This window comes from Haliotis rubra, unplaced genomic scaffold, assembly GCF_003918875.1.
Source record: "Haliotis rubra isolate DU_JTF1 unplaced genomic scaffold, ASM391887v1 Scf7, whole genome shotgun sequence".
Taxonomy (NCBI): domain Eukaryota; kingdom Metazoa; phylum Mollusca; class Gastropoda; order Lepetellida; family Haliotidae; genus Haliotis; species Haliotis rubra.
The window spans coordinates 3,211,660-3,344,259 of NW_025767412.1; the positions used below are offsets into that span (position 1 = coordinate 3,211,660).

Genomic DNA, 132,600 nt, shown 5'->3' on the forward strand with positions numbered 1-132,600 from the left:
ACATGTAGAAGATAAGTTACCTATTCTGTCACTTCATTTTAAGTCAAATACTTGTTATTAGTGTCAGTATAAGTACAGTAGCTTTGTAGTAAAGTTTCAAGTGGGCATGTTGTAGCTCACTGGCTTCAATTCTCAGTACACAGCGAAGAAAGACTAACTTATATCGCTAAAAACTTCTTTCACATATTCGTTTAATTTTTAGAAGGGAAATATACCTTTTGTTAAAAGGTGTTTGCAAGTAATAGTGATATTTTTATAACTAAAAAAATTTGTTAGGGTGTATTTGAGGTATGTGAAAATATGACATATCACCGATCTGCCATTGAAATACTACAGGGCGTTGTTTGAGTGTTTCTAGTTAGTGTTCAAAACATCTTTCACATACACCTTCAATTTTTATGAGGGGAATATACCATCAGGTGAAAGGTGTTTGCAAGTAATAGTGATAGTTTTATAATTTAAAAAAATTGTTAGTGTGTATTTGAGGTGTGTAAAAAATATGACATATCGCCGATCTGCCATTGAAATACTACAGGGCGTTGTTTGAGTGTTTCTAGTTAGTGTTCAAAAACATCTTTCACATACACCTTCAATTTTTATGAGGGGAATATACCATCAGGTGAAAGGTGTTTGCAAGTAATAGTAATAGTTTTATAATTTAAAAAAAAATGTTAGTGTGTATTTGAGGTGTGTGAAAAATATGACATATCGCCGATCTGCCATTGAAATACTACAGGGCGTTGTTTGAGTGTTTCTAGTTAGTGTTCTAAAACATCTTTCACATACACCTTTAATTTTTATGAGGGGAATATACCATCAGGTGAAAGTTTTTTGCAAGTAATAGTGATAGTTTTTTTTTTTTTTTTTTAGTGTGTATTTGAGGTGTGTGAAAAATATGACATATCGCCGATCTGTTCTGATACCATTGGTGCTTGTGATGCTTGAGTGTTATAGTTCTAAAACTTCTTTCTTTCTTGTTGATCTTAGTATTTGACAAAACTGGAAAGGTGTTTGCAAGGCTTTGTGATAGTTCTAAACTTTCTGTTCTTGAGGGGTCTGTGACAGTGTCAGTTAACATTCTGTCAATGCCCATGTCATTCCACACATGCAATAAGATATCTGAATTAGTTACTAATGTAAAAAAATGTCTCAAAGTAGATTTTTTATATAAAGGACAGCTGATGTTAACATGTGTTCTACCGATAGTTTTATGTTCTTTAACATGTTTGGGGAGGGATGGCCGTGGTGTATCATTTATTCTTTCATTCATTCACATATGTTCTTTTTCTTTTGTTCTTTTTCTTAATTTCTTTCATTCATTCACATAAAATTCTTGCTCTTAATTAATTAATTCATTCATTCATTGTAAAATTCCGACCTATACAATACACTGGCTGAAGTACTGTTAAACGCAGCCGAAGTTGCGCTGGGACCGAACCAAGTCACTGTGTGCGTTGGAGCATGACGAGGCACACGTTAATTAGTACAAATGGTAAAGAAAGCAAGCGAGTGACCTATCCCTGTTGTAGAGTATCCCTGATTAAAGCGACCAAATCTGTTCAAATCTGTTCGAGAGGTTTATGTCACTACTTCCAAAGATAATTTTTTTTCCCCTGAGAGTCTAATACTTTTAGGGGACCCTCAATATATGTTTCCCAGTACACCCTGTGTTTGGTATCCCTGTCTTAATTTGCTGACAAGAGTTGCATCCCTTGGGTTCGCCTGGAACCTGTGATTTGGGGGTTGAAGTGATTATGTTTGTGTCCAGCTTTGGAGATATTCATCACTACAGGTTGTCCACCCACAAGTTGGTGTACCTTCATTTCTTTCCATGACAACCAGTTTTGTCAGTAAACATTATGTTATGTTCTTTAAACTTGAGGAAAAATATTTTATGTCAGTGTTTGGGGGGAACGAGTAATATATTTTCCAAAAGGACATTTTTCTGTCTCTCTTAACAAGAACATAGTAGCATGAATCAGTTGATGATGGTTTCACTGCCCTTTGAAGTCCTGTGCAGAGATATGGGTCTGGAGTGAGACTGATGATAATTTCATATTGATGTGTATAAAACAAGAGAGAAAATAGCAGGCTATCATCCATGCACAGCTTTCACAACTGATGTGGGATGTCTGATACCAACAAAGCCATGCTAGCTGCAGGAATCGGTCTCGGGCTCTGTAGCGGAATCCATATCAAAGAAATAGTGTGTTGTCACCTAGGATGTGGAATGATAGATTTGCATTCAGCTGAAGTGATTTATTACTGTGAATGAAAGTGTACAATCATAACCTGAACACAGCCAGTGACAGGTTTTTGTTAATGTAATGTGATTTCATGTGGTGCTCTGTAATAACTGATTCTTGGAGTTTGAGTGTGGCTTTCTGATATGTGCAGTTGGCAGGATAGAGTTGTTGATGGCTCTAATCCTATAGTTGCTACTTATTGTTGTTTGAAGTTTGTGTTACAATGCATTTCCTCCCCTTCGCACCCGCTCCAGCCTCACTTTCACATCCTCTCCAGGATCACTTTCTCACCCGCTCCAGCCTCACTTTCACACCCGCTCCAGCCTCACTTTCACACTCACTCCAGCCTCACTTTCACACTCACTCCCAGATCACTTTTTTCACCCACTTTAGCCTCACTTTCACCCACTCCAGGATCACTTTCTCACCCACTCTAGCCTCACTTTCACACTCACTCCAGGATCACTTTCTCTCACCCACTCTAGCCTCACTTTCACACTCACTCCAGCCTCACTTTCTCACCCACTCTAGCCTCACTTTCACACCCACTCCAGCCTCACTTTCTCACCCACTCTAGCCTCACTTTCACACCCACTCCAGCCTCACTTTCTCACCCACTCCAGCCTCACTTTCACACTCACTCCAGCCTCACTTTCTCACCCACTCCAGCCTCCCACTTTCACACTTACTCCCAGATCACTTTCACACCCACTCTAGCCTCACTTTCACACCCACTCCAGGATCACTTTCTCACCCACTCCAGCCTCACTTTCTCACCCTTTCACTCCACTTTAGCCTCACTTTCACACCCACTCCAGGATCACTTTCTCAGCCACTCTAGCCTCACTTTCACACCCACTCCAGGATCACTTTCTCACTCACTCTAGCCTCACTTTCACACTCACTCCCAGATCACTTTCTCACCCACTTTAGCCTCACTTTCACACTCACTCCAGGATCACTTTCTCACCCACTTTAGCCTCACTTTCACACCCACTCCAGGATCACTTTCACCCAGCCTTTAGCTCTAGCCTCACACTTTCACACTTAGCCCAGATCACTTTCTCACCCACTCCAGCCTCACTTTCACACCCACTCCCAGATCACTTTCTCACCCACTCCAGCCTCACTTTTCACACTCACTCCAGGATCACTTTCTCACCCACTCTAGCCTCACTTTCACTTTCACACCCACTCCAGCCTCACTTTCACACCCACTCCAGCCTCACTTTCACACCCACTCCAGCCTCACTTTCTCACCCACTCTAGCCTCACTTTCACACTCACTCCAGCCTCACTTTCTCACCCACTCCAGCCTCACTTTCACACTCACTCTAGCCTCACTTTCTCACCCACTCTAGCCTCACTTTCACACTCACTCCAGGATCACTTTCTAGCCTCACTTTCACTTTCACTCTCTCCAGCCCCTTCACTTTCTCACCCACTCTAGCCTCACTTTCACACTTCCTCCCAGCCTCACTTTCACACCACTTTTAGCCTCACTTTCACACTCACTCCAGATCACTTTCACCCCACTCTTAGCCTCACTTTCACAACTCACCCAGCCTCACTTTCTCACCCACTTTAGCCTCACTTTCACACTCACTCCAGGATCACTTTTCTCACCCACTCTTAGCCTCACTTTCACACTCACTCCAGGATCACTTTCTCACCCACTTTAGCCTCACTTTCACACTCACTCCAGGATCACTTTCTCACCCACTCTAGCCTCACTTTCACACCACCCAGGATCACTTTCTCACCCACTCTTAGCCTCACTTTCACACCCACTCCAGGATCACTTTCTCACCCACTCTAGCCTCACTTTCTCACTCACTCCAGGATCACTTTCTCACCCACTTTTAGCCTCACTTTCACACTCACTCCAGGATCACTTTCTCACCCACTCTTAGCCTCACTTTCACACTCACTCCAGGATCACTTTCTCACCCACTTTAGCCTCACTTTCACACTCACTCCCAGATCACTTTCTCACCCACTTTAGCCTCACTTTCACACTCACTCCCAGATCACTTTCTCACCCACTTTAGCCTCACTTTCACACTCACTCCAGGATCACTTTCTCACCCACTCTAGCCTCACTTTCACACTCACTCCCAGATCACTTTCTCACCCACTTTAGCCTCACTTTCACACCCACTCCCCAGGATCACTTTCTCACCCACTTTTAGCCTCACTTTCACACTCACTCCAGGATCACTTTCTCACCCACTCTAGCCTCACTTTCACACTCACTCTAGCCTCACTTTCTCACCCACTCTAGCCTCACTTTCACTCCAGGATCACTTTCCAGCCACTCCAGCCTCACTTTCACACCCCTCTAGCCTCACTTTCCATCCACTCTCTAGCCTCACTTTCACACCCTCTCCTCACTTTCTCACTTTCACTTTCACACTTACTCCACCACTCCAGCCTCACTTTCACACTCCACTCCAGCCTCACTTTCTCACCCACTCCACTCCTCCACTTTCTCACCCACTCCAGCCTCACTTTCTCACCCACTCCAGCCTCACTTACAGACTGGGCCACCATATAGCTGGAATATTGCTGCATGCTGCATGTGAAAACTAAACTCACTCACTCTAGCCTCACTTTCACACCCACTCCAGGCTCACTCACTCACTCTCGCCTCACTCACTCTAGCCTCATTCACTCACTCACTCACTCACTCTAGACTCAGTCGTTCACTACAGCATCACTTTCACTCCAGACTCACTCACTCCAGCCTCACTCACTCACTCCAGCCTCACTTACTCACTCCAGCCTCCATAGAAGACTGTCTGCCTCATATCAACACAAACACAGCTGATATTATTTACCATAGGTAAACCTTCACTGACCCGCTCCAGATTACATCATTATGTAATCGTCTGTTGTATTGTCATTACTTGCAGTAAGAGATAATCTCACAAGGCTTAAAGAATTTATTGATTATCTATAGCATTAATTTCATTACTAAACATTAAATTCTTGCCAAAAAATGTATAAGCCAATTTTAATTGAAATGTATGAAACAATAGATCAATTATTAACCAGTGCAATTAATGTTTAGTATCTGTAATCCCTTGTTTTGAAACCTAGTTTCATATGACTGTCATCATAACTGTCGGCATAGAACTGGGTGTAGACACTATTGCAACTACAAATGAGTCCCCATCTTACATAGAGACCCCCAGGGCCCCGTTCAACAGAACAATCTTAGCGTTATGACATAGAAGCTAAGACCACCTTAGCACTAAGATTGTTTTGAGGAATGGGCCTAAGGGTGCTGTTGTACAAAATGATCTTAGCTCTAAGGTGACCGTAACTCCCATACCTTAGCATAGACTTAAGGTAGTCTTTGCACTAAGGTGATCGTAACTCCCATACCTTAGCATAGACTAAAGGTAGTCTTTGCACTAAGGTGATCGTAACTCCCATACCTTAGCATAGACTTAAGGTAGTCTTTGCACTAAGGTGACCGTAACTCCCATACCTTAGCATAGACTTAAGGTAGTCTTTGCACTTAGGTGACTGTAACTCCCATACCTTAGCATAGACTAAAGGTAGTCTTTGCACTAAGGTGACCGTAACTCCCATACCTTAGCATAGACTTATGGTAGTCTTAGCACTAAGGTGACCATAACTCCCATACCTTAGCATAGACTTATGGTAGTCTTAGCACTAAGGTGACCATAACTCCCATACCTTAGCATAGACTTAAGGTAGTCTTAGCACTAAGGTGACCGTAACTCCCATACCTTAGCATAGACTTAAGGTAGTCTTAGCACTAAGGTGACCGTAACTCCCATACCTTAACATAGACTAAAGTCTTAGTAAGCACTAAGGTGACCGTAACTCCCATACCTTAGCATCTAAGTTTTGTACAACAGCACCCAAATCTGTACTGGCAATGGTTTTATTGAAGGGCCAACCGTTGGTATTTGTGTAGCCCTTTAACCTGCTATATAAAGTCAGAAACATGAACAGCTTCCTAGATGCCTTCTGAGCTGTAACAAGGTAAATAGAAACTACTTAGGGGCCAAGGATTTGATATTCTGGGATTTTATTTTGGAGATTGGATATACTTTCAGCTACAGTTCCAAACCCAATCATATTTTTAATTAAACTAAATATCCTTAGAGTTGAAAATTAACTTTCAACAATGTATTTTTGGTGTTAGACAATTGAATTGGGGTGGGGGGTGGGACCCCAGAAATGGGCTTCACACATTGTACCCATGTGGGGAATCAAACCCAAGTCTTCGGCATAACAAGCAAACACTTTAACCTCTAGGCTATCTCACCGTCCCTGTCTTTCAGAACAATTCCCTTCACCAGAAACGGTCGGCACCTGAAACATGCTGCTATGACCCATAAGATAGGGATGGAGTAGAAATAGTACACCTTCCACAGTCAACCGGTGGTTACTATTGATGTATCAAAACTTTCCTGGATATAATGGATTGGGAAGACAGTTTTCCACTTACCCACAAGTGGTATTGATCTGTCTTCAAGGTAGCCTCAGTTATAACTTAGGTCGAAAGGATACGTTTTTCCAATAACAGCCTGTTTCATCTTTGGATGTAGAAAATGGCATTTTGTAGTAATAGCACCTGGATGTGATGAAATCAGTTTTGTCAAAGGTCTTTACTTCAATAAAACATTACATCAAATTATCAGTTTTCAAAATAGTAATTTCAAATGGAACTTCTATTATTAAAAAAATATGAAAGTTGGCTGATATCTCTAGTTCACAACCAGGCCTGAATGTCCATTGATTACTTTACACTTTCTTGGATTGAAGTATGATTAATATATGAAGGACTTCACCCACCAGTGTTGGGTGATATAACTGTATACTATAAAAATACTTAGGGGCTATTCAATAAAAAGATGTCAAAACTGGTGATATTTTTTCTACCCTCATAGACATACCTATGTCTCGAATACATCGATAAGTCGAATTTATTACTAGGTCCCCAGCGATTCGACTCCATCGGGATTTGACTGGTGATATTTTATGGTGAGATAATTAGTTTACCATTGTAACAGGGACATCTGACTGGGACTTGCCTCAGTCGTTAAACGTCAAATGACCATAGATTTTGTTAGACGATTGGCCAAAGTGCCCTACTGTCTATTTGTCATTTACAATGAAAAGTCAAACTCATTAATGTCTAGTGAATCTGGCTCCGTCCAGTGGCATGTACATGAATTACATTTATATATGTTCAGCCAGCCACAGTGATTTCACCCCACACCATTACTGAGTCACCTTCAAAATATTTGTTATGACTTCTATCAACTGCATGAAAACACTCATTTCCATGTACACTGCACTCTGTTGCACCTGTCAAGGAAGTCTAAAGAAAATCTTGATTCATCCAAAACCATAACAGACAATTGGTCCAGTACTGGTGCTCTTGACACCAATGATGTCTTGCTGTAATGTGAAATTCCATCACTTGTGGGATAGCACCTGGACATCGGGCATGCAGTCCATCAGTGCAGCTAATTCTGAATCCTCTGTCCACTCTCTCTCACACCTGTACTCTGTGAAGCCGAGTCCCATTTGAGAAGCACTTTGACCACAGTCGTTCTGATGAAATGGTCTTGTGCAACAATTGTCACCCTTGGTTGACCAGAACAACATCTGTCGTCAGTGTTATTATGCTAATTACTGACTGTGAAACATTACGAGCTCATGCCACAATGACCCATCTCTCCTGGACCATTATACTGAAAATTAGCAAACATGTTTGCTTCAATGAAGACACCCAAATCTATTTTCTGTCAATGTCGTGATTGTACTTTACTAATTACTGACTGTGACCCATTAAGAGCTCATGCACAATGCTCTGTCTTGTTCCAAATTCCAATATGCCAACTGCATGGAGCTGTTCCTGATGTGACAGACGCTGATGTCACAAAATATGTAATTGAGTTTGAAACAGCATCAGAACAATGTTCAGTCTGCTTTTTATCACTGAAATGTACAGCAACACACAAACACTGTCAATTTTGAATTTTAAGGTAACCATGGTGACATGCTTGCATGAAATTAATAAAAATCGTCCACATCAGATTCCAAATAATATCACCCAAAATGGAATATCCCCTACTCTTTAAAAGTTCATTGACTTCTTTTGATCAAACTCTAGAGGCTTGATACAAGGGATGATTTATATGAACTTCCTTTGTGTTGAACCCGTGTCTTCTTGGTGTTGTTTCGTCTGCCTTTACTTGATCACCTCATCCTAACGATGTTTGTCCACTTGCCTTCTTGGTTGACTGACTATCAACTGTTTTTTATGGATATACTTCTTTGACAACACCCACATACAGGAGGCATGGAGTCATCCCACACGCACTATGTCGCAAAGGTCACATTAAATCCCCAAATCATCATCATCATCATCATCCCCATCATGACATCATCCAGGTGTAATGAACTTTGCCATCAGGAATTTTGTCAGTCCCTATGTCATCTTTGCCAACAGGAACTTTTGATGGTGGCAGTCCCTTTGAAGTGATCTTGAGTAGCCACCCAAAGAGATCATGACCAATCATTTCATGGAAGCCATGGTTCCACGCCTCACAGCTGTTGTTGGTACGGTGGGGATCTTCAACAGTGACTGTATGAACATTCCAAAGTTCCGGTGGAAACATGGGTGCTACTCTTCCTAATCTCAATAGTGGCTGTTCCTCTTCTATGGCCCCAAGAATTTGAATGGTACGAAAGCTTCCAGATACATGTGTGGAGTTGAAGTAAGCTACCAAGTCTTGAGAAGCCTTGGTTAAGTCTTGGTGAAGTGCAATTAATGTTTGATCTCTTTTATAAACAACACCTCCTGAGCAGGGTATTAAGGTTAGTGAGTATTAAAATTTATATTGTGGGCAAAGTTCCTCCCCTGTAAAAATTGTTGTGGGCAAAGTTCCTGTGGTGAAAGTTCCTTTTGGGCAAAGTTCCTGTGGGCAAAGTTCCTATGGTGAAAGTTCCTTTTGGGCAAAGTTCCTGGATTCATTTTGTCAGCCTGCTCTCTGGTTTTACCTGTTTGGTCATGTGGACAAGGTGTCTGGCCTTGGATCAGATCTGTTCTGTGATATACAGCTTCTTTATTACAATGAATGCAACATTTTGGTGTGGATGCTGACACCATTATAAAGCACCTTTTCCCTAAAATCAATGATCATTTCTTTGGTTCCGACCGATAACCTTCTTCAGAGTCTGTGTATTGTGATGTGTATCATCCCAGTTCCTGGAAATCCTGTGCATGTCAGTGGTCTGCAGATCACAGAGCCCCAAGAGAAATGGCACCATTCCAACCTTCCTGTCTACACTTTACTTTGTGATCTAGACAAAAAATTACCCTTCCAGACAGATTATTCATCGTAATTAATTTTAGAATTAAGTGCGCACACTCTGGGCTGTGTGAATATTGTAAGTTAATTGTCTGCATGAAAGCTGTGAGAGCTTCCACTGTATGTTGCTGCTCGGTACATTGAAGTGGGCTTCTACCAGTGTTCCGTTAAACACCAACCATGCAATATTCTTCAAGACAAATTATATATCTCTCAGTAACAAAATAAACAAAAATTTCATGACCACAAACTTGTTTTCTGTGATTCGCAGCAAAAATAATTACTGGAACAAATTATTCCTTAAAGTTTACTTTTGATCCTCGTATAGAAGTAATTGTGTCATAATGAAATCTTTTGTAGTGGACATTACATGTCATTGAGGTATGTCCGTAAAACTTGATGAATGAATAGTCAGTCTCAAAGTCCCTGAACCGCATTATTTTCCCTACTGCCTAGCCCTCCCTGCAATGCTGAAGCCCCAAATGAACCAAGTCTAGATTCCTTGAGGTTCTGAATCTCACATTTCACTGGGACTTCTTTCAATTTATAAGGAATTATTTGTATTTTTGTCAAAATTTTATGTATTCAGATGATGATGATTACATTTTAATGTGCATTTTCCGACATAATGCCTATTTAGCATGCAGATATATTGAGAGACTCAGCTAAAAAGCACATGAGTAGGGATTAGTGACCTCTGGCCAAGGGACATAATCAGTGAAGTTTTGATTATTGTTTGAACAATTTAAGTACTGGGGGCAATGGGGTAGCCTAGTGGTCACGCTGAAGACCGGGTTCAATTCCCCACATGGGTACAATGTGTTAAGCCCATTTCTGGTGTCCCCCGCCGTGATATTGCTGGAGTATTGCTAAAAGCGATGCAATGCCATAACTCACTCACTTGAAGTAGTGACCCTGGTTTCATCCATAGTGAGGTTGTTTTGGAGGACAGTTCCCTCAGTGGGAATCTTAAAACGTATCAATCAACCCGATAATTGTCTGATTGTCCATTACCTCATCATTATTCATACTAGATTCAGGAATCACTGTCAGGAACAAATTGGACAGCTGAAGGACACTGGACAAATGATATTGTTTTTTGATATATTTATGTATGTAATTATGTTGTATATAAACAGCTTTGACAATGGAGTCTGATGCCAAACTACACTGTTATGCTAGGAGTGACACGCAGTGGTGCGACATGGAGGCGGTATGTGAGACGTTGTCCATGCATGTTTTAAAATGGTAGCTGATAGAGTGGCACACAGTCTCACTGTAAACTACAGTTTGTAAAGTTTCAGATATTAACAAAACAAATTTCAATTGTTTGTCACAAGGAAGCTACCGGAACCAAAAAACAATCCTCATCAGCCACGTTATTCCCAAAGTGAAATAAATACTGATTCACAACCAATATTACTGAATATGTTATTCACCTAATACAAATGTTAGATAAGAAAACTGTATGCATAAATGCTGGTATAAGGATGATTTTCCCTTGAAAACTCGTACGACGTTAACTGTTAGAATATTCATGAAGAAAGAGATTGACTATTTAGCCTTGTAATGTACAGTTCACTGTGTTTCTAGTGCAGCTGCTCGCACAGAAAAAACAATTACAGTGTATGTCCACTCTGATACAAGACACAACACTCACCTCAGCCTGGTGGTGCTTATTGTGTCGTAGTAGGCTTTTACTGACAGTTCAAAGAGTATCAGAAAGGGGATTGCCTCTCTTTCTTATATATGAATATTTCCGGGGCGGTGGGATAGCTGAGTGGTTTAAGCGTTTGTTTGTCATGCCAAAGACCCGGGTTCGATTCCCCACATGGGTACAATGTGTGAAGCCCATTTCTGGTGTCCCCCCGCCGTGATATTGCTGGAATATTGCTAAAAGCGGCATAAAACCATACTCTCTCACTTACTGAATATTTCAAAATTTTATTTATGCACGTCATTTATTGTGTTAATTTAGTATTTCAAATATTTGTTTTCCCTTTGAATATAGAGTGTAGAAATAATTGTGACGGGTTGAAACAATTTATATGATTTACAGCTTATATGAATACTCTACTTTTAAATTTCCAAATGTTGCTAAACACTGGCCATATGTTATCGGTTTCAATTTAATTTTGTTAAATGAACTTCTTACTCATAATATGAAAGTAATGTCAGTGAAAATATTATTCTGTATTACAAGTAATTATTATTTAAGTTCATACAATGAAAGATTTAGTACTACTTGCTTTGTTGTGATAAATAAGAATTAGTGTATCAACGGGGTGTCAGTTATGTCATAGTCTTATGATAAATAACAGGTCTTTCATAGGATGCCATTATATCGAAATCCAGGCCCTGTAAAGTGATTGGTTAAAGTTTTTATCACCCAGCTAGCCATTGACGATTACATACATTGATTTCCATGTTATCAACACATTATCAGTGCCATACTAATGAATTTACTGCTGATTAGGATCTGTAATTATGTTCCAATCTGATGTATTTGATGTCATGGGTCTAATTAGTCTGTAGATTAATGGGTTATTTACATGATTTCACATCTTCTGTACCAAAGTATTTGACGACATTGATCTAATTAGTATGTAGTTATTTACATGATTTGATGGGTCACATAATACAGTTTGAGTAATTGTGTATTCTTTGGTGAAAATTCAGCTTATAGATCAGTGATGAGTGAGTGAGTGAGTTATTGAGTTTAGTTTTGCGCCGCTTTCAGCAATATCACGTCAAGGGCCACCAGAAATGCCCGGCTTCACACATTGTACCCATGTGGGAAATTAAGCCCAGGTCTTGGGCATGATGATGATGATGATGATGATGATGATGATGATGATGATGATGATGTTGTTGTTGTCATTGTTGTTGTTGTTGATGATGATGGGAATAGTCCTATGAATATAGATGTAATGTGTTCACCTGCAGCATATGCCTCCATATATATGGACAGAGAAATGCCTGGTGACACTATCAATTAACATTCAGGTCATCTCTCTGGTTCTGGTGCTCTAAGTGACTGGGCTCCTGTCTAGCTAAATGAATGAACTGGCTGATTTCTCAAGGAATGCCATTTGTTGTCATTTTACAAAGTGTTCGCTTGTCTCCAGTATCAAATGAAAGCAAATAGCAAACTTGTTGTGTATAATTTTGGAATATAATTACTCCAACCAAATTAACATAACCAGAGCAGATTGTATATTAAATCAGTGCAACAAACGTTTGATGTAGAGATATATTGTCATGTCAGTTACATTTGCAATTAAGGATGCCATACATGTACACCTGTAATCCGACATCATACTAATTCAGACCACTTGTTTTTGTTGCTGCCGATTGTCTTAAAGCACTAAGCTTTCGGCATGAACAGACAGTGAAGTAAATTTAGTATTCTCATATAACATGCCCAATTGAGTTGAAAGAAGAAAGCCAGTTTACATCACACATAAGTGATTCAATGTGACAGAAGATCACTCACTATTTCAATACAACAGGAGATTACCCACTATTTCAATACAACAGAATGTCGCATACAACTTTCTCAATACAACAGAATGTCACACACAGCTTTATCAATACAACAGAATGTCACACACAACATTATCAATACAATGGAATGTCACAAACAACTTTACCAATACAATGGAATGTCACACACAACTTTATCAATACAACAGAATGTCACACACAACATTGTCAATACAACAGAATGTCGCAAACAACTTTACCAATACAACAGAATGTCACAAACAACTTTACCAATACAACAGAATGTCACACACAATTTTACCAATACAACAGAATGTCACACACAACTTTATCAATACAGCAGAATGTCACACACAACTTTATCAATACAACAGAATGTCACACACAACATTGTCAATACAACAGAATGTCGCAAACAACTTTACCAATACAACAGAATGCCACACACAACTTTACCAATACAACAGAATGTCACACACAACTTTACCAATACAAGAGAATGTCACACACAACTTTATCAATACAACAGAATGTCACACACAACTTTACCAATACAACATAATATCACACACAGTTTTATCAATACAATGGAATGTCACACACAACATTATTAATACAACAAATATCAAAACAACTTTACCAATACAACAGAATGTCACACACAACTTTATCAATACAACAGAATGTCGCATTTCCAATACAACAGAATGTCACACACAACTTTATCAATACAACAGAATGTCACACACAACTTTATCAATACAACAGAATGTCACACACAACTTTATCAATACAACAGAATGTCACACACAACTTTACCAATACAACAGAATGTCACACAACTTTATCAATACAACAGAATGTCACACACAACTTTATCAATACAACAGAATGTCACACACAACTTTATCAATACAACAAAATGTCACACACAAACTTTATCAATACAACAGAATATCACACACAACTTTATCAATACAACAGAATGTCACACACAACTTTATCAATACAACAGAATGTCACACACAACTTTATCAATACAACAGAATGTCACACACAACTTTATCAATACAACAGAATGTCACACACAACGCTATCAATACAACAGAATGTCACACACAACTACTTTATCAATACAACAGAATGTCACACACAACTTTATCAATACAACAGAATGTCACACACAACTTTATCAATACAACAGAATGTCACACACAACTTTATCAATACAACAGAATGTCACACACAACTTTATCAATACAACAGAATGTCACACACAACTTTAGCAATACAACAGAATGTCACACACACCTTTACTCAATACAACAGAATGTCACACACAACTTTATCAATACAACAGAATGTCACACACAACTTTATCAATACAACAGAATGTCACACACAACTTTATCAATACAACATGTCACACACAACATTGTCAATACAACAGAATGTCACACATAACTTTATCAATACAACTGAATGTCACACACAAAGTTATCAATACAACAAAATGTCACACAACAACAATACAATATCAATGTCACACACAATGTTATCAATACAACAGAATGTCACACACAACTTTATCAATACAACAGAATGTCACACACAACGTTATCAATACAATGGAATATCACACAATACATTATTAATACAACAGAATGTCACACACAACTTTGTCAATTCAACAGAATGCCAAAATGTCACACACAACTTTATCAATACAACAGAATGTCACACACAACTTTACCAATACAACAGAATGTCACACACAACTTTACTCAATACAACAGAATGTCACACACAACTTTATCAATACAACAGAATGTCACACACAACATTATCAATACAACAGAATGTCACAAACAACTTTACAAATGCTACAAAATGTTGATGTAAAGACCTTACAGTGATATAACTTTCTGACCAGAAATGTACGTTTAACAGGGCTATAAAACAACATCATTCTTTACCTTTGAGTGCATTTTATTTTGGGTGACATTTTTTGAGACAAACTGAGGCCAAGGTGGTAGGAGATTTCTTTTTATAAAACATCGTAATGCACCTGACTATCCATTCCTATTTCATGAACTGCCAGTACAAGGACTTCTATCAGTGTGGATATAATCAACAAATTCCAGCTTCATCAATGTGATGTCCTGTCTTCTTTCATAGCAAAGGTCACCGCTACTGTCAAAATGTCAAGGATGAATGGTTTGATGACAGGGAATTGAAGGATTCTGGAAACTGGGGACTGTCGTGTTGACGATGGTTTGTAGCGCATGAAGGAATCACTGAGCAATGATAGAAGGAAGCTTCTAGATTAGTTTTAAGGTGTTTCTTCTTGTTGATCACAGTAATCCTAAACTTTATAATGTTAAAAACACTTTTAATGTGTTTCATTAAAATGTAATTTTAAGAATTCAATTATTTTAATGAGTGAGTGAGTGAATGTAGTTTTACACCGCTTTTAGCAATATTCCTGCAACGCACAGCAGGCGACACCAGAAATGGGCTTCACAGATTGCACCCATATGGGGAATCGAACCCGGGTCTTTGGCGTGACGAGCGAATGCTTTAACCACTAGGCTTCCCCACAACCCTATTTTAAGAGGATGGTTTGTGAATACACATTTAGAAAGTGTCAAATGTAACATATGTTTCTTGGTAACTTACAGATTCTAGTACTTTTGTTGGGTTGAGTCCCATCTGGGATTCAAACCCACACACTCAGAGTCAGGCACCTAATCGCCAGCACACAAAGCCAGCCATCTAACCCACTCAGCCACCATGGCTACCATAAAATGGAAGTCTGACAAATGGTAGTATAGATCACATACTTTCAGTAAACCCCTGACAAGTGTTAATTTGATGGCCCCCACGTCCGAAACTATGAATACACATTTTTTTAACCGACCTCAAATCAAACGTGTTCCTTATTATTTTGTAAATCATTTGTATGTTATTTCAGCATAGCAAGAAAATCTCTAAAACATGAACATGACATAGTGTGGCCATTTTGCTTGTTACTTAATTGTATAACATTAAGAAGGGTGATGGTTAAACTAGTGGTATCTGTTGTAAATACAAAACACTTTACTGCTACCAGAATAAAAGGCTTTACATTTCAATGCCATATTCCTGGTATCTGATATGGGCAGACATTATAACAGTGCACGGAAGTATATGCCCTGCCAGACAGTGTATATAAACATATATCCCCCATATATACAGGCCTTAATGGCTCCAGTGTAAGTCTCTGGCCAGGTATGGGAGTTGCTATAATCATATAGTTCCAGAATGGCTGGAAAGGTGCTGTTCTGCTTTTGCTTTCAAATTGGCTTATTTAAAGATATGTTGATACAGATTAATTTAATGCCATGTATTTTATTGTAGATGATATGAGTGGAGGTTAATAAATTGCAAAATGTGTGATTTTATGTTGTGTTGTGTTCTGTTGTGCTTGTGTTTTTGGTGAATTGCACAACCAGTTGATATTATGGTTCTGGAAATTATTGTTTATTGAAAACTGCTGCATGGTGCAAAAGTGACCACTATTGGATTGTAGTGCACTGCTAAAGTTGGCTGGTAACTTTGAGATGTGTTATTGAAGACACCACAACTCAGTGCATTCCATGCCATGGACAAGCCAGAAATCTATTATTGTGGATTCAGATCTGAGAATGTTTCAGGGTTAGTCATGACCATGCCCATATTTGTAGGTTCTACTAAAGTGGTAATTAAATGTCTCAGACCTGCATCTTGTTGGGCTCCCCTCCAACAAGCTGTGATATTACCGGAATACATGTCTCTTAGTCGATGTTGACCAACATGTGTAATGTTCAACCTGTGATGAAGGCACCCTCAGTAGGCCTAATGCAAACACTGCAGTGATATTTGTGTATCAGGTGTCTGTGGGGATTTCCCCGGGTAAAAGGTTGAAGTAGACCTTAGGTATTTTCCCTTGTGTGTACACCAGGTGATGTACTCCATCAGGTGTACACCAGGTGATGTACTCCATCAGGTGTACACCAGGTGATGTACTCCATCAGGTGTACACCAGGTGATGTACTCCATCAGGTGTACACCAGGTGATGTACTCCATCAGGTGTACACAAGGTGACGTATTCCATCAGGTGTGCACTATGTGACGTATTCTCTCATGTGTACACCATGTGATATATTCCTTCATGTGTACACCATGTGATATATTCCTTCATGTGTACACCATGTGATATTATCCCTCATGTGTACACCATGTGATATATTCTCTCATGTGTACACCATGTGATATATTCCCTCATGTGTACACCATGTGATATATTCCTTCATGTGTACACCATGTGATATATTCCCTCATGTGTACACCATGTGATATATTCCTCATGTGTACACCATGTGATATATTCTCTCATGTGTACACCATGTGATGTATTCTCTCATGTGTACACCATGTGATATATTCCTTCATGTGTACACCATGTGATATATTCCCTCATGTGTACACCATGTGATATATTCCTCATGTGTACACCATGTGATATATTCCCTCATGTGTACACCATGTGATATATTCTCTCATGTGTACACCATGTGATGTATGTATTCCCTCATGTGATATATTCTCTCATGTACACCATGTGATATATTCCCTCATGTGTACACCATGTGATATATTCCTCATGTGTACACCATGTGATATATTCCCTCATGTGTACACCATGTGATGTATTCTCTCATGTGTACACCATGTGATGTATTCCTCATGTGTACACCATGTGATATATTCCTCATGTGTACACCATGTGATATATTCCTTCATGTGTACACCATGTGATATATTCCCTCATGTGTACACCATGTGATATATTCCTCATGTGTACACCATGTGATATATTCCCTCATGTGTACACCATGTGATGTATTCTCTCATGTGTACACCATGTGATGTATTCTCTCATGTGTACACCATGTGACATATTCCTCATGTGTACACCATGTGATATATTCCCTCATGTGTACACCATGTGATATATTCCTCTCATGTGTACACCATGTGATATATTCCCTCATGTGTACACCATGTGATATATTCCCTCATGTGTACACCATGTGATGTATTCCCTCATGTGTACACCATGTGATATATTCCTTCATGTGTACACCATGTGATATATTCTCTCATGTGTACACCATGTGATATATTCTCTCATGTGTACACCATGTGATGTATTCCCTCATGTGTACACCATGTGATATATTCCCTAATAACTACACATGTATTGTGCTGTAAATCCTGGTTGGTCAGTTCAGTAGTATTCACCTATGAGCTAATATCCAATTAGTCCTGAGTGTGTCCAGCAACTTGCAGACTGCCCTCTTCCCCTCTTCATTGAGCTACCAATGGAATTGATCCCCTAGGAGAGGAACCACAGAACAGTTCTCTGGGAGTTGTAACAGTGGCATCACGTTCTCCTAATGTCATTTACAAGATTAATGCTAAGGCACTTCGTCTGTTACTTGGCTGTTTTTTGTTTATTAATGGAAAAACTAGCAAGTTTTTGGCTTTTACAAACTTGCAAGGTCAATGTTGGGCATATGCAGTACACGCCATTTGAATATGTTGGTGCAATGCCCTTGGAATCTTTTGGTAGCTGTAAATTTGGGTTGGATATAAAATGGTAATAAATTCGTTTTGACATTTCTGATGTTTCTCGGAGGATGTGTTCCATTAATGTTAAATGTTTTTACTACAAACATCTCATGAAAGAGCTTCTTGGATGACTTGTTCAAATGTTGAATATTTGAGGTCTATATTTTTTATGAAGTATTCAAGTATTTGAAGGCCAAACTTTTCTCCAGAAATCTGTAGATACCTGGAGGATTTAATGCAGCTATATAGCTAAAGCGAGTGAGTTTAATGCCATTTTTCACAATATTCCAGCAATATCACCGAGCGACACCAAAAATGGGCCTCAGTCATTGTAACCATCTAGAGAATCCATGTCGAAACAGTGAACCTGTCTCTATCTGACGAGTTTCTTGAACTTTCATTCAAGATATACAGATAAATATAACATGTCAACTCCAGAAAGCAGCCTTGATCAGGGGCCAAAACCGATCCCACTGGATTTAAAGGATAACAGATTAGTGACGTTTCTTTGTTCAGACTTGAAGATGTAAATCAATTGTGATATACTTCATACCTGTAGTAACGAAGTCGTTTCCTCTGCATGTATTTGTGATGAGTGCCATCAATGGGGCAGGATATGTTCACCTTTACAAGGTGCTGATATTGGTTGGAAAATAGCTTGTCATTCAATGTACACCCTCAGCATATTGCAGCTTGAATTCTGCTTCACTCACCTTTCCAAGAAATCTCTAACACTAATGTTTTCCAAACAAATAAGTGATACAAAAAGAACCACGTTGCTGAATCAGTAAACAAGAAGACTTTCCTGTGTGGAAGACGGGAATGAAAACATGATGCAAGTAATTCATGGCTTGCGGCCATTTGTGGAAATTATTACAGGGGCGAGGGTGTTCTGGTATTCAGCTTAGGGTGTGATGAATCTTAGGTTACTGACACTTTTTGTTAAATGGAATGAAAACAGAAACCCCTCTTTGTAATTTATTATTGTATATATGCTTTTCTGCGTATCATCATAAATGATAGCACTTGAGAAATACTGAGTAACAAAATTGTTGCTAATTTAGGACATCTTGATCAGCTAATGGACCTTTCAGAAAGTGAAAGCTATCTATAGTTGAACAAATTCTGTGTTTCTTTTCATGGAAGTGAGAAACATGACCGTTCCTGCTTGTCTAGACAGCATTCATTCAATTGTTATTACAGTTAAACCCGTGTTCCTTGGAAGAACATTTATGTTCTTTTCGTATTCCTCATTATCAGTGATGGACAAACATCTACACATAGTGTATGTCCATCCATATCATTGTCACATCTTCATGTTTCATTTCAGTGGGAGTGGGTGCAGTGAGCGAAATACTTTATTTTGCTAGCCAGTCGGGCTACCTATGCCTGAAAGTTACTAGCCCACAAAATAATTCACTAGCCCGAAATTTGAATGTAGAAACTTAGCAAAAGATTACAAAAATAGATGACAATAAGATATTGTTGGCATGACACAGGTTTCATCATTAAGCTGCTGATATGATGAACATTTTATCAGGCCGTAATCTTTGGTGATTTAAAAGTGTTTTATAACTTAAAAAGTCGGAGAGAGTGATATATTTCAAAAATGACCCAAGAAAATTCACAAGCCAGTCGGGCAGGTGACTGTAGATATTTACTGGCCCGACTTGAATTTTATTAGCCATGGGCTAGCAAGCCAGTGGCTATTTCGCACACTGAGTGGGTGGACAGAATGATATAAACCAAATTGCAGATTTACAAATAATTTGTCTATTGTAAACAATATGCACCAAAAATGTTTAAATTTCTTAGGAGTTTTGAACACTTTTCAGTTCAGATGCTTGATGGGCATTTAGAAGTTGGAAGGTAGCATAACAATGTATGGTATGGATTTACAACTTCTTTAATATTTACAACACAATGGTTTCTGGGCTACTTCTTGCCCCTTCATCAGGTGAATGACAGAATATGATACAAGCAAAATACATGTATATAGAATGTACAGAAAGCCAGTGAGATAGTATTACACTTTAAGATGTACAAAGATCAAGGAGATTAAGTGATTCACTGTATCACTTAATCACTGTACATCCTTTGATGTCTGTTTTCATATGTTTGTTTTCATAAGTGGCTTCCAGTCAATCCTATCTTGTATATCCTATTGTTTTAGTTGTATAAACACTCTGTACATTCATTGCATAAACATACCACTTAATCTCTGTACATTTCAATCAAAACACATCACTTAATCTCCTTGATCTCTGTACATCTCAACTGTAATTATATCTCACTGGCTTCCTGTACATTCTATATATTTTGCTCGGTATCATATTCTGTCATTCACCTGGTGAAGGGGCAAGAAGTAGCCCAGAAACGTTGTGTTATAATATTAAAGAAGTTGTAAATCCATACCCTACGTTGTTATGTCACTTTTCAGTTGTTTTTAAATGTATTTTGTACATACTTTTAGTCTGTAATGCTCAAAAATAAGGAGCTCATTTCACATTCAAGAATTGTTTTAACAGAAAATCTTATAAACTACCAGTGACTGTCTGTTGTTAAAAGGGTTTGTTCTCATGAACTGTCAGCATCAGTAGTGATCTGTATTTGTACAACAGTTCCTGTTAGGTGGTGAGAGTTTGAAATATGGAACAAAATACATGTTAAATAAAGGTACTGTTTTACAATTAACTATGAAATTTCATTTAGGTTTCCATTCTTAATAATTCTGACATTTTTTCTTGAAATATTTCTGGAAACATGTATTTGTACATGAGTATACAGTGGTTCCCTCCTGTAATGTACACACATTGGCCAGTTCAGCTACTTGAACCAATAGCGCTGCCACCATTAAATACTGAGTCCCAAACAGTCTTGGAGGAGAAACAATGTACATATGTTGGTGATAGTATGTAGTCCTGCTTTGAATAGTTCAGAGACTTGCTGTTAGTTGGAATGGTAATGAACTTCCTTTTTAACTGTACCATTTCTTCATTAAGATGTGTAACTGCAGTCAGTGATTAGTTTAATCATGTCTAACAAAATTATCTTCCAATTTTGTTTTGGGTGCCATGTGTAAAGGTGTCATTACTAGGTAACAAACCTAGCCATGTGATTGGTCAGACTGTCTTGTAGAACCCTATATCAGCCAGGATATATACCATGTTGTGTGGTTATCAAGGCAGCGTTTCACAAAGTGATCATAGCACTGTGACTGTCTTATCTCCTATACTTTAGCATAGAACATAAATTTAATATCAAATGCAAAATATCTTACCAAAATAATCATTTGTAACTTGTAATGAAAAGTTGTTTTTTTAGTTAAATGTATCTGGTGTGCAGTACTTTGCTGGCACATGTAAAACAATCATACAAAATACAATTAGTACAATGTTACATTGTGTTGTATAGGAAATATTACAGTCTGCTGAAGCTTGTCGTACTTGTTTCTTGGAGTATTTTATCTGAGGTAAACTTAAATATCTCTAGCAAAGTCGATTTCTTAAAAATGTCATTAAGGATATGATTGGGTATAATTTATATTCTAAAAATACTCTATACTACTGGGCTAAACTCAGTGTTGTCTCAAATTACATGATGTGCAAGTAGAATAGTGTGTCCTTGGTACTTATATTCTCCACACACCAGACAGTACAAGGATATATTACTGAAGCACCATGTCACATGATATTGAAATTAACCTGAGTTTATCATTAACCTGTATGATTTGTTTGTTCATTCGTTGTTTAATGCCACACTCAGCAATATTCCAGCCATATGGCTGTAAACAAACAAGACTGAACCAGACAATCCAGTGATCAATATCATGAGCACCAATTTTAACAATTGGGATATGATGACATATACGAACCAAGTCAGTGAACCTGACCACCTGATCCCGTTAGTCACCTCTTACGACAAGCATGGGTTTGCTAAAAACCAATTCTAACCCAGATCTTCACAGGTCTTCACAGGTCTTCACAGGTATTTAACCTGTATGAAACCTTTTCATGCTCATAACCCTAGCCGGATGACCTTGACCATCTCATGCTTCACTGTGACTTTAAGAACTTTTATCAAATGATATTAAAACAAGTTATCAAACTATAAATGTAGAATTCCTACCTGACACTGTAACGAAAGTTGAAATCTGGAAGTTCTTGGTTTCTATGTTGAAGAGAAAATCTTCCTGTGACAGTAATCTGTAATTTTCAATTACTGATCACAGACTGTCACAGATGAGAAATCACAGATTGACTGGAGCACATTTTCACTGACACCATCCGCTTAACAATGGAGCAAGTAATATTGACCAGCAGAGTGATACGAGACATTATCCCCTGACTGTGAGGGGAATACAGAACTTGGCTAGCTCGGCCTTGCTCTCTTCTCTGGGACTGGTCCCCGATTATAGCCCTGAATGTTTAGCATCCCCAATCAGGCTACTGTGATGCTGATTGGTAATTGATTCCGGTCTAATTGAGGTGGGGAGTTTACCGACTCTTGAGGAGCATAATTTCTAGAGTGGTTGACACTCTGTTGATGGTTTGTGATGAATGCTTATCATTGCTAGCTATTGCGAGTTCCTTTGGGGAGTCTATTAACCGGAGTTTGTATTGTCAGACGAGGTCGCTGCTACAAGACAAGACTTATTTATGAGGAGCTGGAAATTCAAAGGATAACAGAAAACTGTATTCAGATGTTTTGAGATTTGGGTATTAACTTATTCATCAAAGTACAGACAGCTTAATAAGATACAAACATGTTTCTTTGTTCAGTGGTCCAGCTTGCATAAACAATGAGTTACACCAAAACTTATGTGACTTCCGACATCAAGTAATATTGATAATTCAGTAAAACCCTCCAAAATGAATAACAATGCCTTTTAGAAAGTGGTCAAATGCAACATATGCGATAGTTTTACACTTTTTCAGTAAAGTACATATTCTACTACTTTTTGGGGTTGAGCCCCAAACAGGCTTCGAACCCATATTCTCAGATTAAGGCACTTAATTTCCTCCTGTACAGAGGGGTACACAAAGTATGTTCTCTGGACCACCAGTTGTCTGACTTTCATGTCAATGGAAACTGCATGGCTGAGTGGGTTAGATTGCTGACACGCAGTGAAAGTGAAATTAATGAAATGCTGTTCCATACAACCACACACACCCACTCACCAGCATCTAAAATCTGGAAGAATGAATTGCAACAAAAACCTCCCCATTCCTCCGGTTGTAATTTCATTGTTAAAACATAAATTAAAATTGAATTGAATTAGGTCTGCATGTGAAAGAATTTTGGCAATATTGCAGTCATGAGATTTGTAAACTCAAAACTGAATAAGTCAGACCTCAGTTTTGAGGGCTTAAATGTGCTTGGGCTACAACAGAACTTGAATTTATAGATGATTATCGGAGACTGCCGTTTTCATGAGGCTTTGGTGACTAATTTTCTCAAAACATGTTTTGACATACACTAAGTGTAGGAATACAACTGTCAAGCAACAACACAATGGCTTTGATCACGTACGAGCTCCATGACACCTCGTTTTAGTACAAACTGAATGACACCTCCATCATGGACAAACACTGTCACATTAGTTTACAAAAATTAATCTCACTACTCAATATAGTGGGCTAGAGAATACAGCATTCACTCACTCACTCACTCACTCACTCACTCACTCACTCACTCACTCACTCACTCACTCACATTCCTTCATGAACTCAGTAGATAATGTTTCTAAATACTTGTGCCTTTTAAAGAATCAGTTGTGAAACAAGCAGTTTCTTTTACATTTGTAGACGATCGACCCTGAGGATAACTTCCTGCAAGATCAGAGTGAGAACTTCACAGTGTTTGCACCAGCCGATGAAGCGCTGGACAATTTCACTGCCCTGTCCCCAGAGGGATACTTCAAGGACCCCGAAAATATCCTGACCATGTTAAGGTGAGCTGGTTTTACAAAACTAACATTGAAAACATGTCCAGTCAAACGGGACTAAAATCGCCATCTTCTGGTCCCTAAGAATATAAGGTGAGGTGAAATTGGGTTTAATGTCGTGCTGGAGAATATTTCGCTCATATGACGACGTGCATGCGTGTGTATGTGTAGGTGCGGCTGCTTGTACTAGCCCAGACTGAAGCTGGTTTTTTATAGTGCTAGCCCACTGAGATACCATGCCGCAGTGAAGCATGAATACCCCACTCAGACACATTATACTGACTCCAAGCCGACCAGTCCTTGTTGTACCCATTAATGTCGAGCGCCAGGCAGGGACCAACAAGTACCATATTTTAACGTCTACTGGTATGACGCGGTCAGGGAACCTAAGAATATAAGATACTTTATGGATGACAACTTGTTTATCATATATGATGTGACATTTCGGTATAGATTCTTATACTGTCGTATCGTCTTGCTTGACAACCTTATAAGAATCTTTACCGAAACATCGCATCATATATAATAAAGAAGTTGTCATCCACAAAGTATCTTACTTTCTTATTATTCAACAACTTCTAAAATGCCAATCAAACAGTTTTGGTCTCTATATTGGAGGGTCGGTGGGGTAGCCTAGTGGTTAAAGCGTTGGCTCGTCATGCCGAAGACCCGGGTTCGAATCCCCACATGGGCACATTGTGTGAAGCCCATTTCTGGTGTCCCCCGTGATATTGCTGGAATATTGCTAAAAACGGCGTAAAACCATACTCACTCACTCACTCTATATTGGTTCGGCCAGCCTTCAAGAAACTGTCTCAAAGATGTCTCCAGTGAACAAGCCTGCCATGTTTGTGTACACATCAGGGGCGCATAACTCTAACTTTAGTACAAAACAATCCTGAGAGCTCTATACACTTCTGGTGACCACTATTCAAATCTGTCCACTTCAAAATATGATCATTTTTCTGCTAGTTCTTCAACCATTTCTGTCACTGACAATTTCTACTAATATATTTACAAAAGTTTCTAGCATCACTAATATTACTTAAATCCTGATATTTCTGAAATTATAGTTCGAGTTAACTTTATGATAGTGTAATAAATTGTTAAGATTAGCAATTAGGCCACATCTTGGTCTTCTATAGGTATAGCAGTCTTCTAGAAATTGCTACCTCTCAGAAGTGTCTCACACAATGTATTCAGTACTGAAAGTGGATACATCAGATGTTCATCTCGGTTGGATATATTTCAGTGATGCCACCAATACCTACCAAAAAGCTGCTACAATGGGACTGTATGATTCTGTAGCTGGTTTCACTTACTGAGGTTGTATTGCTAAGGAACCATAACAAAATGTGTCGTTCGGTCATTGATTTTGGCTTCATAAGTAGATCCCTTCCAAAACAAATATAAGAGTACATGTTATGCGCCAGATCAGTGAGACATGTTACAATTTTCAAACATGGCTCTCTTAAACATAATTATCTGGAAAGCAAGAATTATAAAAACATAAAGTGTCACTGAATATATACTTATATAATATATCTATTCCAAAGAAACAATTATAATATACATAAATTTAATATTAGAAATAGGAATACAACATATACTACTCAGTTCCAAAAGAAACAACAATATCTTGTACAGACAAAATACAAGACAATTTAATATTAGTAGAAAAAGGAATACAACATATACTCGGTTCCAAAAGAAACAACAATATCTTGTACAGACAAAATACAAGACAATTTAATATTAGTAGAAAAAGGAATACAACATATACTCGGTTCCAAAAGAAACAACAATATCTTGTACAGACAAAATACAAGACAATTTAATATTAGTAGAAAAAGGAATACAACATATACTCGGTTCCAAAAGAAACAACAATATCTTGTACAGACAAAATACAAGACAATTTAATATTAGTAGAAAAAGGAATACAACATATACTCGGTTCCAAAAGAAACAACAATATCTTGTACAGACAAAATACAAGACAATTTAATATTAGTAGAAAAAGGAATACAACATATACTCGGTTCCAAAAGAAACAACAATATCTTGTACAGACAAAATACAAGACAATTTAATATTAGTAGAAAAAGGAATACAACATATACCCGGTTCCAAAAGAAACAACAATATCTTGTACAGACAAAATACAAGACAATTTAATATTAGTAGAAAAAGGAATACAACATATACTCGGTTCCAAAAGAGACAATTAATGATGCATTATACAGGCGAAATACAATAATATTAGTAGGAACAGGAGTACAAGGTATACTCAGTTCTAAAAGAATCGCAAATCACGTAAAACTGGGATTCAGAGGTGAATTTTGAGACTGATGTTTACTTGTGAAAACATACAAAGAAAACAACAAGAGTCTTTAAAGTAAACTTCAGAAGTGATATTCATAACCAGATGTGTTTTGTCATAATGTCAATGACACGTTGTTACATCACGCCATTTGGTAACGTCATGGAAATGACATTTCCGTATCGAGTATGGCCTTCATCAGCAGCCACGTCGGTATCGTCAGAACACACAACTGACAAGAATGACTATCTGAGCATTTAACAAACACCACCTTGTCATATTTCATTTTATTTCAAAATTTTATGATTTTTGCATTTCTTTTGGAATTGAATTATTATGGAAACTATGGTCTAATATTATTGTGACTTTTGGGGATTCGCCTTTAGAATGGATCCCCTGTAACCTACGCTGATCGTAAGTGCCAACTTTGTGGATCGGGTGGTCAGTCTTGGTGACTTGGTTCATTGCATCCTGTAGGATGTTTTTGCTCTCAATATCAATCACTGGATTGACTGATCCAGATTGAATCATTTTCAGACTTAAATTGTATGGCTTTAAAAGAGTTAATGTCTAGATAAATCACCAGAAATAAAAAATAGATGTTATCAGAAATTATATATATTGTTCCACAGCAGCATTGTCGAAAATGATTAATTTAATTTAAGGGTCGCGAAGTTTCGTCATAGCTATAAATCACCCCCAGTGACTGCAACAGATATGTTACTCTCCCTCTTAGCCAGTGTCTATTAGCAATCTGATAAGTGATCATGGGACCTTGTTCAATCGCAGAGAGAGCTGTTAGATAGCCAAGTGAATGAGAGTATGAGAAGTAGACATTTCAGAGGTTATTGTCTGAATCGGCAGTGTGGTAAGAGTGTACGATGGGCTGCCCGGTCGGCCGATCTCGTTACATCAATATCCTGTCCACTTAGACAGCCATGATGGAACAACCAATATTATACACAGCATGGGGGCGTAGGAATGATTACAACCACAGTTGGAAGGAATTAGTGAAGCTTAAAATCCAAGCATGGTTTTATAGTGTTTTAAAACTTGTTGAAAGATCATTTAAAACATGACTAGAAAGTTTGTTTGATTGGTTTATTTGGCAATAAGTGTGATATGATTAAGTCTGTCAGTGACAATTTGTTCACTCTGAGGATTAATACCAACAGTGATTAATCTGCCATAGTGTTATTCTTTGGGGAGTTATATGAAAGCTTTAATCTGCACCATCCGGCATCTGTTTATAGAGAGTTATAACACGTGTTGCAATGTATAGAAGGAGATAGTCTTTATAGGCATCTGGATGTTAGATGGTATCATGACACAGAGTAAGAGTTTATGGCTAGTGAGTGAGTGAGTGAGTATAGTTTGTTGCTGCTTTTAGTAATATTCCAGCAATATCACATCAGGGACATCAGAAATAGGCTTCACACATTGTACACACATGGGGGGCAGACAGACAGACAGACAGAATTTATTCAATTTTTAAGGCCTCAGGCCCATACAACATACATAGGAGTGAGCGAGTGAGTTTAGTTTTACGCCGCACTCAGCAATATTCCAGCTATATGGCGGCGGTCTGTAAATAATCCAGTGTGGACTAGACAATTCAGTCACCAACAGCATGAACATCGATCTGCACAATTGGGAACCGATGACATGTGTCAACCAAGCCAGTGAGCCTGACCACCCGATCCCGTTAGTCTTATACATAGGAATTTGGGTATAGATTTATACCTGCACAATAGTAATTACCTTGAAAATATTAATAATGCAGAATTAATTGCATAGCATTCAAACTTTACTGAGATATTTTCCCATTTGTTTGATAGTCTTTATGTTTTCCATAGACATCAGGTTTATGAACTTGAGAGTCGGGGGATAACAGTTGTTATCAGGGAAGCAGAGTTGTCACTGGGGGATTGAACACTGGTCATCAGTGTGACGAGCGAGCACTTTAACCACTAGGCTACACCACCACTCCTACTTGTGGCTAAAAACGTCCTTATTGTATATTCACAAAGTTTCAGAGCAGTCTCTTGCCTGTAATCATCAATGGGGGATGGGTTTACAAAACCAAGTATTTATTCCCACTGATATAATTGTCAATACACAGTCAGCCAGTGTCGCAAGAGACACCTTTCTGAAATCCATCCAATCTGGAACATGTAAACAACTTTGGAACTATCTGATTGGGTGACCTTAGTGTCGGACACAAATTATAGAATTCGTGATTCGTGGATTTCATTACCTGATTCAATTCTACTTACATGACATGTTTCCATAAGATCAATCAGTTAAGATCAATGTAGTTTTGCAGTCCTTTCAGTGGAGTGAGTATTGTTTTATGCCACTTAATGAGTATTCCAGTAATATCATAGTTGGGAAGACCAAAAATGGTTCTCTAAAACTACCCATGATCCTTAAACTTGACAAGTAAACTGATGGACAAGTACCACTTCATCTTGATGAAAGGAATATAAAGAGCAGTCTGGCTTTGTTAAGTAGCTCACTCGGGGATATTATCTCTTTTCTGCTCTTCCCTCATTCACATCGGAAAGATATTATCGGAATAGTTGGGCTGAGCACCATAACCATTTGACTACAAATCTTACCCTATTTTCTTGAGTATAGTGTGCACTCTCCTCTAGAGGATTCAGTATATTAGAGAACATTTTTGAGTGCTATGCACAGAAAAAACTACATCATATCCATTCAGCTAATTCAGGTATGAAAGACATGTATTGGCAAACTTAATCAATAAAAACTTGAAATTTGAGATAAAACATCACAAAACTTTAGTCACATGTCCTGTTCTGCCCTGTTTTATATGCATGGATTAACATGATGACTTGTGCTCATGTCCTGAAGGATCTTTTTTATTTATGTCCTCATTTAATTCTTGTGTTTTTAAAGGAAATTGATCTGATTCATAAATTTTGATCATGTACTGTAACTAATAACTATTTTTACATTTGGTCGAATGACAACCCTCGGACGGGGTTGAAGTAGCGTAAAATAATTGTCCTCCAAAGAGGGTTTTAAGGCCACATCACTGAATGTATGTTGATCATTGCCAGAATTTTAATCACAGAATGTTTGTAGTTTTAATGTACCCCGGTATGGCTAAATTGCTGAAAATTCGCCAACATCTTAAATCCAGCCAGGGCCCATGCATGTAGCAAAAGTAATGTAAGTCCCTATGGTCCCTAGTATAGTGATCTACCTTCAGTTGCTGGCGATCTATAACCTGATTTTATATTGTGTTGTTTTGATGTAGCATTTTACACTGAACTCAAACTAGTTTTCATTAATTTGTGATAATCTAGTCGTTATACTGTCCTTCGCTGACAGATTTTTAAAAATGTATAAATATATATATTCCTAGTTCTTAACTATTTGTCATCACAATATGGCTGAAATATTGCCAGTGTGACGTAAAATTTTAACTCACCCACTCACCTACCCACCCAATAACCCGCCCGCGCGCTCGCTCACTCACTCACTCACTCGTCGTGCACATGTCTTTTCGCAATCTGATGATTCAGTTAAATATATCTAGTAACAAGTAACATAACTTCAAACAATTTTAATACAATGATGGGAAGAATTGTATCTCAAAATATTATATTAATTAAGTTGCAAATATTAAGAGGATGTTTATGACAGTATCACGAATAGCATTTTTGTTCAGCTGATAACTGAGGTCAACTAATATTGATGTATAGAAGTATTTGACAAGCCACTGCCAAGGCCTCAACTTCTTCCTCTTTATCACTAACAATTGTTAAAGTGAGTTTCACTCTCAGTTGTTTTATTTATGCAAATTCTAACCAATTACCCTGTGAACAGTTCAACTAAACGTGTTATTAACTTAAATATTTCAAGAAAATAAATGTCATCTCTATAATGAAAATGTTGGTGAAGCCATACTTAAATACAAGTGTTATAATGATAGTCAAAGAAAAATATGACTTCCCATACTAAGTTGTTTTCATGTGTATCCAATCAGAGCAAAATACAATGTATAACAACTGCCATCTATGCATAAAGCAAATTGCATAAAACTACTTGCTCTTTACTTATAAAGAAATCTATTTTCTATTAGGATTATTGGGATGTAATTCGATATTGTAAATTGGTAAATGTTTAGCGCCTCACCAAGCATGTCATTCTGTATCAATTGTGGTATGTGTCGTGAGTGAGTGAGTATGGTTTTACGTCGCCTTTAGCAATTCTCCAGCAATATCACGGCAGGGGACACCAGAAATGGGCTTCACACATTGTACACATGTGGGGAATCAAACCCGGGTCTTCAGTGTGACGAGCGGATGCTTTAACCACTAGACTACCCCACCACCCCATATTGGTCATGAGGCCCACACTGAACAGACAGTGAGTCTGTTTACATGTCTGTTTACTGGACGCTATTATTCCCTATATGTGATAAGGGACCGGGGTTTTTTGTGTGTGTTTTTTTGTTGTTGTTTTTTTGGGGGGAGGAGGAGAAACAGATGATGATAATGATTTTAGGGGGGGTCACCCATTTTGTTCTGGGGAGGTGTGTGTGTCTGTGTGTTAATCAATTTTGTACACACATACAAGGGAGGGTCATCAATTTTGTACATAACAATATTTAAAATTTTACTTTAAAATCATGGGAATGGGGAGGGGTGTCATTGATTTTGTACATATCAAGGGGGGGGGCACTTAGTTTGTACATAAATTTTAGGCGAATCATTCACATTGTACATGCTTCTGCTTAAAAATCATCATCACCCCCCACCCCTTACCATAAGTTATGAACGGTCACTAAAAGGAGAATTTTCATTGACTTGACCATGTTGAGGAAATTGTAAACAGTGTTAATAAAATACAGAGTAAAATTAGATATCAACCACACCAATCACTGAACCGAATCCCACTCACTCACTAACTGAGCTTATACATGATCTAAGTATATTTTTGCTGTTTTGAAACTTTAAGTGCATTTATCTACTTTGCCTAACATTAGAATATCACATTTAAAGTCAGTTCTTGACTTAAAGGGGAAAAACTGGTGGATGTCAACTTTTGTAATATGAGAAACATGAGATTTGGGAGTATACTCTTACTTCTCTATCAGGCCATCAATAAAACCCCCTCCCTTTGTGTATGTCCCTTCTGAATGCCATTCAGTGGGTGAGTGAGTGAGTTTGGTTTAATCCCGCATTTAGCGATATTCCAGCAATATCATGGCAGGGGACACTAGAAATGGGCTTCACACATTATACCCATGTGGGGAATCGAACCCATGATGAGCGAATGCCTTAACCACTAGGCTACCCCACCGCCCCTTAATGCCATTCAGAGAGTTCTGGCCACCTTATAGTGGGTTCAAAATCTGTCTTCTCTCCAATGTCTATGGTCTGTGAGGGGAACAGCCCTTAAGCTGATGTTGATGAGTCTGTTGTATGCAGGTTCCACACTCTGGAGAACGCCTACACTACCTACAACCTGCTGCAGCTGTCACAGGTCTACCACAGCTTCAGCACCCTCTACGACGGCTACTCCATCAGGATCGCTGCCAGGAACCAGGTGAGAAGGATTAAGATGCGGAAAGCCCTTTATCTCATTTGTATTGCAAATAGCCCTAACCTTCCTGTACTGACCGTGAAAGGTACCAAACCTGTTAAACTTTGCAATGGAAGAGTGAGAGAGAGAGAGCAGCATTGAGATTTTATGTGAGCTTCTATTATTGTATTGAGCCCCAAAATTATGTGGAACCTGTGTTGTGTTGAGCCTCTGTGTTGAGCCCATTATAATTGTGTTGAGTCTATGTTATTGTGTTGAGCCTCTGTGTTGAGCCCATTATAATTGTGTTGAGTCTGTGTTATTGTGTTGAGCCTCTGTGTTGAGCCCATTTTAATTGTGTTGAGTCATGTTATTGTGTTGAGCCTCTGTGTTGAGCCCATTATGATTGTGTTGAGTCTATGTGTTGAGCCTCTGTGTTGAGCCCACTATAATTGTGTTGAGTCTGTGTTATTGTGTTGAGCCTCTGTGTTGAGCCCATTATAATTGTGTTGAGTCTGTGTTATTGTGTTGAGCCTCTGTGTTGAACCCATTATAATTGTGTTGAGTCTATGTTATTGTGTTGAGCCTCTGTGTTGAACCCATTATAATTGTGTTGAGTCTATGTTATTGTGTTGAGCTTCCATTATTGTGTTAATCCCTTGTTAATGGGCTTTTTTCTGAAATTGAATAAAAAATACATATTTTTTCCATTCCATATTAGATTGATCTGAGTGATAAATTCCTTTTGAGAGGCTATCTTTAAGTGTGTTCTCCATTTCAGACAATCTTGATATTCAATTCGCAAACATCAACATCCACAGTGTCCATGAGTGACATCCCTGCCCTCAATGGCTACATCCATATTGTTGACAAGGTAGTGTACTTCTCAGCAACTCTTAACATCAACATTTGTATTGGACGCTAAGTCTGTTGACACATCTGTGGACATCTACTTCATTGTGTCAAGATTTTTAAAAAGAAGGAAGAGCACAGACTACCAAGATCAACTAAATACGCACTTTGTTTTCATATTTCCTCAACTGTTTTACCTGTTTCAGGTGTTAGAACCCTTCCTCCCAGAATCGGACCAGCCTGATTTGGATGAACTCTTTTCCCAGAAGTCGGACTATTCACAGTTTTTCAGTACCTCACAGTAAGATGTTATTTTATATGAGAATGTAGTATGAATGATGAAAGAACTATGCATGTTTCATCTTAAAACAAGTAGGTTCAGGGGGTTTACTGGGTGAGGGCTAGGGCTGGGACGGGTAGGAAAAAATGGAATCGAGTACCCGCATGTTCTTACCCGAATCGGAATCGAGTACCCGGAAACGTCAAGAATAAAGCGCTTCTGTCAACTTTCTGAATATTCAATCACGATTTGACAGAGATTTTTATAGAAAACATGAAAGGATGGCAATAAGACATTGAAACTGATCTTAAACTATTTAATTTACGTCTGTTTAACTGATACAAAGAGCAACACCATTACTAACTTTACATTCCACTATGACTTGACAACTCATTGCTCATGTGCAGATATATTACAGTCGTTAATAATAACCTCCATTAACCGGACAATACCAAAGATGTAATTAAATGTGTGTTACGTCAATGAAAAGGCAATTTATTCTGTTGTTGAACTACTGTCAGATGTGATATTCTAACTGAACCTATGATGTTTTACATGGGGACTTTATGTAAACTTACATAGAATGAAATGTGATTAATGTATTTACTGACTGGAAAATTCTATCTGAGATCTACAGACCGGCAATCTGTAATGCAACTGAGTTAAGCAGCATAGCAAAATGCTTCGCTTCATGAGGGAAGACTGGTCATTTTGCTCTGTTGCGCAAGTCAGTTGCATTACAGTGTGTCTATTATACATTACAGAGTACACACAAATACAGGGCCGTGAATAACTCATTAACCGTAATTAAAGTTTTATCCTTCCAGAAGGTTACTAAAAGTTGCATTAAAATACTTGTGTTTGAATGTAGCGACAAAGAAATGCATCTAAATGCTATATTTTTACGTTTAGGTAAACAAAAACAGCACAAAACTATTGTTATTTAAATATTCTAAATTTGTATAAAGTGAACATTGAGTTCTTCATTGGAAGTTGTGCTTCTATATATTTCTGATTATCTTTCTTCTTATTGTCATGATAATCAGCCGAACATTGAATTTGCAAATCAGAATGTGCTCTTTCAATAAACATTCGTTTTATTATGTTAATTTATTAGTTTTAATTGATAATCCCAACACATACAATCATTGAATTACAATCTCTGTTATGGTGAATGTATTCAGCTTTGACGCAGAAGTAAAATATGTGTCTCATGAAATTGAAATGAAATATAAACTAAAGACAACATTCAATGTAGTCTTAACAGCTTTTATGAACTAACTTAATAAGCAATTAGAGTTACACAATGTAATGAACACCTTCGTGTTTTTACGTTGTGTTTTAGAGCAAGATGTTTGTGCATTAAACTTGTACTGTTTCTGCAATAAATAGCATGGTACACGCAGTCGCCAATTGGTTCTGCCATTTGCATCAAGCTCAAAATGAGCCCAAACACTCAACTTAGCACTTTTGCTCTAGGTTAGAGTTACATTCCCTTGACATTACAGAGTTCTCTCCCTTTCCGGGTACTCGATTGCTTGAAATAGGACTCGATTCCAGCTGTAACCGATCCGGATTCGAGTACCCGAGTATCCGTCCCAGCCCTAGTGAGGGCAGAATATATCTTTGTCCTTTAAAGATTCAGATCTTTTAATGATGTTCAGATTCACCGAGAATCACCAATAGGTCACCAAGCAAACCGAACATACAACCTGCAATGGAAAGTCAGAGTAATGTAGGAATATCTGGAGCTGATGTGCATTTCCTGCCATGCTGCACCTGTTGGGATTGAAGGTCAAGGTCATAATCCAGTGAATGAGTGAGTGAATGGGTATGGTTTTTGACAGCTATATTCCAGTAGTATCACAGTGGGGGACTCAAGAAATGGGCTTCACACTTTATGCCCATGTTTGGAATAGAGCCTAGGCTGTTGGAGTGATGAGCAAATGCTTCAGCCTCTACACTAACCCCTCACCCAATATTCCAGCAATATCACAGTTGGGGACAACAGCAGAATGGCTGCACACATTGTACCCATGTGGCCCCAACTGTCGGTGTGATCAACAAACACTTGACCCATTTTGCTACTCCATCACCCAAGGCCATAATACTAAAATGTGAATGTTGAAGATTTGTTTTCTGTTATTTGCAGAAATTTGGTCTTGTGTCTGAGCTTGAAGACATGGATCAGTACACTGTCTTGGCACCCACCAACACAGCTCTGCTGCAGATGGAGGGCACTGTGGTAGGTGAACTAGGTACATCCAGCACATCAAGGGTATCTTAGGGGTGATGTGTTCGCTATCACCTTCAAATATATACAGTCAAGCACCGTTGTCTTGATATTCATGGGACCAAGAAAACTATCGAGTTATAAGACTTCAAGACATCCGACCAGGGCATATCATCACATATTACTATGAAAGAAAACAAATACTTCTCAGTAGGTTTTGTTTCGAAACTATAATCCATTATCAGTAGTGTATAGTCATAACAGTGAGTACTTCCTAATAAATTCCTTTTTAATTAATCCTAATTAAATAACAAACAAGTGACAACTTCAACTCAATTAGCCCTATTTAGTTTACACACTACCGCATCCCTTTGATTCATGCCGCACCGTGTGTAAATGTGTGGAAACAACCTCAGTTCAGAGGTATACTTGCCCATGAAAGGTAGGTGAATATCGAGTTTCTTTGCAAATGTCGAGTTAAAAGGGTACTTTGGCTTGTTGGGGCCATGAAAATATATCGAGATATCCGAAATATCAAGACATCCGTATGGAGTAAAAAGAGCTTGAATAATGATAAATTATGAAGGATTTTGCTGGGACTGAGATGTTATATTGAGACAACCGAGATTTAGAGTTATCAGAGTTCGACACAACGGTGCTCGACTGTGCCTTGTTCATTATCATCTGGGCTGAAAAGAGCTTCTGAGGCACATGCTTGCCTCCATTAGATCTTCAAATAGAACTGATCTTCAGTGTCCCATGTCTCTTGTGCCCCCGGATCCTCAAGTAGAACTGGTCTTCAGTAATCCATGCTTGTCTCCTCAGGGTTCCTTAAGTAGAATTGGTCTTTGCTATCCCATTCATGTCCCCCTTACTGATCGTCAAGTAGAATTGGTCTTCATTATTCTATGGCTGTTTTCTCTTGTAGAATTGGTCTTCATTATTCCATGGCTGTTTCCTCTTGTAGAATTGGTCTTCAGTATTCTAAGTCTGTTTCCTCTTGTAGAATTGGCCTTCAGTATTATAAGTCTGTTTCCTCTTGTAGAATTGGTCTTCATTATTCCATGACTGTTTCCTCTTGTAGAATTGGTCTTCATTATTCCATGGCTGTTTCCTCTTGTAGAATTGGTCTTCATTATTCCATGGCTGTTTCTTCTTGTAGAATTGGTCTTCACTATCCCATTCAAATCTCTTATACTGATTGCTAAGTAGAATAGGCCTTCATTATTCCATGGCTGTTTCCTCTTGTAGAATTGGTCTTCACTATCCCATTCAAATCTCCTATACTGATTGCTAAGTAGAATTTGCCTTCATTATTCCATGGCTGTTTCCTCTTGTAGAATTGGTCTTCAGTACTCCATGGCTGTTTCCTCTTGTAGAATTGGTCTTCACTATTCCATTCAAATCTCCTATACTGATTGCCAAGTAGAATTGGCCTTTAGTATTCCATGCCTGTTTTTCTGGTAGAATTGTTCTTTGGTACCGAATGGTTGTGTCCTGTTGATATTCTTGGTTAGAATAGGTTAATTCCCTTTATACCCTGAACTTTTTCTAAGGGGTTGGTCCCAGTGACCATGTGCATGCAATGGCTGCTGAAAACAGTAATTAGAATTGTGAGATCACAATTTCAACTAAAGATGTTATTTGGGGACTGTGTAACCACAGTGGCCTTTGAAGATGGTATTCAGGATTTGTGTGTATTGTGTGTATAATACAACCTGATTAAGGAAACCGGTGCTCACATGTTACATTGATTTGTCGTGCATCTAACACCCCAGTATGTTACTGATAACACAACAAAACTGTGATTGTTATCATTGTCCAACTTATAATTTCAGACGACTAAATTCCTCAAATACTACATGATCCCCAAGATGATTCTCACGCCATCCGTCATTGATGGACAAAGGGAAGAAACCCTGCTTGGCCAGAACTTCCCTCTGCAGTTCACTGTGAAGGACCAACAGGTGTGTGGGACAACACTTCCATCAGGAGTCTTAGCCTTGTTTAGACTCGGGACAACAGGTGGCCCAGTGGTCTAAGGCACTGCAGCTTGTGCTATCTATGATTGTGGGTTTGAACCCTGGTTAGCAGCTGTTATTTTGTACATGTTATATTTGGGATTACACCTTCTCAGTAAAGTACAGATTCTAGTACTTTTGTACTGCAGCTTCTATTGATCAGGACCACCAGTTGTCTGACTTCCATGTTTGTGGAAGATGCATTGGCTTAGTGGGTTAGAAGGCTTAATTTGTGTACTGGCGATTAGGTGCCTCATTCTAAGGGTGTGGGTTTGAATCCTGTATGGGACTCAAGCCAACAAAAGTACAAGAATCTGTACTTTACTGAGGAAGTTTAAGCCCAAATATAACATGTGTTACATTTTCACCACTTTGCATGGCATTCTGTATTCATAGTAATAGTTCTACGTTCTGTACAGATGTATCAAGGACTTGGTCAGTGTGAGGACGTTTCCTATTCTTGTGGTACTTACGGATATCGGCTGAAAAATAACACAAAAAGTTCTTATCGTATGAATGCTTGTTGTTTTTAAATGTAGGGCCTTGTCCTCTAACATCTGCATCTATCAGCAGCTAGATCCATCAGGTGAATTACCACTCATGAGCCCAGTGATAAACAATGCCATCCACCATTGACGATGTGAGGCTTCTCCCATTCTGGTATAACATTCTCATGGTGTGGATAATCCTGCCAGAAAGGGCAGGACAAAGTTATGATATGTCCAAGTTGGTATAAACTCCCCAATGTTCGTGACATTGCAAGATTTGGGCCACTTCCTAGTTACTGGTCGGCAAGGTTAACAACCGCTCAGTGTAGCGCTTCAGTGATATCAGCAGAAAACATGTTTACCGCGAGAATAGGAAACCCGCAAGAATAGGAGACGGAACTATACTTATCAGCAAAAGAAACGTCAGTTTGGAATTTTCCTTCGCAGAAACGTATAACTGTAAACTCATTTAATGTCTTGATTGTATATTTTTGACAACATCTCCAACTTTACCTGAGCAAAGACATTCCTTCCCAAACTCAGAATTGAACCCAGGAAATGGTCTCAAAAACGCAACCTGACCTCGGAGATGGTACAGTATTCTCCATGTTTTTCATGCAACTCATGCTGCATGTGCTGTTCACAAGGACCAGCCCTATAAAATGCACCCCAAACCTGGTTGAAACATTCACATTACAACGTCAGCAGGATGCCGCGACTCACGACAGCTCAGAGGAACCAGGCGCTAGGAAGACTTGAAGCTGGCCACACTGCACAAGCCGTTGCCAATCACTTCCAGGTCATCTACAGGCTGCAGCAACGTTTCCAGGCCACCAACACCACAAATGATCGCCCCTGTACTGGCAGACCAAGGGTTACCACAAGACGACAAGACCACCATGTTGTGCAACAGCATGTACAGAATCCCTTCATGAAGGCATCCGAAACAGCACGCCAGACAGTGGGAACACACGGAAGACCAATCAGTACTGATACAGTACGCCGACGTCTTAACAGCGGGAACCTCCATTGCCGTAGCCCTTACCGAGGACCTATCCTCAACCCTCGTAATAAGCGCGAACGTCTACAATTTGCCCTACAACACCAAAACTGGCGATTCAGGCAATGGAGAACTGTTCTGTTCACAGATGAGAGTCGGTACTGCGTATCAACTGCAGATGGCAGACAAGAATATGGCGACGACATGGCCAGCGTTACTCAGACCAATGTGTTATGGAAAGAGACTCATGGGGAGGTGCAAGCATCATGGTATGGGGTGGAATAGGCCTGAACCAGAAAGTGGGTACTGTGGTGTTCCAGAGCCTTGGTCCAGGGAGAGGAGGCGGCATCACAGTGGTGCGCTACATCGACCAAGCTCTCAGACCCCACGCCATACCACATTTCGCATGTCACCGGAACAACATTTTCCGGCATGATAACGCCCGGGCCCATACTGCCAGAGCTACACGGGACTTCCTACAGCAGAATGGTGTCAACATTATACAGTGGCCAGCCCTTAGTCCTGATTTAAACCCAACTTTGGGGATGAAATTCAGAGGAGACTGAATAATGTCATACCAAGGCCGAACACAGCCGATTTATTGCGCCAGGCTTTTCTCAGAGTGTGGTTCCAGGTGCCAATGGCCTTCATCAAATGGTGCACTCCATGCATAGACGCTGTGCTGCAGTTATTGCTGCTTCGCGGTGGTCACACTAAATACTGAAGTCAAGGGTCTGAATGGACTGCAAACGTTCACGTAATGTCTTGAAATTGTGCTGAGTTGTTCATTGATGTGTCAAGATATTGTACAAAAAGAAACATTGTTATCCGCTTATTATGTCAATTTCTGTAATGATTTGATTACAGTGCCTGTCTAATTTTGAATTCGTACTGACGTTTTTTGCTGCTGAGTATATATATTGTGTCCATCACTCCTTACCTATGTATAAATAACTTTCAGGTGTATGTGAATGGGATCCTGATAGTGCAGGATGACATTCTGACCAGTGGCGGTGTCGTACAAGGCATCGCCCAGCTGCTGCATCCAGAGCTGAACCGCTGTGATGACAAGAAGGTGAACACCACACGGGTATGTGCACGGCAAAGGCAGCCATCTTCCTTTCCATAATATATGTCAGCCAGTGTGGCTTTACTCTAGAATAGATCTCCATCGTGATATTATTTGTAGTAAAACTATATTGGACTGGGTGGTCAGGCTCAGAGACTGGTATTACTCATCAGCAAATCAAGCTGGCTATGGTCAATCCAAGTCTCTGACCAATTGGTAGTAGATATGGTGTTGCTGCTTGTCTTAGAGCAAGCTGAAGGTGGATCTAATTTGTGCACACAAATATTTTACCAAAACTACACTGAAGTGTACAGCATGGTGTGACATCCACGTGTTACAAGACCTGTGAAGATCCGGGGTAGAACTGGTCTTCAGTAACCCATGCGTGTCCTAAGAGCAGTGTGCAAAACAGCCACTGGCCCGCTAGCCCGTGGCTAGTAAAAATCCAGTTAGGCCAGTAAATCCCCACAGTCACTGTCCCGACTGGCTAGTGAATTTTCATGGGGTCATTTTGCAAATATATACTCTCTCCAATTTGTTAAGTTATAATACACTTTTAAATCTTGCAAGATTATTGCCTAATAAAAATGTTCATCATATTTGCAGCTTAATGATGAAACCCATGTCTACATTCAAATTTCAGGCTAGTGAATTATGTTGTGGGCAAGTAACTTTCAGGCATAGCTAGCTAGCCTGACTGCCTAGCAAACTTTTGAAACTTTTTCGCAAGCTACATAAGAGGTGACTAACAGGATCGGGTGGTCAGACTCACTGACTTGGTTGACACATGTCATTGTATCCCAATTGTCTAGTCCAAACTTGATTACGGTATTCACAGACCACTGCCATGTAGCTGGAATATTGCTGAGTGTGGCATTAAACAACCAACCAGGTGTTACAAATTTAATCAGGATTGACAATGAGGTATGTTCTGTTTTCAGGGTCCGTGTGCATCGTGTCGGGTACAGAACATCACCTGTCCGCAAGGCTACACCCCAGTGGAGGGGGCAGGGCTCATCAAGTTCCAGTGTACCTACAGCGTGAGCGGGTCTGGCGGCCAGACCTTCAACTACCTCGGCTGCCATGGCATGTGTCAGTCTGTGAAGGTGGTGAGTACATGTGTACTGGAATCCACTCACAGAAGTTGTGTGAAAACTGCATTATTTCAAAATTGAACTGCTAATTAAGGCCAGACCAATTATATTTCTTGTTTTACGGATCTGCCGGTCATATTTTTTCAAGAATAAGAAAAAAATATAAATTATTTTTCCCCGCTCAAAAAATAAAATCCTAATGTTTTTATTGGACAAAAATGTAAACTTACAAGAAAATTTGTTTTTGATTGTTTTTTGCCACATGTACAGTTCATAAATTTCCAAAAGTAAAATACTTTTAATATTTAGAAGGAATATTACTTTGGTGATTATATTTTTATTTTTTCACCTCCTCCCTTTAGGTTTTCTGAGGGCAAAAATCCATAAAACAAAAAATAAAATTTGTCTGGCCTAATGTAAAATCTATTTTAAATGGGGGCGGTTGGGTAGCCTAATGGTTAAAGCATTGGCTCGTCATGCCGAAGACCCGGGTTCGAATCCCCACATGGGCACAATGTGTGAAGCCCATTTCTGGTATCCCCCGCCGTGATGTTGCTGGAATATTGCTAAAAGCGGCATAAAACCAAACTCAGTCAGTCAGTCAGTCTATTTTAAATGCATTTGAGAACAGTTTCAGTCTTAACTAATTCACTTTCTGTTGACAGACACCAGCCTGCTGCTCAGGATACTTTGGAACTGATTGTGCAGGTGACATATTTCATGCTTATCTACATACAAGCATTACATTTATACTTATACCTTCACAATACGAACTAAGATCCAAGGAATGATGCTTAATGTTAGATCTGAGTCAATCTAGACTTGCCGAATCATTCTAGACTTGAGCTGGATTAAGTTTTGAATTTAGTGTCTAGGGTCTGGGAGAGACCAACTCTGTCAGGATCCAGGAAGGTTAGGTATGCCTCTGTTGATGGGTATTGGGTGGCAACATTGTGGCTGCTGACGTCTGATCAAGAACTCACAGGCATTTTTTTGTCTCATGATATTCTAGCTCTGTTTTAAGTTGACCCAGAAAGGTTCTTGCAGAAACAATGATTGTGACTAGGGTGAAGTTCACAAGTTTCAATCTGAGCTCAAACAGCAATCACACCAGTTAAAGCATGGGACACCATCACCCCTAAAGTGGTCAAACCACTGTCCAATCACACCAGTTAAAGCATGGGACACCATCACCCCTAAAGTGGTCAAAACACTGTCCAATCACACCAGTTAAAGCATGGGACACCATCACCCCTAAAGTGGTCAAACCACTGTCCAATCACACCAGTTAAAGCATGGGACACCATCACCCCTTGGGACACCACCCCTAAAGTGGTCAAAACACTGTCCAATCAGCTGGAAAGTACCACCTGTCTTCAGTGATCACTTCCGTGTCATCACAATGAACCATCTTCTAAAAGGACTTTTCAGGCAATTGCAGGATAAAATTTAAGAAGTTGGATGTTGTGAAATGGTCCAGTGCACAAATCAGTTGATTTCATGTCCACAATCCATGAGCGTGGTTTTGAACTCCTGCACCCACTGTATTCTCATTATTTAGCTCCATCAGAATTCCTTCAGTTCCCAATCTTGTTGGACTGCCAAGAGAAAGGACTTCTATTAGTGTGTCTCTCAGTCCCCGAACCATTTTATTTTCCATTCCTCCCAGCCCTTACAGTAATGCTAAAGCTCTAAATGGAGTATGTCTAGATTTTCCTCAAGTTCAGGATCTTCTGTCTCACTGGGGCTCATTTCTCAATTGTATTGTATATATTCAGAGACCAAGCTTTAGTCTAGGCTTCTACAAATGTTTAATGAAATTGTTGGCAAAAGGGTATCAGTATGGCAGAGGGTGTAAAAAATGTATCCTTGAGGTCAAGTCTTTCTGTGAAGATGAGACCTTATCAATCATACCCGTGAAGATCCGGGTTAGAATATTGATCTTCAGAGGCGACTAACAGGATCGGGTGGTCAGCCTCGCTGACTTGGTTGACACATGTCATCGGTTCCCAATTGCGCAGATCTATGCTCATGCTGTTGATCACTGGATTGTCTGGTCCAGACTCGATTATTTACAGACCGCTGCCATATAGCTGGAATATTGCTGAGTGCAGCGTAAAACTAAACTCACTCACTCACCTTATCAATGAACCCTCATACTGATACCAAGTTTGAATGGAAGTAACACATTATCTGGGGAGTTCTATTTCTCACTGGTTGAATATCTATACACAAATATAGAACTGGTTTATTTTCTTGTACCCAGAATGCCCGGGTGGACCAGAGACTCCCTGTCATGGCAACGGTCTGTGTATGGACGGTGTGGCGGGGACGGGACAATGCAAGTGCTTCCCACAGTTCCGTGGGGAGGACTGTGGATCGTGTCTGGAGGGACTGGCTGGACCAGGCTGTAATGTCTGTAAGTCACCTCTGTGTCTGATGTGAGTGTGGATGGTGAGGTGGGGTTCAAGGGAGTGTGTTTCTCCTGTTCCGTGGGGAGGACTGTGGGTCGTGTCTGGATGGACTGTGGGTCGTGTCTGGAGGGACTTGCTGGACCAGGCTGTAATGTCTGCTAGTGTGGTGATATGAAAGGTAACTGGAAGGAGTGCAAGTGCATCCCTGGGAATGTATGTGGGGAGATAATCTTAGCCGATAATTCTCTGGCAACATTTAGTAAAATTAAGTTTGCAGTTATAATCTAGTCACTACAGGTGAGTGAGTTTTAGTTTTACGCCGCACTCAGCAATATTCCAGCTATATGGCGGAGTCACTATAGGAGTGAAAAACAAACATAATTGACAATCTTCAATATCCACATTTTGACAATACACTTGTTTTATGGCTTCAGCAATAAACAGTTGTGACTTCCAAAACGGTAACTGCAGCAAGAACGCTCAGTGCACCAAGGTTGACGACCAGATAACGTGTCGATGTAACAATGGATACATTGGAGATGGACACATATGCTACTCCCCTTGCGATGTCCGGAACGGGAAGTGTCATGAATACGCTTCCTGTGAATATAATGTAAGTAGATCCATGCTGAACAGGGGCTCAAGGCGATCGTAACCCTAAGATGATCGTAACTCCCATACTTTAACGTAGACTTACGACTGTCGTAGCACTACGATCGCTTTTAGGAATGGGGCCCAGAACACTGAGGACTACAGGTTGAAGTAGCCTTGTACAGCATGTTCTGCTTTGTTTACCGTATTTTATCTAATATGCTGTGTATGTCCTTGACCTTGTAGGTGTCTCCATGTACACTACAACAGTAGAATCTTGGATGGCTGCAATAGCAGGTTTCAGTATTAAATGTATGAAGGATATATTTGATAAATAGATAGCTCTAATACAGCATCCTTGAATATATGGGGACATACTCTTAAATATTTCCACAAATACGGTTAAATATTTCCATCAATACTGGAGGATATTTCCATGAATTATGGAGAATATTTTCATGAATACTGGGGAATATTTTAATGAATACTGTTGAATATATCCACAAATACTGGGCAATATTTTCATGAATACTGTTGAATATATCCACAAATACTGGGCAATATTTCCATCAATACTGGAGGATATTTCCATGAATATTTGTAAACAATGTAGAATAGTACCTTGAATACTGCATAATGACTAGGGTGAAATATTAACCCCCATCAACACCTTATATTGAAGATAATCACTCAGACACATTTAGTGTCCGTGGAAAGCAGATTGTGGTATGCGGTAGTATAATTTGAAGGAAGAATGTCACAGAAGATTCATTTATATAACAGTCCTAAATATTGCCATTATTATGTTTCATTCCTTTTCAGTATAAAACGATCAACTGTACTTGTTATCCTGGTTACCATGGCGATGGACATATCTGTATCCATACCATCAACGCATGTGCAAGAGACAATGGAGGGTGCTCTCCCTTTGCCCACTGCCTCTACACTCCACCAGCAGGTGTGTGAAAACTTAGATTGACAAGCTACAGTTTTTCCTTCCTTATGCATTTCCCATTCAATATACTCTGTGAGGGTCAGCTTCTCCAGAAAATAAGTAAATGGCGGTTTGGATCCGTTCCCATTCAATATACTCCGTGAGGGTCAGCTTCTCCAGAAAATAAGTAAATGGCGGTTTGGATCAGTTCCCATTCAATATACTCCGTGAGGGTCAGCTTCTCCAGAAAATAAGTAAATGGCGGTTCGGATCCGTTCCCATTCAATATACTCTGTGAGGGTCAGCTTCTCCAGGAAATAAGTAAATGGCAGTTTGGATCAGTTCCCATTCAATATACTCCGTGAGGGTCAGCTTCTCCACCAGAAAATAAGTAAATGGCGGTTCGGATCCGTTCCCATTCAATATACTCTGTGAGGGTCAGCTTCTCCAGGAAATAAGTAAATGGAGGTTTGGATCATTTCCCATTCAATATACTCCGTGAGGGTCAGCTTCTCCAGGAAATAAGTAAATGGCGGTTCGGATCCGTTTCCCATTCAATATACTCTCTGGGTCAGCTTCTCCAGAAAATAAGTAAATGGCGGGGTTTGATTTCCCATCAGTTCCCATTCAATATACTCCGTGAGGGTCAGCTTCACCAGGAAATAAGTAAATGGAGGTTTGGATCATTTCCCATTCAATATACTCTGTGAGGGTCAGCTTCTCCAGAAAATAAGTAAATGGCGGTTTGGATCAGTTCCCATTCAATATACTCTCTGAGGGTCAGCTTCTCCAGAAAATAAGTAAATGGCGGTTTGGATCAGTTCCTTTGCTATGATTAGTGGGAACATATTGATACTATATACTATACTGATATACTATACTTTTTTCAATGTGTATATATGAACTCAGCTTAAAAGTCTAAAGCTAGGAACAAAGACCTCCACACTAGCTCTCTTGGCCCATTATAAGATCAGTGTTTCTGTCTTCCAGTCAAATGTTCATTTTGTTTGTGAGCTTGTATCCTAGGTCAGTGATGATGGAGTCTTAACGTGTGTTTTGTAAATTTTCAGTGACAGATATCACCAACGGAAGCGTATTGTGCAAATGTCTGAACGGCTATGTTGGTAACGGAACGTGGTGCAACAGAGACGCTTATGACACACTGTCTTATCTCCCCTTCACTCTCCGCTTCTTTGAGGTGAGCATCGCAAGGTCATTGTGCCAGGGTACTGCCAACTGATTTATGCCCCTTTGTGTGAAGTAAGATATACCCTATTCTCTCATATTGTGTGAAGTAAGATATACCCTATTCTCTCATATTCATATTGTGTGAAGTAAGATATACCCTATTCCCCTTATATTGTCTGATGTAAGGTATACCCCCAATGTTGTCTGATGTAAGATAATCCCCAAACATCAATATTTTGCAGAGTCTGGAATTCCTTGTCTCCGATCCATCGGCGCAGAACTTGACAGATCTGCTGAAAGATCGTTTCAAGTCCATCACAGTCTTTGTGCCAGTTGATGACTCTATCATGGACCTTGATGTAAGAATCTCATAGCACTGTCATAGAGGTAGTTGCTTAGATCACTCTCTTCTCCATCTCCGTTCCTTCCTCTGTCAGTTCCAGAACACATGGAACTTACCCTTGGATCCGTCCCTTCACCTCACCTCTGCACACCAACTCCAGATCCACGTGTATATCTCAACAGTGGATCTAACCCCTGGAGGGGCGGTGGGGTAGTCTAGTGGTTAAAGCGTTGGCTCGTCACACCGAAGACCCGGGTTCAAATCCCCACATGAGTACAATGAGTGAAGCCCATTTCTGGTGTCCCCCGCCATGATATTGCTGGAATATTGCTAAAAGCGGCGTAAAACCAAACTCAGTCAGTCAGTCAGTCTAACCCCTGGATCCATCCCTTCACTTCACCTCTGCACACCAACTTCCAGATCCACCTATACACCTCAATGCTGGATTCAACTTCTGGTAGACCTCTGCACCTCAATGCTTGGTGCCACCACTGCAATTCAGAATTCCACCAATGAATCCACATTTGGGTCCACCCATACATTTCACTTCTGGATCCACCCCTGCGCCCCACCCTGGATCCATCTCGTCTTGTAAAAACCGACTGATATTTAGTATCTGCCTCTGTTACAGATGCTGAGCCTTCAGGACCTGAATAACCACGTCGTTAACAACACACGTGTGTACCTGAACACGTCGCTGTCCCTCCCTCTAACTGTAGAGTCACTTGATGGTCAGTCCCTGGTCATCACACAGAATGGGTCGTATGTAAGTAGTGTATCAACCACACACTCACACAGAGAGTGTGAACTGGATACGTGTTTTCCCCCTCCTTTTTCACTGAGAATATTCTAGGATCCCTGATACAGTCATCCCTCACAATAACGCTCTTCGCAATACCGTGGATTCGGTTAAACCGCGGGGTAATCTGTGGCTCCCATAAAAAAAGTTGCCCAATGATGTTCATGGAAAATACGATTTTACTTGGCCTTTGTTCCGCGTTATGTAATCGTTACTATAATGCGGGTGTCTAATAACACGGGGAGTCATCCATGGACCCCAAGACCCGCGTTATGGCGAGGGATGCCTGTATTTGTATGTGAATTATATTGCCAGTTAAACATTTTCATCTGTGTCATAGTCCAATTCTACAGCAGTATATTTGTAACAGGTTTCATATGAGAAACATTGGACTAAAGTAACAGACACTAATGTAACATATTTTAATGTTACCATGACAACTATAACCATGGAATTGGCTCTGTAACACAAGGGGTACCGAACCATGGTGTCTTCTGATTTCAGTATCAAGTGAACGGCATCCAGATTGTCGACCCCAACATCCAGACACTGAACGGCTATATCCACCTCATACAGCGCCCTCTGTGGGCTGATGAAGACAACGTAAGTCATCCACATGTATAGCAAATCACTGTCGTGCATTTCAAGTTACAATGGAATGTTTTGGAAAGTGAAAGATATCTTGTAAATTTTATTTACTGAACAGAAATTTGATTTGCTTGACCATACTTGTAATTGTGTTTATCTTGTATTTTTGTTCGGAAACATGACCTTCAGAGTTATACTCCTCAAAAGAAGTTAAGGAACCTGATTCTATTTAGCAACTCTAGTTATGTGTTGTGGGGCGGTGGGGTAGCCTAATGGTTAAAGCGTTGGCTCGTCACGCCGAAGACCCGGGTCCGAATCCCCACATGGGCACAATGTGTGAAGCCCATATCTGGTGTCCCCGGCCGTGATGTTGCTGGAATATTGCTAAAAGCGGCGTAAAACCAAACTCACTCAGTCAGTCAGTCAGTCAGTCAGTTATGTGTTGTGAAATGACATATATCACAGATATATCATAGTGTATCAATAAATGACCTAGAAGTACAGTGGTACCCTGGTGATGTATCTGATGTAAGTGGCTCATATTAGAGATGTATCATGTTGTATTAATGGAAGACCTAACAGCAAAAGAGTGCTATCGTAATTATAACTGACTGATATCACAGATATATCATGTTGTATCAATCAATAGATGGCCTTCCAGTACATGGATGTAAACAGTGTACATATCACGTATACCCGTGAAGGTCCGGGTTAGAATTGGTCTTCAGTAACCCTTGCTTGTCGTAAGAGGCGACTATGGAATCGGATGGTCAGGTTCGCTGGCTTGGTTGACACATGTCATTGGTTCCCAATTGTGTAGATCGATGCTCATGCTGTTGATCCCTGGACTGTCTGGTCCAGACTTGATTATTTACAGACCGCCACCATATAGCTGGAATATTGCTGAGTGCGGCGTAAAGCTAAACTAAACTCACTCACTCACATATCACATATATGTTTACAGAAACCTGGAGTGAAAACAGGTCCGACCACCACAGGGAAGGCAGGAGTAAGTATGTGTGTCTGTATCAGTGTTAGTGGGATGCATGGTTGGCAACAGGTGATTGGTGACACGATACATACTGCTGGACATTATATGTGGATTATGATATAACTGTGTGGTGAAGATATGGTAGCTGGCTGATTGTGTGGCATCATCAGTAATGACAGGAAGCATTGTCATCAAGATCTCCGTGTTTGTCGAGAAACATCACAGAACACCCTCCTTCATTGTCTGGGCATCAAGTTTAAGGTCTTTTGAGCCATATAATGATAATAATGATAAAGCCACTTACTTGGCAATGAACATGCAGCATAGGCATGTTCTAAACACATACAACATGTTCAGTGAGGCGCTAGAAGGTTAATAGTCATATTACTTATCCCACTGGGTACCCATTTACAGCTTGGTGAACAGAGGCAATTTTGAACAAACTCACTTGCCTAAGAACCATATCCTTAAACACAGCTGGTACAAGTAAACCAGATGGGGATTTTCAAATAGAATGCATGACCATGCATGCTTATGTTATTAGGGCTAAATATGTTATTGTTTTGTCACTCTTTGCAAGAAGAAGAGACGATTTGTGGTTGAAATATTGGCATCTGTGTTTCAGTAACTATTCCATGGCATATAGCATACCACACTTTGGAATCCGGAATAACATTCGGCTTAGCATCTGGGTTCCTTGAAGGGAGACGGCATCCTCCTGATAATCATAATCATTATCCACACAAGTGTTCTTGAAGGAACATATTCTTGTTTCCCTGACAACCACTGCCGTTATTTAGCTGGATTACTTAAAAGTGAAACCAGACCATATTCACTCACTCACTCAAAATCAAAAATGGAATAGCCTGTAGATCAGAATGACCTTCTTCTGTATTGTGACAAGGCCATGCCTGCAATGAAAAAGTCATCTGTTACAGACTGGCCAGATAGTTGGAGCAGTCATCGGCGTTCTCATCTTCCTCATCATCATCACGATCATCATCGCTGTGCTGGTGTATCGCCGGACAAAGGTCACGGGGTTCATGGATGTCTGGAGGAGATTGAGAAAGGTCAGTTATGTACGATAAACCATTGCTATTAGAGTGATAAAGGTGCATTGTTGCTATGGAAACATGTGAATATCAGGGCCTGTTTCACAAAGTGATCGCAGGGCTAACGACTACAGTGGTGTAACTCTTGTTGAGCTATGGGAGTCATGACAGTTGTAGCATGCAATAAGTTCATGAAACTGTCCCTTAACTCCACATTTAGTGCATTTGGGGACGCAACAGTCCTTGTCTCAGCACTCAGTTTTCTTGATGACAAATATATGTTCTTCAGCTCCTCAATAGTTTGGATGGTTTGTTGTTTAATGCTGCACTCAAGCAATATTCCAGCTATATGGCAGCGGTCTGTAAATTGTTGAATCTGGACAGAGACAATCCGGTGATCAACATCATGAGCATTGAATCTATGCAATTGGGGTACAATGACATGCTTCAACCAAGTCAGCGCCTGACCACCCGATCCTGTTAGTCGCCTCTTATGACAAGCATGGGTTGCCGAAGACCAATTCTAACACGGATCTTCACAGGTTTCCTCGATAGTGACACTCCCTTATTTGTCATAAACTGTTATTCCATGGACATTTTTAAAATATGGACTTAGTTTCTTGTCTGTTAACTTCAGCAATTCAGCTTTTGTAAATATCATGTACTTGTTTAATATTTTTGTAAATATATAAACCATCATGTTTTGGAATTGAAATGATTTTATAAGAAGAGAAATATATTTATTTAATGAGAAACCCCTTCCTGCTATAAGTGAGCACCTTGAGAACAATGGAATTCCTTATCATGCAGAGATGCCAACCCCAGAGTGTTGCAAATAGTACTTTCAAGGATCAAAATTAGTAGTTTGACCATACAATTAGTAGTCAACTAAATACTTAATATCATGATGGACTCAGAGAAAAATAATGACACTCAAGAGTGAAGCTTTAATTTCACATACCTCCAACAGCAGATTTCCAAATTATCAGCATTACGTTTCATCTTGTCATCTCGTTTTGGCGAAAATGTATTTAATCGACGAATATAGGTTTTTGTCAATATATCCGAATTTTAATGAATTTTCTTCAACTTTCGTAGAATTTCTAGTGGAATCATATTGGTGTAGTTTGAGGCTAAAATTCATAGCGACTACGATAAAATCGTAGAGGTTGGCATCTCTGATCATGAATGTTAACTTCAAGAAATCTACATTTTGATTAGCCAGTCCTTAGCTCAATTTGTAAAAAAGAAATACGAATACCTTAAGATTTTGATTGGCTGATTATTTGATCAGTCATTCAAATCAGCAATTCCTGATACCTTGTATTGTGACAGCTATGCTTACCGAAATTAAGGTTAGTGCTATTGAGGTCTGTAGAGATCGTGAAACGGCAGCATGTTGTGTCCGAGGTAATAATGCCGTTCTCGTCTCCCAGGGGTCAGACAGCAGTTTATCGTTTGCTCGCCTCCAGGCTCACCAGGACGACACGGGGACCTTCCAGCACCCCGACAACATCAACTTCCACAACCCCCTCTACAGCAGCCGCACCAGCGACGACAGCTGAGATGGAGGAGGATGGGTAGAGACTTTCAGTGTTGAGCGAACAACTATCCAGCACTAAGCCAACAACTGTAGCAGTTATAGATAATACTACTCACATTTTGATAGGGATACTGAGATATTTCTTATAGTGAAGTAATGTGATGACAACAAATTAGTGAACTGTTTATTTATTACTGATAAACAAAACAAAGCTGCATATACTATTTTCATGACAACATATCTCAGTCAAATTCTCCTATCCCTCTACAATCTTGAGTGGTATATTTCTGGATTGTAAGAGTAGCTGACTCATGACTTGCTATAGACTTACTGGCAAATAAGGATGAGTTGAGCACCGACCTGACAACTGACCTGTATTAGCATGTATGAGTGCCACCCACTGGCGCTTGCCATTGTTAGCGAAGGGACCCAGGTTGTCCGCGATCAAGTGTAGTGCGATGGGTGAAGCAAGGCGTGTGCAGCACGTGTCATGCAATGCACATGCACTAGCCTGCATCTGCTCTACCTTTCACAAACCAAATGTGTTTCCTCATTGCCGTGCACCACCTACTTCTCGTAAACGTGTTCTCTGCGCTGGTCCAACTTATCCTTGTTTGCCAGTAATTATGAGTCCAATAGTGTGTCAGTTTAAATGGTAGAGAGTTTACAGTTTATTGTTTAACCTAGTTTCACTTGTAGTCTTGTAGTTTTACCTGTTTTGTACAATATTTGTGTGTAGAACATACAGGTTCAGCTTAACATGTAGTGCTTTTCCAATTTTATATTCTTGCTTTCAATTTTTAGGTTAAATCATTTTTTTATTTATTGTCAAGCCCCGTGTTCTGAGAACACTGAATATGATATTCATCTTTAGTTCGTCATGTACATAACCACTACCAAAAGGTCTAATCATATTTCTTTTGATTCATACAATTTTCTCAGATGTCAGCTGGTCCGATTTCATTAAGAAAATTGTTATGTGTCAATTTCTAAGTACAGTTGGGTCATAGGTGGCCCTGTGGTCTAGGCCGACAATTCACTGTACAGAGTTGATATGACAGTGGGTTTAAATCCATGTTCACCCTGATTATGTGTCAGCACCAAACCCATTCTGTATCAGCACTGTACGATTTAGTTCCAACAAAATGGTAACCATCTGCATCACAGTGGGCTCTTCTCTGTAGTTTCATCCGCATTTAGTAATATTCCAGCAATATCACGGCGGGCAACACAAGAAATGGGCTTAACACTTTGTACCCATGTGGGGAATGGAACCCAGGCCTTCGTCGTCACGAGTGAACACTTTAACCACTAGGCTACCCCACCGCCCCTCTCTCCTCTGTAAATGTTAAGGAGAATATATAGTGAATGTACATATGTATGTATGATTTTAATTCATCTGCAGTTTACTTTAGATGTAGTATTTGATATAAAAAGGCAACAATTACAGTGACAGAAGTGTTGTTATTTTGAACAGAGTTGCACAGTGCCCATAAAGATGAATTCAGTTTGTCAACAAGAAAAGAAGTTGTATTTTTTAGAATGTTTTCCATGTTTCCTTTAACCGATATTAATGAAACCTTATATCTCCTCAAGTTGAAGTTTTATATAAATACCACCTTTTGATCCTGTTGTGATCAAGTCGGCCATCTTGTTTTGTGAATTATAAGCCTGTTATGTGGCCATTTACACATGAGACAAGGTGTAACTCTAGCTATAGGGAGTCATTGCCTCACTAAGTCAGAGGTATCAAATGAGCTTGTGTGTGTTTGATTGGTTCATCAAAACCATAGTCAAACAGCATTTGAAACCTGAAAATATTGTTGACTCTTCATGGCACATCACAGCTGTAAAATGTCGTTTCAATGTATGGAATGTGTCCGAGTTTTGATCCCATTTGTATACTAAATAAAAGAAGTTAAGAACATACGATTCTTTCATTTGAGCCTACTTAATCTGTCATGCTTTAAAATTAATTACATAAACCAACTAACAAAATAATGTCTTGTAAAATTCTGTATGTATTTTTTCCTCCCTGTTGAAATGATTCTTTTTTTTTGAAAAATCCAAAAGCAACTGAAAAAATAGCTCTGCTGACGACAGTTGCTTTCCTTCAACAGCTGGCTGTTCTATGTGTTCAATAAAACAATATGTCAAATACACTTATATGCTTCTTTATTTCAAAGCTTCATGGAAATGTGCCAAGTATTTGTTGGAATTCTGAAGAATAAAAATCTCAAAATATGAAAGACAGTTGGCTCTTGTTATGTGCACGATGTAGTTGTTTGGGATGAAGAAAGTATCAACCAAGCTGGGTTAAAAAGTGGAATTTTTTAGGAATGTTTTAATTTCCGTTGGTTCCAGGAATTACCAACAAACAAGAGTCAACTGCCATACATTCATAATAATAGTAATAATACAAACAGATTCACTGTTGCAACTGAATAAATGCATGTCAAGGCAATAGTCAATTAACTGTTATATTTTCTTCCTGATTTATATTTCGTAAGGCCAGACCAATTTTATTTCTTGTTTTACCGATTTTTGTCCTGTAAAAAATCGAGTCTGGACCACACAATCCAGGGATCAACAGCATGAACATCGATCTATGCAATTGGGATACAATGACAATCATGACATATGTCAACCCAGTCAGCGAGCCTGACCACCTGATCCCATAAGTCGCCTCTTACCACAAGCATGGGTTACTGAAGATCAATTCTATCCCGGACCTTCAGGGGTCATAAGTTGAGTGAGCTTAGGTTTCACACTGATTTCAAGAGTATTTCATTTATATCACATTAACATTAGGATTTATTTTTAGAGGGGGGAGAATTAATTTTGATTTCTTTTCTTATTCTTGAAAAAATATGTCCGGCAGATCTGTAAAACAAGAAAGAAAATTGGTCTGGCCTAAATAACAAATGTTGACTTGCAAGAAATGTAGCAAGCAGCTATACCATACCCACACAGTTGATTAAAGCGTGGTCAAAGCCTGCTGGGAGAGTGTTAGTCTGGACAGACTATTTTGTCTTCCTTCACAACAGGTGGAAACATATTACACACCATTTTACCCAATGTGGTATAATTTGTAATTTTGGAGAATTATGGATTTCAAATAAAATTGATGTAATTATGACTTACTCTATCACATACTTCATTCCTTCAAACTGGTCTAGAAACTAAATGGAACAATTTTATAACATGTATGCAATATGTGTCAGAATAAGTATAAAAATATATTTAAGTCTGTTTTTATTTATAATATTTATCTCAACTCAACCCTGAAAAGTATTGTTAGCTTGTATATATCTTGACCAATCTGTACATCAACACAGACTGACCAGACTAATTTGATACAAACAGGTATCTGGCAATAAGTATCATTTGTGACCTTGGACAAGGAAGCAGGTAAACATATATACAAACAACAATATATCATAAAATGTCTAAAAAATGTGTTCAGATACAACATGTGGAATAACAACAAAGCACAATTTGTAAAGGCAAAATACTTGAATGAGGACATCATTTCTATTCAATTATGATGCGATGTACAGTGCTGTCTTATTTGACTATGGTGAGTGAGCATGGTTTTACGCCGCTTTTAGCAATATTCCAGCAATATCGTGGCGGGGAATACCTGAAAATTTGACTATGGCATAAGAATCATACTCAACTATGGTATAAGAATCATAGTCGACTATGGTATATGAATCATACTCGACTATGGTATATGAATCATACTCGACTATGGTATAAGAATCATACTTGACTAAGGTATAAGAACCGATATCCAAACTTTTATCACAATAGAACAAGAAGTTGTCATCCATGAAATATTTTGCCTTTACAGTTATATACCAACTTCTAACAAGCCAATCAAACAGTTACACACAAGTCTATTACAACACAGGATATGCAATACGTGGTAACAGCTAAGGATGCACATTTGATTATTGTCTTTCAAAATCAACTGGTCAAGAAAGAATCAAGTTGTAAAGGTCACATCTAATGGAATATCGTAGTAGCAGCATTTGCAAATTGGTTAGAGGAATGGAAACTGGAAATTTCTTATGCAAATCTAAATATATAATTCACAGGATGTTTTTTTTATCATGTTTAACACAGCACTTGGAAATATTCCATCTACACAAGACCAAACAATCCAGTGACTAGAATAGATCAATGATTCAAAGGAGTTAAGTATCAACAAAGTCATGGATGGAATCGTGGAATCCATTAAGTCATCTATATGGCTAGCACAGGTTGCTGGGGACCTATACCAACTCAGATCCCCATTGAGGAGTGGTGAGTGAGTGAGTGAGTTGGGTTTTACGCCGCTTTTAGTAATATTCCAGCAATATCACGGCGAGGGACACGAGAAATGGATTTCACACATTGTACCCACGTGGGGAATCAAACCTGTACCTTCAGCATGACGAGCGGACACTTTAACCGCTAGGCTACCCAATTGAGGAGTGAGTAATTGAGATATGACAAATCTGTTGACTTGCAGCATCACAGCCAACAACACCAATAATGACTTTATCCCAGACCTACATCCTGGGTGGGACTAGACCCATGTACACCACTGTCCTGACTGAAAGATGGAATGTGGAAAGACAAAATAGTAAAAATGTTAAAAATAGAAATATGCCACTGCAGTATAAACTGGAAACAGAACATAAGGTTCATATTGTTAATTTGTTCTCAAAGTAAACTGTTAAACTAACAACCACCTCCGTGCTAGGGTACTAGTGAGTTGGGCATAACGCTCTCTGTAACACATAATCTCCAGGGTATACATTCCGATATAAATCTCCACTACTACCCTGGATGCATCTCAGCCCGATAATTGTATTACCTCCCTTTGCTGGCTCCACCTTCCCACAGCAGCCAGTCACATAAGCCTTTACAACTGAGCTTGCCACTGTCAACAAAGATGACGGCCGCAGCTGCAAGGTTTGCTCACTGTGCGACTCACATTTAGGGAAAAAATCATCAGATTTTTCCTGAACGGAAGTCTACTTTTCTAATTTGAATCAACAACACAACCTATCGAAATCAATTGTTTCCACTGCCATTATTACTGTTTACGGAAGACGTGGAAGTGAATTATGATAGAAGCCTTGTGATTGGTATGCTCAACTTCCCAGTGTAGACACCTGATTGGATAAAAAACAGCAAAGGGAGTTAATACAATTATCAGGCCGAGGCGTTGATGCATCCAGGGTACTATTGGAGATTTATCAGAGTGTATACCCCGGAGATTATCGAGGATGTCTCTAACAGTGTATCAGTTCTATCACAGCATGTCAGCTTGATCTGGCAGGGAAGCCAGCCATTTTGATAAAACCCATCCTGACTAACACAATGAGAGCACAATGGGATTCAAATCTTTGATCACAGGTTCATGGTACACCAAAGGGACATAACCCAGCGCCAATTATGATGATACAATATATGAATGAGATCAGTGTATATGGAATGACCAATTTGATTATTAGAACGAAAACATGAATGCTCTCACATGCATAAAGGAGAATTAGTGTTCATATTCTGACTTCTGATTGTCAGTTGTCGCTACTGTGTCCATGGAATGTCTAAACTATAGCCATTGTATGTCTTTGTATATGTTTTGTTTTTTTTTCACATTCTTTTTATTCATTTTACTTCAGCAGGTGTAGATACATATATCATATCATTGTTTTTCAAAGCATATACAGTGAAGCGCTCATAAAATGATGGACATGTCAGGTGTAGAATTATATCTGTAATACATTGTTCAGAGGTTTCCATTTGGAATTAAATTTAGGCAAAGCATTGTTCTTACAAGCAATAATTCTTTCTACTTTGTACACATCCTTGACGATATTAGCAAGACAGTCAATGGATAGTTCATTCTGTTTTATACTTGAAGAATGAATATATTTTTTGGCCAACAGGATAATGTGTGTTGCTAGTAGAATAGCTGAACTGTTGCAAAAGAGAATGTCTTGATCAGAAATGGGAACATCACAATGTGTAGGATTAATAAAGGATTCTCCAAAATTCCTGTTAAAAGATTACATTTTATGAATACATGTTGGAGGCTTTCTGGTTCAGATTTACAAAAAGAGCAAATATTTGTTTCAATTATCTTCATTTGCATCAACTCTTTTCTAGTATAAATTGCTCTGTTTATAAATCTATACTGAAAATCTAAAAGCTTTACATCCTTTGTGCAGTTTCTGTATTTTTTAATCACGATGTTCCATGAAATATCTATATTTAGTTCATTCTGCCATTTCTGACAAACTGTAGGTGGGGTATCATTTGCTATAAGTTTGTCATAGAAAATTCTACATCCCTTCATTTGAGAAAGTAGGTCTTGAAGACTTGAGTTTAGTGAGAGGTTTTGTGTACTTATGGGATCAGATAAAAGAGTATTTTTCCAAGATTTGGGAATATCTAAGATGATTTTATTGTACTCTAAAACTGTTTCATTGATGCAGTAAAGCTTTTGTATTTCATTGAAAGGCAAAAAACCATTTTCACCCCATATATCTCTTATTGTATGAATACCTCTGCTAAACCAATCTTCAATCAAGGAATTACTATTTCTATATTGGTGGTTCAACCACAAAGGTTCAGCCAAGATTTCTTCTGGTTGACAAGTATTTATCTTATGTTGTTGTTTATAATATTTACTCCAAATAGATACAACATCACTCCAAATTGGGTTATCAATGCTTGCATGACTGTGACTATGTGCACCAAGAAAAAATATTTTGTTGAATGGAAATAAACTGGGATTGTGCGTTGACATTTTCTTTACATACCTTCTGAGGCAGGATTACCTTAGTGCACTTATAAAGGATTTGATATCTATCATTCTTAATCCACCTTCTTCATATTTTCTACATACAGTTGTTCTCTTGATTATTGGTGTATAAGATTTCTAGTGCTTCACAGTCAATATCAATTCCAGCATATACCTAATGCTGTTTTTGTTCATTGAAAATATCTTTTCCATCAGTCAAAAGTTCTTCCTTTGCATTAAAAAGAGAATTGATAGTTTTACTTGTATAGTTTGTTTTCCAAATGACAAAAGTAATTGGTTGGTTTTTCCCCTTCCTCATACCATTGAATTCTGCTTCTTATTTGTCTTCCTTTTTCTACCTCATCTTTTATTATTTCAAGTTCCCTCATATTCTTAGTTAATTTTGCAATCATTTCCTCAGTTACACCTTGAAAGTTTTCTCTAATTTCATCCTCTAACATTTGGATTTCTTTTTCTAGTTCATTGGTTTTGTCGGTTTTGTTTTCTTTAAATATGATGTCTGTAATATAATATGTCTTTGTATATGTTAATATTGTGGCCATTGAACAGTAAGTTTGATGAATGTCAGTCTGGTCTTGACAGAACAGCTGATGCAAGCCACACAGACCAGGGCCTAGATTTTCGAAGCTGTCTTAGCGCTATGATAGTCGTAGGTGCCATATATTAACAATAACTTACGACTACCTTAGCGCTAAGAGAGCTTACAAAATCTAGGCCCAGGGTCTCATGCCACAAAGCTTAACACTATCTTAAGCACTTAAAGATGATCTAAGTCTATGTTAAAGAATGGAAATGACGAGCGTCTCAGCACTAAAATAATTGTGTGACATGGGACTCAGTACTGTAAAGGAAGCTTGCATCTCACAGATATACATACAATATACAACTGTCTGTTTTACCAGCACTGTAAAGGAAGCCTGTATCTCACAGATATGACATACAACTGTCTGTTTTACCAGTACTGTAAAGGAAGCCTGTATCTCACAGATATAATATACAACTGTCTGTTTTACCAGTAAAGGAAGCCTGTATACAGATATATACATACAACTGTCTGTTTTACCAGTACTGTAAAGGAAGCCTGTATCTCACAGATATACATACAATATACAACTGTCTGTTTTACCAGTACTGTAAAGGAAGCCTGTATCTCACAGATATACATACAATATACAACTGTCTGTTTTACCAGTACTGTAAAGGAAGCCTGTATCTCACAGATATATACCGGTAGTGTACATGTATCTCACAGATATACATATGATATACAACTGTCTGTTTTACCAGTACTGTAAAAGAAGCCTGTATCTCACAGATATACATACAATATACAACTGTCTGTTTTACCAGTACTGTAAAGGAAGCCTGTATCTCACAGATATACATATGATATACAACTGTCTGTTTTACCAGTACTGTAAAGAAGCCTGTATCTCAGATATACATACAATATACAACTGTCTGTTTTACCAGTACAAAGATGTACAGATATACATACACATGATATACATGACAACTGTATCTATACAACTGTCTGTTTTACCAGTACTGTAAAGGAAGCCTGTATCTCACAGATATACATATGATATACAACTGTCTGTTTTACCAGTACTGTAAAGGAAGCCTGTATCTCTGTATACATATGATATACACTGTTTTACCAAAATGTATGAATGCAACTGTCTGTTTTACACAGATATAAATGAAGCCTGTATCAGATATACACATGAAGCCTGTGTCACATGATATACAATGAAGCTGTCTGATATACCAGAACTGTAAAGAAGCCTGTACAACAGATATACACATGAAGCCTGTGTCACAGATATACACATGAAGCCTGTGTCACAGATATACACATGTAGCCTGTGTCACAGATATACAGATGAAGCCTGTGTCACAGATATACACATGAAGCCTGTGTCACAGATATACACATGAAGCCTGTATGTCACACATATACACATGAAGCCTGTATGTCACAGATATACACATGAAGCCTGTATGTCACAGATATACACATGAAGCCTGTGTCACAGATATACACATGAAGCCTGTATGACACATATATACACATGAAGCCTGTGTCACAGATATACACATGAAGCCTGTGTCACACATATACACATGAAGCCTGTATGTCACAGATATACACATGATATACAACTCTATTCCTGATCCAGACAATCACCATGACACTTTGTTGTCTATGACAGTACACTAATTTGCTGCAGCTTGGGTCTATTTCCACTGTCTCTTGGTTTCTGAAGTCACCACATCATTCTTATTCATTGTCATCACATCACAGACCCCCATGTTTGGATAACAATACAAGTGTAAGACTGAAGTTTGTGAAATATATGAGAGGTAGGCACAAGCTATTTCAGGAGATCAGTAATAGTCCACTAGGAATGTTGGACTATACTGGAATGTAATTATTAACACTATATTTCTGGATACCATATATCTTTCAAATTCTTGACTGCAATGAAAAAATCTTAAGTTTGAAAATGCTGCAGCAGCAGGGACCTTGTAATGATAAGAGTCGTTTATAATGGCGGTGAGTGTGTCAGAAGGAACCAGGAGGGTCACCAAAATATACCACAGAGTCATAAATATTTCTATACAAATTTGGGGAGGATCAAGGCTTTCATAATAGAGTACATTTAGTCTCTTAAAGGAGGATCCTGAAAAAAAAGGTCAATCGAATATATGACCAACATTAGGGTGAAGGACTGATACACCACATGGGCAAGGGTCAGATACAGGTGAGTTAAGGTCAGATACAGGTGAGTTAAGGTCAGTTACAGGTGAGTTAAGGTCTGATACAGGTGAGTGAAGGTCTGATACAGGTGAGTGAAGTTCTGACACAGGTAAGTGAATGTCAGATACAGGTGAGTGAAGGTCAGATACAGGTGATGAAGGTCAGTTACAGGAAGGTGAAGGTCAGATACAGGTGAGTTAAGGACTGATACAGGTGAGTGAAGGTCAGATACAGGTGAGTTAAGGTCTGACACAGGTGAGTGAAGGTCAGTTACAGGTGATACAGGAGGGTGAAGGTCTGATACAGGTGAGTGAAGGTCAGATACAGGAGGGTGAAGGTCTGACACAGGTGAGTGAAGGTCAGTTACAGGTGATACAGGAGGGTGAAGGTCAGTTACAGGTGAGTGAAGGTCTGATATAACATGCAAATGAAAGTCTGACAGAGGAGATGAAGGTTTGATATAGGTGTGCTCATAAAATCACAAATTATTAAATGCATAAATTATCATGGACACCATGAACCTTTGTTCTCTGTGTGTACAAGACTAGCGCTGATGTGTCTTTGCTCAAAATATGCCTTAGCAGCGAATGGGTACCCGGTAGGATGAGATATTGATGGTGTTAACCATCAAGCACCTGCTGCAGCTTGGGTTGTATGCTCCCTACAACTATGATGACAAGACTAGCAGCTCCCTGCTCCCTGCTAGTAACTCCAACCATGTTACAGTTCGCTGTGACTGTGGAACGTCTTGAGCCCGGGTTTGTCTGCATTCTGGATCAGATGGTAGAAGAAGTTGATAGCCTGCTCATAGTTCTTCACCGATATCCTTTCATTGTCGCCATGGAAGCGTGCCACGTCGTCGGGGTACATGTACGTGGGTGAGAACCTGTAGATGTTGTGGGTGAGGTTGACGTAGTGACGAGTGTCTGTGTTGCCTATCATTACACCTGAAGTATAGGAAACACAGGTCACACCTTGAGGCTCCAGATCGTGGACATTGGGGTGGGATCACATCATGTGGGCTTAATGTTGTGTTCAAGATTACCCCATTTATATGGCGATGTTTTCTACGGTGAGTTGCCACGCTTTTCCCTCCCTACCTGGGGCTACTGTGGTGACCAATTACACTTTTCCAACCTCAGGAAAATCAGTCTGTTCAAAATTGCCTCTGTTCACCCAGCAGAAAATGGATATCCGGTGGGATAAGTTATGTGACTATAACCTGCAGCTTGGGTTATCGAGGGTAATAATGTTGTGCTGTTTATGTGCGCTTTGAGCATGTCCCTTTGTGGTGTGGAGTACGGCGCTGTATAAGTACCATCATCATTATTATTATTATTACCTGGGGCTACTATGGTGTAATGTGACACTTTTCCCTCCCTACCTGGGGCTACTATGGTGTCCTGTCACACATTCCCCTCCCTACCTGGGGCTACTATGGTTTCCTGCCACACATTCCCCTCCCTACCTGGGGCTACTATGGTTTCCTGCCACACATTCCCCTCCCTGCACTTTTCCCACCATTTCTATGGCTACTATGGTGTCCTGCCACACATTACAATACCTGGAGCTACTACAGTGTCGTTCCACACTTGACGGATGCTGTTTTTGATGACCTGGTAGCCAAAGTCGTCAGGCCCGTACGGTGACATGGGAAGAGATTCTTGTGCGTACTTCACTTCAATCTGAACTCGGTCATCATTAATCAACAAGCGGTCATAGTCTATCACCTGTTTACAACAGCGATAGATTGTGTTACTGATTAAGATGGAGAGGACACATTTGCAACAGTCAGTTTCAGGAAGTGAAGACATGTCTACTCCAGTTACCAATACATCTACATCACAGGCACAATAACAAACATCTCACATCTGTAAACTAAGGGAGATACTATCAGTTGTTCACTGGTCATGAGGGGGGCATGGGTTCATGTACCCTCTATGTTAGTTTATGTTCCCTGAGCCCGAATGGACCAGTGAACAACTTATTTATGTTACCGAATACCTCAATGTTAATTTTGAACTGTTTGAAACACGGGTGTCGGATCATAATAAGGTGCAACAGTTTTAGCCAATACTACTGACTGACTGAGTTTGGTTTTACGCCGCTTTTAGCAATATTCCAGCAACATCACGGGGGGGGACACCAGAAATGGGCTTCACACATTGTACCCATGTGGGGATTCAACCCAGGTGGCCGGATCAACGCTTTAACCACTAGGCTACCCCACCGTCCCCTTTAGCCAATACTCGATTTTCAGATGACAAAGAATCCAGCAGATGACAAGGAACACAACTTTAGTGTCATCTCCCTTCCGTCGATTTGCATTCGCAAAACATCAGTAATTTCTGCATCAATTAATTGAGATATAGAATTACAAACACGAAGTACCAGGTGAATTCCCACAGTTTGGCATTCCCAGCGGGTAACATAGCCAATCAGAAATCGACATTAAGTGTGAGATAAGATAACTCAGGTGTACCCTACCTCCTGGACAGTCTGTGCTGGGTGGATGCGGTGGTTGACGATTGCGACGGCCTCGGGAGGTAACACATTGTCCTGCAATATATTCCATCAATCACACTGGACAACAATACACACAAAACACTACAGTTTAATTTTGCAATAAACTAAAAAGCCAAGAATCTAGGAAGACACAAGACTTGATGCTATGACATGAAGACTCGACACTAAAAGAAAAGACTCGACACTATGACATGAAGATTTGACACCATGACATGAACACTCGACACTATGACATAAAGATTTGACACCATGACATGAAGACTTGACCCTATGACATGAAGACTTGGCACTATGACATGAAGACTTGATGCTATGACATGAAGACTCGACACTATAAGAAGAAGACTCGACACTATGACATGAAGATTTGACACCATGACATGAAGACTCGACACTACGACATGATTACTTGGCACTATGACATGAAGACTTGACACTATGACATGAAGACTTGACACTACGACATGAAGACATAACACTATGACATGAAGACTTGACACTATGACATGAAGACTTGACACTATGACATGAAGACTTGACACTATGACATGAAGACATAACACTATGACATGAAGACTTGACACTATGACATGAAGACTTCACCCTATGACATGAAGACTTGGCACTATGACATGAAGACTTGACACTATGACATGAAGACTTGACACTACGACATGAAGACTCGACACTACGACATGAAGACTTGACACTACGACATGAAGACTTGACACTATGACATGAAGACTCGACACTACGACATGAAGACTTGACACTGACATGAAGACATAACACTACGACATGAAGACTTGACACTGACATGAAGACTTGACACTATGACAAGAAGACCTGACACTATGACATGAAGATTTGACACCATGACATGAAGACTCAACACTACGACATGAAGACTTGTCACTACGACATGAAGACTTGACACTACGACATGAAGACTTGACACTACAACATGAAGATTTGACACTATGACATGAAGACATAACACTATGACATGAAGACTCGACACTACGACATGAAGACTTGACACTACGACATGAAGACTTGACACTATGACATGAAGACTTGACACTATGACATGAAGACATAACACTATGACATGAAGACTTGACACTACGACATGAAGACTTGACACTATGACATGAAGACTTGACACTGACATGAAGACTTGACACTGACATGAAAACTTGACACTATGACATGAAGACTTGACACTGACATGAAGATTTGACACTATATTCCTTTATATGTGATACACATGCATGGCTACAGCATGGTGTCTGGACTGACCTTGATCCCTGCGTCAAACCTTGTGACTGCTGTCACTGTCCGCAACACAGCGTTAGTTGATGGCTTCCTCGACAAAATCCTGAAACAGAAACATAAAAGTAGTGCTCAAACAAAACAACAATGAAGCAGTGGTAAATCAAATCATCCCAGCAAATATCAAACATTTCTTTTCTCAAGGTCAAAGTTTATCTATCTTCTCCAAAATCCATGTACTACCAGGTACCCATACTCAGTGGAGTGAGTGAGTGAGTGAGTGAATGTGTTCAATGCTGCTTTGTTAAGTATTCTATCACACATACATCTCACTGTGGAGGAAGACCCACAGTGGCATAGGTTGTGGTGCTGACTGTCCAAGGATCATAATCGGATTGAATCTTGGATTGAAAACCTTGGGTTAGCAGATCCATGTGTAGCAAAGGAAAGCAACTCTGAATAATTACATGATACAAGAGCATATCTGACATTCACATGATTAAACAAGTTACGTGGGGAACACTCACCATGATACAAGCGGGGTGAACAGCCACAGGTTGGACATGACCATACGATGTGGGAAGTACATCTGTAATAAGACCCTATAATCTGACAGAATTCAATCCAGGGGGTGGAAATAACCCATTGCCCGATGCCCGAGTCCAGTGGTTTTTTCTGTCGGGCAAGCAAATTTGTATATCACACTGTACCGGTGTCCAGTTGACTTTCCAATATTAATTATGTTGTTTATTGTAAAATTCAACGAGAAAATGGCCGGTATAGTGGAAACATTATCAGGGCAAGTGATTTTACATGTGCCACTGTACCAGAGTATGTACTAGCAATTTTAAAGTTATTTCCCCCCCCTGCAGTCGTTTCATGTTAACATGAAGGACAAATTTTCTAAAATCTTGTTCAATTTTTCTATCAATTTTTCTTAGTGAGATTTAACACTTTCTTATGCTTCTTTTCAATTTCTATGTCGTATAACTGGGAAATTTAATTCCTTCTTTATGGAACTTTCTGGACCAAGGACAAAGATGGTGGTCGCTGAGTACCGTAGGTGCTGGATGTTGTGTTACCTGAGAAGACAGGTGTTCAAACGTGTCCTTCTCGGGTCCATGTCCGAACATGCTGGGGTGTCCAATCGACTCCAACCTGTAGCAAAGTAATAATGAGTACTTACGCTGCTCTAACTTCCACACACAAGGTGTATGCTCAAAGCAGACATTATTACCCCAGTCAGTGGATCAGTATGTACTACAACCCAAGCTGTCTGTGAGGTGCTAGACGGTTAACATTCATATGATCATGTCATCCTACCGGGTACCCACTCACTGCTTATTGAACAGAGGCAATTTTGAACAAAGTTACTTGCCTAAGGTGTGACCTGTGTTAGATGTGAGTCGTTATGGGGTAGGAGTGAGTGAGGGTAGGAGTGAGTGAGTATGGTTTTACGCCGCTTTTAGCATTATTACAGCAATATCACGGCAGGGGACACCGGAAATGGGCTTCACACATTGTACCCATGTGGGGAATCGAACCTGGGTCTTCGGTGTGACGAGCGAACGCTTTAACCATTAGGCTACCCCACCACCCCTTATGGGACTACTATGGTGACCTGTTACACTTTTCCCACGCTTTAACCATTAGGCTACCCCACCGGGAGTCAAGCTGTCAAACATGGTCACCCATCCAAGGACTCTCTGTGACCAACGTTGCTTAATGTCAACTGATGTTTGACATGTGTTTTTTGCACAAGACCACACCAGTACATACCAGTACACACCAGTACATACCAGTACACACCAGTACACACCAGTACATACCAGTACACACCAGTACATACCAGTACACACCAGTACACACCAGTACACACCAGTACATACCAGTACACACCAGTACATGCCAGTACACACCAGTACATGCCAGTACATACCAGTACACACCAGTACATACCAGTACACACCAGTACATACCAGTACATACCAGTACACACATGGTATCACACCATGAGGAATGTGGAGATACTTTCCAAAGATCAAAGTGGGTGAGGGAGTTATCAGGGTGAGTAGCTTTCAACAACATTTCAGTTATATCTTGTCGAGTTGATTTGAACAACACTTCATCTGTTTATCAAATGTATTGTGAACTGCTAATTCTCAGGATTAAACATATATATATATACATGTGACTTTTAAGATTTTAAAAGTACTAGCAACTATTCTTCTTCATGCCACAAGCCAACCCACACAACTTTATGCCGAATTGACAAGAAAAACAGTGAGCTACAATTCCAATTGCCCATCAACAACTCATTAATCCTGATTAGAGAAATCACAACTTTTAATATACTTTATCACTTATTTAGGACAAACTCAAAGTAATTCCAGAAACAAATCATCAACAGTACCGTTGCACAGCTCTTGCCAAGATTCCAATGGAACTCTCCCGAGGTGGCATGGATGAATGACCAGCGCTGCCCTTGACCCTTAACCTCAAGATGACCTGACCCTTCTCTGATGTACCGATTCTGTTGACAGGACAAACAATATAACAGACATTCAGACCTCACGATATTAAACTACTACAGTATAACATCCTTTCCAAATGATACATACTGCAATGTTTTTTTCTGTTTTAAGGTGTACTAGGTTAAAAATATTTTCATTTGATAAAATTAAACCTGAATTCAATAGACACTTCACAAATATCATTCACAAAATTTAACAAAATTAAATGTTTATGATTGACTGTAAAGCAGATCACTTCCTTAGCACATCAGTTTGTCAGCTGTGTTCAGAGACCACAGGATCGCAGCTACTGGGGCTGTGCAGTCAAACTGTAAATTCTGAATTTAGCTTCCATCTAAAGTACCGTATTGGCCCAAAAGTGGTCGGTCACCATTTGTAGCTCAAGTAAAAGAATCTTAAGAATGTTTATTTTCAAGAGGGACCTGGGCCCTGTTCAATGTGCGATCAAGAGAATTGTACACGTTTGCCTTGTAGGGTATTTTTACAAGCTGATGACTAGCTAGATGATGTAATGAGAAATGATTAACACTTTACTGCCGGCAGGAAGTGATTCATGCCTCCACAGCTACGGCACCTTTGTAGCTAATCCGAAGTCGGATTCCGCCTCAGACCACTGACCAAAGAGGTTAACCAAAGAGGTTAACCCCGTCAGCAAGCTGACAAGGTAAGGATGTCATCTGTGGGATGACTCCACCCCCTGCTACACTATCAGGGGAGTCGGTAGATGTGAGGTGACTTATGACTTGACTACCTACATGGACGTTGTCGTCTTCATCCCTGGGACGATGCCATCCAGGACACACAAGCCTTCATCAGACAGGAACTCCAGTTTTGTCACGCCCTTCTGTGTGAGACGCTCTGCAATGGCAGCTGCTCCATCAGTTCCTGCTACCTGCAGCATATACCCAGGTGTGAGTGACTATCTGCAGCATATACCCAGATGTGAGTCAGTGACTACCTGCAGCATATAGCCAGGTGTGAGTAACTATCTGCAGCATATACCGAGGTGAGTGACTATCTGAAGCATATACCCAGGTGTGAGTCAGTGACTACCTGCAGCATATAGCCAGGTGTGAGTGACTATCTGCAGCATATACCCAGGTGTGAGTGACTATCTGCAGCCTATACCCAGGTGTGAGTGACTGTCTGCAGCCTATACCCAGGTGAGTGACTATCTGCAGCATATACCCAGATGTGAGTCAGTGGCTACTTGCAGCACATACCCAGGTGTGAGTGAGTGACTACCTGTAGCATATACCCAGGTGTGAGTGACTATCTGCAGCATATACTCGTGTGTGAGTCAGTGACATATCTGCAGCATATACTCGTGTGTGAGTCAGTGACTACCTGCAGCATATACCCAGGTGTGAGTCAGTGACTACCTGCAGCATATACCAAGGTGTGAGTGAGTGACTACCTGCAGAATATATTCAGGTGTGAGTGACTACCTGCAGCAGATACCCAGGTGTGAGTCAGTGACTACCTGAAGCACATACTTGTGTGTGAGTGACTACCTGCAGCATATACCCAGGTGTGAGTCAGTGACTACCTGCAGCATATACCCAGGTGTGAGTCAATGACTACCTGCAGCATATACCCAGGTGTGAGTGAGCGACTACCTGTAGCATATATATATACTCGTGTGTGAGTGACTATCTGCAGCATATACCCAGATGTGAGTCAGTGACTACCTGCAGCATATAGCCAGGTGTGAGTGACTATCTGCAGCATATACCCAGGTGTGAGTCAGTGACTACTTGCAGCATATAGCCAGGTGTGAGTGACTATCTGCAGCATATACCCAGGTGTGAGTGACTACCTGCAGCATATACCAAGGTGTGAGTGAGTGACTACCTGCAGCATATATTCAGGTGTGAGTGACTACCTGCAGCATATACCCAGGTGTGAGTCAGTGACTACCTGAAGCATATACTTGTGTGTGAGTGACTACCTGCAGCATATACCCAGGTGTGAGTCAGTGGCTACCTGCAGCATATACCCAGGTGTGAGTCAGTAACTATCTGCAGCATATACCAAGGTGTGAGTGACTATCTGCAGCATATACCCAGGTGTGAGTCAGTGACTACCTGCAGCATATAGCCAGGTGTGAGTGACTACCTGCAGCATATACCCAGGTGTGAGTGACTATCTGCAGCATATACCAGGTGTGAGTCAGTGACTACCTGCAGCATATACCCAGGTGTGAGTAACTATCTGCATATATCTGCAGCATATACCCAGGTGTGAGTCAGTGACTACCTGCAGCATATAGCCAGGTGTGAGTAACTATCTGCAGCATATACCCAGGTGTGAGTGACTATCTGCAGCATATACCCAGGTGTGAGTCAGTGACTACCTGCAGCATATAGCCAGGTGTGAGTGATGCAGCATATACCCAGGTGCTATCTGCATATACCCAGGTGTGTCAGTGACTACCTGCAGCATATACCGAGTCAGTGACTACCTGCAGCATATACCAGGTGTGAGTCAGTGACTACCTGAAGCATATACTTGTGTGCAGCATATACCAGGTGTGAGTCAGTGACTACCTGCAGCATATACCCAGGTGTGAGTCAGTGACTACCTGCAGCACATACCCAGGTGTGAGTCAGTGACTACCTGCAGCATATACCAAGGTGTGAGTGAGCAACTACCTGCAGCATATATATATACTGTGTGTGTGAGTGACTACCTGCAGCATATACCCAGGTATGTGACCTGCAGGTGTGAGTGACTACCTGCAGCATATACCAGGTGTGTCAGTGACTACCTGCAGCATATACCAAGGTGTGAGTCAGTGACTACCTGCAGCATATACCAGGTGTGAGTCAGTGACTACCTGCAACATATACCAAGGTGCGAGTCAGTGACCACCTGTAGCATATACCCAGGTGTAAGTGACTACCTGCAGCATATACCAAGGTGTGACTAATGACTACAGCATATATACCCAGGTGTGACTACCTGCAGCATATACCCATGTGTGAGTGACTACCTGCAGCATATACCCAGGTGTTGTCTACCCATGTACCAAAACAAATACCACAAGTAACACATGATATATTTGGGATATAGAGATTATTAACCGAGTGTGTTTCTGTAACATATCATACATTAGGAATAAAGAATGTATTATATGAGCCTTCGGCGAGCATAATACATATTTTTTATTCCTAATATATGATATTAATGATACAGAAGCACACGAGGTTAATAATCTCTTTATCATATGTCATTCTTAAAATTACTCTAAAAAGAAGCAAATCAAACGTGATATTTATATATGAAGAGAATCGAGCATTCATGCAAGAATACTTAGTGGTACACCAAGGTGAAGGTCGTTCATGATGGCGGCATATGGTTGTGACTAGTCGCTAATACAGTGCAAACATAACTCATGCCTAAAATAAGATCTTTCTGTCTAAACAGAACAACAAAATCAGGCAGGGTCTTCTTGGTAGTGTTTCTGTTTTCATTGCGGGTAATCACCTCATCAATATCAGTTTCTGATACCTGACGGAATCGATTCGTTGTCTGTGTTGATAGATGGAAATCCTTGGTTGGTACCTTTCTTAGCCTGTCACTCGTGCCTAATAATCCGTACCTTCAATTTGAACAAAGTTCTCCGTTTCATGTTTTCCAAAGTCAATTACTGCATTAACGATTCCAGAACCTCTGTCATCAATTCTTACAGAATCACCAATTTTGATAATGGGGGCAGCCATGTTTGTTTACAAACTTGTCCACGCAATCTAAACTTGCGACAACGTCATCAATGAAATGTTAACGTTTTAGGACTGGAATGGCATGTATCATTCTTGATAATCTCCAGATCATACAGAGAAAGGGGTGCACACTATTGAGAATAGGAGGGGTGCACACTCCATTTTCACCTGAGTTTCAATGGTCATTTAACAAACTTTCAGCACATAAGGATCCTTCTGGATCCGCCTATGAGTATATGTTACAATCACTCCCCACTATACCCTGGATGCATCCACGGCTTGGCCGATAATTATATTACCTCCCTTTGCTGGCTCCGCATTCTCACAGTAGCCAATCAGCTAAGCCGCCGTTACATCCGAGCTTGCCAGTGTCAACAAAGATAGCGGTCGCAGTTGCGAAGGTTAGTTCGCAGTATCACTCAGATTTTGGGAGAAATAATACAGACAAATTGACAGATCTGAAACTTTCAAAAAACATATAAAAGAACTCCTTCCACATCTTTCAGAGTACCCTCTGCATAAATTGTGTTGCCAAGTTTAAACGGTTAGATAATTTAAGAAGCGAAAGTGAGTTGTGATTGGTTCGCTCAACTTCCCAGCGTGGATAAAAAGCCAGCCAAAAGAGGTAATATAATTATCGGGCCAAGCCGTGGATGCATCCAGGGTATAGTGGAGAGTGCTCGTAACATATGCCATGGAGATTATCGAGGATGGGCATGTATGGAGTTTTGAGAAAGTAGTTTGTGGACTGACGTAATTTGCATAGTTATTAGACTTGGATACCAAGTTTATCAGATTGTTTTATTGCACCGATAACACCCTCCATTAGATGATAATATAATTTCTCAGTAAAGTACAGATTCTGGTACTATTGTTAGGCTGAATTCCACACCCTCAGAGTCAGGCACCTAATCACCAGCACACAAAGTCAGCCATCTAACCCACACAGCCACTGGGGCTTCCACAAAAGTTTACAAGCAGACATGGTACATATTTGTACCCTATGGAACAGTCCAACCTGCTAGCAGACAACCTGACAAGGGAAGTCAGGACTGGATGTAGGATATTTTCAACCTTGCAACTTGGCAAGTCTCTGTGTACACTCACCTCCTCGTCATGACCAAATCCGACATAGAAGGACCTCACAGGCTGAAATCCTCTTTTCAACAGGAATTCCATTGCCTCAAGGATTGCCTTAACAACAAAAAACATAGTTTAATCTTTCAAAAAATACTGATATTAACAGATGAGTTAACTATGTTAACAGCAAATACTTGCCTAAGAAATGCATCTGTTAAGTATTGAGAGGGGTTATCAAGAATCTAAACTGCATCTTACACTCAGAAGGATTCAATAACCATCTGACATCACATATACTACTCACATGAAGTCAAGAACTCCAGTGACCAGTGTGTCAAGTAATGGTAAAATCATCTCACCACACAATCACTGGTGCAATGATATTATTAACCTTAGGCCAAAAAAAAATAATGGTATGGTTCCAATTACACGTCTTTAAAATTTAGGGTAGGTAGGTAGGATTTTTATTTTATTCCATACAGTTCTTTTTAGAAGTAAATTATTTACTCAATAAAGCTTGAGGCCATAATGTCGACTTTCTCTACCAGAATGACCAATGTCTGTCGGTCCGGGGAAAAAAACAATGGTATCTGAAAGCTTATTTTATTCATACCGTTTTAAAAAAATAGGGTCGGCACCAGAATTCAACGGTCGGTCGGATAATCGGAACCACAACATTTTTTTTTTTAGGCCTTAGTCTGCCTGGTACTGGAGCGACCAGCCTGACCTTTATATCTATGTCATTGCCATCACACCAGACACGTAAAGATGCAGGTCAGATTTGGTCTTCAGCAACCCATGCTTGTAGTAAAAGGTGACAAACGGGATCAGGTGGTCAGACTCGCTGACTTGGTTGACATGTCACCATATCCCACTTGTGCAGATCGATGCTCTCAATGATAATCACTGAATTGTCTGGTCCAGGCTCGATTATTTACAGACTGCCGCACAATATAGCTGGAATATTGCTGAGTGCAGCATTAAACAAGAAACAAATAAACAAACCATCACTCCATGTTTGTCATCGATGGTGCCACGCCCATAGATAAATCCATCCTTAATTTCAGCAGAAAAAGGCGGCACCTCCCACTTTTCTGGTTCAGCAGGCACAACATCGAGGTGACTTGTTAACATGTATGGCGTCAGTGACTCATTCCTGCCTTTCACGGAGTAGAGCAGGCTGTAGTTGTTGATGACCTCAAACTCCACAAGTGGAGACGAGTGTACTACAGGGAAGGCTGAAAGAGACAGACACGTCAAATGAATGATTTACATTATTGACACAAGAATCAAATGAATGATTCATATGACTGAGATAAGTTTAATCCAACATCCTCGATTAGCTAGGGAATTTTAAAAGTCTCCATTCTAAATACACTGGACCAACCTAATACCAAAGAGTTATTTGGGAAGTTTTGTCACCAGTGTGATTGCTCATATTACCAGAGGCAGGGTATGTCAGTATTCGACAGGTCTTTCCAGTTAACAAAGATATATAGAGAATCTCACCCAAGTGTCTACTGATATCAATTATATCAACACGAGTTGATAGAGTTACAAATATCCGAGGCTTGCCGAGGATATTTTTACCTATATCAACGAGTATTGATATAATTGATATCAGTAGACACGAGGGTGAGATTCTATTTATCATCAAAAATCATTCTTCATTAGTTTTCAATGAAAAATGTACATCTCTCAACACTGTACTACCATTAGACTTGCAGTGCAGCGATGTCATAGCATTGTGATGTCATCAAGTTGATGATGTCATAGCATTGTCAGGGCATTGTACAAAATCTACTGTCAAAACGATATCTCCTAGGAGATATCATATGATCTTACACAAGCGATATCTCCACAGTTTTGGATGATAAATCAGTGTAAGGCAGGGGTCTCTCCAGTTAACAAGGGTATGTCAGTGTAAGGCAGGGATCTCTCCAGTTAACAAGGGTATGTCAGTGTAAGGCATTGATCTCTCCAGTTAACAAGGGTATGTCAGTGTAAGGCAGGGATCTCTCCAGTTAACAAGGGTATGTCAGTGTAAGGCAGGGATCTCTCCAGTTAACAAGGATCTGTCTGTGTACGACAGAGGTCTCTTCATTAACAAGGATGTCAGTTTTCAACAGAAGACCCTCCAGAGACATCCTCCAGAGACATGTTGTATCCTTGTTCCTCTAAACATCCCTGTTGTACACTGACATAACCTAGCCTCTAGATACACACCTGTGTGAAATGACAATCTGTATATACCGGCCTTTGTGTTTGTGTTGAGGGGTGGGGTGTAATTTGTGCATGCCTGCGTGTCTGTGAAACGTATGTCACATATATATTTTCAGTTTAAACCACAAATACCTGATTTGATAAATTCAAGCATTTTGAAGAGTTCATCTCTGTCGTATATGCCCGCTTCTATTGAGACCGTTTTGAACCTTAAAGCTGTCCTAAATTTTTGTATTATTTCATCTGTTGCTTCTATGAAATCCTCATCTTTCGATTCACAGATTTGAACATCGTCGACTCGGACAGACAGCGTGAAAGTCCGAATGAGAACTATAGCTGTCAAGACGAAAATAACGCTACATAAAATTGTCAACACAAAACGACATGTGGAGGCCGCCATTTTGAGATCACATGACAATAGCTGGGATCAATGGTCGTGTAAGGGTAGGAAACTGACTCGACTGGGACTCACTACGACTGCTTCAGATAAGCCTTTACGAGCGGTAGCGCGTATAAGAAAAAATCCGGTTCAAATCAGGTCTGCTTAATGACCGAAGCACCGTAAAATATTGACCGTCAAAACCGACGACGTTTTATATGTTCCAAATAATTGTGTGTTTACGTTTTGTACGTTGTAGGTTGTGACTGAACTTTGTGAATTTTCCCATACAAACAGATTGCGAACGAGGGATTTTTTTATGGATATACAACTTCTTTATTTTGTATAGGCGACGTTTCGACATATCTTCTAATCTCGTTGTGAAGAAAGTGGCGACAGTCAGAATCGACCTCTATTCTAACCAACAATTTGGCCAACATTTTAGTGTTTGTAAACTCTTATCGTGTGAATGGTTGTCACCTTTATGTGCAAACAAGTAATCAAACGACGGATTCTAACGATTTGCTTTAAGAAGGAATATCTAACGCTTGTCATTATGAATGATTCTGACCCTCCCTGAAGAGACAAAATTCTGCGGTATTTCAACTACACTTAATTAATAATTACTGGCAGTTTTCAAGTTAATCAAAAACACTTTCCACCTCTTTGCTGTTTGCAACTGGCCCTTTTATACATTTGAATACATCACGTGACAGATTCACAAAGAATGCTTATAATACCAACATGCTTCCTATGTCTGACATAAATTATTAACAATAACAGCAGAATTTACACAGTAGATGAAAAGGCCCTTTTTATCGTTTACTCTTTTAACCAATTTTAAAAAGTATATTTGCTGACATAAAAGTAGGATTTTGTGAATAAATGAATTACAGAAAACTACGTTTATAACAAAAGGGTTTATCGAAACATAACATTCATTTGTTATTGCCTTCAAGAAACATTTTAATATCCTAAAAATCGTTTTATTTCTCGAAATCTTATTCTTGATTCGATTTTTGGATATACAACTTCTTTATGTTGTATAGGCGACGTTTCGACATATCATCTAATCTCGTTGTGAAGAAAGTGGCGACAGTACGTCTGTACGTGTTCACGACCCACCGAGGTCCGGGCATCGAACCCCTTCTTCTATTGGCAGACATCTTGTCCACTAACCACAGAAGCTGTCACAATAATACTTTTAAAATACAGTAAAATGGCGCCTGAATTATGTCCCTACACCGCTTTTAGCAGAATTACAACAATACCACTGTCGGGACACCGAAAATGAGCTTCACACGTTATACCCTTTTGGGAATCGAACCGGGTCTTACGAGCGTTACGAGCGAACGCTGAAACCACATTGTAGGCTACATCGCCGCTCTCAGCAATATTCCAGCAATATGGCGGTGGTCGATCTGTACATAATCGAGTCTGGACCAGACAATCCTGTGTATGAACATCGATCTACCCAATTGGGATACATTGACAATCAAGTTATGGAGCCTGACCACCCGTTCCTGTTACTCACGTCTTACGACAAGCATGTGTACTGAAGACCAGTTCTAACCCGCATCAGATCATCTTCAAGGGTTGAAGGATATTTAACGACAGTCACTCTTACTACTAATAATTTTGAGGTAGTAGTTCCATCATTCAGAATTCCGATGTTCCGTTTTATTACTCGTCCGTGGAAGATATTGCAGTGTAATATTTTTACGGCAATATTACACCAGTGTAATACCGCTTGACTTTTGACGTCATAATGGTTACAGTTATGACGTCACAATGCTAATGCGTCTGTCGCAATGGTATTAGACCTTGCTTGACTCGCGGAACTGTAGGCAGTTAACAATTTATGTTGGAGAGTAATAAACAGAATACTAAACTCGCTTCCGTGAAATACCATTTTTATTAAACGCGTGAAAGATTTAGTATCAAACTCGCTTTCGCTCGTTCGATACCAAATCATTAACTCGTTTAATAAAAATGGTATTACACGGAAGGTCGTTTAGTATCCTCTATTTATTACCCACGTGGTGAACGTATGGGTAGTTGCATGCTAATCTCGTACGTCACACGAGTGTCGTATCGCGTTGACCTGTGTCGTAACGACTTGACCTGAGATTCTAACGATTTGACTGGATATCCGATGACCTCTCAATTAGGTCACATTCTGACGTAACTATTTTTTCATTCATAACAAACACGTGAATTCATTCATTCTACAACTTAATGCATTGTGGGAATGTAAACATTGCGAACGTTGCCGTGTCGCTGTTTTAATTGTGAGTCAAACTGAGACATTATATCTGTCGAAAAACATAAACGCAATGTTTCCACCAGTGATGTTAGTCGAATGAAGCAACTGGAAACCAAGAAACGAGGTGCTACGGAGTAGTTTACTGTAGGAGGCTGTACGAGGCGATGACAACTGACATGCATCGTGACGTCGGTTACCAAGGCAGTGACGTCATTAGTGTGACGTCATGCAAATATTGTACTACAGTACAAAACTCTTCCGCAACCTCTTTATGAAACCGGTTTCGGTTTGAAACCAAAATATTAACAAAAATACGCTATTTTGTCAATTTAATGCATGTAAGACGTGGGTAATAAATAAAATACCACACTCGGTCTCATTACATACGAATTATACGAAACTCGTGACCTTCCTATGTTATCTGACGTCACTTTCGCTCGGTCAGATACCATAGGAAGGACACTCGTTTCGTATAATTCGTATGTAATGAGACCTCGTGTAGTATTCTCTATTTATTACTCACCCGTTGAAGATATCACTGTTTAATAATTTTACAATGTTATTACACATTGTGTCATCACACAGTGTGTAATAACATCGCGTGATGTCGTACGTATGGCGCCAAAGTGGTTTTACAGTTATGATGTCACAATGCTAGTACCTCTGCCACAATAGTATTAGACCTTGCTTGACTGGCGGAAAGCTGAGGATTGGGGTTTTAAGATTTCTGCTTCTATATCGTCTGCACTCATCTTGGAAGAAGATTCGTCATAATTCAAAATTGGTTTTGTGCGGTTCTCATTTGGAGTTTGTGGATAAAGTCAAGTTTTGGGGACTCTGGTTTGATAAGAGGCTTACCTGTAAACCTCATATTGACTACTTGATTCAGAAATGCACTAAAGTCCTGAACCTTCTGAGAAGTATTTCCAGTACCAAATGGGGTGCAGACAGGAAGTGTTTATTACTGTTATATCGCGCCCTCATTAGATCACGACTTGATTTTGGCTGTCAAGCCTATGGATCTGCATGTGCTACACAAAAGGCAAGACTAGATTTTGTTCAGTCTAAAGCCCTACGAATATGCCTTGAAGCATTCAGAACTACCCCTGTTGAGGCTTTACATGTTGAATCTGGTGAAATGCCTTTAGATCTCAGACGTGAACTGTTAGAAGTTAGGTACATGTTAAAACTGTTATCTTTTGGAATGAAACACCCTACTTCAGCTGTATTGGGAGATTGTGTTGAGTATTTCCTAGATCCTTGGAAAGACGGTATGGGGCCTTATGGGATGCGTTCTCGGAGAACTGCTTTCTATCATAATGTACGTGATGTTGCCATAGCTGATGTTAGTGTTCTGCCAAAGAAGCCACCATGGTTGCTTGACCTTCCATCAGTTTATCTTGATGTCCTGGAACAAGCAAATAAATCTGAACTAGCACCTCATGTTAAAGCTCTAGCTGAGGAACATATTCGAAGTTTACAGTGGATCAATGCTATGCAGATTTACACTGATGGATCTAAGTGCTCAGTGTCCGGTCGTGTTGGTGCAGGTATCTTCATAGCCACCGATAAAAGAGAAATTTCTATACGATTAGCTGATCATTTATCTGTATTCTCTGCTGAACTTGCAGCAATCATTGTAGCTTTGCGTTGGATTAATTTTTTGAGACCTGTATCAGCGGTCATTTTGAGTGATTCTGTCAGTTCTTTACAAGCAATTCGGACAGGGTCTCCTCAGCAAGACAAGACTTGATCAATATTATACTCGACCTTTTTAATGAATTAAGTAAAGATCTTTTAGATGTTGAATTTTCATGGATACCTGCTCATGTTGGAATGTTTGGAAATGAAAAAGCTGATCAGTTGGCAAAAGCAATACCATATGTATGAAACTCGGAATGGTATTGGAATCTAACGAGCGAAAGCGAGTTAGATACCAAATCTTTCACTCGTTTCATAAATATGGTATTACACGGGACATCGTTTAGTATTCTCTATATCTTTCACAAGCATATAGTTAATAAATGTAGCATACTGGTCGACCGTATATCAGTTTCACGATGTTCAACGTGCGCGTTGAAAGATGGTACTTATTGCTACACTGCCTGGAGTTAATGCAGCATACAGGTCGACCGTATATCAGTTCCACGATGTTCAACGTGCGCGTTGAAAGATGGTACTTACTGCTACACTGCCTGGAGTTAATGCAGCATACAGGTCGACCGTATATCAGTTCCACGATGTTCAACGTGCGCGTTGAAAGATGGTACTTATTGCTACACTGCCTGGAGTAAATGTAGCATACAGGTCGACCGTATATCAGTTTCACGATGTTCAACGTGCGCGTTGAAAGATGGTACTTATTGCTACACTGCCTGGAGTTAATGCAGCATACAGGCCGACCGTATATCAGTTTCACGATGTTCAACGTGCGCGTTGAAAGATGGTACTTATTGCTACACTGCCTGGAGTTAATGTAGCATACACGTCGACCGTATATCAGTTTCACGATGTTCAACGTGCGCGTTGAAAGATGGTACTTATTGCTACACTGCCTGGAGTTAATGCAGCATACTGGTCGACCGTATATCAGTTTCACGATGTTCAACGTGCGCGTTGAAAGATGGTACTTATTGTTACACTGCCAGGCGTTTGGCCTAAGCTTGGTTTCAGTGGGATATGCGTAAAAGTGCAACATAGTATCTCGTATCAACCGATGTCTGTCAGCATGCGCGCGCGTGCGCGCACACACACACACACACACACAAAGGAGGAATGCACTTATAATTACATAAGTCCTATCATCTTGTTAAATTATGTTAATCTAAGTCAGACGTCACCCCTACACGTGTTCATGATGTACGGAATTTCAAACTTCCCGCCATGTCAAACCCCCACACAGCGACCTTGACCCCTTGGTCAGCCTCAGTGTAGTGTTCCGCTATCCGCTCGTTGTGTACAGGACTGACCCGGTGCTGATAAACTACTATCTTATGTTCGGTGTAACTCGACTAGTGAGATGCTTCAGCACGTCACAGGTAGGTCATAGTGACTGTCGGGTCATTTACTGATAAATGTCCAAGCACGAGTTCGGCTCAGATCAGGCATAGCCGACAGGCAATGAATGCGCGAAAAACACGTTGTATGTTTTTAAGGCTGTATTTTTATAATCGCACATGTTGATATGTCGCATTGGCATTTGTGAAGCGATTCTGTTTTTTGTTTGTATATTTTTTGGTTTATGATGACAAAAGTGGACGTTTCTTTGTAGAATTAAACAGAATATGGCACGGAATCAGCTGTTAAGCCTCCGCGGTATAATGAAACCGTCCACGTTGCTAGATGATGCAAGTCCGATTCCCCAATCTCACGACAGTCACGTTATAAGGAAACAATATTTTTTTTCCTCGTACGGAAGTAGAATTATCAAGTCAGGGTCCGACAAATGAAACAAATAGCATATGTTTCTCACGAGATTAGAAAATATATTAATTGTAACTCGAATCTATGTAACTTCTGAGAACTCTTCACCTGTGCTTGAAGCGTGCTCGTAAAAAAAACCCTCGACATAGATTTAAAAAATAAGGACATTCACTAAATATATTTATTTGCTTTCCGGATAATGTTGTTTATATATTGCATTCACTGCGCGTAATAATATTGCCATTGTATAGAGGGACTATTTCTTCTGTAAATATTTCGAAACTAACATTCTTTTTTGTCAATTCCGTCGAATAAAAAAGTAATTAATATCATAATTGTAAACATACAGTATTATACACACAGACTGTTGTGTAGATAGCGCGCTTTGTCTTAGTACGACCAGTGCTAGTATGTAGTCCATGAGTGTCGACACAATGTTGTACATATCTTACACAAGTACTTTAGGATACATGTGTAACCGGGATAAATGTCATAGGTCAAGGTTATGTCACGAGGGTGTGTCTCCCCACTGTCTAACGATTGGCTATTAACTGGTGCACAGTACCGTATTGTCAACTTTTTGCTTGTGGTGTGTATTCTTCAAACATTCATATAACTGTCATGGAAGTTGTGCATTTGGTGGAGCATAAATGACTCTAGTAAGAATATTGTATTTCAGAACCTACATGGCATGAAAATTAATATCATTTAGTCAATCAGACAGGTTAAGTAATTGATATATCCACCTGTATTAAAAGCAAACACCCCTCCTAAAATAATGGAATAATCCGAGTGCTTCTGTTTTGAAATCGAGCACCATCCGTTATTCAACACTTGTTTGCTGCAAGGGAAAGGTACTTGGACAGGTACTGAGGCAGGAGATTTGATTGTGAGTAAACATTTGTAAACTTTAGACACTTGTGCCATTGTCAGTTTGTGTACATGAGTTGTTCGGAGGTGATGTGAATATGACACAGAAAACTGCAGGATATATGGACAGAGTGAATATAAGGAATCTACTGCAGTGTTTGACTGACAAGGGGCCCAGCCAGTGACACAATACTTTTACACAACGCATTTAGGAACACACTTAGGCATTAGGCACGAGAACACTTCCAGATACCTGCAGGTCCTGTGTAGCAGGGAAGTTCCTGCAGCTGGCTCCACAGAATAAAGCTGTAAACATGAATTAAGAGCAATGTCACTCATTTGCCCCCACTAGTAGCATTTGACCTGTCTGTGGTGATGACAGATATGTTTATATCTACTACAACTGACATTTGAAGTTTATGATGTTTTGTTTTTAGATTCTAGTGTTGCTTACATAAATGAGTGAGTGAGTATGGTTTTATGTCATACTTTAGCAATATTCCAGCAATATCGCAGTGGGCGACTCCAGAAATGGGCTTCACACTTTGTACCCATGTAGGGAATCAGACCTGGCCCAGATAGCATTCAGACGTTGGCCCAACGTTGGCAATGGTTTTGCCAACATTGCCAAACGTTGAATGCGTCCTGAATGCTATCTGGGGGAGTTTCAGTGTGATGACTGACTGACTGAGTTTGGTTTTACGCTGCTTTTAGCAATATTCCAGCAACATCACGGCAGGGGACACCAGAAATGGGCTTCACACATTGTACCCATGTGGGGATTCGAACGCGGGTCTTCGGCATGACGAGCCAACACTTTAACCACTAGGCTACCCCACCGCCCCCTCAATGTGATGAAGAAATGCTTTAATCACTTGGCTACCCCAGTGCCCCTAGTACATAAATAACAGGGATTTGCAGTTGACCTTTTAATCATCTGAAACATTGGATCGATAGGAAATAAATAATCATGACTGTGGATTAATTGTTTGAAAATTCCTTTTCAGTCTTGAAAAATGTCCATGTGTTGAACTGAAATATTGTGATGAAAGGATATCCAACTGTAACTATATTTCCATGAAAATTGTAAAAACAAATATGAACGCCTACCTTAGTTCCTATGATGTGCAATATTTAATATTGAGACCAATATTGCAGTTTCATGTGAACAGGTTAATGAACAGCGATTTAATTTAACCTTTATATTTTATGAAATGTATATGCACACATGTTGAAAATAATTGTCTTGTTCATTAGTTTGTTTGTGTCTCTTTATAGACAAAACAATGATGTATATTGATTGGCCAGGTGGGTGTTTGTCACAAACGTTTTACAATTCACAAACAGTTCAAATTCGATTACGAAATATTGTGATGGCAGGATATCAAACTCTAACTATATTTCCTCAAAACTTTAAAAAACAAATATAAACTGTGTCATGTCTTAATTTGAACTACCTTACATCATTATTCTGATAGTTCCATACAAAAAGGAAGGTCCGGGTTAGAGTCATCCAAATCACTATTACATGCTTTCTCACGTAATAAAATGTCATCTTTTCGTATATGTGATTCTACCAAAACGTATACGGTTACAGTGGGGATCTTTGTATTGGAATAGTATGGTTCACGGTGAACAAAACATCCTGAAAATATAGTGTGTGTAGCAAATTCTCTCCAAGTCTACTGAGTTACAATGACCTAGTTTTAAGCGTGGCGGAGTTATGCCCCCTTATCTTTATACGTGTATGACCTCTCTGTCATCGTTTGATGTCATAGAGGAATATCTATTTCTGACATTTTAGATTTATTGCAAGTCATTTTTAAAGATTGAGTGCATAACTTTATACATAAGAACACAAACCCATTTCATATATACTTATGACTTATGTCGTTCAGATATCGGGCAGTATTTTGGTCGCTCACTTTCCGTATTGATGCCAAATTATTAAAGTCATTGCACAGTGTTTTTATTTACGCATGAAAAAAAGCAGAAAAATTTACTGTATTTTAAAGCATAACAAAATTTCTGACAACACTTTGTGTCTAATTTTTACGCCGCCTAAGTATTTGCACTTGAATATATATCATCGGATAGGAGATTTAACATTCTAGATTTCTGTGTTATTTTTTAGCCATATGTAGATCCTTGACCACGCAAGCACAATTCTTGTACTACGTTCACTTTTCAAACCTTATGAAAATGTGCGTCAGAAAACCCCCCACCGGCATCCAGGGGGTTGACAGTGCACTCAACACTATTCCAGCTATATGGCAGCAGTCTGTAAATAATCGAGTCTGGACCAGACAATCCAGTGATCAACAGCATGAGCATCGATCTATGCAACTGGGATGCAATGACATGTCATTATAATTTATTGACAGATTCTGTGAAATGCATTCCTGCTTGACAACGGTACAAGAATCTGTATCAAAATGTCACACTCACAAAATAAGAGAAGTTGTTGTCAATAAAGTTTGTTCAATGTTGTACTTCCTAACTTCTAAAATGCCACTCAAAGAAGACATGTGTGAACCAAGTCAGTGAACCTGACCACCGGATCCCATTGGTCGCCTCTTATGACAATATTCCAACTGTATGATGGTGATTTTTGAATAATAGTCGGGGACAGACAGACAGACTGACGTAATGAACATCGCTTGTCATTGTATACATTGTGCATAGATCAGTCTCGCCACAAGATCCTGTGAGTCATCTTTTATGACAAGCTTGTGCTGCTGAAGATGATTCGTACCTGGATCATCATGATCTTCAGGGATATGTGTATTTTGTAAACAGTAATATACAAACAGTATCAATAAGCAGTGAACATGACATGAGAGTGAGTGAGTGTCGTTTGGCAATATTCCAGCAATATCGCGGCAGGGGACACCAGAAATGATCTTTACACATTGTGCGGCTTCAGACATACAACACGTAAAGATTGTGGTTCGAATTGGTCTTGCTTGTAAAGAGGCAACTAATGAGATCACATGGTCAGGTTCGCTAAATTGGTTGACACGTGTCATCCCATCCCAATTTCACAGATTGATGCTCATGCTGTTGATCACTGGATTGTCTGGTCCAGACTCGATTATTTGTAGACAACAGTCATATAGCTGGAATATTGCTGAGTGAAGTGTTAAACAGACAAACAGACATACATACAAATACACCATGCACCACTAACCTACCTGGTCACCAGAGGTGTATTTGCTGACATGTCATCATATCCCAACGGCATAGATTGTCCATTATTTACATACAGTTATTTATATAAAGCTTAAAGTATGCACAGTTATCTCAAGATGTTATGGGTGGATATTGGAGAGAATTTTCATATTACGATATATTGCAATGCAAAAGCATATATTGCAATATATATTGAAATATATTGCAAGTATTGTTTTTAAACAAATACTACTTATAATCGACTTAATGCTTGAATTATAAAGCACAAAACAACAAAATCACTATGCTTGATTAAGCTTTAATAAAACCTTTTAAAAATGACAAAATAAATAATATTTGGCACAAATTTAATACGGAAAACAACAATTTAACAACAACACAGTGGTTACTAGTTTCAACTAGTTTCTTGACTCTCCAAAAAAGCCCTGAGATTTTAGACAGCAACTTGACCTGGTCAAGACATATCGGAGATCACTGGTCATTAATGAGTAAATATTTAAAACATTCAGATCCAAAACATTGTGAAACACTTGAACAAAAATAAAGAACACTTCAAACAGAACTTACCTTGAACTTCAGGTTATATTAGTGGTGGGAATTGGTTGTGATTTCATAATCAATCATTAGTTACCATCGGATTGGCCCAACCGATCAATCATCGATTAATAATCGGTTAAATTAAATCACAAGAATACCCTCTAAATAATAAATATATTACACAAGGTCATGTGTCTATTTACCATCAACAGCATCAATTACCTACCATTCAACAAACAACAGATCTTGTCAGATGTCATAAAAACACTACATGACTAAAGATAAAGTGCACAGATAAGACGAGCCATACACCCTGCTGCATTAAACTGAGGTGGGTGGGAGAGCGATGACGTTATCATCTTACCGTCTTAGTCTGGTTCAAGGCAGTTACAACTTATACTAGCAAGTTACCTGGCCAGTCAGAGGGCTGTGGCGTATTTGAGAGGTGGGTCTGTAAAAACTGCTCTGTTGTGTTTTGTCTGTAATAGTATAGTTTGGGTAATTATGCCATTGCTGTAACTGTTGTGTGCCATCTTTATGTGCAGGTAACTTAAAAAAAGCATTGTGTTATATAATAATTTGTGGCAGAGTAGGTCGTCAACTCCATATATTTTAACAAATGGTAAAGGATTCAAAATATAATCCCAGCTTGCAGGAAGAAGTTATTGATTAGATTATTGCATTGTTGATAGATGCTTGTGATGTCTATCTGTTGAGGAGACTTAATTGTATAGATTGCTTGTAAATTCGAACCAACCCAACAAACACTTGTTGAAAGCTGCTTGAGCTTTGTGTCAAAATGTGTGTTAAGTGTCCGTGTTTGTTATCTGAGATGACGAAAGAGGATTGGGTCACAGTGCTGTTGCCTAGTAGACTGTGTCATTGTCAGCCAATAGTCGGTTTGGCGTGGATTCTGTTATTTTCTCTGCGTCATCCAGGTACTGTTAGTCAATAGTCATACATACACACACAAATGCACGCACGCACACGCACACACGCACGCACACAGAGTTCCTATTTTGTTTTGTCATCTGTCAATGTTTGTTTATTTGTTTTGTGTTTAATGCTGCACTTGGGAATAATCCCGCTGTGTGATGTCAGTTTGCTAGTTTGGGAACCTGGATCCGACAATCCAGTGATTAACATCATGAACATTGATCTCAGACATTAGAAATGATGATTTGCATGAAGCAGGTCAGCAGGCCCAACCAGCCGATCCTGTTTGTCACCTACAACGAATATAGGTTGCTGAAGTAGTGTTTTTAATATATTCTTTCAGGGCTCCTGATAATTTTTCAACATCAGGAGTACGTACTCCTTATTTTTTGTCAATATAGGAGTACTGGATAAACTTAAGAGTACATTTAGAGTACTGAATGGAATTTAATGGCGGATCAGTAATCTTGTGTTTCGTTTCATATATGCACCACAACATTGCTACTCTTGTGTAAACAGGTAAAAAAACAATAAAACAATACTCTTTCAGATAAATATGTCTGTAAATGATTCCAAGAGCATACACCATTGCTGTGGTGTGTATGTGCTACGTTTTCTTAATTATTTCCTACCGTATCGTGCATATTGTTTATCCGTACATACGCCGATACGTCCCTTATCTGGAGCCCTGTTCTTTTCTAGAAATGCAGCATCCGAAGAATTCCTGTTTTCTAAGAAGATACTGATGGTTGTAGAGCTATGGTTGTCAGTGCCCACTGACAGTTTCAGATCTGTTTGTGTGTAAAGACGTATTTTGGCTTAATATCTAGCCAATCAGCTGTCAGAGTCGCTATATATCTTATCTGTCCAGGGATATCTGTATTACTCGGACAACTCATAATGCACTTGTTGCCAACAGTGGCAGCAGGGATCACTTCTGGATGTGATAGTAGCAAACTTGGTCAAAGAAATGGTGCTGGAAAACCTGAAGATACCATCAGGGCAAATTGAACATGTCTAAGGGAAGCAACTCTGTACAACACTGACTGACTGACTGAGTTTGGCTTTACGCCGCTTTTAGCAATATTCCAGCAACATCACGGCGGGGGACACCAGAAATGGGCTTCACACATTGTACCCATGTGGGGATTCGAACCCGGGGTCTTCGACATGACGAGCCAACGCTTTAACCACTAGGCTACCCCACCGCCCCTCTGTACAACAGACTGACAGATCTGCTGGCCTATCTGTTGTGTTGATGTAAACTGCAAACTGACAGCTTGTTATGTAGATGATTTACTGAAAGATATTTTAATTCTGATATATCACTTTGTATGACTGTCACTTACACTGGAAGCTAACATATTTCATCAATTTACTTATATCCTAAAAATATTTCAGATAAGGCATCACATTCCGCTCACTCACTCACTCACTCACTCACTCACGCACAAAATGTAAAACTTTTATGTTCTGGTCGCTCTCTAAAAATAACCTAGTTCTGAAAATACAAAATAATCTGAAGATAAGCACACCATAACATCACACCATCACATGACTCTAGAATGTTGATGGAGAACGCTTGACACTGTCCCTGTAATCAAGGCCGATGCTTGTGGAACAACAAGTGGGTTTAGAGGAGACCCAGCTTTGGGACAAAACAACTTTATCTCCTGACGAACATGGAATTAGGTAGTGGCTGGCTGGGAGGGACCAGGTCAACAGCAATAATTCTATTTTAATCTGACTGATATAAGTACATTATCTGTGATGACAATAGGCAACCTTGAAGCTTATGAAAATTCATTTTGGGTTTTCATTGCTTATTTCAACAGCAGTGATTCAGGTTTCTAAATGTTGAAATTTGTCTTTCAAAATACAATGTTACCTTGACCTGACATATTACTCAACAAGCAACAGATGCTGAAAATGTAGGGCACTCATCAGGTCTGTGTAGTTGTGTAACTGTGCATCATACCTTGTACCAGCTCTACATCAGGTACCTACTGAGGGGTGGTGGGGTAGCTTAGTGGTTACAGTGTCAGCTCGCCAAGTCTGGGTTCGATTTCCCACATGGGTACAATTTGTGAAGCCCATTTCTGGTGTCCTCTGCTGTGATATTGATGGAAATTTGCTAAAATTGGGGTAAAACCCAAATCACTTTTCAATATTCAATTTGGATGAATTACAGCTGCTTTTAACCAGTCAAGTCTAGACCAGACAATCCAGTGATGTATATCAGAGTAATATCCTTGCTATTAGGGCATGGTGACATGCAATCAATGTGACTGTGCCTTGTCATATGACAAATTAAGATTCTGGGGACATATTCTAGCCCAGAATCCAGGTCTAATAAAGAATTACCATGTTTTAATATGTGGTGCTCTTTCTCTATACGGGTCTATTAATAATTTGTTTGGTTTGATTTGGATATTGACTAACCATTTGATTTATCTAAATAAAAAAAACTAAGATTAAGAGTAAGCAGAAAAATGAGCTTTTGAACACTTGTATTACACTTGCTCCGATTACAGTTTGCCTGTTGCTAGTCCTACTTCAAGGTCATCAGACCGCCTCCGTGGTGTAGTGGTTAGAGCGTCCGCCCGGAGAGCGGAAGGTCGACCGCATCATGCCAAAAGTTCGATCCCAGACCGCCTGGCTTTCGCCAAAAGACGTTAAAATATGGTACTCAGTATAATGTGTCTGAGTGGGGTATTCATGCTTCACTGCGGTATGGTATCTCAGTGGGCTAGCACTATAAAACCAGCTTCAGTCTGGGCTAGTACAAGCAGCCGCACATACACATACACACGCATGCACGTCGTCATATGAGCGAAATATTCTCAAGCATGACGTTAAACCCAATTTCACCTCACCTCACCTCACCTCACCTCACCTCACCTCTTGTAAAACCTCCACGAAGATCTTGACATCCTCTTGTGTTTATGTTGAATGTATCACCAGCTTGTAAGTTGTTGTGTTTTTCTGGTCACAGTCATCTGTGCTAAAGATGACACGTAAAAATAACTAATTACAGAGCTACAGATAACTTTTTGGGTCATTGAGTTATGTACTCGCTTGTGTTAATCTCAATTGGGTATCCTAATTTTCCTTTGAGTAACCAAATACATTGTGCACACCCCACTCAAACTCAATTGGGTATTTTGCCATTTTTCATTTATTGTAAAAATATAATAAAGTTTAAATGTTGGTTTACAGGTTTGTATTTGTATTTGATCTGTAATATGAGAAACAATAAGAAAGACTGCAAGTTGCCAAGTTCATGTGCGGAAATAGAATCTTTCAATATACCTCAGTTATTTGACCTGTCCTCGGTAATCTCTATCACATTTTTGTGTGTACGCATGTAAGATCAAATTTATTGAGTATTTACAAAAGTTCAAGTGTACTTGTACTCAATAGACTTAATATTTGCGTAATTTACGCAGATACGCAGCTTATCTGTACCTCTGAATTAATTAGGTTCAGGAGATGAAATAGTATGTCATTCCTTACCTCATGAGGTGCTTTGTAATTGGTGACTCTTCGTCCGTTCGTCCGTACATATACATACGTCCTGATTCTTGTTAACACAATATCTCATGAACTGTTGTACTCAATGTCTTCAAATGTGGTGACAGCCTACATTGGGGGATTACGCAGACACCAGCCGCCGTGATATTGCTGGAATATTGCTAAAAGTGGCGTAAAACTAAACTCACTCACTCCCTCACATTGGGGGATTACGCAGATCCCGATCAATTTAGGTGACCTTGACCTTATCTTCAAGGTCGCCATGACACTTCTCAAACTTGTGTAAACACGATATCTCATAAACATTGCACCCAATGTCTTCAGTTTTCTCGACAGCCTACATTGGGTGAATATCAGACACCAGTCATTTCATTCATCTTGTATGTGACCAGAAAATAAAAAGTAGTAAATATGTTATAAATATTTCATTCTTCTTTAGCGGCGGGGGACATTGTCATATAAGCATGATAAGTGGCAAACTTAGTGTTAAATTATGTATTGCATTGCGTTCTTCACCTACATCGTCGGCCAGGAGTTGAGTGTGTTTCATTGTATGTTTCAGCACGTGTTTAGCAGGATGAAGATTGCTGTGATTGGTCAGTCCCTGTTCGGGGCGGAGGTCTTTAGACTGTTACAGAAAGATGGCCACCATGTAGTGGGTGTCTTCACTGTCCCAGACGTCAATGGGAAGGCAGACCCTCTTGGTAGGTTGAGACCCTCATGGTAGGTTGAGACCCTCATGGTAGGTTGAGACCCTCATGGTAGGTTGAGACCCTCATGGTAGGTTGAGACCCTCATCATGGTAGGTTGAGACCCTCATGGTAGGTTGAGACTCTCATGGTAGGTTAAAACGTTCACAGTAGGTTCCGATTGAGGGACAAAGGGTGGAGTTCGAGTTTACTGGTAGGTTCAGATTCCTGAACAAAGGGTGGAACTAGACACTTTTGGTAGGTTCAGATTGGAATGGAGCTAGACACATCTGGAAGGTTCAGATTGAGGGACAAGGGGTGGAGCCTACCCGAGTAGGTAAAGATTTTAGGGATAACTGGTGGAGCCAGATGCTGCTGGTAATTTCAGACTCATGGACAAGTGGTTGAGCCAAACTCTCCTTGTCAGTTTATATCCCAAGAGAAGGTTGGATCCACACAGTCCCAGTTCATTCAGTCAGGGGTTATGCTGTTAGTTCATGTCAATGGAATAGTGACTAAACATGGGACAGCTGACAAATTATCTGCCTTCATATTATACCTCCTATACCTTATAATTCTTAGATTGTTGGCCCTGCCCACCTTCCAACTAAAAAATTCTATTGTTTGTAAGCACCTTCACATAGTTGCAGTATGAATGGCTATTTTTAAATTATTGCTGAAATGCCCCATATACAAGATAATGCCTTATATTTTTGAAGAAATTGTATGACAATCTACTGGCAAACAAGGATAAGTTGGACCGGTGCAGAGAACGCGTTTACGAGAAGTAGGCGGTGCATGGACAATGAGCAAACCATTTTGGTTTGTGGAAGGTAGAGCAGATGTAGGCTAGTGCAAGTGCATTGCATGACGATAAAATTGATTCTGCTCGTAGCTGCACACGCCTTGCTCATAAGACTCTCATGTAGGTGTAGCAAGTCACACTACACTTGATTGCGGACAACCTTCACTAACAATGGCAAGTGTGTGGGTGACACTCAAACTTATCCTTGTTTGCCAGTGATAATTCTTTTGGACAATATTGTTCTATAACACAGTCAGGTAGAACAGATGGTTGTGATATACCCACTACAGCATAGAATGTTTCAATGTGTACAGCCTTGGCGGCAGAGAAGGATGGGATCCCTGTCTTCAAGTACAAGCGCTGGCAGCTGAAGAAGAAGGCAATCCCAGAGGTTCTGGAAGAGTACAAGTCCGTGGGCAGAGCTCAATGTTCTGCCGTTCTGCTCACAGTTCATCCCCATGGACGTGATCACATTCCCAAAGAACCAGTCCATCATCTACCATCCTTCCATTCTTCCATTGCATCGAGGAGCCTCAGCCATCAACTGGTGGGTCAAGTGTTGGTCAATATAAGCACCTCTGTGGGTAAGGGGCTCGGGGCATTTCCTTGTTCCCCAGAGGGCCAATGGGGTAGCCTAGTGGTTAAAGCATTCGCTCATCATGCTGAAGACCAGGTTTGATTCCCCATATGGGTGCAATGTGTGAATCCATTTCTGGTGTCCCCTGCCATGATATTGCTGGAATATTGCAAAAAACAAAAACTGATTAAATGTGAATTCTCTTACTCACTGTTGTTCCCTAGCAACCTAAACTGGTCACCCAGGTGACAAAATGGTGACTCTGTGACATGGTTGTGTGTCACTGGACCCTGACAGATGGAACATTGCTCACAGTATCAATCACTGGATTGTCTGGTCCAGACTCCCTTATTTACAGACTCCTGTCAAGTGACTTGAACATTGCTGAAAATAGCCTTCACAACACATGCCACTATATAGATGGAATATTTGCTGAGTGTGGCACACAAATAACAAACAAAACAAACCACACAAATTAGACAAATATCCATGTTTTACTATTTTTGACAGCAGGAAGATTTTTATCATATTTATGATTTTCTATTGTATAATTTAAAGGACCCTGATGTCTGGTGACAAGCGGGCTGGGTTTACCGTCTTCTGGGCAGATGATGGCCTTGACACTGGACCAATCCTGCTACAGAAACAGACATATGTGGAGGAGAATGACACCATTGACTCAATCTACAACCGCTTCCTCTTCCCAGAGGGGGTCAAGGGCATGGTGGGTGAAAGATCAAGGTTGTAACTGATAGTGATGGTGGGGTAAAGGTCATGGCTGTGATATTGGGGTCAAGGCCATGGTGGGTGAAAGATCAAGGTGGTAACCGATAGTGATGGTGGGGTAAAGGTCAGGGCTGTGATATTGGGGTCAAGGCCATGGTGGGTGAAAGATCAAGGTTGTAACCGACAGTGATAAATGGGTGGTCAGGGTGTGATATTGTCATGGCTGTGATATTAGGGTCAAACTGCCATGGTGGGCAAAAGATATTGGGGTCAAGGTTGGTAACCGAAAGATGATAAATGGGTAACCGGTCAGTGATGGATAAGGTCATGGGTGATAAGGGGTCATGGTGGGTGAAAGATCAAGATTGTAACCGACAGTGATGGTGGGGTAGAGGTCATGGCTGTGATATTGGGGTCAAGGCCATGGTGGGTGAAAGATCAAGATTGTAACCGACAGTGATGGTGGGGTAAAGGTCATGGCTGTGATATTGGGGTCAAGGTCATGGCTTTGATATTGGGGTCAAGGCCATGGCTGTGATATTGGGGTCAAGGCCATGGTGGGTGAAAGATCAAGGTTGCAACCGACAGTGATGGTGGGGTAAAGGTCATGGCTGTGATATTGGGGTCAAGGCCATGGGAGTGAACGATGAAGGTTGTAACCAATAGTGGTGGTGGGTTAAAGGTCATGCTGGCTGTGATGTTGGGGTCAAGGGTGGGGTGTTGTCATATGTTGATATTTTAATTAAATGAGTGATTTATGTTTAGCAGCATCAGCAGGTTTCCAGCAATTATTTGTACCTGTCATGTCATTTTGTTAAATTATATATGTGTGATAATGGATTTATTAAGCTGAAGTTTTAATATTTTTGTGTGAAATCAGGGTAAAGCTGTTCAACTGATTAATGACGGGAAGGCACCAAGAATAACTCAGCCAGAAGAGGGCGCCACCTATGACCCTCTGATCAAGAAAGACAAAGTGCAGGTAGAAATCTAATGTGGATATTTCTAATATAGCTAATCAATGTCCTAAATAGTGCAATATCATTACCCTGGCCAGTGGATCAGTATACACTGGTATTTCACTCCTCCCTGGGAAGTATGCACACAAGCTGCCTTATAGGACATTAGAAGATCAACATTACCACCTGATCCTCACCCGTGAGGACCCAGGTTAGAATTGGTTTCAGTAACCCATGCTTGTCGTAAAAGGCAACTAACGGGATCGGGTGGTCAGGCTCACTGACTTCGTTGACACATGTCATCATATCCCAATTGCGTAGATTGATGTTCACTGGATTGTCTGGTCTAGACTTGATTAATTACAGACAGTCGCCATATAGTTGGAATATTGCTGAGTGAGTTGTAAAACTAAACTCACTCACCAACTCACCATCTCCTCCTACCGGGTACACTTTCCCTGATTCCTAATTCAGAACATAACCTCTTGCTTAAGGAAACATGGGTTCCTGGCACATGATTTGTAGTATTTATGCATAATGTTCCGTTGTAGATCAACATGGACCAGCCTCGTCAGCTCTACACAACTACATCCGTGGCAACGACAAGGTCCCTGGTGCCTGGACCACCATCAATGGCGAGGTACCTTCCTTTTTTTGTCCAGTATACTGAATAAAAACATCTTTGTCAAGGTCTGACAATTGTTTCAACAAATTTCGACTGTCCAGTCAGAATTGTAGGATCTGAAGCTTTTAGTCTTCTGTCTTGGATGATATGGTTTAAGTTTTCACACCTCGATACTGAAAACAAATGTTCCTGTAAAGATATACCATGAATGTTTGTAATGTTCTGGAAGTAAGTCGTCTGGTTAGCTGATGGTTGTTTTCTGTGCAGAAAGTGACCCTATACGGATCTCGCCTCTGGAAGAAGATTGAGCCAAGGGGGACAACTGTGGATATACCTGGTGCCAGCAAGCCGGCCATAGTACACAAGAAGGGAATGGTCTTCTTCGGAAATGATGGGAAAATGGTCAGTGTGAACATCATTATTTTGTTTCTCATTGTAAGAAAGTGGTGTGAATGTCAGTGATATCATTCAAGCAAGGTTACTGAAATAAATCTGTTAGAATCCATGTTTCGGTTTGTCCACTCAAAAGAAGTTTTTAAAGTTTACTATAGTGTCGAAACTGTGTTGTAATATGAAAGAATCTGGTGTTACCCAACTTTTCTTTTTGAGTAGTGTCTGAAACAATACCGCATGTGAAGTCGTGAACATTGAAGCACACGATGAAACAATAAGCAGTTTGATGTGTTTGTAGGACCTAGAACTTCCTAATTCAAAATGTCGAATTGGGAATGATTGTTACTATGTATTTTGGATAAAAATATAGCCATGTACACCATATCTGATTCACTTGAAACCCTGTCAAAACACAAATGATTTCTTGAATGTTTGTTCTTAATTCTTGGTTGTCTGCTGCTCATGACTTAGCAGAACACTGATGCATGTGAGGATTTGTCGTGACTTTCTTCGTTTGTGTTGCAGGTGAATGTGAGTCAGGTGCAGCTGGAAAGTGGCAAGATGATCCCGCCTCCAAGTTTGGCAAGGATGACAAGTCTACGGAAAAACTGGAGCTCACTCAGGAAGAGATAAACATGGTCACAGCCCTGAAGGTGAGTTGTCTCCCTTGAATATAAAGTCTATGCATACATACTGAATTTCAAAATAAACATGAATATTACAGAGGTTGCAATTTATATGAAAGAAGACACAAATCAAATCTAAGTGCAGTGTTTTCGATGCTCAGATGGTTATTGTCATCAGTTGTGTGTTCTGATGATACTGTGGCTGCTAATATTAATCACTGGTTTGTCTGGTCTAGCAAACTGAAAGTAAGCGATGATATGTACAATATTATCTCTAAGCTGTCTTGTGTAGGACGTGTGGAATGGCATCTTGAACATCGACATAGAGGACCAGACAGATTTCTTCAAGTCTGGAGCAGGATCCATGGATGTTGTCAGGTGAGATGTAATGTTTTTATGAAGCAGTTTTTAAAAATCTAGAAATAATTAATTAATTAAATGAATCATATAGACATCATAATTTTTAAATTTTGTTTTGATGGAGAAATAATCATTTTAATCAATATACGCTCCCTCTCATCTAAAATGATAACATTTACAAATCAGCCTTGAGAATTGATAATATACAGTTATGGCCCTTGTTTAATTGTTTTGTTACACATGTTGCATATTTCTTTGGAAATCACTGTAGATGACATTTGGAATCCCTTAATGAATGATAAATGTGTTTAAATACTGCCCACAAGAATTAATATCTCACAGAGTTATTGCCCTTACCTATGTACTTCCCAGGCTGTTAAACCTGTATGAAATGTTGTACCCAGATCAAAAAGAAATAAAGTGATTAAAATAATGTATCTTCCCCGTCATAGACATTTTTAGTCAGTTGTAAATCTTTTTACATCCTAACAATGATCTTTTGGCTGTTATGTGATGTGTGCGTATACACACAGCCAATGGAGTTATGTGTCAAGTACAGTGAGGTGTAAATCATATATATCAGACCTATTGACTTAAACATGATAGGTCATGTGATGTAATGTCATGGGGCACAGGTGGCCAAGTTTCAGTCCTCAGGCATAAAATAGTCGCCATGGGTTCAAATCTTGTTTATCACTCACTCACTAACATAATGCAGGCTAGTGGAGGAGGTGAGAGAAAAGTGTAATGACATCCGTCTCCAGCCCGAGGACGTCTACATGAACACCGTGTTCGACGACTTCACCACCTGCGTCATCAAGCGAGGACGAGGCATAGAGGACAAGGAACCCTTCACCTTCGATGCAGTAAGTGACATTGCCTGATTCTTTGATCTCATTGGGATTCTGGATTAGAAATGTCCCCATCAACCAGGGCCCTGTTTCACAAAGCTCACATAGTGTTAAGACTATTGTAAGTCAATGTTACAGTATACAAGGTAGGAATGCTATGAGGAATGCTATCTTAGGCTCCAGAGCTTTGTGAAGCGGGGCTCTGTACTAAATCAAATGATTGATATGGCAGTGTCTTGGTGTGTTGCTCATCATATCAATCACAGGTTTGTCTGGTCCAGACTTAATTATTCACTGGTGACCTAGATGTAACTAGAATATTGCCTACCAGTGGCATCCGCTCCTGACAAACTGATGGATCCAGTAAGTCATGCGTGTTTCCCTCTGTTTGAGGCCATTACTGTTAAACAACTGTTGTAATCTGAAATAGAATAAAACAATGTATCTTCCTCCCGTCATAGACATTTTTAGTCAGTTGTAAATCTTTTACATCCTAACAATGATCTTTTGGCTGTTATGTGATGTGTGTGTATACACACAGCCAATGGAGTTATGTGTCAAGTACAGTGAGGTGTAAATCATATATATCAGACCTATTGACTTAAAGGTCACATAAACCCTAGGGGTTAAAAATACATAAATCACTAACTGGCATCGTTATAAATGAAACCCCGTCATTAAAACTACTCATTTCGACCTTTAATTGACTTAAATCGACCTTTTTGACAACAGTGCTAAATTCTCACCCGCGAACGAAATTTCAACCAATCAGAGCGGCGCGACTCTGTGACGTCATATGAGGAATAGCTTTGAGGGCCGATGCAGAATTCATCTACATTTTAGGGGGTAAATTATCTTGTTTACAGGCTTGTATAAACCTGAAATCGTGACAATTGTTGTGGAAAATGAAAGCTATATGTTCTCACAATCTACTGGCATTTAATTTTGTCTCCTGCTTTGCCTAGTTTCGAGTTACAACTTGTTTTCATAGACGCTTCTGTCACAATTGATTGGTGTCGTTAGGCTCTATTTGTATAATGACTGATCTAAATTGATCCCATTTCTGTGTTTTTACCTCGATATTTAATCATGTCATGTAAAAATCTGTTTGTATTCTCAAAACAGTTAATAGGCCCATAAGTTTTCACATGCAATACAGCAATTAATACCCTTTGTTGTAACCCGTGTTAGGTGGTATAAACCTACACATGTTATTTGTCATCATTCACTTGATGGTCAGTTAATGAATTTATAACAGGTATAATTAGTGGTAACACACTAAGATTACCCGACAAAGGTTCCCATTTGGCATTTCTTGTGTCTGGAGTAAATATTCAACATTATAAACATCGATCAAAGGATTAACCGATAACACGCTGATTGATTAATTACTTTTATCTTACACAGCGGATTTGTGAAAAGGTAGTGTTTATGTATGTAGACTTACTAATCTATACTGAATACACTCTGCCGTGTCGGTGTTCTAGTAAAACAACGACCTTCTTTCAAAGGATTAACCGGCAATACATTGATTGATTGCCCATTATTGGCTAACTAAATTACTGTTTTTAATGAAGGCGGACATTATGCAATTAGTTGCCAGGTGTGCTATCTTGGGTGACCAATGAGACTATACACCAATACCTGAAAAGATTTATCACTTTTTCAGTATATTAAACTGTTAAAAGACACATCATTTGGAACAGTTTTGTGGATATTGATGGATACATTCCTCAAACAAGGTAATGGCCTGATATTGTTCCTATAACTTTAATCTGTTTTAATTTTAATATTTGCATTTTGTTTTTATTCATTTGTTAAGTAGCATTCAACAGAATCATTGTTTTCAGCCGTGAAGTGTAATGAGACAGACAACATAACATGCTTAGGGTGGGTGTGCAATTATGATTCACATTGGCAAACTATAAAATGTCTAGATATTACAGTTCTGTTATAAATTCACTATAAGTATCAGCAGATCGTCAGCTTTTATTTAGTTTCAAAATGCATAAAAGTATGATAATAAACTAATTAGGATTATAAGACCAAATATAAAGACGCATTACTGACTAGTATCTACATACTGGTGAGTCACATTAACCATGTGAATGTAGCAAGAAAAGTATCGCGCAGTATTGTGACTTCGACCCCCACCTCGCCTCCGTGGAAGAAATCGTTATGTTATAAGTTGTGTCATGCAAAATCCTTTTGGTTATGATTCCAATACATATTTAACTAACGGTGTAGAAAGAAGTTTTGATTTGTTAACCTTGATGAAAACAAACTATAATCTCATTAATTCTAACAGACTTTACGATTTTCAAAAATATGCATACCTGTCGAGAACATCCGCCAGTCTGTGGATAAATGCTATTTAGGTTTGTTTTCACCGAAGTTACAAAATCAAAACTACTTTCTACTAGTAGTAAAATATGTATTTTATTGATGGCCAATAGGATTTTGCATGACATAGCTGCGATAACATAACAATTTCTCTCCTGGCAGCGAAGGTGATATGTCAATATAATACTACTTACAATATTATTGTTACTTGACCACAACCTCACTTCCCGAGGAAGAAATCGTTATGTTACAAGTTGTGTTATGGAAAATCTTTATGGTCATCAATCATATACATATTTTACTATCACTAGTAAGTAGTTTTGATTCTTTAACTTCCGTGGAAGATCTGAACACAAGTAAGATATCGCTTCAGGCTTCCACAACGCCGCCAAGACTCACAAACATAACCCATTTAGCACTTAACTGCGGGTCCTGTGGAAATCTGTGCATGGTGACACCATCACCCGACCCCTAGGAGCAATTGACGACAAAGCAACGATTCGCATGTCGGATTGATGTCGAAAATCAACAAAATGATGAGCTGTGCTACACACTTTCTATACAACTAACTGAAAATCGTTCCTCATATGACGCCACTGCAGTGCTCTGGCGACAGAGTTACGTAACCTGTCTGTGGTTTCGTTGGCGGGCGAGAGGGAAGCAGGCGACTTTTTGGCCACTTTTAATCGCTCGGTATTAATTAACCACAAGTTTTTAAAGAATAAATTTTGTGTTCCGCATAAGACTAACCACAAATCTTTCATATGTAATGGTTAAAAGAGTAACAAAAAACAAAGTTTAGTGGTTCTTTAAACATGATAGGTCATGTGATGTATCATGGGGCACAGGTGGCCAAGTTTCAGTCCTCAGGCATAAAATAGTTGCCATGGGTTCAAATCTTGTTTATCACTCACTCACTAACATAATGCAGGCTAGTGGAGGAGGTGAGAGAAAAGTGTAATGACATCCGTCTCCAGCCCGAGGACGTCTACATGAACACCGTGTTCGACGACTTCACCACCTGCGTCATCAAGCGAGGACGAGGCATAGAGGACAAGGAACCCTTCACCTTCGATGCAGTAAGTGACATTGCCTTATTCTTTGATCTCATTGGGATTCTGGATTAGAAATGTCCCCATCAACCAGGGCCCTGTTTCACAAAGCTCACATAGTACTAAGACTATCGTAAGTCAATGTTACAGTATACAAGGTAGGAATGCTATGAGGAAAGTTACGAGATCTTAGGCTCACGAGAGCTTTGTGAAACGGGGCTCTGTACTAAATCCAATGATTGATATGGCAGTGTCTTGGTGTTTTGCTCATCATATCAATCACAGGTTTGTCTGGTCCAGACTTGATTATTGACAGGTGACCTAGATGTAACTAAAATATTGCCTACCAGTGCCGTCCACTCCTGACAAACTGATGGATCCAGTAAGTCATCGTGTTTCCTCTGTTTGAGGCCATCAGTGTTAAACAACTGTTGTTATCTGAAATAGAATAAAAACAAATGTCTTTTTTTCTTGTTTTTGCCTTTATTCAAGTGTTTTTCAAGCTGCTGTTTCCCTTCAGGTTGAGAAGCACATCAACAACATGGACATAAGCATGCCGCACCAGGTGTTTATAGACAACGAGTTCCTCGACTCTTCTGATGGCAAGACCTACAAGTCCATCAACCCAGCTGATGAGTCTGTGAGTACACAGTCTTTGCTGATTCGCCTCGTTCGCGGGCGTGGGTATCAATGTCATGGGTAAACAGATGACATACATGATTATGGCAGGTCAGGTGAAGAACCGTGCACAGCAGACCCTGTTACATGAAGTTCGGTAGACCTCGAGTTTATTTAGTTGAAGACAATTAGATTGACCACAGACAGACATGCTACTTGCTGTATTTCCCAGAATGTGTGGTTTAGTTTGAGGCTGTTTTGCAAGGGGGATGTCAGAACTGAAGATTTTCTCGGATTGACCAATCATGTTGAGGTTGTTGTGTGAGTCTTGCCTGTATGTTGTCACTTGTACTAATTTCAGGAAATCTGTGATGTGTCGCTATCCACCAAGGAAGATGTCAACAGAGCTGTGGAAGCAGCAAAGGTGAGGCATTGCACAGAGCATAGGGTATAGGACATAGAGAGTAGGGCACAGAGTGTGAGGCATAGAATGTTGAGCATAGAGCGTAGAATGTTGAGCATAGAGCATAGAATGTTGAGCATAGAGCATAATCTGTTGAATGTAGGGACATGGAATAGAGAGCGTAAGACATGGAATATTGAGCATAGGATATTGAATGTAGGACATGGAACAGAGCATAGAATATTGAGCATAGAGCACAGAATATTGAGCATAGAGCACAGAATATTGAGCATAGAGCATAGGATATTGAATGCAGGACATGGAACAGAGCATAGAATATTGAGCATAGAGCATAGGATATTGAATGCAGGACATGGAACAGAGCGAAAGGCATAGAATATTGAGCATAGAATGTGAATATTGAACATAGAATATTGAGCATAGAATATTGAGCATAGAATATTGAGCATTGAGCATAGGATATTGAATGTAGGACATGGAACAGACCATAAGGCATAGAATGTTGAGCATAGGACATTGAAGGTGAGTCTTGAACGTAGAGCATAGAATATTGCATGCAGGGATATAGAACAGAACATCAGGCAGATAATATGTACTGCAGGACATTGAATGTGAAACAGACAGGGTACAGGACATTTTCAAATCATGTTTCAGAAAGAAACAGGTTTTCATAGAATAATTAGAATCATGTGAAGATGACAATAATTAATGAAGATTGTAATTCTCTCTCTCTCTCTCTCTCTCTCACTCACTCACTCACTCACTCACTCACTCACTCACTCACTCACACACACACACACACACACACACACACACTTGTGTTTGAACATATGTATGTAGTTTCAATCATAAAACAGGTGTGTGTTGGAGAAAATAGTATATTGCGAACTTGTGTCCTTAATTATGACTTTAAGAATAATCAGCTATATTTGAGTTACAGATTGTTCAAATTTTTGGTAGAAGACAGTTTCCTTCTTTGAAAGAAGGATCAATGTATCCAATGTAAAATAAGGTGCATGTTTTTTGCAATGTCAGTATATCATTTAATATGGCTGACTCTAATGGATAATCTCTGCTCCAGGAAGCGTTTGAGGAGGGACCCTGGGGAAGGATGAATGCCCGGGACCGTGGGACTCTCATGTACAGGTCAGTTGCTGATCTTTAAGTGACATGTATATGTAGTGAAGACAGGGTTGACCTGTGAGTTTCAACTTGGGACACAACAGTGATACAGTCTGATTCTTGACTCAGTCGGAGGATTGTAATTTAATAAATAATCTTGTTCCTTGTCGTGGAGCTCATCAAAATATTGTTTTCCAAGCTTTTTTATTTTTTTCACAACATCTTCCTGGTTGTCAGTTTCCAGATAGAATTCCTCGTTATATAATAATTCATTCACTTTGGTTACATAGAATTCGGAATCCATAATAACCACTGCTCCACCTATATCAGCCTCTTTGATTACAAAAAAACTAGACCGCCTCTGTGGTGTAGTGGTTAGAGCATCCGCCCGGAGAGCGGAAGGTCGCTGGTTCGATCCCCGGTCTTATGGCACTTGTTGGTCTCTGTCTGGTGCTTCCGGCATTAACGGGTACAACAAGGACTGGTCGTTATATAATGTGTCTGAGTGGGGTATTCATGCTTCACTTTGGTATCTCAGTGAGCTAGCACTATAAAACCAGCTTCAGTCTGGGCTATACATAGCCACTGCTACCATACACCGCCTTGCATCGCCGTCATATGAGTGAAATATTCAGAAGTACGACGTAAAACCCAATTTCACCTCACCTCATCACCTCACAAAAAAACTGTTTTAACCTAAGCTAAATTCAAGAGTATAATTTTGTAACCTTCTCAATGTACCTCAGTATGTACGGTATTTGTGCACTGAAACCATAATGCATACACGTCCACCACTATTGTTTCTAACTGTGAGGTCAAGAACATGATGACGTCACAAACGTAACCTTGCTACTATACTAAGGCTGACTTCTTCACGTTACTCTAGTATTGTTGACTTCTGACATCCTTCACTGAAAAGCCAGTGAACTATCAGTTGATACCATCAGAGCATTGTGATATTATACAATTATAGAATGGTTCATATGGTCAATACCTGTTTTTATGGACCCGCGAAAAGCAATATTGACCTCGGACTTCATCCTTGGTCAATTTTGCTTTTCGCGGGTCCATAAAAACAGGTATTGACCAAATTCACCAGTCCATAATTGTTTTTTTATGTAACTACCAAAAAAAAAAGCTTCTAAAAGCCAAAACATGTCCATTTAGTCAAGAAAAGTAAATTTATTTTCGCTACAAACCAATAACGTTATGTCAACAATACTGTGATCATGACAATAGAATGATGTCATAGCTTGACGTCAAAATCTATTTTTAGTAACTCAAGTCAATAAGACTTTTGGTCGGACCTGGGTTTGAGTCAATATGCTTTTCTGTTGACGGTCACGTGACTGCCTCTAGACCAATCAGGTAGCCGGAAAAATCTGCTTACATAATAATCAGTTTTGTTGTTTAACATTCAGCCATTGTCCAGCTACAGGACATCCTGAGCACTGATCAACGCAAATGTTATGCAGTGACATGCATCAAATAAGTCAGCGAATCTGAACCCCCGATCCCGTTAGAAGTCAAGCATGGGTTGTTGAAGACGAATTCTAATCCGGATCTTGATGATGACGCTGTGGTGAACTACCGTTCGTTGCTGTGCGTGATCACGGATGTGCCCCTTGTTTCAGACTGGCTGACTTGATGGAACAGCACGAGGAGGAGCTGGCGACTATCGAGAGTATAGACTCTGGCGCCGTGTACACGCTGGCACTGAAGACCCACGTGGGCATGTCCATACAGACATTCCGCTACTTTGCTGGATGGTGCGACAAGATTCAGGTAAATCCGCAGATGTTGAGGAGTGAGCATTAATTCAGAATCATGTGAGAGCTGGATTGTGTGATAGTGAAGTAGGTTGGGAATATACTTCTTGCTTTGCCAGAATCTGCTTGCTGAACCCGTTTCTCTCAGTGATGGTTGTGCTAAGACACTGGTTGTTACCATACTTTAACACAGACTTCTATCGATCACTAAGATTGGGGGTGGTGGGGTAGCCTAGTGATTAAAGCATTTGCTCATCACACCAAACACCTGGGTTTGATTCCCCACATGGGTACAATGTGTGAAGCCCATTTCTGGGCTGTGATATTGATGGAACATTGCTAAAAGTGGCGTTGAACTAAACTCACTCACCAGTACTAAGATTGCTTTCTGGAAGGGTGCCCTCATTCCTCTGCTGAATACATTTTGAAGGATATAGTATCAGTGAAGACAGATATGACTTGTGAAATTATAAAGAATGAATTTTAAACTGAAATCCTTAAGTCCACTCCATCTTCATTTTAGCCAAATTAAGCTGAGTAAAATCAAATATGAATATCTTTGTTCGTGATCTGTGTTACGTGTCAACTATTTATCGGGACAGTCATGACAAGATGTTCAACAGCTCTGATGCCAGATTGATCAGAGTTGGACCCTTTCATGAGACAAGTCATATTATATACACCCTGAAACCTGGAACACTTGGCAGGCATCAGTAATGGTTAATGGTAATGTTTCTTGTCATTGGAACAGGTGTTATTAGTTGTATTATTATTATTATTACCAGAACAATCTCACTGACATGTATGATTTGCTTAAGTCATAACAACAAGAATGTTTGAACAGAGCAGTAACTCTCAAATAAGAACTTGTTAATAGGGCAACTATGTTCAAATCACAAATAAATGATTCTGGACCAGGCAATCCAGTGATCAACAGCATGGGCACCGATCTACGCAACTGGGAACCGATGACATGTATCAACAAAGTCAACAAGCCTGACTATCCGATCCCGATCCTGTTAGTCGATTCTTACGACAAGCATGGGTTACTGAAGATCAATGCTAACCCGGATCTTCATGTGTTTAGCTTGTTGTGAAAGATGACTAAATGGGGCTGTTGGTCAGGACCACTGCCTGCTGGTGATTTGTCTCCTGACTGACGTATGTTGTGTTGTATCCCCCAGGGCCTCACGATCCCCATCAACCACGCCCGACCCAGCAAGAACCTTACCTACACCAAGAGGGAGCCGATCGGGTGAGTTGGTCATGTACATCACTAGAAATATAACTGCATATGATCTTGTGTGAGATTGAGAAAACGAGCTGTCTTTTAGGCATCTGAATTATATTTCAGTCCATTACCGGACATCTGATTCCTCGTTATGTTGAATGATGACTCTGATTTTGTATGGTTGAGTATCTTGTGTGTTAGGTTGAGTATTTTGTGTGTTAGGTTGAGTATTTTTTGTGTGTTACTGAATATATATGTAGTTTGTTAAGGTCATCATTGTTGGGGCTTATGGAGTGATGAATGTAAAACGCCCAGTGCATGCTTTGCTGTGCTTACACTTTTTAAAGTATACACCTCCATTAATACCAGCCATATCAGCAATAAATACTTTAACAGTACTAAGTCATTTCTTAAAGTAAATGCTCAATGACCATGGTTATTTAGCTGGGTTAAGATTAGATTACTGAAGTTAAGGAAGTTTTTACTGTCTTATTATAAATTCTATTCTGTAACTCTGAGTAGATAGTAGTGGTGTTCCGTTTAATTGAAATAATTGAAGATTGGTCGCAGTGGCCAAATGACCAAGCAATCGATCACATTTTCTCATAATCGAACACAAACGATTTTGGAACCGCTGTATTAGAGTTTGAAATACTTGATGATGGAACATATCTAGGACGTTGTCAGGGCCTGAAAACGTGTTTAATTCTTAGAAAACTCGCTTCACTTTCTGAAAAGTCATGACTGAATATTTCTTGAAGAATCTGGGAAGTTTATGTTTCACTGGAACTGAATCCTTTTCCACTGGATGTGAAATTTGCAAATGTAATTTGAGCAGTTTCTAAATAAAACAAAAAAACAACAGAGAACCAAATGATTTTTCTTTATACTTATCTGCAACTACAACCTGAATAGGAAAATGTAAATAATGACGCTAACCAATTTTTTTCGATGATTGGTCGTTGGTATCGAACCAATCATCAATTGTGAGATTTCAACCAGTTCCCAACACTAGTAGATAGACTGACAAGTGTTAGTTGTGGAGGGTATCCATGTTCAACTTCATCAACGTATCTCACTGGACAAGTATTATGAAAGTGGCATTCGTGTATGTCACAATATATGTGCAAGAATCTTTAAACATTATTTTAACACCCATTTCATTTCACCTTGCTGATGTCACCACAGCCATGCCTGGTGATGATTTTATGTCACACTTTGGACCAAGGAGTGTTTCCCTCTGGTTGTTATAGGTAGAAACCCATGCTTGGTGTCTCTCTCTTATGTTTTTAAAACCTCACTCACCCACTCACTTACCCACTCACTCACTCCTGGTCTGACTTTGTGTACAGTGTGTGTGGTATTGTGGTGCCGTGGAACTACCCCCTAATGATGCTGGCATGGAAGATGGCTGCTTGTCTGGCTGCAGGGAACACAGTTGTGCTGAAACCTGCCCAGGTGAGCTACATGTCTGCTGATCTCAATTAGACACACACCTGGTTATCAATGTCAGGTGTCAACAGATAAATGTCAGGGGGATACCTGAATCAAGGTGCACTTCATTAGATACATCCAGGTGAGGTTCAGCCGATCAATGCAAGGTGTGTACCGTTAGATACACCTCTAGGTGAGCTTCAGTTAATCAGTGCTAGGTGAGTACCATGAGATATACTTCCAGGTGAGCTTCAGTTGCTACACTGCCAGGTGCATACCACTATCTGCACCTGCCCAAGTTGTGAGCTTCATTAGGTTTTCTGCATAGGTATTTGTCATTCATTATTCGGCACAGGTAAATGTCATTAGGTTTGCCACTCAGGTGAGTATCATTAATTTGGCTGCACAGGTGAGAATAATTAATTTGGCTGCACAGGTGAGTATCATTAATATGGCCATTGTCATGACGAACATGAGATACTGACATGGACTTCACAGGTGTGTCATCCAAATATATCGAAGTATTGTTTGACTTGCAGGTGACACCTCTGACAGCATTGAAGTTTGCAGAGCTGGTGGTGAAGGCCGGGTTCCCTCCTGGAGTGGTCAACATTGTCCCTGGGGCAGGTGGGTGTGGTCATGTTTCATGCATCCAGGTGGGATGCAGCTGGCGATTCCCAGTGGTGCACACAAACAGACCTGATTGTCTGATTGGAAATGGTGAAATTCCAAACAGCTTTATTATCTGGTTGGGACTTGACCTATAATCAAAGCTAAAATCTGTAGTTTCCTGAGAACATGTACTTAAAAAGTTAACATATGCTACATTTGACAACTTTCTGAAAGGCTTTGTGTCTTCATAGCTTACACTTAACTTAGGGGTACACAAAGTATGTGACCTAGACTACCCGTTGTAGTACACTTCCATTTTGTGGTAGACGTGTTGGCTGAGTGGGTTTGATCGCTGATCAGGGCTCCAGATACTTTTTCATGATCAGGAGTACGTATTCCTTACTTTTTCAATATGGGAGTACTGGAAAACAATAAGAGTACATTTAGAATACTGAATGGAATATAATGGAGTAACAGTAATCTTGTGTTCCGTTTCATATATGCACCACAACATTGCTAATCTTGTGTAAACAGGTCAATAAACAATGAAACAATATTTCTTCAGATAAATACGTCTGTAAATGATGCTATGACCTAACACCATTGCTGTGGTGCGTATTTGCTCAATTTTCTAAATTATTTGCTACCGTATCGTGCTTATCTTATATCCGTATATACGCTCATAGAGCCCTTATCTGGAGCCCTGACTGATATTTAGTGCTTGCTATTAGGTGCCTGATGCTGAGAGTGTGGGTTTGAATCCCAGATGGGACCCAGGTATAAATAAGTACTAGAATCTGTTCTTTCATGAGAAACAAAACTGACAGTGTATTCATTCATTATGATGATGTGAAATCGTAGATAAAATCAACTGATTATTATAATTCCAATATTGTTCGTTGTTTGATCGAGGAAGTTAACCAGTTGTGGTTAGCATCAGTGAGAGTACAACAGTTTGATGTATGTCAAGATATCTGAACCTCTACTTTAACGGGACAGGTCAGACCAAGAGTTGTCTGCTCCTGTTTGGGTGTGGAGGAACAATATGGCGTCATGACAAGATGTTCAACAGCTCTGATGCCAGATTGATCAGAGTTGAAATCTTTCATGAGACAAGTCACATATATACTGGGGACCAAATAGTTGACAAAGACCAGAAATGATAAAATTATCATTTACATTTTTTACAGATAAATAGTCAATAACATGGATTTGAAGAAGAATTTAATTCAGAGGTTATGAGGACCTTATCATGCCCAAATCTGCATCAGTGTGAATTCACAAATTGGAATTTATGAACATGCCTATTCATGTTACATGTTGGAAATATTAAAAAGATACTGTATAAGTACCTTGAATACATCTGATAATAGAAACAACAGGATAAAGGGGCTATTGTGCTTAGTTTGTGTTGAATGCAGAAATTAGTTTGATAAAATACTTCGGAATCATACAAAATTAACAGTAAAAAAATCCCAGTTCCATTATTTCTTATGTTTACACTTCCATGAACAGGCAAGTATTGATGAAAGGTTTTATATGTCTTTTAGTCGGTTTACTCCCTCATTACACGGACATGTTGTGATATGATGGAAATGTTTGAGCTCACACCCACTCACTCACTCCCCCATCCCTCCTAGGTTCCAAGGTGGGGCAGGCCCTGTCGGACCACCCTGATGTCAGGAAGCTTGGGTTCACCGGATCCACTCCCATCGGCAAGACCATCATGGCCAGGTGAGTAAGGAGACTGTAGACTGAGATTGTTGACATCTGTGACGTGTGTGATGGCTTTGTGTCTATACATGCTTCATCAAACTTGGTACACATATCAAGCATGATGCCTAGATGTGCCTTTTGGGGTTTAGACCCAGATATGAATTTTATTTTGTGTGGTTTCCATGGAAACGTGACTTAGGCTGTGACTATGAGGATGTCATCTTGTTGCATTTCCATGGCAACAAGTTAGGCTTCAACTGAATTTGATGGTAGTGCTCCTTTCTGGAGCAGATCTTAAAAACCTTTCAGTACTCTCCTTCCACTTTGCTGTATACACTCCAAAACATTTGACATAATCATAACTACGTAGACATATTCATAAAGAGTAATTTGCCGTTGCGGGGTATTGATGACTTTGTCTTCTTGTTTCTCTTGTCCTGTACCAATATATTGATGGAATATTGGTAAATCTGGCATCAATCCATACAGACTTACTTGAATTCCTCCCTTGGATCTGAAAGCTTTTAAATCTTTGGATTGGTCTTTTGTGTGGGTTAATGGTCAATGGCTCATGGTTTGACCAGGAGAATTATGTGGGAATGTATGATTGGTAATAGGATGGTTTGTCTGGTCCAAAATATGTAAAATGTAGACTGCAGTGAGATAGCTGTATGTATGCTAAATTACAATTAAAAAATCAATCTTTTCATTGAATCTGCATGCCAAACTCTGGAACACATGCCCCAAAGCCACAGCCTCCTGACCATGAGTCACTGTGTAAGGTGATGCCGAGATGCAACTGTAGTTTGAATCTGTTGACAGCTGTGCCAATGCCAACCTGAAGAAGGTATCTCTGGAGCTGGGAGGCAAGTCCCCCTCATCATCTTCAGCGACTGCGACATGGACAAGGCCGTCAGGATGGTATGCAACATGTACAGATCTCGATGGGGGTTTCACCCAAGTATTAAAGTTTAAAGAATGGATATGGATGATAAATTGATTTTTACCCACATGTATTTTGATATCACAATGAGCCAAATAAAGTTTCAAATTATTAGGTTTGTGAAGGAGTTTTAAAATGTATTCCACTATTCAATGTACATGAGTGTAATATTCTATTTATCATACAAACTCACCCATCAGTTGTTTTAAGTACATCTGTAATAAGCTGTGTCATGAGCATTAGGGGCAGTGGAGTAGCCTAGTGGTTAAAGCGCTTGCTTCTCATACTAAAGACACGGGTTTGATTCTCAACATGGGTGCAATGTGTAAAGCCCACTTTACCGTGATATTGCTGAAAACTATATGGGTAACTAATGACAATCTTAGTGGCTTGCAAAGCATTTCAGTGAATTTTAATGCAGTTGAATCTCCTGTGAGATGTGTTTTTTTTCAAAGTTAGAAAGTTGAGCTTCATTACAAAGCTATGGTGTTATATAATTTGACACTGTTGTTCTAGGGATTGAGCTCCGTGTTCTTCAACAAGGGAGAGAACTGCATCGCAGCTGGACGACTGTTTGTAGAAGAATCCATACATGACGAATATGTCCGCCGAGTGGTGAGTTGAGCGTGATTCTGTTGGAGAAGTTTGGTCCTGAAGGACGTAAATGTTTCAAGTACCAGGATCATGTCAATAAAGAAAATATTTTGTAGATATTCAGTGAAAGGTGCATTAGATTGTATTAAAATATACATATTTCACTGTGAATAGTTTGTATTTTAACGAAGAAAGCACAAATGTATGAATAGGGTGGAGTGGTGGCCAAGTAGTTCTAGGGTTTACTTGTGTCATATAGTAGACCTAGGTTTGATCCCCCACACTGGTACAATGTGTCAAGACAATTCTCAGTCTTCAAGCATGGGCACAGGGGGCCCTGTCGTCTATGGTGCCACAATCAGTTGTGCAGGAACCTATGACAGCTGGGTCAATTCACCCAGACTATATCTGGGTTTGTCAGAGCCATACCTCTTTGTGGGTTTGACCAGAGTGGTAATTAAACAGAGTTGCTTTACTGAGGGCTATCATCCCACTTTCAGCTGACACTGTTTCATATATTTCAATAGTGTTAAAATGATGTTACTGCATGATTAATGGTCTTTGAATGGCATATAGATGCTCTCTGCCTCATACTATTCATTCACCTGATGAAGGAGTAAGGATATACTCCGAAACCTTGTGTTCCTCATAATAAAGAAGTTGACATCTATAAAAACTCGCTTCCTTTTGCTTAATTACCATTTAAAGAGGTATAAACTTGATTCAGTCCCTCTCTGTAAACTGCTAACAGTTATTTGATTTGAGTTCAGCTCTGAACATGTTAAGCATAGTGTCCGTGATATAGCTGTGTAGGAAGAAACCTTAAGGAAATCCTCTGTTGCCAGATTGCAGAAATCAAGAAGATGAAGATTGGCGACCCACTGAACAGATCTACTGACCACGGGCCACAGAATCATCGGGCTCACTTCAACAAGCTGCTGGAGTACATCGACACAGGGGTGAAGGAGGGAGCCAAGCTGGTGTACGGAGGCAAGCAGGTGGACAGGCCAGGTGGGTTGTGTGGTGAAGATAGGGCCCAGGTGGGTTGTGTGGTGGAGATAGGGGCCCAGGTGGGTTGTGTGGTGGAGAAAGGGGCCAGGTGGGTTGTGTGGTGGAGATAGGGGCCAGGTGGGTTGTGTGGTGGAGATAGGGGCCAGGTGGGTTGTGTGGTGGAGATAGGGGCCAGGTGGGTTGTGTGGTGAGATAGGGCCCAGGTGGGTTGTGTGGTGGAGAGATAGGATCCAGGTGGGTTGTGTGGTGGAGATAGGGGCCAGGTGGGTTGTGTGGTGGAGATAGGGGCCCAGGTGGGTTGTGTGGTGGAGATAGGGGCCAGGTGGGTTGTGTGGTGGAGATAGGGGCCAGGTGGGTTGTGTGGTGGAGATAGGGGCCAGGTGGGTTGTGTGGTGGAAATAGGGGCCAGCTGGGTTGTGTGGTGAAGATAGGGGCCAGGTGGGTTGTGTGGTGAGGGTAGGGGCCAGGTGGGTTGTGTGGTGAGGGTAGGGGCCAGGTGGGTTGTGTGGTGGAGATAGGGGCCAGGTAGGTTGTGTGGTGGAGATAGGGGCCAGGTGGGTTGTGTTGTGGAGATAGGGGCCAGGTGGGTTGTTGTGTTGTGAAGATAGGGGCCAGGTGGGTTTAGTGGTGGAGATAGGGGCCAGGTGGGTTGTGTTGTGAGGGTAGGGGCCAGGTGGGTTGTGTGGTGGAGATAGGGGCCAGGTGGGTTGTGGATAATTCACAGAGCTGTCAGAAATACGGGGAAGTTATGTATGTGACTTCATCATGTTGCAGGACTGTTTCTGGAGCCGGCAGTGTTCACAGGTGTTGAGGATCACATGTTTGTCGCTGAAGAAGAATCATTTGGCCCTATAATGATAATCTCCACCTTCCCTGATGGGTCAGTAGCAGTATACCGTCAATGGATCATCATCTTTATCATTATCAGTTTTAGTTGTATTAATATTATTGATCGCATCAGAGACATGTCAACATTTCTTGATGTATTAATATAGATTTGTAGGGAATCCAATACATATCAGTGCTAACCCTCATGCTGTGTGTGACCGCCTCCGTGGTGTAGTGGTTAGAGCGCCCACCGGAGAGCAGAAGGTCAGGTTCGATCCCCGACCGCGTCATACCAAAAGACGTTAAAATATGGTACTTGTTGGTCCCTGCCTGGCTCTCGGCTTAAATGGGTACAACAAGGACTGGTCAGCTCGGAGTCAGTATAATGTGTCTGAGTGGGGTATCCATGCTTCACTGCGACATGGTATCTCAGTGGGCTAGCACTATAAAACCAGCTTCAGTCTGGGCTAGTACAAGCAGCTGCACATACACACACACACACACACACACACACATGCACATCATCATATGAGCGAAATATTCTCAAGCACGACGTTAAATCCAATTTCACCTCACCTCACCTCATGCTTTGTGATATTTTACATTCTCTCCTCCCTGGGAAGCATCCAATAATGCTACATTGCCTTTTGTCATGTGCACCTTCTGACTGGTTCACTTTCTGGTGTTAGGTGTGCCTGAAGCCTGTAGCTGTGGGTTTAAATCACAGGCTGGTGTTTCTAGGTTTGAATCCCAGGTTTGTTTCCTCACTCACTTGTTTGTCTTCCAGGGACGTAGAAGGTGTGATCCGTCGAGCCAATGACACTGAGTATGGCTTGGCTTCGGGCGTGTTCACCAAGGACATCAACAAGGCTCTCCATGTTGCTGACAGCATCCAGGCTGGCACCGTCTTCGTCAACACCTACAACAAGACTGACGTGGCAGCTCCATTCGGGGGCTTCAAGCAGTCCGGATTTGGGAAAGATTTGGGTAATATATTTCCTGTCTAGTATTGTTCATCTAACACTGCAGAAGGCATAGGTACTGAATTTGAATTTGAATTAAAGAAGAACTTTAACTTTAGACACAAGGAGAAATGAATATTGTTCAAATAATATTCCTGAGCAATCGCCAAATGTTAGTGAAGGGGAAGTAACTCTGTCAGCACTGTGGCCACATACAGACTCCAAGCTCCTTACAGTGTTATATCAATTGCTGAACTCTTATATGCTATCACTGCCACCAGTTGTAGCTCCCCACTGTGCCAATTGACTGTTTTTGTCAAGACCTTATTTGCTTAAGATTTGTATCACTTGGAGCTTTCCTACCACAAGATATAACCGGAATGATGTTCTTAGCATTAAAAACTTGAAACCAGCGATTCAGTGGAATACATATATAAGTGACACTGTCTTTTTTATGTCACATCCTGAAAGGAACCTCAGGTACTTAACTCACAAATACATCTCATGCTGTAAGGTCCTGATACAATGATCATGTATATTGAAAACAACATTGTAGTTCTGTAGTTCTGACTAATTATCTCCCCTGATGTTGATTTATCAAAGAGCATGTGTTTAATGTCATGCCTGTATACATATTCCCTTGTGTTGTAGGTCAAGAGGCGCACAATGAATACCTCAAGACAAAGGCGGTGACAGTGGAGTACCACTAGAGCCCCCTGGTAAGGATTCAAAATGTTAATTCTCTTAACTCTTTGAACATGTGTACTAACTCCCTGTCTGTGGGGATTCTGGGTTTCGATTGACTTCCAGCAACATAAGCTACTGTTAAGGGTGATTTCATGGCCCGGCTTGGTGATTATGTGTCATGGATCGGCTTGGTGATTATGTGTCGTGGATCGGCTTGGTAATTATGTGTCATGGGTCGGCTTGGTAATTATGTGTCATGAATCGGCTTGGTAATTATGTGTAGTGGATCGGCTTGGTAATTATGTGTATGGATCGGCTTGGTAATTATGTGTCATGGCCCGGCTTGGTAATTATGTGTCATGGATCGGCTTGGTAATTATGTGTCATGGATCGGCTTGGTAATTATGTGTCATGGATCGGCTTTGGTAATTATGTGTCATGGATCAGCTTGGATCGGTAATTATGTGTCATGGATCGGCTTGGTAATTATGTGTCATGGATCGGCTTGGTAATTATGTGTCATGGATCGGCTTGGTAATTATGTGTAATGGATCGGCTTGGTAATTATGTGTCATGGATCGGCTTGGTAATTATGTGTCATGGATCGGTTTGGTAATTATGTGTCATGGATCGGCTTGGTAATTATGTGTCATGGATCGGCTTGGTAATTATGTGTCATGGATCGGTTTGGTAATTATGGATCGGCTTGGTAATTATGTGTCATGGATCGGCTTGGTAATTATGTGTCATGGATCGGCTTGGTAATTATGTGTCATGGATCGGCTTGGTAATTATGTGTCATGGATCGGCTTGGTAATTATGTGTCATGGATCGGCTTGGTAATTATGTGTCATGGATCGGCTTGGTGATTATGTGTCATGGATCGGCTTGGTAATTATGTGTCATGGATCGGCTTGGTAATTATGTGTCATGGATCGGCTTGGTGATTATGTGTCATGGATCGGCTTGGTAATTATGTGTCATGGATCGCTTTGGTATTATGTGTCATGGATCGGCTTGGTAATTATGTGTCATGGATCGGCTTTGGTAATTATGTGTCATGGATCGGCTTGGTAATTATGTGTCATGGATCGGCTTGGTAATTATGTGTCATGGATCGGCTTGGCGTAATTATGTGTCATGGATCGGCTTGGTAATTATGTGTCATGGATCGGCTTGGTAATTATGTGTCATGGATCGGCTTGGTAATTATGTGTCATGGATCGGCTTTGGTAATTATGTGTCATGGATCGGCTTGGTAATTATGTGTCATGGATCGGCTTGGTAATTATGTGTCATGGATCGCTTGGTAATTATGTGTGTCATGGATCGGCTTGGTAATTATGTGTCATGGATCGGCTTGGTAATTATGTGTCATGGATCGGCTTGGTTATGTGTCATGGATCGGCTTGGTAATTATGTGTCGTCATGGTAATTATGTGTCATGGATCGGCTTGGTAATTATGTGTCATGGATCGGCTTAGTAATTATGTGTCATGGATCATTTGGTAATTATGTGTCATGGATCGGCTTTGGTGATTATGTGTCATGGATCGGGCTTGGTAATTATGTGTCATGGATCGGCTTGGTAATTATGTGTCATGGATCGGCTTGGTAATTATGTGTCATGGATCGGCTTGGTAATTATGTGTCATGGATCGGCTTGGTAATTATGTGTCATGGATCGGCTTGTGAATTATGTGTCATGGATCGGCCTTGGTAATTATGTGTCATGGATCGGCTTGGTAATTATGTGTCATGGATCGGCTTGGTAATTATGTGTCATGGATCGGCTTGGTAATTATGTGTCATGGATCGGCTTGGTAATTATGTGTCATGGATCGGCTTGGTAATTATGTGTCATGGATCGGCTTTGGTAATTATGTGTCATGGATCGGCTTGTGTTTGGGAATTATGTGTGTCATGGATCGGCTTGGTAATTATGTGTCATGGATCGGCTTGGTAATTATGTGTCATGGATCGGCTTGGTAATTATGTGTCATGGATCGGCTTGGTAATTATGTGTCATGGATCGGCTTGGTAATTATGTGTCATGGATCGGCTTGGTAATTATGTGTCATGGATCGGCTTGGTGATTATGTCATGGATCAGCTTTGTAATTATGTGTGTCATGGATCGGTTTGGTAATTATGTGTCATGGATCGGCTTGGTAATTATGTGTCATGGATCGGCTTGGTAATTATGTGTCATGGATCCGGCTTGGTGATTATGTGTCATGGATCGGCTTGTATGATTATGTGTCATGGATCAGCTTGGTAATTATGTGTCATGGATCGGCTTGGTGATTATGTGTGATGGATCGGCTTGGTTAATTATGTGTCATGGATCGGCTTGGTAATTATGTGTCATGGATCGGCTTGGTAATTATGTGGATCGGCTTGGTAATTATGTGTCATGGATCGGCTTGGTAATTATGTGTCATGGATCGGCTTAGTAATTATGTGTGGATGTCATGGATCGGCTTTGTAATTATGGTTCGGCTTATTGATTATGTGTCATGGATCGGCTTGGTGATTATGTGTCATGGATCGGCTTTGGTAATTATGTGTCATGGATCGGCTTGGTAATTATGTGTCATGGATCAGCTTGGTGATTATGTGCCATGGTTCGGTTTGGTGATTATATGTCATGGATTGGCTTGGTAATTATGTGTCATGGATCGGCTTGGTGATTATGTGTCATGGATCGGCTTGGTGATTATGTGTCGTGGATCGGCTTGGTAATTATGTGTCATGGATCGGCTTGGTGATTATGTGTCATGGATCGGCTTGGTAATTATGTGTCATGGATCAGCTTTGTAATTATGTGTCATGGTTCGGCTTGGTGATTATGTGTCATGGATCAGTTTGGTAATTATGTGTGTCATGGATCGGCTTGGTAATTATGTGTCATGGATCAGCTTGGTAATTATGTGTCATGGATCGGTTTGGTGATGATTATGTGTCATGGATCGGCTTTGGTAATTATGTGTCATGGATCGGCTTGGTCATGGATTATGTGTCATGGATCGGCTTGGTAATTATGTGTCATGGATCGGTGATTATGTGTCATGGATCGGCTTGGTAATTATGTGTCATGGATCAGCTTGGTAATTATGTGTCATGGTTCGGCTTGGTAATTATGTGTCATGGATCGGCTTGGTAATTATGTGTCATGGATCGGCTTGGTAATTATGTGTCATGGATCGGCTTGGTAATTATGTGTCATGGATCAGCTTGGTGATTATGTGTCATGGATCGGCTTGGTAATTATGTGTCATGGATCGGCTTTGTAATTATGTGTCATGGATCGGCTTTGTAATTGTGTGTCATGGTTCGGCTTGGTGATTATGTGTCGTGGGTCGGCTTGGTAATTATGTGTCGTGGATCGGCTTGGTAATTATGTGTCGTGGATCGGCTTGGTAATTATGTGTCATGGATCGGCTTGGTAATTATGTGTCATGGATCGGTTTGGTGATTATGTGTTATGGATCGGCTTGGTGATTATGGATCGGCTTGGTAATTATGTGTCATGGATCGGTTTGGTGATTATGTGTCATGGATTGGCTTGGTAATTATGTGTCATGGATCGGCTTGGTAATTATGTGTCATGGCCCGGCTTGGTGATTATGTGTCATGGATTGGCTTGGTAATTATGTGTCATGAATCGGTTTGGTGATTATGTGTCATGGATCAGCTTGGTGACTTGGTTGACTCTGAGAATCCAGGTTGTTCCTCATGACTTCAATCACTGGATTGTCTGTCCAGGTTAGGAGTGGTGGGGTAGCCTAATAGATAAAGCCTCTGCTTGTCACGCTGAAGACCTGGGTTTGATCCCCATATGGGTACACATTGTGAAGCCCATTTCTGGTGTCCCCTGCCATGATATTGCTGGAATATTTCTAAAAGCGGCATAAAACTAAACCAACTCACTCACTGACTTTGTCCAGGTTTGTTGATGTACAGGCCACTCTCATATAGGTGAGGCATAAAACAACATGCAGACAAATGATACACCCAAGGCAATATTGTGTACGCTGTTATCTCACAAGAAGACTTTAATAGCTGACTCAATGACGTTTTAAAAATGTATCCCTGTGTTCCAACGATTTATCAATTTACATCAATATATCACGGGGGCCATCAGAAATGGGCTAATACATTATACCCGATTATTGAAATCAAACCATAATTTTACTCACAACCAACAAGTGCTTTAGCAACTTAGCTACAGTCAGACTACCATAAATATTTCACTAGAATTCTTTTCCTGTTCAGTTGCCGAACGTCCATGAGTGCCTGCCGAAGTGGTGACGGTGTAGTAAACGCCTCCTAGTCCTGTGTTATCTGCTTCTGCCAAAGACTCTATCTGCCTGCCGCTCTGCTTAATCTTGAAGAAACGGTTATGGAGGAAGGCATCCCAGGCTGCTAGAGTGCCGGCCTGGGAGTTAAGGGTTGACACAGTTTACTAATGCAGGTTTAGTTCAGAGGTACAGATAGCAAGACTTGTACCTTAGAGGTAATAGAGAAATAGTTTCATACCATATTTCTGGTCTTTGTGAAGACTGTGCTTCAGACGACAACCCAGTTCAAATCAAGGTCTGAGTATTTAGTGCTGTGTGTGAAAACTGGGCATTATTTTTGTAATTTCTAATGTATTTACAGTAAAAGAGGTCGGATCTATTTACAAAATGATTTCCGATGTACACTACTGGCTTTTGTTATAGACAGTAAGCTTGTGAACTGCATTGTTTGTTAGTAGGGATGTCACTTAAGATCAGTGTATGAAATACGCCAAAAATCCAGCCAGACATCAGGGCTGGTAACTTCAAAATGTTACCTGTCCAAAATGGATTTAACCAGACCAAATATGGTGAATTTACTCAGATGTATGGAACATCTAAAGAATTTTACCAGACCATCGGTCTGGCTAGCTGTAAATTTAGACCGTCTGTCAGAAATCTAGACTGTCTCGGGCGGTTGGACGGGCCTTATTTCATACACAGCTTAAGATATTCGAACAATTCCAATGAATGTACAAAAAATGCTGCTCAATATCTAATCATTAAATGTTGTCATGGAGACAAGTATTTCATTTGTCATTGACATGGATAACATGTTTCAAGGAACATGTCTGGGACCCACTTTTACAGGGCCCTCTGTCTGCTCTGCTTGTGTCCAGTGTTAATGCATGTGCATATCAATAAAAACTAAGATAACTTGTAGAATCTTGCTGAGACCTGTTTCCCGGAAGTGATCAAGTTGTGCACCCTATCATCAGTCTGTGCTAACGTGTATCTCAGTTGTAATGAGTGTGAGTTCGATTCCCGGATGGGGCTCAACTCAAAAAGTACTAGAATTTGTACTTTACTAAGAAAGTGTAATCCCAAATATAACATATGGTACAACCTTAGACTGGACATTTTACATATTCATTTTTTAAGCTTAAGGCTCAACATTTTATTGATTTGTCATTCTTTTCTAGAAGAAAGAACCATTTTACATTGAATTGCTGGCATCTGTTGACTAGGTGAACATTTGCTGGCATCCAGCATGTTGCAGCAGCATCTGGAATACCACATAATGGGGCGTGGTATCTGTACCAACAACTGTCATGGCATGCTTGGGGATAATGTATGATTTGGTGGTTACAGTGAGAGTCACAGTACTGACTGATTGAATAGATAACTTAAGTATTTTACGAACGGTATTTTGTTAATTGAGGCAATGGGGTAGCCTAATGGCATCCGCTCATTACGCTGAAGACGCGGGTTCGATTCCATTCCCTACGTACAATGTGTTAAGATCATTTCTGGTGTCCCCTGCCGTGATATTGCTAAAAGCGGCATAAAATCTTACTTACTTTTGTTAATTTTAGTGAGATAAAGATCATGCTCAGAGCTACACCAGGATTTAACAGTAAACTGTCATTGTAATTTATGTATGCATTTCTCAACCCCTCTCTTGGATTCAGGGGTAAAATGAAGAAAATATGCTTCAATAGATTGCAGTTGTCTACTAATACAAGAGTAGAAAGTTTATTAATACTTACCATTGAACTTTGTTATATAATTTTGAGCATTATGTATATAAAACATGATTTTGTAAGATAATTGAAATGGTGAGTTCTGTCCAGGAGATTGTTATGAAAGTTTTCCTTCTATCTTTGGTAGCTGAGGGGCTTTCTTGACAAAGTGTTGTCAAATGGCTATGTGATATCTTAATTATGGAATATATTTTCACATTAGCAGAATTGGTGCATCTGCTAATGTTGTGTTTGACTTCATCTGTAGCCTCTATATATTATCTTCTATCATCTAAAACTGGCTTTCACATGTGATCTCTTGGTTGAGATGAAATTCTATGAGTGTATTATAGACCATTGTGATGTCATCATTACCATGACATCACAGTCAAGTGACATCACTAATCCCTCTGCCACTGAAGCTAGTTAGCTGTACTTTTCACAATCAAGATATTGTTTATTTTTGTTGACAAATTGAAAAATTTGGAAGAATCATTTTGGATTATAAATATAATCCCACCCTTGTGTCCGCTGATGACAAATGTATCTACACAAGTTGTTAAAAGTATCAGAGTTTTAAACCTTTATCAACTTGTGTTGTGTCTGTGATATCACAAGACAGAAGGTTTTACAATAAGCTTGGAGCTCCAAATAGCAAGCTGATAGTGTTTTGTGTTTTATGTGTTTTAAAACGAGAAAAGTGCTGTTTGTTATGACAATGAAAGTTGTATTCATTATGATGACAAGTGCTATGTTTGTTGCTATGTTATGGTACTAAGTGCTTAGCCAGAAATGGTGAATGTTTACCCTGCTATTTTAGATGTTTTGTGTATTTATGAAGTGAGCACTATACATATAATTCTGTATGGATGGTAGTTTTTGTTCAGTTTACTTTGTTCTGGTCCTGACTTAGAACTGTGTTTAAAACAATATGCATGTTGTCAGTAATTAATCATTGAATATTTTAATGACTGAATTTTATTGTGACCTCATGTACTGTGTGATAAGCTACACACAAAAAGCTGAATTACACCAAATTTTGTACACTACAACAGTTAATCTGCTATCACATGACAGATTAATTATAATAATATATAAGAATCAGGTTCTCTAACTTGTTTTGAGCAGTATATGTGTATATCAAAGACAGAATGAAATCAGTAATGGTTTCTATGTACTCCTATTGTTATATAGTTCCAGGTTATTGTGATAATCAAATCCATACTGGCTAGGGGTAATGGTTTCACAGGCTATACAGTATTGTGGACTTGGAGTTGCTATTGACGACAAATGTACACAGAACCATTACCAAATGCTATTGTAATATTATTCATATTAGGTGTTATATTGCCCAGATTTGGAATAAAGGCTTAACTGATAATATGTTCTCGGTCTTGACAATTGATGTTGCATTTGTGTTTCTCATTGTCATAATAGCTATCAAAGGTTATCCTTTCATTGAAAGAATGATAATAAAATACATTAGAGATGTAGAGATTATAAAATGCCAACCTCTACGATACGAATTTTAGCCTCAAACTACGCCAATACAATTGCACTAGAAATTCTTACAAATTTGAAGAAAATTTATTAAAATTCGGATATATAGACAAAAAACATATATTTTCGTTTATGAAATTAAAGCTTCACTCTTGATTAGTGTAATATTATGTTTCTCAGAATCCATCATGATTTTTATGTATTTAGTTGACTACTAATTTTATGGCCAAACAACTAATTTTTCTCCTTGAAACTACTATTTGCAATGCTTTGGGGTTGGCATCTCTGTGTTATACACTGCCGTGTGCGAAGTAGTTGCCACTTAGAAGTAGTTGCCAATACTGTGTTGTTGATGTAACTGCCTAGCGCTGTTGTGTTGATTAGGGCGGTGATGGTGTATACGAAGTGTGAAGTAGATTATTAGACAAGAAAATACAAATTATTTCTACCCAGAACAACACAGGTCATGCAGAAATGCCTGCATTTTTGCCTCTGAGTGAGAATAACTATTAATATTGCCTTGTCTCCACTTAACATCCCTGTAAATGCACTCATTGTCTGCTAAGGATTATTTTTGGTTGTTCCTTGCAACTAATGTTTGGACATTAATGGACAATGGTTCCTATGTTACTGTAGGATATATTGTGACTTGAACTCAGATTCCTTGGTAGACAATGTGTCCATTTATGACTTGTTAGTTGTTGTCTGGGAATACTTGCAGTCCGTTGTGTTTGTGGTGGAAGGGGCCAGGTCTCTATGGACCACTGTGTATGTACGTTTAACATCAAGAAAAAGTCATCTACATATAAATGATCCCATTCAAGCACATTTTTCCAGAGGTGGTGGAATAGCCTAGTGGTTAAAGTGATCACTCATTACGCCAAGGGGTTCAATTCCCCACATGGGTACAATGTGTGAAGCCCATTTCTGGTGTCCCCCGCCGTGATGTTGCTGGAATATTGCTAAAAGCGGCGTAAAACCAAACTCAGTCAGTCAGTCAGTCATTACGCCAAGGGCATGGGTTCAACTATTGCTAAAAGCAGCTTATAAACCATACCCGCTCACATTTACCATGAAATGAGTAGCAAGTTTCTGTTAACTACGGTACCAGCAGCTCAGTGAAATTAATAAAGCCTCATCGAGCTTATTAGAGGAAAAACGGTTCATTTGAAATCACAATGGCGAGGTGACTCTAATCTTGCGTGAAATATATTGTCATTATTATGAGATATGTTATATTTGAATTTAATTGACTGAGGACATTACTACACGGTGCATGGATCTATTGGCACAATTTGTTGCTCTGTGACATCAAAGTTGGTTATTCAACCAAAAACTAGGTAACAGATTTACAAATATCAAATGCGTTCAATACTGTTATTCCCAGTGAACATCATATTAAAAGTAGGTAATAAATATTATGTATGTGATTATCCAATGAAATGTGACACTGGTGAGAGAGAGTGCGCTTTCATCTGTATACAGAAGTTACCTTGTGTGTGCTACTTTGTAACCATCCAGGTTTTGTAAATACAGTAAAGACTATTTTTGTAATTTTTATCGTAGTATCAGAGGATTTCCGTGGATACAAACTGATGTATGTCCATGTGTGTGTTACATGTATCCAGGAAGCACATCTTAGAAAACCTTTGGGAATTGTTAAAAATATGAGGACCGGAAATTTCTGTTGGAACATTCAGATGATTTCATCACGTTTTTCTTTGGTGAAATAGCGAGGTAATGAAACAATGGAATGTGTGTCAAACTGACTATCCTTGTATATATTAAGGGGCAAATTTCGTCACGCCAGAGACCTGGGTTCGATTCCTCGCATGGGTGCAGTATTGAAGCCATGTTCTGGTGCCCATGGTGACATGATTGGAATGCTAAGTGGGGTCATACCATTGTAAAACTATTGTCACTCAGTTGTAAAGAGAGCTTTAGGAATCATGGCCTTTCATTTTGGACCATATTTTTGCTTGATGTCAAAATATTTGTTAGTGTGAATTTGGGGCCCATTTCTGGTGTCCTGCCGTGATGTTGCTGGAATATTGCTAAAAGCGGCGTAAAACCAAACTCAGTCAGTCAGTGTGAATTTGAAAGCAAGTGCTACAAAACTCGCAGGAACTAATTATCCATGGCTATTGGCAGGCCTAGGATCTGAGATGGATGTAATATAGAGTGACATGTAAGTCTGTGCCATCTTAATCCAGAAACTGCATCTTACTCTCAAAGAATAATGATAATCATGGAAACGAATATGGGAAAACACGAGGTACAAGTGTTCATTTATTTATTTCCAGATTTCCACCCACAGTGCAATGTATAGCATGACAAGAAACCTTTTCACCCACAGGGAAAACTGGGAAAAGAGCATGGCAACACTTTCACTTTCGTGGGTTACTTTATTCGTTTCCATGAGTAAATAATGTTAATGACTTTAATACCACTACTATAGGCTACTGTTTCCTACTGAAATCGCCTGTTGAAGCTATTGCCAGATTCTCTGTCAGTGTTAATATTGACTACAACATGACCCATCCTTGACTTGTACCATGTAGTTTATCACCATTGACAGCGTTAATAGATACGGAACAGCATGGCAAGTGGCCAATCTGCTCTTCAGCTTCGGGTGATGGTGGAAGCGTGAAGGGATGTAACATTACATGCGTACAATAAACATACCTGTATCAATATCATATTTGTTGTTTGTCTAAACTCTAGTGAGTCCTTACTGATGAATACCAACAGACCAAGTGGTCACAAAGATGGCTTTTCCAATTAATTCCATGACGAAAGTGTATATGACATTATTTTGATTAGTGCGAGGATACGCCCTTATACTGTAAATTGCGCTTAGAGATGGCGCAGTATAGATCGCTGACCAGTCTAGATTTCTGCGATATGATCCAGGTATCCATAGTATGCAAAGACAACAACCAGTCACGGGCATTTTGGGGAGATCAGTGCCCCTATATGATCCGGGTTTGAATTGATCTTCAGTAACCCATGCTTGTAAGAGGCGACTAACGGGATCGGGTGGTTCAGGCTCACTAATTTGGTTGACAGGTCATGGTATCCCAATTGGGTAGATCGATGCTCATGCTGTTGGTCACTGGATTGCCTGGCCCAGACTCGATTATTAAGAGACTGCTGCCATACACTGCGGCGTTAAACAACAAACCAACCAAGTCGAGGCTGGTCACACCCTACCCGTGCTCGTGGGTTTCACCATAGTGACACATGTCCCATCAGGAGATGGACCCGTGTCTCCCACCATGAAACGTGTTGGCCCAAATCTCTTACAGCTCGAAACGTTCGATCTGTGATTATCCATAATACCGAGAGGTCAAGGGTCAACAGTACATGTTATACAGTAAATTCGTGTATACGGGTGACTAGCCTAAAAACTAGGAACGGGAGGAGCGAATGTCACGGTTGGTGCTGTTGGAGTTAAACTGTCTTACGTTGATAATGACACTGATCACATAAACCACGTATCTTTGTAGCAAGACCGCCTCCGTGGTGTAGTGGTTAGAGCGTCCGCCCGGAGAGCGGAAGGTCGCGGGTTCGATCCCCGACCGCGTCAAATCTTTAAAATGTTTCTACTTTTCATTGTATGAAACGATATGGTCCATGTTGGTCCCTGCCTGGCGCTCGGCATTAATGGGTACAACAAAGACTGGTCGCCTCGGAGTCAGTATAAAGTGTCTGAGTGGGGTATTCATGCTTCACTGCGGCATGGTATCTCAGTGGGCTAGCACTATAAAACCAGCTTCAGTCGGGGCTAGTACAAGCAGCCGCACATACACATACACACGCATGCACGTCGTCATATGAGCGAAATATTCTCAAGTACGACGTTAAACCCAATTTCACCTCACCTCACCTCTTTGTAGCAAACACTGGGCGGTGATGTAGTCTTGAGACTGATGCTGCAAACCCGGGTTTGATAATTCACATTGGTACTGAAAGCCATTGGTCGTTTCCACCCTACTGTGATTTCGGAAGAATATTGCTAAAAGTGGCGTAACCACATTCCTGTAACTCAATGCCCATGAGTGAAACTCACGGCAGACTCACTGACTGTACTGTACAGCCACACCGCCCCGCCCACTTTCTGACAATCCCTATGGGACACCCTTTAGCACCCCACAGACTACAATGCCGCACCGGTGGGGTAGCCTAGTGGTTAAAGCGTCAGTTCGTCACGCCGAAGACCCGGGTTCGATCCTCCACATGGGTACAACGAGTAAAGCCCGCCGTGATAATGCTGGAATATTGCATAACGCGGCGTAAAACTATCCTCACTCACAACGCCGCACGTAGAACCAAATTTCTGATTCTGTAAGAATTTCAGGAAGCCACAATCCATTGCTCATCGCATGTCGTCACTGCAAGAATGTGGTGCTGATTACAGTTGAATTAATTCATCCACAATTCAGTTGGATGCCTTAAACACGTCCAATCCCTAAGGCAGAATAATCAATAGCAGTTTAAAATGTATATATCAAATCTACTTGTTGTTTGGTTGTAATTATAAGCCCACGTTTGCCAAGAATACTGAACTCCAATACACCAGACAAAAAAACATCACTTTATAAACACGCGAAGAGGACCCTCGTTAATTTCTAGATACAGTATACATGTCTGCTTTCTATTCCTTAATGTGGTGTCGCCATTTTGTCTCAACAGGGGATCACTCTAATCTCACGTACGCATTGATGGTAAGTATCCGTCAATATTTCCATGGCTGCAACTCTTAAAACATGCCATAAAACTCGCTAAGCTCCCCTGAGTTTTGTCAGGATCGAACCCGGAACCCCGCCAGTGACGTAGTACAGCTGCCCTTCGGGAGAAGCTGTCACAACAGATTATTGTAGAGAGTGACCATTCTGCCGGAGTTAACTCCCCTGACGCAGTTTGGTCGGTGATGAATGAGGGATGTGTGGTTGTTCATTCACTGTGGACATAATTGCATAGGCTGTGGTATCTATCTTCTGTGATAACGCCTTACATGTCAGTGATGGATGTATACACACAGTGTCTCAGTCAGTGTGTTGTACTGGTGTATATCCGCTATAGTGTGTCTCTGTTACAAATGTTGTATATCCGCTATCTGTGTCTCTGTTAGTACATTGGTGTATATCCGCTATCTGTGCATCTGTGTGTGGAGTACATTGGTGTATATTTTACGTTATCCATGTCTCAGTGTGAAGCATATGTTTGTCAATATATCCGTTATCCATGTCCCAGTGTGGTATATGTTTGTCAATATATCCGTTATCCATGTCTTAGTGTGGTATATGTTTGTCAATATTCATGTCCCATCCCGTTATCCATGTCCCAGTGTGTGTGTATATGTTTGTGAATATATCCGTCTCAGTAAGTTGTATATGTTTGTCAATATATCCGTTATCCATGTCTCAGTGTGGTATATGTTTGTCAATATGTACGTTATCCATGTCCCAGTATGTTTGTCAATATATACGTTATCCATGTCCCAGTGTGGTATATGTTTGTCAATATATACGTTATCCATGTCCCAGTGTGGTATATATGTTTGTCAATATATCCGTTTTCCATGTCCCAGTGTGGTATATGTTTGTCAATATATCCGTTTTCCATGTCCCAGTGTGGTATATGTTTGTCAATATATCCGTTTTCCATGTCCCAGTGTGGTATATGTTTGTCAATATATCCGTTTTCCATGTCCCAGTGTGGTATATGTTTGTCAATATATCCGTTGTCCATGTCCTAGTGTGGTATATGTTTGTCAATATATCCGTTATCCATGTCCCAGTGTGGTATATGTTTGTCAATATATCCGTTTTCCATGTCCCAGTGTGGTATATGTTTGTCAATATATCCGTTATCCATGTCCCAGTGTGGTATATGTTTGTCAATATATCCGTTATCCATGTCCCAGTGTGGTATATGTTTGTCAATATATCCGTTATCCATGTCCCAGTGTGGTATATGTTTGTCAATATATCCGTTATCCATGTCCCAGTGTGGTATATGTTTGTCAATATATCCGTTATCCATGTCCCAGTGTGGTATATGTTTGTGAATATATACGTTATCCATGTCCCAGTGTGGTATATGTTTGTGAATATATATGCGTTATCCATGTCCAGGTGTGGTATATGTTTGTGAATATATACCTTATCCATGTCCCAGTGTGGTATATGTTTGTCAATATATACCGTTATCCATGTCCCAGTGTGGTATATATTTCCATGTCCCATGTGGTATATGTTTGTTATCCATATCCATGTCCCAGTGTGGTATATGTTTGTCAATATATACCGTTATCCATGTCCCAGTGTGGTATATGTTTGTCAATATATACGTTATCCATGTCCCAGTGTGGTATATGTTTGTCAATATATACGTTATCCATGTCCCAGTGTGGTATATGTTTGTCAATATATACGTTATCCATGTCCCAGTGTGGTATATGTTTGTCAATATATACGTTATCCATGTCCCAGTGTGGTATATGTTTGTCAATATATATGTTTGTCAATATATACGTTATCCATGTCCCAGTGTGGTATATGTTTGTCAATATATCCGTTATCCATGTCCCAGTGTGGTATATGTTTGTCAATATATACGTTATCCATGTCCCAGTGTGGTATATGTTTGTCAATATATCCGTTATCCATGTCCCAGTGTGGTATATGTTTGTCAATATATCCGTTATCCATGTCCCAGTGTGGTATATGTTTGTCAATATATACGTTATCCATGTCCCAGTGTGGTATATGTTTGTCAATATATCCGTTATCCATGTCCCAGTGTGGTATATGTTTGTCAATATATACGTTATCCATGTCCCAGTGTGGTATATGTTTGTCAATATATACGTTATCCATGTCCCAGTGTGGTATATGTTTGTCAATATATCCGTTATCCATGTCCCAGTGTGGTATATGTTTGTCAATATATCCGTTATCCATGTCCCAGTGTGGTATATGTTTGTCAATATATACGTTATCCATGTCCCAGTGTGGTATATGTTTGTCAATATATACGTTATCCATGTCCCAGTGTGGTATATGTTTGTCAATATATCCGTTATCCATGTCCCAGTGTGGTATATGTTTGTCAATATATACGTTATCCATGTCCCAGTGTGGTATATGTTTGTCAATATATACGTTATCCATGTCCCAGTGTGGTATATGTTTGTCAATATATACGTTATCCATGTCCCAGTGTGGTATATGTTTGTCAATATATACGTTATCCATGTCCCAGTGTGGTATATGTTTGTCAATATATACGTTATCCATGTCCCAGTGTGGTATATGTTTGTCAATATATCCGTTATCCATGTCCCAGTGTGGTATATGTTTGTCAATATATCCGTTATCCATGTCCCAGTGTGGTATATGTTTGTCAATATATCCGTTATCCATGTCCCAGTGTGGTATATGTTTGTCAATATATACGTTATCCATGTCCCAGTGTGGTATATGTTTGTCAATATATCCGTTATCCATGTCCCAGTGTGGTAAATGTTTGTGAATGAATACCTTATCCCTGTCCTAGTGTGGTATATGTTTGTGTGGTTTATATGTTGTGAATGTACCGTTATCCATGTCCTAGTGTGGTATATGTTTGTCAATATATACGTTATCCATGTCCCAGTGTGGTATATGTTTGTCAATGTATATACCTTATCCCTGTCCTAGTGTGGTATATGTTTGTGTATATATACGTTATCCATGTCCTAGTGTGGTATATGTAAGTGTATAATATACGTTATCCCTGTCCCAGTGTATGTATATGTTTGTGAATGAAGACCTTATCCCTGTCCTAGTGTGGTATATGTTTGTGAATATATACGTTATCCCTGTCCCAGTGTGGTATATGTTTGTGTATATATACGTTATCCCTGTCCCAGTGTATATATATGTTTGTGAATGATACCTTATCCATGTCCCAGTGTGGTATGTGTTTGTGTATATATACGTTATCCCTGTCCTAGTGTGGTATGTGTATTTGTGTATATATACGTTATCCCTGTCCCAGTGTGATATATGTTTGTGAATGAAGACCTTATCCCTGTCCTAGTGCTGGTATGTGTAAGTGTATAAGTACGTTATCCCTGCCCTAGTGTGATATGTGTAAGTGTATAAGTACGTTATCCCTGTCCCAATGTGATATATGTTTGTGAATGAAGACCTTATCCCTGTCCTAGTGCTGGTATGTGTAAGTGTATAAGTACGTTATCCCTGCCCTAGTGTGATATGTGTAAGTGTATTAGTGTATAAGTACGTTATCCCTGTCCCAATGTGATATATGTTTGTGATTGAAGACCTTATCCCTGTCCTAGTGCTGGTATGTGTAAGTGTATAAGTACGTTATCCCTGCCCTAGTGTGATATGTGTAAGTGTATAAGTACGTTATCCCTGTCCCAATGTGATATATGTTTGTGAATGAAGACCTTATCTATGTCTCAGTTTATGTGGTGTATTGGCGTATCCCTGTCCTAGTTTATGTTTGTGTAAGTATATAAGTATGCGTTTATATACGCTTATCGTCTGTCCCAATGTGTATATGTTGGTGTGTATATCCTGGTATATTGTCGTGGTATATATACGCTATCTATGTCTCAGTTTATGTGGTGGTGTATTGGTTTATGTGGTGTATTGGTGTACGCTATCTATGTCTCAGTTTATGTGGTGTATTGGCGTATATACGCTATCTATGTCTCAGTTTATGTGGTGGTATTGGCGTGTATACGCCATCTATGTCTCAGTTTATGTGGTGTATGTGGTCCTCAGTATTGGTGTATATACGCTATATACGCTTTATCTATGTCTCAGTTTATGTGGTTGGCGTATATACGCTATCTATGTCTCAGTTTATGTGGTGTATTGGCTATCTATATGTCTCAGTTTATGTGGTGTATTGGCGTATATACGCTATCTATGTCTCAGTTTATGTGGTGTATTGGCGTATATACGCTATCTATGTCTCAGTTTATGTGGTGTATTGGCGTATATACGCTATCTATGTCTATGTGGTGTATTGGCGCTATATACGCTATCTATGTCTCAGTTTATGTGGTGTATTGGCGTATATACGCTATCTATGTCTCAGTTTATGTGGTGTATTGTCGTATATACGCTATCGCTATCTATGTCTCAGTTTATGTGGTGTATGTGGTGTATTGGTGTATATACGCTATCTATGTCTCAGTTTATGTGGTGTATTGGCGTCTATATCAGTTTATGTGGTGTATTGGCGTATATACGCTATCTATGTCTCAGTTTATGTGGTGTATTGGCGTATATACGCTATCTATGTCTCAGTTTATGTGGTGTATTGGCGTATATACGCTATCTATGTCTCAGTTTATGTGGTGTATTGGCGTATATACGCTATCTATGTCTCAGTTTATGTGGTGTATTGGCGTATATACGCTATCTATGTCTCAGTTTATGTGGTGTATTGGCGTATATACGCTATCTATGTCTCAGTTTATGTGGTGTATTGGCGTATATACGCTATCGATGTCTATATATGCATTATCTATATGTCTCAGTGAGATACATGTATATGTATAATTCACTAAGTATGAAATACTCTCTATTGTTTTTGTCCATATATTCACGTCTCACTCTGTGCTGGTGTGGTATATATTCTATGTTGTTTCAGTTAATGTGATATATTTACTAAAAACGTGTAATCCCAAATATAACATATGTTACATGGTATATTGATGTATAGTTTTTCTATGATGTCTCCCTCTCAGCTGGGCGAGAGCGTTCTAACGCCACAGTTTGCTTTAATTTGGAACAAAGTCCGAGATAGTGCTACTCTGAGGATCTTACCTTGGTGCAAGCAGACCGCCTCCGTGGTGTAGTGGTTAGAGCGCCCGCCCTGAGAGCGGAAGGTTGCGGGTTCGATCCCCGACCGCGTTATACCAAAAGACGTTAAAATATGGTACTTGTTGGTCCCTGGCTGGCGCTCGGTATTAATGGGTACAACAAAGACTGGTCGCCTCGGAGTCAGTATAATGTGTCTGAGTGGGGTATTCATGCTTCTCTGCGGCATTGTATCTCAGTGGGTTAGCACTATAAAACCAGCTTCAGTCGGGGCTAGTACAAGCAGCCGCACATACACATACACACGCATGCACGTCGTCATATGAGCGAAATATTCTCAAGCACGACGTTAAACCCTATTTCACCTCACCTCACCTTGGTGCAAGACAAGGCTCCGACGCTGGGCCGAAGTGAAGTTGTATTGAGCGAGAGTGTATCTAGAACTGAAGGGTAGCCTGCCTTTCCTCTGTGCCAGTGTAAATAGCGGAATGTAGATTGAAAGACGGAAATGGAAACATGATTATCACCTCGTGGCATAACACCTCTCTGCTACATGACCTAATCAGCCATTCGCTGTTGTGATAAGACCTCATTGGTTTGAATAATTAATGACGCGACTTGGCAAAGATTTCTCACAATGGTTACTTCGCAGCACATTTACGCTAAAAAAGGCGAATTATGGGTTCAGGTAGCAAAAAGTGAGCGGCGGGCCAGATGTATATGGTCACGTGACATCAGTCTATACCGACTGTCGAGCCTTGTGGTGTTGTAGGAAAATCTATATGCACAGATGCAAAAATAACTTATCTACGGACGGATGCAGTATTAACGTAATAGAACCTTGTCTTTACATCTAGGGATATAGTACCGGTACACGTGAACTAAATGCAATGTATGACCCGCTGTATCACACACAACTGCGGGGTGAGTGAGTGAGTGAGCAGGGGCCGATACAGCTTTTTGAGAAAGATGGTTGGGTGGGCGGGCAGGGGTGGGGTGCACACTCTTGAGAAAGGGGGTGGGGTGGTGCACACTTAATTTTCACGAGTTTCAATGGTCATTTAATAAACTCTCAGGACAAAAGGGGGTATGCGCACAC

At 40.0% G+C, this 132,600-nt stretch overlaps 3 protein-coding genes across 4 annotated transcripts; 2 read left to right on the forward strand and 1 right to left on the reverse strand.

Moving 5' to 3' along the window:
* Positions 1-33,663: 33,663 nt before the first annotated feature.
* Positions 33,664-52,503, forward strand: LOC124258674 (stabilin-2-like). 2 transcript variants are annotated; one of them, XM_046692746.1, is made up of 16 exons: positions 33,664-33,755; positions 35,887-35,979; positions 37,806-37,934; positions 40,438-40,566; positions 41,487-41,654; positions 42,305-42,347; positions 43,906-44,058; positions 44,488-44,666; positions 45,467-45,602; positions 46,649-46,776; positions 47,009-47,125; positions 47,741-47,875; positions 48,413-48,511; positions 49,461-49,505; positions 50,426-50,557; positions 51,976-52,503. In XM_046692746.1, the coding sequence occupies exons 2-16, from the start codon at positions 35,917-35,919 to the stop codon at positions 52,102-52,104; spliced, it is 1,785 nt and encodes a 594-aa protein (XP_046548702.1). In that variant the 5' UTR covers positions 33,664-33,755; positions 35,887-35,916; the 3' UTR covers positions 52,105-52,503. The 2 variants fall into 2 exon arrangements, with proteins under 2 accessions (XP_046548702.1, XP_046548704.1); XM_046692748.1 differs by having other exon boundaries at positions 52,012-52,503.
* Positions 52,504-60,987: 8,484 nt separating this feature from the next.
* On the reverse strand, positions 60,988-75,435 carry LOC124258664 (N-fatty-acyl-amino acid synthase/hydrolase PM20D1-like). The gene is made up of 11 exons (XM_046692735.1): positions 75,168-75,435; positions 73,818-74,050; positions 72,840-72,926; positions 68,763-68,899; positions 67,887-68,006; positions 66,556-66,631; positions 66,001-66,062; positions 65,501-65,579; positions 64,160-64,231; positions 63,237-63,402; positions 60,988-62,619 (listed from the first exon to the last, which is right to left on the reverse strand). Exons 1-11 carry the CDS (start codon positions 75,433-75,435, stop codon positions 62,393-62,395), a joined length of 1,527 nt encoding a protein of 508 aa, XP_046548691.1. The 3' UTR covers positions 60,988-62,392.
* A 5,174-nt stretch (positions 75,436-80,609) lies between these two features.
* LOC124258635 (cytosolic 10-formyltetrahydrofolate dehydrogenase-like) lies at positions 80,610-121,534 on the forward strand. Its single transcript, XM_046692706.1, is given in 29 exon segments — positions 80,610-80,718; positions 90,735-90,876; positions 91,981-92,083; positions 92,085-92,213; positions 92,802-92,967; positions 93,850-93,951; positions 94,480-94,495; positions 94,498-94,568; positions 94,821-94,955; positions 95,472-95,511; positions 95,514-95,599; positions 95,865-95,950; positions 96,651-96,798; positions 100,699-100,818; positions 101,158-101,220; positions 102,302-102,366; positions 103,977-104,127; positions 105,296-105,366; positions 106,695-106,800; positions 107,316-107,403; positions 109,029-109,122; positions 109,927-109,973; positions 109,976-110,025; positions 110,564-110,662; positions 111,487-111,652; positions 112,427-112,532; positions 113,268-113,467; positions 114,094-114,161; positions 118,407-121,534. Coding segments are annotated over 28 exon segments (2,754 nt in total). The 5' UTR covers positions 80,610-80,673; the 3' UTR covers positions 114,153-114,161; positions 118,407-121,534.
* Positions 121,535-132,600: the final 11,066 nt, after the last annotated feature.

Excerpts from the sequence above, each read along its gene's own strand:
- LOC124258664 (XM_046692735.1), bottom strand. The coding sequence starts at position 75,435 with ATGGCGGCCTCCACATGTCGTTTTGTGTTGACAATTTTATGTAGCGTT. Across the intron at positions 74,051-75,167 it reads GCTTGAATTTATCAAATCAG|CCTTCCCTGTAGTACACTCG; the intron begins GTATTTGTGGTT and ends TGTCTCTTTCAG. Across the intron at positions 66,632-67,886 it reads TTGGCAAGAGCTGTGCAACG|GTTGGAGTCGATTGGACACC; the intron begins GTACTGTTGATG and ends ACTTTGCTACAG.
- LOC124258674 (XM_046692746.1), top strand. The coding sequence starts at position 35,917 with ATGGATCAGTACACTGTCTTGGCACCCACCAACACAGCTCTGCTGCAG. Across the intron at positions 42,348-43,905 it reads CTTTGGAACTGATTGTGCAG|AATGCCCGGGTGGACCAGAG; the intron begins GTGACATATTTC and ends TCTTGTACCCAG. Across the intron at positions 49,506-50,425 it reads CCACCACAGGGAAGGCAGGA|ACTGGCCAGATAGTTGGAGC; the intron begins GTAAGTATGTGT and ends CATCTGTTACAG.